General features: G+C 36.5%; 10 protein-coding genes across 14 annotated transcripts; 4 read left to right on the top strand and 6 right to left on the bottom strand.

The window, feature by feature from the left end:
- The first annotated feature begins 2,175 nt into the window (after positions 1 to 2,175).
- On the top strand, positions 2,176 to 4,541 carry LOC143447401 (large ribosomal subunit protein uL23m-like). Its single transcript, XM_076947491.1, has 4 exons — positions 2,176 to 2,333; positions 3,016 to 3,138; positions 3,671 to 3,866; positions 4,083 to 4,541. Exons 1-4 carry the CDS (start codon positions 2,290 to 2,292, stop codon positions 4,248 to 4,250), a joined length of 531 nt encoding a protein of 176 aa, XP_076803606.1. The 5' UTR covers positions 2,176 to 2,289; the 3' UTR covers positions 4,251 to 4,541.
- A 1,164-nt stretch (positions 4,542 to 5,705) lies between these two features.
- LOC143447393 (RNA-binding protein 38-like) lies at positions 5,706 to 13,453 on the bottom strand. Its single transcript, XM_076947478.1, has 5 exons — positions 12,418 to 13,453; positions 11,604 to 11,730; positions 9,898 to 9,952; positions 6,786 to 6,964; positions 5,706 to 6,640 (listed from the first exon to the last, which is right to left on the bottom strand). The coding sequence occupies exons 1-5, from the start codon at positions 12,583 to 12,585 to the stop codon at positions 6,351 to 6,353; spliced, it is 819 nt and encodes a 272-aa protein (XP_076803593.1). The 5' UTR covers positions 12,586 to 13,453; the 3' UTR covers positions 5,706 to 6,350.
- A 3,042-nt stretch (positions 13,454 to 16,495) lies between these two features.
- On the bottom strand, positions 16,496 to 18,768 carry LOC143447411 (sterile alpha motif domain-containing protein 15-like). The gene is made up of 2 exons (XM_076947500.1): positions 18,393 to 18,768; positions 16,496 to 17,448 (listed from the first exon to the last, which is right to left on the bottom strand). Exons 1-2 carry the CDS (start codon positions 18,560 to 18,562, stop codon positions 17,238 to 17,240), a joined length of 381 nt encoding a protein of 126 aa, XP_076803615.1. The 5' UTR covers positions 18,563 to 18,768; the 3' UTR covers positions 16,496 to 17,237.
- A 5,017-nt stretch (positions 18,769 to 23,785) lies between these two features.
- LOC143461046 (sphingomyelin phosphodiesterase-like) lies at positions 23,786 to 28,461 on the bottom strand. The gene has a single exon (XM_076958801.1). The coding sequence runs from the start codon at positions 26,369 to 26,371 to the stop codon at positions 24,581 to 24,583; it is 1,791 nt and encodes a 596-aa protein (XP_076814916.1). The 5' UTR covers positions 26,372 to 28,461; the 3' UTR covers positions 23,786 to 24,580.
- A 1,254-nt stretch (positions 28,462 to 29,715) lies between these two features.
- LOC143461795 (ADP-ribosylation factor GTPase-activating protein 3-like) lies at positions 29,716 to 39,832 on the bottom strand. Of its 2 annotated transcripts, XM_076959678.1 has the most exons (9): positions 39,663 to 39,832; positions 37,182 to 37,297; positions 36,221 to 36,381; positions 34,398 to 34,529; positions 34,164 to 34,286; positions 33,617 to 33,829; positions 31,634 to 31,739; positions 30,951 to 31,148; positions 29,716 to 30,796 (listed from the first exon to the last, which is right to left on the bottom strand). In XM_076959678.1, exons 2-9 carry the CDS (start codon positions 37,290 to 37,292, stop codon positions 30,782 to 30,784), a joined length of 1,059 nt encoding a protein of 352 aa, XP_076815793.1. In that variant the 5' UTR covers positions 37,293 to 37,297; positions 39,663 to 39,832; the 3' UTR covers positions 29,716 to 30,781. The 2 variants fall into 2 exon arrangements, with proteins under 2 accessions (XP_076815793.1, XP_076815801.1); XM_076959686.1 differs by lacking the exon at positions 39,663 to 39,832 and having other exon boundaries at positions 33,617 to 33,826; positions 37,182 to 39,096.
- Positions 39,833 to 42,221: 2,389 nt separating this feature from the next.
- On the top strand, positions 42,222 to 49,204 carry LOC143459470 (aldehyde dehydrogenase family 16 member A1-like). Its single transcript, XM_076956654.1, has 19 exons — positions 42,222 to 42,378; positions 42,660 to 42,788; positions 42,950 to 43,038; positions 43,240 to 43,430; positions 44,097 to 44,152; positions 45,081 to 45,192; positions 45,445 to 45,539; positions 45,754 to 45,906; positions 46,061 to 46,171; positions 46,253 to 46,444; positions 46,529 to 46,646; positions 46,807 to 46,991; positions 47,125 to 47,216; positions 47,310 to 47,510; positions 47,856 to 47,935; positions 48,162 to 48,259; positions 48,334 to 48,519; positions 48,622 to 48,747; positions 48,854 to 49,204. The coding sequence occupies exons 1-19, from the start codon at positions 42,277 to 42,279 to the stop codon at positions 49,025 to 49,027; spliced, it is 2,490 nt and encodes an 829-aa protein (XP_076812769.1). The 5' UTR covers positions 42,222 to 42,276; the 3' UTR covers positions 49,028 to 49,204.
- A 10-nt stretch (positions 49,205 to 49,214) lies between these two features.
- LOC143459479 (DNA-directed RNA polymerases I, II, and III subunit RPABC4-like) lies at positions 49,215 to 50,394 on the bottom strand. Its single transcript, XM_076956665.1, has 4 exons — positions 50,219 to 50,394; positions 49,895 to 50,049; positions 49,611 to 49,703; positions 49,215 to 49,466 (listed from the first exon to the last, which is right to left on the bottom strand). The coding sequence occupies exons 2-4, from the start codon at positions 50,004 to 50,006 to the stop codon at positions 49,444 to 49,446; spliced, it is 228 nt and encodes a 75-aa protein (XP_076812780.1). The 5' UTR covers positions 50,007 to 50,049; positions 50,219 to 50,394; the 3' UTR covers positions 49,215 to 49,443.
- Positions 50,395 to 60,739: 10,345 nt separating this feature from the next.
- On the top strand, positions 60,740 to 72,643 carry LOC143444227 (uncharacterized). Its single transcript, XM_076943388.1, has 14 exons — positions 60,740 to 64,769; positions 64,965 to 65,105; positions 65,974 to 66,215; positions 66,348 to 67,025; positions 67,378 to 67,441; positions 67,571 to 67,850; positions 68,188 to 68,993; positions 69,127 to 69,169; positions 69,296 to 69,378; positions 69,454 to 69,568; positions 69,732 to 69,898; positions 69,982 to 70,173; positions 70,429 to 70,576; positions 70,682 to 72,643. Exons 1-14 carry the CDS (start codon positions 61,326 to 61,328, stop codon positions 71,311 to 71,313), a joined length of 7,035 nt encoding a protein of 2,344 aa, XP_076799503.1. The 5' UTR covers positions 60,740 to 61,325; the 3' UTR covers positions 71,314 to 72,643.
- A 3,058-nt stretch (positions 72,644 to 75,701) lies between these two features.
- On the top strand, positions 75,702 to 79,583 carry LOC143444239 (protein henna-like). Of its 2 annotated transcripts, XM_076943404.1 has the most exons (13): positions 75,702 to 75,841; positions 75,958 to 76,062; positions 76,183 to 76,366; positions 76,485 to 76,523; positions 76,986 to 77,074; positions 77,226 to 77,293; positions 77,459 to 77,509; positions 77,654 to 77,799; positions 77,888 to 78,023; positions 78,223 to 78,349; positions 78,588 to 78,743; positions 78,817 to 79,006; positions 79,156 to 79,583. In XM_076943404.1, the coding sequence occupies exons 1-13, from the start codon at positions 75,806 to 75,808 to the stop codon at positions 79,206 to 79,208; spliced, it is 1,380 nt and encodes a 459-aa protein (XP_076799519.1). In that variant the 5' UTR covers positions 75,702 to 75,805; the 3' UTR covers positions 79,209 to 79,583. The 2 variants fall into 2 exon arrangements, with proteins under 2 accessions (XP_076799519.1, XP_076799520.1); XM_076943405.1 differs by lacking the exon at positions 76,485 to 76,523.
- Positions 79,584 to 80,150: 567 nt separating this feature from the next.
- LOC143444238 (uncharacterized) lies at positions 80,151 to 98,018 on the bottom strand. Of its 3 annotated transcripts, none has more exons than XM_076943401.1 (14): positions 97,810 to 98,018; positions 91,629 to 91,705; positions 91,471 to 91,556; positions 88,968 to 89,091; positions 88,536 to 88,643; positions 87,710 to 87,813; positions 86,426 to 86,546; positions 86,169 to 86,318; positions 85,907 to 86,072; positions 85,524 to 85,627; positions 85,302 to 85,443; positions 84,139 to 85,112; positions 82,858 to 83,127; positions 80,151 to 82,648 (listed from the first exon to the last, which is right to left on the bottom strand). In XM_076943401.1, exons 1-14 carry the CDS (start codon positions 97,856 to 97,858, stop codon positions 81,263 to 81,265), a joined length of 3,861 nt encoding a protein of 1,286 aa, XP_076799516.1. In that variant the 5' UTR covers positions 97,859 to 98,018; the 3' UTR covers positions 80,151 to 81,262. The 3 variants fall into 3 exon arrangements, with proteins under 3 accessions (XP_076799516.1, XP_076799517.1, XP_076799518.1); XM_076943402.1 differs by lacking the exon at positions 97,810 to 98,018 and adding an exon at positions 91,971 to 92,855; XM_076943403.1 differs by lacking the exon at positions 82,858 to 83,127.
- Positions 98,019 to 102,631: the final 4,613 nt, after the last annotated feature.

Below are 102,631 nucleotides of genomic sequence, written 5' to 3'. Positions count from 1 at the left end.
TGCACTAACGACGTACGAGTCTTACACACCTCTAAACTGCAAAAAATTACCGTTTTTGATACCTTTTAAAGTGGTAGCCCAGCGGCAAGGGAGACAGTACAATGCTTTGCACAAAAGACTAAGTAAGGACACAATTATACAGGCAAAAAAGTCAAAAAGAACAACCTTAAAAACGTTTAGAACAGCGGTTCCCAAACTTTTCTAAAAATTTTGCCTGGTGGACCCTTTGCAATTATTTTGATATTTCGCGGCCCTATAAAAATCAAAGAATGCTATAGGAAAAATGCAAAAACCACACCAATGAAAGAAAAAGCAAAAACTAACAAATACGGTAAGCGTTTAATGTGATGGGTGAACTTGTTTTGCTGCAATTAACTAATCAATGTTTGGTTTGGTTTTGGATAACGCAACTCTCATGTCGTGTACCCTCTGCAACTGCTTTAAAGACTAATTCTCATTGCGGACCCTCTGAAACTGCTTTACGGACCTCAGTTTGGGAACCGTTGGTTTAGAATCATCGAAGCATGACAAATGAACAAGGCTGGCTTCATCCATTTAACAATAACAATGGGCCAAATTACGATAACAATCGATGAAAATTTATCCGGCCCAAAGGATTTTTTTATATGGTATTAGATAAGTCTATAATTACTAGTGTTAGCCTAAGTATGTACTGAAGTAAAATTGAATAGGTGCACTCTTGACTAGCCATTGCACAACTGCACACCTGATTTTGTCGGTCTACACACATGTGACCTCTGAAAAGAAATACAACCCAGCAAGACTAGCCTACTGTCTGATTGTCTCGTACTTTACACCCCTACTGGAAAATTTCTTTTCAGTGTGCCAATAAATGTATTAATATAGGACAAAACAGCAAGTTTCTGTGCCGGAGAAATGTGCGCTCGAATTTGAACTATTCATCCTGAGACCACTGCACAGAAACAAGCGTCTTTCATACCAGAGATTTACTATTTTTTGGGGAGAAAAAAGAAAAGCTGATTGTTTGAACGCCAGTTTGTAAAAAATAAAAAAAAAAACAAAGAATTGACATTCCATTGCACTCCATCACCCCAAAATTTGTGTTGTTCCACACACAATTTGTCATTGAAAACTGCCGTACTTTCCAGTTAGGTACATGAGCGAAGCACTCCACAGATTTTTCATCTCTTACACACTTGGGAAACTTTTCGATCTGGTTCTTTGTAATACTTAATACTTTGCTCAAGGGTCTTACACACTAACTGTTCCAACACTGAGCCAGACCTGGTCTGGCTAGGTCTGGCCCAATGTACCAACTTTAATTAAAATTAAGTTGGATCACCATGACCTACAAGGGTAACCACTGATCTCCCCAATTACTAATTTTAGCATCATGTTAATTGTTAATTCGACACACTTTACATTTTCTCTTTTTTCCACTTTTGCTCAGTATTCTCCGGTTGAACAAAAGGTTATTTTCTACCACTGTTATTGTTTATCGCTTTTGTTTAAAAAGCATCTAAGCACCTTAAACCAAATCTTATTTTATACTTTTACCTTTAGCACTCTATATGCTAGCTAAACTTGCTGGATGGGCGACATTAGTTTATGTTCTATGCATTAATGTTTACAAATGCACTTGTATTGTGTCCATCAATTTTAATAATAGTGCTACTCCATCTACCTTTTGCCAGGGCATTACAAATAGATAGCTAACAGTTCTGAGAATAGACAAAAGAGAAGAGAAATAGTAAGACAAGGTCGGCATGGAAATGTCATGCTAAGTTCACTGTTTAGCGACCTTGGTGGCATTTCCTATATAAGAACGTTTTGACATGCATTTAAGTGCAGTTTTCATATTGAAAATGTAACAGTAGCAGAATCTAATTTTGTGCAAAACTAGTGCACAGAAAATGACATTTGGAACTTGCCCAAAATTAAACTTTTACTGTAAACCTGACATATGTTTATAAGACTATAATTATGTCAGTTGTTACATGTTCCAAGTTTCATTGATCATATCGTTGTGCTCATGAAATCTCTTTAACAAATAGTTGGACCAGCTGAATCCTTCCCACCATTAACCACCAATGAATTCAATACACATGTTCCTTTTATAACCAGTTTGACAGATTAAATAATTAATTTATGAAGTAAAGTGAAATAGTAGGCTGTGTTGGCTTAATGACTACTGTACTAGCCTAGGCTTAAGCTATTGTGTTCTAAAGATTTTTACAGAGTACTTATTGATAGTTAAGCTATGTAGGTCACAGATAAACTTTGCTGGATTTTGATAGGAACACAAAGATGTCTAGAAGAATCCGAATACCAGGAAAACTTCCATCCGTGAAGTAAGACTCTTTTCTGTGTGCTGTGTGTTGTATGTTTAGTTAATTCTGGCATTTGCTAAAGTGGTGAAAGTGATACATTCCAAATGATGTTTTCCTAACTTGAAAGGTTTTGTATGTTCATTTGAATTCAACCCAACTCTAATTTTACCTCACTCTTTACTAAAAGTAGTATTTTGTACGCCTTTTTGTTATTACTAATTCGTTATTATTTAAAAAGGAAAATCTTCCAGTGATATTGTCACTTCTGCACTTTGCTTACTGGTTAAAACGCACTTGCTCTCAACTCATTAAGATTAAGTCTGAAGTAGGAAGAGTTATTGCAAATACTGAATGGAAATACAGTATATTTTCCCAAAATCATGTTTAAAAATTTTACATTTGAGATGAAGATATACTCTTGCAGTCAACGTGATAACAATGCCTTTCTCTAGTAAATTAATTTTGATGCTTTCTCACAATTCCAACTGCTTAAAACTGATTTTTACTACTTGCTCTAGCCATTTAACTTGTTAATTATTATTAAATATTTTAACGTGTATGGTAATTTGCAACTGGTGTTTTTATAAACCTGTCGTCTACCTATACATGCATGTAGCAATAATTATTCAAAACCGGTTGGACCTATGAAACAGATTAGATTAAATTTTGTCTTAATCAGTGTTACATGGCCTTCCTCTTCCAGATTCCCTTTGCATTATGAAGGAGCTCCTCAAAGGAGGCTGTTTATTCCTGAATGGTATATTACTTTAGCCAAACCGAAAGAGAAGATGCCTAAAAACTATGTTCGGTTCCATGTACCTGCAGAGTAAGGTTTTAAATAGTTAGATTTATTTTTGGAATCAAGTGATTTTTTTTTCTATAGTAATATCAAATGTATTTTAGATACAAAAGCAATCCGTACTGTTTTGAATTTATATCAAGGTAGTTCTTAATTGAAAGTCAAAGTTGCATAACATTATGACACATTATTGCTGAGGATGGGCTGGCTGAAACTGAATCCAAAAATCTTACCTGTTTTTTTAGGAAGGATTTTCATGATTCAAACATATCATTTTTTTAAATACAAAACATTAATTTTATACACATAATGAGTTCTAACTCTACCAAAGTATCATGTCATTAAAAGCAAGGCAAGACGCGAGCTATAGTTACATATTGTTAGTCATTATCTGATCTTCACTTTGGTTCGGATGCCACATCTGTGCCAACACAGTCTAATAAACCTGCTCTCACAGGCCTGTACTTATTGACATTGACTTAATGAACTGGATTACACTGAACAATACCCTTGCTTAGCCAACAACAGTCCATCCCTACTTATACCAATCTTTTTACAGCATGACAAAGTACGATATGAAAGAGTACTTGGACAAGATCTACAATATCAAAGTTCTTAATGTTCGATTGAGTCCTGTTAACTATGTGCGTTATAAAGAGCCTTTGCCTTGGCGCATTAAAAAAATGAGTGAAGATGCTCCAACTCCCTATCAGTGGAAATTTATTGAACCATGGAAAATTGCCCACATATTTTTAGTAAGTAAGAGATAATTGACTAAATAAACCAAAATGTGTTGCCTTAATGTAAAGGGTGTGCTTATATTTTTTTAAACAATACCGGTTTTATCACTTCGACTTGCTCAAGATAGCTATTAGCATAATACCATCCCCATAGGTATTAGTAGCTAGATATCTGTGCAAGTACCGTTATGTATCTATCCTGATGATATTTTTTCAAATTTTCACATTTAGGCAGACGAGCAAGAATTTGAGTTTCCTAATCCACTAAAGAATGAGGATGATGAAGAAAATGAGATGAAGCTCACAGACATGATGGAAGCACAAATGAAAGCCATGAAACCTAAGAAGAATGGTGGTGACAATAAATCAAAAATGTTTTTGGAAAACTCCTGGTTTTGATAAAGTGCCTTGAATTAATCCAACGTTTGGGAAAGAACCTGTGAATGAAATGGTTGCTTCATGCAATTGTTTAGTAGTTTGAGAGTATCTAGCTATGCGACGAAAAACGAATTATAGACGTCTTTGTTATTGAAAACACCTTTATTAATGCATGTGTGCAGGTATACGGATAGGCTACTGTCGCCGGATTTCATATTTTTTCGACCATATTTTCTAAAACATTGGCATTAATTTAGGCATATTTTTAAATTTTTAGGGGCTATTTGACACAATACAAATTAGGCAATTGTCCTACTGTCGTTTTGTCAGTGATATAAATCGAAGGGCCAAGTTACATAATCAAATCTTAACGGGCGAAGTCTGTGGTAAACTACATATCAGGCCTTAGGGAATGAAAGCTAAAATCGATTTCGACTTTTTAACTCACTTTTTTTACATAACCATAATGGTCTCTTCCTTAGAAACCTACATTCTCAGTCATTTGTTGTCCTCTTTGCACCATCAGACGCATGAGGCGACAGCAAGCTTTTTCCATCGTTTTCTATTTCCAGCAATTCTTGCTGAGGTCAGACATAGCCTTCATTTCGTTAAACCTCTCTCCACCGTCTAACCATAGTCCTTACAAACCGATATGAAGCGACTAGGCTATGGTTTAACGCCATGCTGTCATTGGCCGGTCCTTTTCTGATTTTCCTTCTGTTTCCAACCAAGGGCTTGATCTAAGCAATCATGCCGTTCGCATGCGATATAGGCTACGTGTCCTAACCATTTTCAGCGACATGCTTGGACGGTCTCATGCAGGAGTCGCACTTCTGTCTTCATCGGGATTCAGGAATTTTTTGTTGTAAATGGTGATTGGCCAGAAGATTCTCATGATTTGCTGCAAGCATTATGTTTGGAACACATCAAGGTGTTTTGGTACTTGTTTTCCACTTTCGACTGTGAAGGTTACTGTCATATGGTTGTTGATTTGTTAGTTATGACACGATATTGAATATTTTCGTACTGTATAAAACATTAAGTGTTGAGGGAACCTACGATACGACCTACCTACCTTCTAATAAACTAAGACTCTTTTTTCATGCTTAGTCACGGTAGGTAAAAATGAAACGTTTTTAAAATGTAAGTAAATCACTGTTTGAGACACTTAATTCGGCACTTTACTTCGTAAGGACTGGAATACGTTAAACCAAACATTAGTTAAATAATTTCTAACAAAAGTGAAAGACTTCCAAACACTTCCAGGCAACGATCGATTTTCAATGGCCATTATAACTTACCGCATGATGAACTAGGGACTACACCAAGATGGCCTTGCTTTCTAATCTTATACAGCATTCCTGAGTCCAGACAGACAGTTGTTACGAAAGTCGTTGATTGTAAGAATCTGTCAACTTTTTTGATACAACATCGCATAAGGAAAATAGAGCCCATTTCAGTAAAACACGCCAAAAATATGATATTTTTTCTAATTCTTATAAATGTACATACGCATGTAAGTGAAAGGTAGGTCATTATTACGACAACACTTTATTATTGCGAATGCAAGCACCCAAAAATTTTCTCAATTTCGCCGATTAACATGGCAAATAGATCGATGGCTTCACCAAAGCAGTAACAAACTGTGCCAAATACAGAAGCCCTCTTTATGGTTGTTAAGTGCGTAGTACACTAGATAATTACTAGAGTAACTAGCCGATTACTGTATTTTTACTTTGCTTGCACATTACAAATGATCACGGAAGCTAAATAACAATACTATTAGAGGTTAAACAACATTTGGACAAATACAAGTTGGCACTTTTTCGCCAAATCCGTACACTTGCAACAAGTTGTAATAAAAGAACTAGGCAAATTGGGGTGAGATCTCATAATTGATTATAAATTTCTAAATAAATAATTCTTAACGCGCAGAGTTTCTCGACTCAGCACCATAAATTACAAAATCATAGCAATTAAATTCTAACTAGGTGGTAACAGATACAAGTAAGTTTATCAAGAGAAGTTTGCATGTGACTATGAACGACAAGGCGAGCTAGTCACAGTAAGATCGCTTTCCCATCGCAGTTCTATCACACAATAGTAATTTTCTTTGTCCAATCAATAACGTTCTGTTGCCTGATGCTGAAGTTGAGCAGTGAGATGCGCAACCGGTGTAGGTGTACTGGCAAGAGGCGGTTGATTTAATGGATTAGTAGCAGCAGCGTAAGCAGCCGCCATACCTGCGGGGTACCCGGCTATGCCGGCATAAGCAGCAGATACAGGGAGGCCAGCCTGCTGTGCGTGCGCCGGCGCAAGAATTTGTGTTGCTCCTGGTACGGTAGTCCCTGCCAAGCCGGTAGCCGGTTGATGCAAGGCAGCTGTTGCTGGATAAGCGTTTGCGAACGATGCTAAAATTATCAATGACAATACATTAGTTAGGCCTACACATCAGTAAGCATTTTCCTATAATTCTAAACGTAGACTATTGTAGGTAACTAGCTACATTAGGTATTGAATTAGATGGGTGCATTTGAACAGTTTCCGATAACTCACCAGTGCCAACTGCAGCGGCAACGTCAGTGGCATAAGCTCCAGTAAAATCAGAGGTATAGAGGCTGGGGTAATCGATCAAAGAAGACGCGTGCTGTGCTGTTTGAGCTGGTATAAGCACTCTATTCGTGACGTAGGCTGCAGGAGCCGCTGCATACTGGGCATACATTGCTGGAACAGTCCTATGAAAGTTTATCCGGATTGATACGTAATTCTGAAGTTCATATACATACGTTCCACTTTGACACCACTTGCATTTCAAAAAGTCGATTCAACCCAGGACGGTTATACCTATGACAACCGATGTTGTTTAAATAGTCATGAGTTAAATTTGTCCTGGGTTTACTCCTTCCGGATTGAATCGTTCTTGGGTTGAATCGACCGACCGCCATAAGAACGGTTTAGTGAAAGCGACCTCATATATTTTCCAACGAATAGGAACCTTGCGTTAACTGAGCTCACAGCAACAACAACAACCATCTCTCCATTTTGCATGCGCAAGATTTTAGCGCTATACAACACAATGTAGCTGCACACAAAAGAAAAGCTGTTTCCAGATCATCCAACACGCACACCCAAACATTACCCACTAAATCACCAACAAACCAAATAAGACCATTACATCGCAACCACTTGTTTGCAAATAACTTGCTATGTAGTGCGCTTAACCTAGAGTGTCCTAAACATTTCATAATTTGATGAAACGTTTGTACCCAAGTTGCATGCATAAATTGCATAATTACAGTGAAATTAATTTTACACATTTCGGGTTGCTTGTGTCAGGATTTTGCAGTATAATTTATATCGAAAATCTGTTAAAACGGACCATCATTTATTTCATTTATTCTAAAACTGAACAGGAAAACAGCAATATTCGTCAAAGGCATAACACGTGCGTTAAAAGCTAATGGTTATAATAGGTGCAGTACCTCATGCGTGTTCCAGAGAATCCTGTAACTTGAAACAATTACCAAGTAAAAAATCACATCTTAATTGCGACAACTGTAGAATTTGAGACGAAAGTGGCAAACATGTATGATCGGATAAAAACTCCATATCCAAAACATCACGTGTACCCAATACGGTCACAAACAGATGATACTTGGCGTACACATAGTAGTTTGATGCAGTAGCCAATACAGCTAATGTCAGTAGTGGCCAAGTGTTAGAAAACGCACAGGCAATGTTGCATGTACCGTACCAAAGTACCACAGATATGGTCGTACGGGTACCGACTAACGATATTATATACCCTTGACCCTTGAAAATAGCTAACAAGATAATGCAAAGTCTATTGGTATGTTTCAATACATACGTCAGAAAAGGTATGCTTGCTAAATCATAATCTAATTTTTGCTTGATGTTACGACCAAAGATTAAATATTCGGCTCAGTGGTTCAGTATCATTTCGGTGACCTCAAAAGATTACTGAATGGGATGTACGGCATACAGTTACCGAAACCAATCCAGATTAATCATAACATTAATTATTCAACTTCAATTCTCACTGGTTTAACATTTCAACTGCTTATACCACGGCACAAAAATTCTTATAGTTCGACATTTAAAGTACGATTACGTTTTAAGGATATTCTAAGTATAGCACCTAAAGGAAATTATAAAAGCACTATATGACATTTAAGTCCCAGAAAGGACTGTTGATAGTCGTTCTATTTATTTGTGCGTCTATACCAATGGTAATTCTCTAAATAATTCATCAGTTTAGAAACACCCTTGAAACATTACGATTTGTAGCTACAAATAATGAAATTAAATTCATGCAGATCAAATGACGCATATAGTATTTAGCTCATCTACAGGTAATCATGATTTATCCATACTCGGAAATCAAGTGATAAATGAAAAATCACAATTATTCAACTGTTCATGACACCCAGGTGGCTTGTAACTGCACATTTGCATAATATGTGGTATGACGTTTGTGAAAGATGGTGGGGATTTGCAAGCAACACGTGACAGCATCAGTCAAAGAAAAACTCACTCGCTATTGCAAGTCTGCGATATGCTGACACCGAAATAATCAAAAAAATTAACCTCGAAGATAGATCATGTGTATATCATTGAAGCTTCGTGTCCACAACAGCGACATCACGCAGAAAACAAAAAGTGTAAAAACGCTGCCCGTTCAAATGGGCACGACACAAGAAAAATAACAGCAGCCAAACCCAAACCTATCTTACCTTTTACACAAACCATTGACGCCAGGCGTACCTGCAGGTGGTAACGAAGAGATTGATTTAAATAAAAGAATCTTTTTAATGAACATTTCTGCTGTTCAAGCCCAAGCTATAGTGAAAGCACTCACATATTCACACGTACAAAATACAAACGTTACAGTCAAAAATGACAGTTGACAGAAATATTGTGTGTACTATGCTGCTATAAATTGAGTTTAAATAGAAGTGGTTAAACGAAACTAATCAAAGCAAACGCAACCAAATAGCCACACATTTGTTATAACTGTGACTCATATTTAAAGTAATGGGCGCTATGGCCAGGTTATGCATTATTAGTTACCACAGACATTGCATAGTTATACTGTCACTTCAGTACAGGGGTTGTTGTTTTTAATTACGGACCCTAAATATGCTTTTTGAATATGTTTTCGCAGACCCCCAATACAATTTTTTTACTAGCCTTTAAAAAGGACGCCTTATTTTAGAGAGCAGGAAAATATAAGCCGAAAAACTGATTCAATTTTTTTTATTGAAATTGTCTTAACTAGGGGCCGGACTCAAGTACAGATTGTTTTTTTTGAAGTTACTTGACCTCCCCCTTAGGATTCCATTTAAGAATCGCTGCTCTAGTATACCGTAGTTATATAATGAAACACAACAGAGTCAATTTTGCTATAAATGCACGATCTGCGTTTATATGCATAACTCTGCTCTCATGAAGTTATAGAAGAGTTTGAGAACGACGATGAAGACTTAATCGATTATAAGTTCTTGACCGAAGGTCAGTTATTAGTCAATCTATACTTGCGTTTGGTCGAATATTTGTGACGGAAACTAAACCAAACATTGGAGGGTAGCAATTTACTATTAACTAATGTAGTTTCGAAAATAAACTATTACAGCAGGCAATTACTTACCCATATTGATGGCCAGTCGCAGCCACGTAGTTTTGAGGAATAGTTCGCAATCCGACTGCAAGAAAAATAACAGTAAACCTTGGATTTTCTCGTATTTTATCTATATAGGTGATACATCGCATTGATAAATTTAACAGGAATGTATGTGGCAAACATAATCCACAATTTACGAAAAAACGCCAAGAAAGCGCATAGGATTTTTTTCTGGTGGGAAAGAACAGGTCGTTTAAGAGACCAGCAGACTATTTTACAAAATCAAGCAGGTAACTTAACTACGGCGTTTCAAATGAAATGAACAAGGCCCAGGAACAAAACATTTTTCTTAAATACATTTCACATATTACAAAAGGTAACCTTATCTAGCTAGAGCGTCCATCTCTATTCGCTTTAGCGAGTCTGATTTAAAAGACACGACGCGGAACATGCGGAACTCATTCAAGAGAGGCTACATTTACACCTTTTGTTTAAGATCTTTGTAAAATAGAGCACTTTCACGTGGAAACCACATCTGGGATTGTACTTTGATGGCAGCTAACTGAAGGCTGATAACTGATCTGCTTTTGTGCGATTTCTAAAACGCTGTACGTAACAGTGTTAAAATGATTGAACTACGGATGTATCATGGGTTCCATCATGTTGTGTTATTGTTTAACATCGCCGATCAAATTTCATTTTTAAGCGCAGGCAATTGTTCCAGAAAATATCGTTTGATGGAAAGGTGCACCCACTGAGTTTTGAGCTCTATTTAGGTTACGTTTTCAATAAACTCGTTTAACAAAGAAATGGTAGCGGGTCATTCAATCGATGGAGGGAACGGTTTGTTTGGCATGCAGCGATTTACCAATTTGTTGACGGCTGCGAAATTTAGACAGAGCAACCTTACACGAAACGGTTCGTGGTCGACATCGTTTACCCGAACGTAAGGATATATTATATGAGCTTAATCCGAAAGCTTAAAACGTTACCAACTCAATCACGCAAGTAAACAACACCCAACTGTTTGTAGACTTTTAGCCCCCTACAATTTAAACATTTGCGTTGGCAAGATATCGGTTTCATTATCAAAAATCTCGCTTGCTGCTGCTTGCCAGACTAAATTAGTTAATTTGTAACTTAGGAACAGGCTTCCTGCTAACGAAAATAAAGAATATTGTTTGTTAGCGTTATACAGTAGTTCTGTTATGAAGGGCCTAAGCTACTTCTATTTAAGCATGAGGGCCTACACATAACACAAACAGCACGTGAAGTATTACCAATAACAATTCAAAAAAGGAAACTTGTCTTCCCCCGGGAATCTGAATTTAAATAACGGTTGATGAAGGTTAACAGCTGCGCGTTGCCCTAATTTGAATGCTTGTTGATATGGACCCAAACACAAGATTTTTGACATAGTTGGGAGCAAGAAAATATTTTAGTTCACCAATCCATGGTTGCAATTATGAGCCATGCTGTCCCAGAGACGATTAATAATTAATAAAGTTGTGCAAACCACGGGCAAGTTTTGAGTAAATTCAAAACCGTTCGTTTAGCTTTAGACAAGAGGAACTTGTAAACGCATGTACAACAAAATGCAGCAACTACATGCTATTTTCGATGCTTAACAATTGCGTCCTGTTACATTCAACGGGCAATTAATATCTGTGTCCGCAAAGTAAAAGTATAATACAAGTATAAAACAAAGTTTAAAAGCCTGCCATATGAATCACCTGTTGTTTGCATTATTCTGGGTTTTGCGCCAATGTATGCCAGATTAACGTTCGCTTTTCTTCCGTCAATGACAGGGTTGGGATCCTTGCAAGCTCTTTCCGCTGCTGTTTTGTCGGACATAGTGACCTGTAAATATTCACACGATAATATTCGAATTTATCTACAGGCGGTACGTCAAACGTCATTTTCATCAATGATTAAATAAATATACCATATATATGAAGTATTAATGACATTACGCTGTTGTTTGTACACAAGCCTTATCAAAAATAGTATAGTTATATTCATTGCTTTCTGTAAGGTTTATACAAAATTGTGACTCCAAGCAAAAATCTTACGCGGGTACAACATGTATGAGTTAATGGATTACTAAAGCGCAGTGTATACAAAGAATGCTTATCTAAACTGTTGCGACTTTAAACCGCGCTACGGCCAACGTATAATATTTGCTTTAATTTCAAGAGCCGTGCGTTGGTTACAAGGTACAACGTAATGTCAATCCGTCAGCTATTGGAGGACGACCTTTCTTTGCTCTATATAGTATGGAATATTAGCCACTGCGAGGCAACGCTCGTTTAAATTGGTTTCTAGGATGTATATTTAACATGTTAAAGACTATTATTTACCGAAACGCAAGCTAAAACGCCGTGAAAACACTTACTGTACACTGCATATGAAATATTGTGAGCAACATTATGCGGAGCCAGCTGTCTATTATAAGTATTTGAACTCGATATACATAGAAAGCACTTAAATTGTATATACAGTTAAAATCTATAAGTAAAAATAAGAGATGATTTAAAATCAACTTACAAATCCATATCCTCTTGACTTTCCGGTCTGTCGGTCTGTGATTACAACAGCTTCTTCGATGTCACCGAAAACAGCGAAATAATCTCTGAGTGAAGCGTCCGTGGTATGGTATGGCAGGCCACCAACAAAAATTTTGGTGTAAGTTGTGTCCTTCTGCTGAACAGACATGTTCGTCGGCTTACCAGCGCTGTTAATGAGCGTATGCGAAGCCGTGGCTATCGTTGGTAATGAAGCTTGCTGTGAATCGGTTGTTAAAAGGCTCGTAGTCGTGGCAGCTGCTGCTGCTGTGTTTGCTAGGATATACGTCGGCTGCGCTTGCTGAGCAGACTGCTGAAGCTGTTGCTGGACAGCGACAAGGTTAGCTGCGGCTGGGAACACCTGTGGTCCGATTCCTGAAGGTTGGCGCACGAGTGAATTCGCACCAATTGTTGTGGGCTGCAGTAACGCTCCGCCGCCCGCTGGCGATGGGAGAGCTGTTTGGACCGGATGCTGTCCCGGGGGCAGACGAGTAACTATGAGACCGCCAAGGCCTGCCGTTGCTGCTGTTTGTATGTGATTAGCCGTTTGAACCACGTTTACCGGTTGCTGTGTAAAAGCTAGATGTCCAAGAGTTGTTGGTACGCTTTGATTTGACACGCTAGAGTTTGCTACGACACGAGCAATTTTACTAGCTGCTAGGGTGTCCAATGCACCGTTATCAAGCACTTGCGAAGTTTTGTTGTCAATGACGGAAGTTTGGAATAAAGGACTCGCTTTGCGTTTACGGGCAACGTTATCCACAATGGAGGTCTGGTTTCCCGGAACCAATCCGGCTGATGGCGAACTGCTGTCCAGTGTCCCAGCAATATGCAGTTCCGATTTAATCGGAATCTGTGAAATGTCGACGGACGGAAAGGCAGTGGTTCGTGGTCGTTCAGATATCTGCTCCACTTTCACGTGGAACAAGCCTTGTTTATGATTCGGAGAATCACGCGTAGCTGTGGGCTTTTTATTTAACAGGTTAAAAGGAGTTGAAAGTTGGATAGCCAGCTCCGCGATTTATATCAAAACCAACGTAATTTTTTTAGGAAATGCGATCGCTCTACATCAGGGAGCTTTATCATAATATACTGCAAAAAGACATAATTAGGATATAAAGTTTTAAACTTTACTTCATGTACCAGACAAAAACTCAGGCACCCGCCAAACTTACATTTTTCAGGTCAATCTTTTCTAACAAACCACAACCTCCAGACAACGCTTATAAGGTATCACGCCGAGTTTCCCTTCACGCAAACATTTAATACGGCCATACAGACAATTATTACTCTTGGTAAAAAATCCTAACCATCCAGTACTGGATCAAGGCTGTGCCCTCATTTTAGATTCCTTTGCAGCAAAAACTTATGTCATGGTATAGCAGTACTCAAAAAATACGGTACTTCAAAGTAGAATATAAATTATTTACAACATAACCAATTTTATGGCTAGCATTACACATACTACATAAATTATATCACTAACGCCCCTTGGGGTATAATTTCATAATTATTTATGTTTTCTTATTAAATTGATTAACGAATTTCTTTTTCAAAACGAAAGCTGGTACAGAAAACTTTATCGCGAACGCATCGATCGAATACAAGAAATCTGCCATCCATACACGCCCTGGTTTTGCTGTCATAAACAATAGCGGTCCTTTGCAAGAAAAATTTCTTTTCATTCCTCTTGCACCTTGCTAAAATGACTGTAAGCCGTAAACTCACCAAAAACATTTCAACAAGACGCCTTCAATCAGTTCTTTAAATTAAAGGTAACATGCACGAACACTGTAATATGTTTTCAAATTTAATTTAACTGACACATACATCTTGCTTGATGTCATTAAAACTAAAAAGAAACTGACAAAATCACCAACTATTATTGATATAAAAAAATCATGAATTACTTTAGAAATGGTATTTTAAAAGCACATTACCTTTAATGTGATCAAAACGTCTTTTGTAAAAAATCTACTAATTGCTGCTTTTCAATCCCACATTCCCTGCAGCAGTTGGTAGAGAACTAATTCAACCTGAAGCATGCATGCCGCATCGCATCAACGGTCCTTACAGCAAGTAAAAATCTACCAACATCCCTGACAGCGACAATATTACCAGGCTATTTCATCCAAACAATTTCATTACATAATACGGTAGATCAAACATGCAAAATTATTTGCTTGATTTACCTATAGCTTTTTGCAGTATGGCGAGTAGACCTGCGATGATCGATCATAGTTCAGGGAAATAATTAATGGTCTCATACACTTTAGGCAGCAGGGGAAGGAAATCTTGAATTACACGGTATGCTGCGCCGTATTTAACTCTGCCTCCCCTTGCAGGTATACATTTCGATACCTGTATGGTTATTCGCTAACGTGGAATCGTTACGCAGGACTTTTATCGGTTGACGTCTCTAAAGCTTTAGGCTCGTGTTATTCGGCGTCGTAGTAAAATGAAATTACTGACGAAACATCCTTATTTACGTATAACGTACTTCCATTGGTATACGGCTGCTGAGCGATTTCATATCGTCTTCGGGGAATACTCTTTCTAATTAACGCCACATAAAGGGAACACAAAATGATATAACTACATACGCTGCGATTAATAATGTAATCGCTTCGTTGCACACAGAAAAATATACGATGAAATCGTATATCTACTTTAAAAACTAAAGAGGCATAAAGCCCTTAGTTTTAAACATATCCCCTGCACAAGCGTCCCTTAACATAATGGAAAAAACAACCTTGTGTACCTAAAGCGTTAATGACTAATGCTGGTAATACGTATACTACATAATGCTCTGAAATGCACCGGAGATGAAATCCAGAAACATCTCCCCGGCAGGCCAAATGAATTTCTCAGACTGGTATTGTATCTTTTGTTGATGCGACAACCCACAAAGAAAAAGGGCAATGTTACTGGAGACAACCAGTCACCTGTCCCACTTCTCCCTTTTGTCATTTTCACGCAATAATGAGCCTTCATTACCGTGACGAGACTAACTAGGCTTGAGTAAGCAACTATAAGCTTTGAATAACAGACGTTTGTCGTTAAAGTTTAATTTTTTCCACGCTTAGCATTTGTAACTGATCTGATTCGCCTCAAAACCTTGCTGCCAAATCGATTTATATGTCCTCATATTTGCTCTACCCGCAAAAGAAAAATTGATTTGTTGACCTCTAAATTTTTAATTAATAATCACCTTATTACTATATGTAAATTGCTACCACGGTTCGAAAACCTGGTATGCATATTGCAATAGCTAACCTGCCAAAAAACAAAGTCTGGATAAACATATTTTCTCACTATATTTCGTTACCTAACAGAAATATAAAAGCTCGCTACAGTCTATTGTAGTTAGCGTTATTTTTGTTTGATTGCCAATGAAAATCGTAACAGTTATATACATAGCCACTGGTAAAACCCATCGCATTCCTTTATATACTACTATAGGTGTTAATAGCACGCAGCTGTCTTTTGGCGCAACTGACTTCTTTTGCCCTTGAGTATTCTCATCACCCCATTGAGTCTCTTAACTATTCTTGCTTAGTTGCTTCGACTATGTTCCCGACGCGCGTAAGGATTCGGCCAATACAACTTAATCGCAGCACGGCCACCAGCTACCCTTTCGAGAGCAGATAAAGCTAAGGTGAGAGGGTCGTCATTATTGTACCGTCCACGTGCGTTTGCTTTTTTCTGTCAGGTTAATGGAGCATAGCAGTTATATACATGTCTATATATAATCTCGCTGACCCTATGGCGACACCTACTGACGTTACGGATTTGCTCTATCTTACCGTTGTGGCGAACTTATGTAGCGAAGGTTAATGTAAAGCTAGCAATATTAAAAGAAATACATCCTCAACATTTCATTCTCGTCCATCAATCTGGCCAGATACTGTACTTTGTGATTTTAAGGGAATTACAGTCACGTAAAGGTATATAATCTTGAAATAACTCCTTATTGGTTCTTTTGTTAATGTGAAGTTGACGAAAGAAGTCGAAGCCATTTCCATGTGCACAAACATGTTGATAATTGGTCAGCAAACACATCAATAGAAGTATATTGTATTTTTGTTCGATTAAAAAAAATTTACATGACATAGAATCATGGATATACATTATACAGAATTATTTTTAAAAAAAGTGAAATTACTGCTTTTACTCAAAGATTTGTGATAATTCCGTAACAACCCAAACAATGTTATGCGCCTACATGGTAATAATTTTGCCCATGCCGGCAGTCCATTTCAACATTGGATGGCATTAAATATTCCAAACTTTGCTTTTTTAAACCGTACGAACAGTTTTGTGGCACGTTGGTCAATACAGTATCAAATCGCAGTAATGCTGTAGAAACATTATTGTTGTATTATTAATTATCTTTGTGAAATATTTCTGTGGCTTTACAACAAAAAGAAAGGTTGTGTTAACATAAAAATCGATTTTCCATTCTGGTTCCAGTTTCAATTAAACAGGCAATGTTTGTAAGCTACAGCAACATTAAATGACAAGCAGTTTTAGAAGTTGACAAGCAACGCTGAAATAAACATACTTCACTTGCAAGCCAACAAAACCTTGGATTTATCATTTACTAAAACGTAAATATCGATCAAGTTCTAAGGAAAACATGCGTATTTATTTCATCTTTGTAAAATAAGTAAAAAGAATTTTAACCGTGTAACCAACACTGGAGACTAAACAATGAAAATAAACATATATTGTATATCATACAGCCAAAATATTTGTCGCTGATGAATAAATTACTTCCATTAAAACGTTTTTCCAATAAAGTCAAGATCGCCTGAGAAATTGAGAAAAAGTCATTTTATCTATTGATGGTCCAGTTCTGCTTTTATTTTCCAAAAACAATCCCATTGGTGTATTTGTTGAATCTGCAATACTCCTGTTCCAAAACGGTTTTCCTATGCCCAGTAGTTCACGTACACTTGAAGTTATAAATAGGATGTGGTCGAAATCAGTAACTCCCATCCTAGGAAGATTGCTGCAAGTACAAAAATTTATGACGTTTATAAGCAAAACTAGATATGTGTTTTACGCGTGATAAACACACGAGGGTAAATGTGGAAAGTGGAATACGCTGTGTATCATACACAACTCGACCTTACACCTGGGGAGTCGTACCCTCAATCGAAACAACAACGTGCTGTATTATTCCCCCAGTAGCCCCAGTATAAGTTCAAATTTTTCTTTCAATGTCATCCGGTTCCAGTCCTATTTTCCGCAATGTTGAAGCTCGTTCGTCTAACAAACAAAGTTGTATCCAAAGTCTTTTTTTCTGATACAAATTAAAAAAAGTTTAACTCAAGTCGAGTTAAGCAAAAATATGACTCGTCTCAAGTCAACGCTGTTTATTTTACAAAAATAACGTCATAATGTCAATTTATTCCCTGTGTGAAGTGTTTCTTTAGGCCCCACTCACTATTCTTTAGGACCGTTTTAGATTTAGCTCGGTTTATATAAATTTTACTTAAATGTTAGTGGTTATAGGGCAATACCTTGTTGTTTTTTATGTACACCATTAATTTGGGGTGCCATATGGTTACCAAAATTCGACCAAAAAGTAAAAACTCTTCGAGTCGTTTCAAACCCGAAATCGAACAGTAAAGCGTAAATCGAACAGTAAAGCATCCGACAAAGTAAAGCTGGTAAAATCCGGTCATTTGGAATAAGATAATGTGCACAAAGTTACAATAATTTAAAACATGCATCACATCTCAAGCATATATTATTTTTATAATTACAAGTTTACAACTACATGTTGCTCCCTTCATCATCTTCAAACCTTTAAATTAATAAGAAAAGCAACCAGGAAAACTGGGCCAGAAGCCTTAGAAGTTGAGAAAAACGGCTATGGGCTACCGCTATTGTGGAATCATACTTGATCTAGGCTTATAGCTTATGTTGGCTACATGGTTTTCCATTTACCTAGAGTTAACAAGAATCATTTTTCTGCCATCAATAAGATTGGAGGTAAAACACTCTCGATATTGAGGAAATCCAATTTCTTCAACCCAGTTCGCTACATCATCTAACGACCAGTGAATGCTGGTTGGAACCAACAGATCGTGCTCTTTAACTCCAAGAGGTGATGCCATTTCGAACTTTGTATTTGTTGAAGAAACTTTAAAAACTACTTTAAGGTGATTTTGTTTTGCCTTTTCTGATTAGGCTATAGATTTAACAGAAGTAGCCTATACCGCCAATACTAAACGTTTTTGGCTTTGTACAATACTGACTAGGTTACTGATGGCGCAAGCATTTCAACCAAAGTTAATAGTACTGTATCCCAAAAAATGAACACAAGCAATTTAGTTGCCGAGCAACCTGTTGACCTAGGTGGCGCCAAAGACAACGAAATTGAAGTAAATCATTGGGATAAAATACGACGAATAAATGAACTAAGTAACAGTAGGCAAATTTGTGTTGCTGTGCACAAACCAAAGGTTTTCTTATTAACTTTGAGATATTTTTTGTTTGATGGAATTATTCAAGTCTTTTTGAAAGTAATGGAGTAAAGGCCATAGCCCTTAGGTCAATGGTCATCATGTTTTACAACAGTGGTCGGCAAACTTTTATTACGATGGCCCAAATTTTCACTTCATTAGTAAATGAAGGCCCAAGATTACATTCAAAATATAATTAATGCAGTAAATATCACTAGCTCACTAATAATTTCAATGTTAACCATATCTACACTATGTTGTGGCCGACCCTGCGCACAGTCACAGCAAAACGTGGCGTACAGTTGCACTTTTGCTGTAGAAACTTGAAATTTGATGACTTTCCTAAAAAAGGTTCAGTTATCTTTCCAAGTTTGTTTTATAAAGTTTGATTTTGTAATTTTTGAAATATTATCATATTTTCATAAATTTGCTCTCTGTCCGCATTGAAGCGTAACGTTTTCGTTTACTCATTCAAGCACAACTAACTCGACTATTTGTCTTGTGTTCTTTTCTCGTGATCAGCTGGCATTCCGCACAGCGGGGGTGCGGCGGAACAAGAAAAACTTCTAGAAACGTATCACTTGTAGAAATACTTAATTTACACTAAATGCACTTTCTTTAGTTTTACAATTATGATGCATACAGGAAGCCAGATGTTATTGCTACTAACCTGTAAAAATCCGATCAGTTTACGACGTATAGTTTTCGAGTAATAAACGATTGAAAAATTGTCTACAGTGTCGGCTACACATAGTTTAAATAGTAATGTCGCACTTCCGGCTTAGATTGGGGCCTATAAACTAAAACGTGCATTGGGTTGTGCGAGCGTAGGTTGAAGTTCCGCTAGCTGACAAAAGCAGTCAGTTCTCACTACCCTAAATTTAACATGCTGTTTATGAAATATAAAATTTAGATTCAGCTTTCACACTTTGTTGGAAATTATCGTTTCATCGATACTGATAGAATAAAACTTGAACCTCTTTATGTAACTTTTCGCTGACTGATGTGTGACTTAGATATCCTTCGAACACTCATTGTGAATTATTCAACTACTGTCCAAGTCACAAATGGTAAAGATGGAGGGCTAGGGGCTAAATAGCTAGGGCAGTGAAGGATTAGCGTTATAAATAAAGATAGACTTGCATTCTCAATATGACGTAACAATTAACGCTGTGTGAGTGGGGGGTTACTGGTTGTGTTTTCCAGATGTTTGCCGTTATGGCTGTAGTTAACCTTTACTTAAGATGGAAAAAAAATCAAGAAATTGATTGCTAGCGCTCCTAGTTACCCAGGCTAATAGAAAAAAGCTCTGAAACTATCACTCGGTCCACATTTACTTGATTACAGGATACAATATGCAACCCATTATATTTTGCTTGAAGGCGCACAGTTTGCCAACCACTGTGTTACAACATGCATTTCCGGTGTGGTGCCAAAGCCTGTCCCCTATAGTGATTTCATAAATGAAAACCTAATTATGGTTTTGACTTAGCAGAAAAGGAGCAGTTGCATGACAGGGGGCTAACACAGTTGGCCCACTTGAGATAGTGAACATTTTGTCCTTCGTTTCTTCTAGGGGCTGAGTTCTCGGCAGTTGTTGCTAACAACACAAGAGTTGCAACAGGTACAAATACGTTTAATTGATGACTGCGGAGAAAAATATAATTGTTAGTTTGACTGCTGAGTGCAAGCTCGACCGCCTACACCAGTGGTTTTCAACTGGGGGTACGAGATTGAACATCAAGGGGTACGAAGATCCTTGAGCTATTGATCTTGAGCTACAAATTGAGGGTTCTAGGACGATTCAACCCACGGACGATTCAACCCCGGACGATTCAACACACGGACAATTCAACCCAGGACCATTCAACCTAGCCCGATTCAACCCCGGACGATTCAATCCACGGACGATTCAACCCCCAGACGATTCAACCCCCGGACGATTCAACCCGCGGACGATTCAACCCACGGACGATTCAACTCAGGACGATTCAACCCAGGACCATTCAACCTAGGACGATTCAACCCATTTACAAAAACGTCTATACGCAGTTCATTATCAGGCAAGGATGCCGCTTTTACCACTATACCAATACACATCTTGTTTTGAAATAAAAACAAGTTTAGGTACCGTGCTGTAACTAGTAGGCCTGCTCAGGAAAAATAAATAAAGCCTACACGTCGATTAAAAGTCAAACCTTAGAAACAACTGTTTGTTGATGGGAATGAAGATTTCCCGCAAAAAAGTTTGAATCGGGAGATCAAACATTTTGAGAGTTGTAGCCTATAAGTCGCTTGTCTCCAGTTAATTTATTATTTTGAAAATAAACGAATAACCTTTACTATAGCAGAAAGAGGGATTCTGTGTGCTACAATTCTGCTTATTTCGTTGTGGTTATAGTTTAAGCTTGTATCTGAAGAAAATACGGTACGATTGCAATGGTACCAAAACCGTTAACCACGACGTACAGGCCTATTCAGAATGGCCTAACTCTAGAGTCTAGACTCTAAACTGTCCAATATTAAGCTTACAATTGGCTACAAAGTAACTTGGTGATAACCTAAGCCATAAGTACGTGAAAGGTCCGTGGGTTGAAAGGTCCGTGGGTTGAATCGTCCGCGGGTTGAATCGTCCGGGGGTCGAATCGTCCGCGGGTTGAATCGTCCGTGGGTTTAATCGTCCTGGGTTGAATGGTCCTGGGTTGAATCGTCCTGAGTTGAATCGTCCGGGGTTGAATCATCCGTGGGTTGGATCGTCTGACCACCACGAATTGAGCCATAAAAGCAATTTAATTTAGCAATATATATATGAAAAATTCCATCAGAATTTTTTTGGGGGTACGAAGAATGCTCTGACCTGACAAAGGGGTACGAGCAGCAAAAAAGGTTGGGAACCACTGGCCTACACAGTTTTTTATGAAGGCATTAAACAAACTTTCAACTTCAGTTCTCAATTTGGTTCAATATGCCAGTGTGTGTTTAATATTTAATATTCTAACTGTACTAGCACTCGTTTTCAAATGATTTAAAACCACAGTCTAAATCAAACTTATGACGTTTTAATGGAGAGACATGTTTTGGCACAACGCCAGTAATAATTATATGGCTAATAGCAACAACATCTCACTTCCTACGCTTTAACACTACTTCATTAACCCATTTTTATAGTTTAACCGGAAGATGTAGTGGGACTGGATCGGACATCAAACAACTTCTTTGTAAATATGTTCGTAGAGTCGACTTCAAAGAAATTTAATGGGTACGCTCTTTAACGCCATACTTATTTCGGAACGTCACATTTGCAGAAAAAATCCGGGTTGCTGATCGAAGCCTTTTGAAATCTTTTTGCAAGGTTAGAAAAACAAAGATACAGAAGCGAACAGGGGTGCTCAAAATAATATTTATATTTATTCCACTTTTTCTTTTCTCGAAATAGATTATTTCCATTGAAGCTTTTATTGAAATAAATAATTTACATCGAAGCTTTCAAAGAATAAATAATTCGTTCAGTGTTTGACAATAAATTATTCTTCACTAAACAAATTATTTTCTACAACATGATTTATTCATCGTCGTCATTACCAACTACATTCATTATCTTGTTGACCTCACTGACTCCCCACAGTTGTTTGTTTGCATGCATGTAGAAACAATTGCGACTCAAAGTTAGAAGGAGTGAGTCGTTTTGATGACATTGACATTGAGTCGTTTTGATGACATGGTTAACTTAAATTAACTTAATACCGTAACTTAAGTAAAATGAATTATTTTGAAGCTAGCCGAATAAATAATTCTGAAAGAAAAGAATGAAAAATAAATAATTCTGATCGGAAAAACAGAAAAATAAATTATTCTCGAGGAATTATTTAAATATATTTAAATAAAATATATTTTTGAGCAGGTCTGAGAAGCGAATAAAACGATGTAAATATGGGCGCAAGTTACGCAAACAATAAGCATGTTCCTGTTTTGTGGAAGCAAAGTAACCATAAAGTTGTTTTTAAATATATGAACGCAGCAATATGCCGCAGTAGCATATAAGTTTTTATTTGCTTTTCTCTGTTATGTACTCGTCACAAATGAATTTTTTGGCAAATTCCTGTTATCTCAGTGACATGTTGGTGTTGATATACTGTGTACTTAATATTATCCTACATTTTACTTTAGTCTAATATCCTATCTGTTAACAGGGTGCACGGCAACCTTTACCATGAACAAATGTTCATGTTCTCTTTATGCACAATAACCTGCCCTATTACAAAGCTTTTTTTGCTTATTCTCATCCATTGGCGCTTGCTACTAAAAATTGGCTTTATTTATTCGCTTCCACCGCGTTACTGACAAAAAATAAAACGATGATGAAGTGACCTATGAATAACTTAACAATAAAATTCAATTGCACTTATTTTACTCTGGGAAGGGAACCGGGGCAAACGTATGAATAATTGAATATAATGCTTCGTTTCCAGAAATTGATCACTTTCGTCCACAACACAAAGTCCAAAGAGCAAAGGACGGTTGCACAGTGCACACTATAGGCCTACTGACCGCATTGCTTTGCTGTTCAAACAGCACCAACCGCGATGCTTTCATCAGATTTTGTTATCGGCGCTTATCTCATTGCTACAAACAGCAGGTTTATAGACATGTTTTGATATCCATTTCTCGTTTGTACAGACAAGAACATTGTCTTCATGAAACTTAACGAAATCTGTTGCATAACCTCTCCTGTAAGTTTTTCCGCAGAAAGACTCACCAACACTAATGAAATGCGTTTGCTAACGCCGCCGTTTACAAAGACTAAATTTAAAGTAATTAAGCGAAATCTCAACAACTAAATAACAAATTGCTGCCCGGAAATCAAATACACCCATGCTAACTAGCATACACCTGATTCGTTTATTTTCAAATATCGTTTGCATCTTCATACATCTTATTTCAATATACGACAAAACTAACGTTAGGGCACATTTCAGTGGAATAAGTCAGTATAACACTATAGCAATTAACACCACACAAACATAATCTTTTCAACGTCAACAAGTCAAACGTTTGAAGACAACACATCATCTATACACTATACTAGTAGTACTATGTTGACAGTTTGATTTCTGCATCAGTGTTCTATTTTGTGGAATTTTGTACAATAAAACTTTTTACAAAAAATTGGGTGACAATAGGTTAGGCCAAAGGTTTTAGTCATTTTTATCTAAATGGTTATATGTAGCTTACTGTATGAACTTGAATGGGTAATGTTGCACTGGAATGCCAGAAACACAAAATCAATAAATTTCATTACATTAGAAAATGCTCACTGCATTATTTTGCTCTAAATATTAGTAAGTAAACCTAAAACTTAGCCAAACTTAACCAATATAATAAAAATATTTTGTGAAGCCAAATTAGTAATCACAGTGAAAAATTTAACAAAAAGTAATGAAAATAGTTATATAAAACACGTACCAACATAAAATGCCTATCTAGAGTCTAGATTCTGTTCGTGAGTCTTTGATTGGTTGGCCACCCCTGCTCTAGAGGTTTTCAAATTAAAATGTACACAGTACAAGAATATTGTACATTACATGTGAAGTTCATAATAAAAAGAAAAACTTAAAAATATGAATGCACAGACTCTACTAAGAAATACATTAACTTCAGTGAGGGCTGGTATCAGCAAGAAGTTACGGTAAAGTTACCAGCAGAAATACTACACAACAGTTGTTTCCGGCAAGCTGCATCACACACCTCTTTTGGAGGATGTCCTTTGTAATAATACGAGTAGTATTTGTGAAAAGAGATTGAACTTTTCCTGGTGTGCATCCAATTTTGATACAATTCATGCCAAGACTCCACAGACAATGTGGTCAAATTGTATGCATTCTTGGCAGAGTATTCTAACTCCCATTGTGGGCCTGTTATTAGTTGGTTTGCTTTTGCCAAATTTAATATGTAAGTCTGGTGATCCAAAATGTTCCATTGTTCTCCATCCATTTCATAGACCCGATATCCAGGGTTTAAGTCAGAAAAAGTAGTTATGCTTGGTGCAATATAAGCAACACTTACTGGCTCTGACAAAGATGAATTCGTATACAGAATCTCAAGCTCATCTTTATGAGTATGTCCAAAGAATTGACCTCTTACAATGTGCCTATATCTCATGATAATATTGTAATAATTGCTTCTCCAAACATCAAGGCAGTCACCTCCAATACTTGGTGGAATATGTCCAATAATATGAACCTTTTCGTTAACTTGTTCAGCTTTGTGCAGTGCACCTTCTAACCACTCAAGCTCACCATTTGGATCAACTGGGTTTATCAACATCCAGTAATTTTCCGTATTACAATAATTCATGTTTAGTGATATTAAACGTAACCCAGGTTTGACCAATTGCGTGTAAAACCCTGATTTACGTACAGTTTGAAGAGCATCCTTTTTCAACCAAGGTGACCATGCATCAACCAATGCATTGTAGAGCCAATTAATGCTATTGGTATTCGTCACATAAGCTGGTGGAAAGCTATTAACAGGAAAACTTTCATGATTACCTAGAGCAGGATATACAGGGGTATTAGGAAAATATTTTAAAATTGTTTTGGTGAGATTTTTAAGTAAAAACAATTGTGATTCTTTTGTTTGACTCCAGTCATTATGCGCAGGCAAGTCACCAGTCCAGATGATATAATCAAACTTTTCTTTTGAAACATGTTGAAAAAAATTCTCTACTGTCCAATACGGCACATCACATGACCCATAATCACCCCAGTAACCAGCTTTAGCATTGTCTCTGCTGGTTGAGTCTTTGTGGCAACAAAGAGGCTCTTTGCAATTGTTTGGAGAACCAGGTTTATACTGGAAATCTATGTGAAGATCTGAAATCTGCAGCACTCTCAATGGTTTTGCCTTGCTTTTGAAGTTTTTTGTTAATGACATTGTATTTTGTGGTCGAGGGCTAGCTATTGGCACAACCCACTTATCTCTATTCCACGACAGATCTAAGGTTTTGCAGGTGGAAGGAAATATCAAACCACACACCATTTCTCCAGTTACATTCAAATGTTTTAAAAGATACTGTGTTTCATTTTTCATGGCATTTACTATGCCACTGCATATTGGAGATGGTTCAATATTCAACCTTTCACAGACTGAAATAACAAACTTGAAAAGACCCGTGTATTTCCTGTCAGGTGTGCGAAATTTCCACAATGCAATGTTAAGAGCTTCCTTACACGCAAAACACTTCAGTGAGCTCCCAACATTATTACTTTTTGAGTATTCTTGTACCCTACTCAATGATATAGGTTTATTGAACTCGTTGGAAGACACAGTGTTTCTATACTCATGTGAAGCATTAAAACGAATATATACTGGCAGATTCTTATTTATAGGATGGCTATCAGAGAGTGACAGAAAACCAAAAAGCAACAAAAATCCAAATAAGGCACTCTTCCGTAAAACCATATCTATCTTTAACACCTAAAACTCGTTCTCTGAAATTTCTGGAAAAATTAAGATTTTAAAATGTTAATTTCTACACAATGAAAATTGTCTAGTAATAGGCAGCTTTTTAAGGTTTGAATTCCACGAGCGCCAGGAAGTTTCAAGCAACCGCAAATTTCACGAGACCGAGACATTTAAAGACAAACTGTTAATTTTCTGCTGTAGTTTCAGAAGTATACTATTCTGATCTAAAAATCTAAGAAACGCTTTTGTCCCCAAAATTGCTAAAAGAAATTTTTGTTTAAAGGGATAACATCATAACAAGTGCAGATGGTACCCATTTCATATAAATATGTTTTAAATTAAAACCTGAGAAACAAAACATAAGCTAGATTGCAGTTGACTGCATTAGTAATGATTAACCAAAGAAGTACAGTTTTTAGAATACACAATTATCAGAAATATATGAATAAAAATGCGATGATTTTTGCGTTGCAACTTACATGACATACAATGGTTGCAAAGACAGCAAATCATGTTGCTATTTGTCATGTAAAACACTAAGTGTGATTCATTTTGCCAGGCCAATAATTAGCAATAGCTACCAACTGAAATCATTCCTATCATGATTTCCATAACCGAGATAATAGGTAAGTCCATTATAAAACTGTGAATATAGAATTTATTAATTACTATTGTGGTGACTGGTGAAAAATATGGGCATTAATTTATTACCCAATCACAGAAAAAACACAAAGTTAAGAATGTGATAAGGCCCTTTTCCGATCTTAGGCCAACTGATTAACTGATAATTAAAGCATGATTATTTTTCACAATGGAAAAAAATTATGATACCAGCAAAACTACTGTCTGAAGTAAGAAACTAGACTTCTATCAATCTATCAAAAATATGAAAGTTAATCTTTTTTGCTTAGCAAACTGGGTCAATTACAAATTCCTAAAATTAGCAACACAAATAAGGCTTCTGATCACGTAATCAGTTAGTCTGGCTCTGGGTGAATTGTTTTGGGGCATGAAGATCAAAGTGGGGTGTGGGTTGGGCCAAAAACTTTCAGAAATACTGATCTAATTATTGACTGTTAATAACAATATGACTTACACTGAAAAAAAAAACAAGTGGAGCTACGTCTTACATCTCTGGAGCACTACATAGACTTGTTTGTTAATTACTTGCTAAGACATATGCTGAACGTCAAATTATGAACATAAAAATGTGATTTAATTATTATTTTTTACTCATCAATATAATAGACGAGGCCTACTCTTGACAACTAAAAAAACATAGGTCGGGAGTTTTTAACCAACCGGATTCAAATTTATTCATTTCATTCGCTATAACTGTCGTAGACAAATTGTGCTGACGCTGATGGTCGAAAACGCATTGTAACAAATTAATTCCTCAAACTACTACAGTGTCAACAATTTCAAACAATGACAATACACCACAGTCTACAACCAATGTGGCCTAGAATCAAAACACATATCTTAATACTGTATGGGTGATCGTGCACTCGGTGACTAGTTTAACTATGGATACTCATTCCATTCATTGTTTTCTAATCAGAGTGACTATTTTACCATATTTAGGTCATGCATGCTGCTGTTAAAAATAAGTTAGAATGGGTAGGTAAAAATTTAAGGGTCTCTTGCACTTGGATTTAAGGGAACAGAAAGGAGTCTTTATCTTTAACAACAGGCTGAACCTGTTCACCTGTGAACTACATACGGTGAAATAATCACTTTGTATAACATTAAGTTTGGTTAATAAAAAACTATGAAAAGTAGCTTTGAACTTAAAATTTTTGGGTGTAGTGCAGAAGTGCACAACCAAATGACGTAAGTTAAGTAAGTAGGGTTTTGTATACAAATACGTTATGTGGTTGTGCACTTCTGCACTAGACCCTGATTTTCCCAGGTAAATTAGTGGCAGGCTTTTTTAATTCAGTATAGCGGCCTAATCGGCTGTGTAGACGCTTAACAACCAATGTCTGCATCCTTGATGTGCTAGCTAGCCAACAGCATTCGGAAATTACCAAAGCAATTGTTCTTGGCGAATTCATAAGGACTATTAACGTTAAATACGCCCCTGACTATTCAAAGTATTCATATGGTTCGTGCATTATATAAACGAAGAATATCGTTTTACGATTGGCTGATAAAAGTCACCTCATAGTAGTCACGAAACGCTTGAATGATCACTGGCAATTTTCATTCAAGCGTTTCGAAAATCAAGCTCAAAAAAGAATAAATAAGAACAGACAGAAAAGCTACGTCATTCGAAGACATTTTGGTCAGCATTTTACTAAAGTTGATGTTGTAATCTTTTCCGTACCTGATCGCACTTTATTTGATGATGGAGACAATTTTAAGTTGCGGTTAACACAAATAAGAAACGGTGTTAGGTTAACCGGACATCCTTTTTCACGGGTCGACACTCGACAGTCCTGATGTTTAGCAGTTTTTTTCGTACATCACCAATTCTGATCAGTTACCTTTGGAGTATCGGTGTAGAGTAGTGCCAAAATATAGTGACGTCATACATTTAAATCTAGTTACGGTGTCTTGCCAAATATTGACCCTCCATTGTAGCGTAATATATTCATTTTTAATGCAGTAAAACAATGTACACAGACCTGTATATGGTATTTTGTTTGCCAGTATATATGCTTTTGCAAAAGTTACGGTATCATACTATTCAGCCACTGATTATTTTATTTACCATTATTACAGAACCTATGTACTTTCACTGTCTTTGTCTTCTACACGGGTTTACATATGATTCAGCAGAGAAAAGGATCTTGACATACACTTCACAAAACCGTGCACTGCTACCAGTTAGACCCCTGTTACAAATTTAGTAATCAGTTAAATTCCGTCACTAATTAGCCTATAGCCCAATACAGTATTCCTTTGGTATGGTATCATCATCTTTATCCTCAGATTGAGTAAAGCGTATTCTCGACTCGTTACAGACAGTGATGTGGCATCGCTTGAGCCTGGTCTTAGTGCAAATTCGGATAGACACACATTTTCTTTATCATTTTTTATGTATTACCCGAATTTGGAGCCCTTTGCCAAGACCACTAGCACTGCACAAAAGCAACGAGTAAACAAGTGTGGGTAATGTCTTCCCTAAGATCATGAAAACTGTAGTCCCACTCGGTTTCGAGCACGGGTCGCGTTATTGGGAACCCAGCGCTTTAACCACTCGGCTACTGAGCCGATAAATGAGAACAAAGTAGACTCTCACATCAACCTCTTTCATACCATCCTTAAAGTTGCAGGTACAAAAACGGTTTGATGGAAGTTTTCATCGACAAGACCTGATATTCTTGACTCCATGATCACCTCACCTTTCACTTTTTATTTATAGGCAATCTTTTAGTTTTCGAAACACAACAACAATCTACGTATAATGCGCACATAACACAGTAATAAAAGGAACATCATAGGTGCTTAACTACCAGTCAACGGAACAATGACAAACAACATACTACCCACTTTTTTCTGGAAGCACCTTTGCACCAGAAAACTTATAATACCATTGAGATATTAATGTGCAATGTGCATCATATAAAAACGAAACCATACCACCAAACCCCAATGGTTACAATTTATCAACGCAAACCTCCGAAATGTTTTAAGGTATTGGCCTTTAAAGAAAAGTGATAGTAGTAATAACATGGTACTGTATTAGGACTGGTAAAACTAACATTTGTGAAATATTACTACATCGCACTGCAAGTATTGCACACAAATCTTAAGTCTGCATAAGCTAGAAATAACATTTTAACCCACCTGGAATACCTCCAATCAATAAATCCCACAAAAGCAAATTTAATGCAACTGCAGTTCCACAAACTATGTTACAAGGAGAGAAATTTGGCACTCCAAACAAAAAAGTTCATGGCAAATGTCGAAATAGACATGACTAAAACTAAAATTCTCAGGTTATTAAAAATATTTTTCTTATATTATACTGTATTGAGAAATGAAAAACTACATCACCTACGCCAAGTATTAGAGATATAGGACTTCTTAATCTGAAACATGAACTGCAAGCAAAAAAATCATGCATAATATAATAGCAACAAGAGAATTCATATCAGAAAATACATGCATCGGTGGGAACAAAATGTTAGTACTGTAAAGGCAAAAGTTACAAAAGTAATCACTTTGCAGCACTGTACTTATTAAACAAGGCTCGAGATGGTTACAACATTCCACTGCATTGCAGACTAGATTCAATAGCTAGCAGTAAACAACTAAATGCGTTCAAGGAAGGCTTTGTTGCAATAAATAGAAACACATATAGATGAAAACTTCTAGTAAGGGAAAGCAACTTGTCTTCGCAAGCTGTCATGGGACCAACATGAATTATGGCAAAATAATGCCAGTTTGCATAAAACATCATCCATAACGATCCTGCACAATACCATAGAGCTTAATATAAGCAAGCAAACTGTTTTCGGCAAAGGTGCATACACAACACTTACTAATACACATAAATATAAATATTGCATAACATAAACAATAAATAACCTAACTCTAACAGATAAAAAGAAAGTATTAAAAAAACCTGTAATGTGCTGGCTAGATCAGAAGCTATGTTTGAAAGCTTTCCAGCCACACTACGGACACCTTCTTTAACACCGTCCTTAATATCTTCCATATGACCCCCTGGGTTACTTCTGTAAGATTGTGACCGGCCATGATACTGGTCACTTGATATTCCAGAATAACCTTCAAACCGCTTGATGTTTTGTTCATCATTATACTGCAAGCAAGGTTTCGATCATCATAATAATAATAATATTAATAGTAGGTTACAGGTTAGAGCACATTGTACACCATATGTATTAAAACCAAGACAAAATTGATAATTAGGATTCACAGAAAAGTTTTCTTCATAAAATAAGATATTAAAAGAAAATGAGATAAAAAATCATCATTGTATGAAAATGATTAATTTGGAAAATACCCCAAAATTAGAATACAAAATGATAATTTGATGATAATGATAAGCATATGAATTTTAAATTTTGTGATTCAAAATCGTATAAATTCAACTTTAAAATTTATATGCATCTCATCATCCATAAAATAACCACTACCAAGTAATTAATGTTACCAAACAGCAAATACATTTACTCTTACTGGTATGATTAGACAAGAAGGCGTTTGTGACAGCCTTGACCAACCAGTTTTTGCATTACATTTTACAACCAACAATTCAAAAACACTATGTTGTCTATTACATACCTGCGATCCGCTGCTGCCAAAAAGCATATCAGATGAGATTGCTTGAGCACCTTTAAATTTATTCAAATAATCTTCTCCTGTAGCAGAGTTTGAAGGTTTCTTTATGCTAAAAAAATTTGTAATAGATTAATATCATGCAATTTTACCAATCAGCAATCACACTTACCTATCAACAGTTTATCCTCATTTAAATAAGTAAAGTCCAGCAAAGGTTAACCTGGCATCACTGGTAACCAGATGGCCTGAAAGCGTTGGCAATATACAAAGCAATGTAGTCTTATGTCATAAATAATTTAAAAAAGATTAATTGTTGTCAGAGGCATGTCACAACAGAATGAAAGAGTTGCAATGGTTGTTTAAACATATTTGACTTTTGAAAATATAATGATCGTGTATGATTTCCTGTTGCTTTCAGACTGACAAAAAGTGCAGTTTCTGAAATCATGACAACTTTTTCTAATTTTGTGGTAACTTGTTCAATGGCAAAACTATTTAAAATTGTTACTATGTCCGAATGACTATCCTAACGAATTTCAAGAAAAAGAAGCTAGGCTTCAAGAAGTGAAGCGATATTTTGGCCTAATGTCGAAAAGCCACTTTATGTCCTATAACTCACTATCACAAGATCTGATATAGTTTTGGGGGTCACTTGTCGCTCAGGCAGAATGCTAAGGAGGATTTGTCATCTACGACCAAAGTTTCAAGGCAAAGTGCATAGTAAGTAGGCAGCAAAAAGTGGGTATTTTAGAGCATTCAGAGAATTTCCTGAAGCATAGTTAATTAGTTATGTTAACAATCTGAAAACCAATAGCTTTCATCCTATCACCAAGCTACCTGACCTAACAAGTTTTAAAGCACTCTGTCACAGTTTGAAGGAATTATTGCAGATGACAGAAAAAAATGGAACACAGCATGTATAGTCCTAATATCTGGATCCGTAAAAGGATGTAAAACAAATTGTTCTATTGTTTTAACAAGCATTTGATTTGTTCTTCTTTGTGACGAAAATCTGAGCAATTCATTGGAATGAAGCATGAATATGGTTCTACATTCATTAACTGAATTATGAGAACTTACTTCAGTAACTTGATGGCAGCAAAAAATTTGACATATGATGTAGTTGAGTAGTATACATTGTTTAAAGTCCAAATTGAACAGTTAAAGAATATTCTGTTTACCGTACTGAACAGCCACATCGTCATGGACATGTAGTATTGCTGGATTATCTGAAGCCAATAACTAGCAACCTGAGGGTAAGCAAATAGGTATTATGCAGCCTCAGGTGGAACAATCGATATTTATGATAACAGTTGCCACCGTTGATCAGTCCATATTTAAAAGACTGATTATACCAGTTTGACATTTGTCTGTTAAGTTAATTGACTCCCATTTATATAACAGCAATCGCCATTGCTAGGAAAACTGAAAAGGTTCAACTACTAAATTTCTTTAGTACAAATTCTGTTTGCAAACCGTTAATTACAAATGCTAGGAGTAAGACTAAATTCATATCCAATGTATGCTTTGCATTATTTTTTCACAGTACAGTAAATTGTAATGGGTAGTAGTAATGTAGTAGTACATGGAAATATTTTAATTTGATATTGTAAGGAGTGTAAGCACAAGGAAATAGGTGGAAAAAATGAGAAAGTATTAAGTAAAAGAAATTACTGTAGATGAAAATCTAGTTTAACTCAAGTTGGCTGAGGAATAGTAGTTCATCATAGTCAATTTTCTGAAACTTGCACTTTAGCCTTTGGACCATGTTACCAGCAATGCTGACACCATAAATTTGAAGTAATTTGTTTATTTAAATTATCATGCAACAAAGTACCACTTAACTTCACCAATTACGAATTGACCATACTTATAAATTTATCAAATACTAGAATCTAGTTCTCAACCAAACTTAATAGCCTGTAAAAGGTGCAACAAAGCTTCTAACTGTAAAATAATAATTAGGTGAAATATCATACAACTTACTTTCTCTGTCTGTTGGCTTTAGGCTCAGAAGTAGTGGCAGGCATGAAAACAGTTGAATCAGCTCGGTGAGTGTCTGTAATGGGAGTAATGCTAAATGTCTGAAGAGGATCGTCTTTACTTGACTTTTTACTGGATGGATAAAAGTCTTTTCTCCCAGAGTCTGATGCATTGTCATCATCAGAATCACTGTCATCCCATCGATTGCCTCTGCTTCTGTTGAAAAGTATGCGGTATTACTACTGTGCCACATGAAGTAGTGCAATTAAATTAATGCAAAAAATAGCATGAAAAGGGTTTTATTTCTTAGTATCTTAAAAATATTAAACAAAAATTTTGACAAGGGGAACGATACAAAGGTTTTCTGTACTGAATGCAATTTTGATCCAACCCTGTCAATTGGCAAAATAGTAATGCTTATGTACATTGATGTGATTCATAACTAACACACACCACATCCTCACTGATATGATAATAATATATTCATAATTGTAATATTAAAAAGAGAAATGTATTTGAAATAATTTCTTGATATTTCATTAAGCATTACTTTGACGATGAGGAAAAGGCATCATAAAAAATATCATCTTTATCTTTGTATTTTCCTCGTCGAGATGTTTTTACTGGAGTTACTTGATTGATGGTTTTCATGTCCATTGAGTGGGAAACACCACTAAAACCCAAATTATAAAAAACTAGTAAAAAAGAATTATAATTTATATTAAGATTCTTTTGCATTAAAACATTTTCATTTAAAGATACAATTAAAAAATAAAATACTCACTCAGTCCTACCCATGCCCATGCCAAGCCTCTGTGCTTGTTCTTTTTTGTTTAAATCCATTTTGCTTAGCTTCATATTATTTTGTTTCTCCTTGACTGTTATGTCTTGGTATGCCAAGCGAAATGACTCTGCACTATTAAATATACAATAAACGTTACCGATATTCACCTAAGATAGACAAAATATGTATGCTTGAAATATGCAGGCTATGATTCAAATTGCAAACATTTATTTAACCATCCAGAGCATTAATATATGATTCAAACCTAAAGCAATTTTTTATCATTTGAATCTAACATAAAGACTTTCTTTAAAACTAGTACAAATCAGTTGACTGGTAAAATAATCGGCATGGCCATTGTAAAACAAGCTACTGCAAATTTTGTAAATTTTAGCCTAAGCATGTGCCAAAATGTATTTGTGAAATCAATGACAAAATGAAAAATCTCACAATTTGTGGCCATTTGTGATATATTATTTGAGATAAGCATTACAATTAGGTTATGCAGGGTTGTCCAACTTAATTTTACTGCAGGCTACAAAAGCATCGCATGGGTTAAATTATATTGAATATACGATAAGATGCTTAAACATAGTCGGAAGTTATGGTAAATCTAATGCCACGAATTGGGAAAACGAAATTCACTTCATTTTACTATGGTATTTGCGTAGTTATATTCTTCAGGAATGATATCAAGCAATATCACTTGGCTTTGGCAAGACAGTAAAAAAAATTGCCATTGTGGGCATAGACGGCTAATGCAGGTGCGTGGGGCGCAATTCTGCGCCCTGGGGTTTTAGTTTTTCCTAATGATAATTAACCAGCTTACAGCAGTAGGCCTACCAATTTCCAAAAAATAAAGAAAAAAATGTATTCATCAGAACATTCAAACAGCTCTATAAGCTTTGGTATCAGAGCTAGAACGTAGTGAAATCATCACCGAGTTTAGGTTGTACAAACAGTTTCTCCATCCGATGATAAACAATGCAATATATATAATACATCACATTCAAAAGATTGCGAGGTTTGTCTTGAGTTGCGATTATTATGACATGCCAAGCAAAGAATGGTTGCAAGCTTTATAAAAGCCAAGCAAACAAAGTAAAATTGGAATTGGTAAACATGTGAAAAGCTCAGTAAATGCATTAATAAAGGTGTAGTCGCCAAATTTTTTTTCTTCTAAACTTTGTCACCTTACGACAGTATCTTTAATTTTTGTAAGGTTAGTCTAGTGTTCTGTACGTGAGACTGTTATTTTAACCATTGTATCATTGTGGTTTGTGAAATCTGTGCCTGGTATTAAACGTTCCTGTTAATATAAAGCAGCCTTATGCTGTGACCCAACTGGACCAATGTGGGCTCATTCTCTAGTTTTGCTGCAAACCTTACAACTGTTCACAAGCTAAACAACATGGTTTGGCGGCTCAAGCAGAGACCCACAGTTGGATCAATGACTAAACAATGCTCACAAGCAATTTCCCAAGCTTGCACAACCATTGCGGTAGTGATTGGAAGCACCAGCCACCATGATTTGTAGCTGAATGCCTCATATATAAAATTTATTTATTATTAACAAGCAGTAAAATAAAAAAATATGTACATATATAACAATTATACATAAAACATCCGCACACTATATCATCTCATGGATCTTTTTACATTCATCAATCATCATATGATTGATTGTAACAATGTTAATTCACTTAATATCCGTACTTACTTACAAATCTGAATCAGTTTATAGGGCGGGCCAAAGTCAACTGAATTAATGAAAGCAAAACAAATAAAATGCAAAGCAAAACCACAAGAATTTTGTAACTAACCTAGATTCTTCAATTTTTGCTCTAACTCCATCTGATGTACCCGATGATACTGATAATCGATGTTTCACTTTGTCTTCTTCTTCAGCATTTTTTTCAAGCTGCACAAAATCAGCCTTTGCTACCTTCTTTCCACCGAGACCCCCAACCTTTTTTGCTCCAAGCTAAAGAAAGAAAATATTAAACAAATAAGCACTCTGCTTTAAGGCAGAGTCAACTGCTGTTAATTGCAAAGTTACTTGAGAGCATTCAAAATTTAATTAGAAGTTTACGTATAATCACCTAATCATTTATTTTTCAAACAGAGAAGGGAGAGGAATTTAATGGGAGACAAAGCCTGTCTGAGTACAGACTTAGCCTTGCAGACCAAACAGATAAAAACATTAGACAATGAAAACACATTCAACATGATTTACTGGATGTCATTGCAAAGAATTACAATTTTATCTACAGACTGTACAGCTGCAGAAAAATCACTCTCTTATTACAAATTAATAAGATTATTACCATATAGTGTAATAATTGTAAAACACACAAACTATAATACTGGCATATAATATTATACATATGATAATATATTTTATATTGTACATAAGTGTAAAAACTGCAGATTTGAAACAAGACATATTTAATCACAAAAGTGTACTAAACCAGTCAAGAAGGTACAGAAGGTTTTAGATAGCAACACAAAAAACTACATATAGACCAGAGAAAGATGGTAAGTTTTGTACAGTGTGTATGGAATGTGAATATCTATTACAATGCATCTTCAATCACCACACCAATCTGGTATGTACAGGGTAAACGTTGGATACACAGAGTCTGATAATGCGATGTACATTAGAAATACATCAGAAGTACAGCCAAAGTTAGCATTTTGGCACACTACAAAATTGGTGTTTTGCTATGCAACTAAGGCACACATTCCAGTCTAGTTTACAAATATTGAAGATCATTAACTTACTCCTTTCTTCGCTTTCACATTTCTCTTTGTTATTGTAGATTTTGGAACACTGGATTGGATAGAACTTGCAGGAACAGCATGCTGTACTGGTGCGATTAAATTATCACTCATGGCAGCTAAAAAATTATCAAGAAATTTTTACATACCAAATTATCTACGCGAATCCAGAACAAAGATATATACAGTTAAATAGAGTTAGTTTTATCACAGATAAGTATGTTAACCGAATTTAATTAATTTAACTTTTAAATTACATAATATATTATATATGCAAAAAACTTCATTCATAATTAAATACTGGACACAATTGACCAATCATAGTAGAACATTTTCATTGCATTGAGTTCCCCATGAAAAAAAATGATAGGCTAACAGTTTATCACTCTACCGAACTTGCGAAGTGGTTTTTTGAAAAAACTCCCTATCATGCAACACAGATTATCATGGAACAGATTTTATGTTTTCTACTTTGAGGTATTGTATCTCTTTAGTCAAGGAATTCTGCAGTATCATTTTGTAAAGGACAAGTATGAAATACCGATCTTCATTGTCGTCAAAAGAAAGTATTTTCAAATAAACCCTTCTTTTCTTTTTTCAAGATATTTTAGTTGTATGTATAACGATTTTTGTTAGCTGATTAATTTTCAAAGCATTTTGTATTTAAATAATAAATTATCTTGTAAAAATTTCGCAAGATAAATTACACAAAAAAATGCAACTTCAATGTATTAAAAACTTAATAGATGTGACAAACTGCAAAAAGCCAAACGTTTAATAAACAGTTTCATAACTACTGTATATGCAAAGCAGACGGGAACAAACAATGCCTTTTATGCCACCATAATTGATCGTTTAAAACATCATATGACGGACAATGTAAGCATGTTCTTGGCTTATATGTGGCTAAATGGAGACAGTTTAGGCTTAAATCAATTTGTTATGTTTAACTTTTCAGTGTGGTGGTATGAAAATTGACAGTTTTAAGTATTGGAATTCTTGCAACTCACTAATGTAAAGAATTTCCTTTAAACCCAAATACCATTAATGTTTTGTCCCCCGCCCTGACTGCTGCAATTTCTCAAGCAACCCGAAAACTGTTTGGAGTTATGCAATTAGGCTACAAAAACCCGACTGGAAAGTATGGTGGTTTTTAACAAGAAATCATGTGCAGCAAAGACGCAAATTTTGGTAGGAAAGCGTGAACTGAAGCCTCAATTCTTTATTGAAGTTGGATTTAGATTAGAAGGTAGAATTAGGTTAGGTGAAATATGTGCGCTTTAATTTAAAATAAATTGCGCAGATAATGGCCACGGTTTTATCATGTTGCACGGGGATTTTTCACCCAAAAACAAGAAAACTTTCCAATCTAGCATTTTTTAGGCCTATGCTGTAGGCTTATATCATCTAATCTTGGGATGTAAAGATGGAAGTTGAAGTAGAGAAATATATAAAAAGTATAATATCTGAATCTACTGACAAATTGATCTACTAACCTAGCAAATAAGATTAGTGTCTAATAATGAAATTTTATATCAACAAAAACATTTGAACAGCATCACATATTTCTGCCCGCTTTTTGTTTGCATTTTGTATCTGATGCTGGACCAATTCGACCAACCACTTACTTACGTATAAAAACACTATGTTTGCCACCAGGAATAAATTTAACACGAAAGGTGCTCAGTTGGTCAATTAATTCTTTTATGAGCTAACATATCGCAAACCAATGCGGCCGAACTTGGTACGGGCAGATTACAATAAAAGAATAAGAAACATTTTTTAAAACACTTACTTACGTGTTACGATATGTTTATCAGAAGTTTATGATTAAGATTTAGCTATGATGTGTATGTTATTTAATCATAAAAAGAAAAAATGTATTTGATTACAGTACTACACAAATATTGAATTGAAAAAGAATCATATGTTATTTGTTTAGGAATTACAACAAAACAGTTAGGAATGTGTTATCTATGACTTGGCCTACATGGTCAAACTGCGGCTCACCGACATGTTTTTTGTGGCTCTTCCAGCTGAATAATAATATCCCAAATTGACTACTAATTACATAATATTATTATATTATATTATGTTATGTTATTATATATTATTATAATTGACAAACACTATTGATTTTGCGGCTCGCTGGTGTTTGTAGTTTTCCGCAAGTGACTCTTTCATTGAACAAGATTGCCCACCCCTGAAACATGGCGCTTGTCGCTTCTATTACGGTATAATTGGTACCACAAACGAGAAGTTACTTCCGCACAATACTTCATTAACGCACAACTGCTTACAGTATTTGAGGTTTGAGTTGGCCACGACGCTTTGGTTGTAACTAGCCAACCTAAGGCGAGGACCACCTCCACTACATCTATATTGGATAGGATGCGTTTAAATAGTGTTTAAATTAAAATATAGTGTTTTTGTATAGTGTTTTTTTCAATAATTTACACTGTTCTGTACTACTCTTTAGCCTACCTCTATATTTATCAATCAATGAAGGATGTGTTCTTTAATATTGTCTATCATTAACCCAGGCATGCATCTATATCTTTCTGGTAAAACCGATTAATCGGTTTATTAAAAATATTAGATTTGATAAAAATTGGTTTTCGATATTCTGATTAGCCTATTAATCAACTCTACAAGAATGACCGTGACTCCATAAGATCTTCCCATAGTAATAACTAATAATATAATATAAACTGATGTTTATATGATATCTATAAGTTTTCCGCGTTCCACGTTAACCGATTGTTTTTATTTTTTTATTATTTAATTTTTTTGAATAAGCGAAAACTATTTTTTCTCTATTTTGTGGTCTTTACTGTAAAAACAAAGTACATCTCTCCACATCACTAATCTCTATAAAAACACGTTTGTGTGTTTATAGAAATCAGTGCTCCCAACGTTACAAAAAGAGATCAGATTATCACAAAATTTGCGGCTATGGGAATTTCCCCAAAATAGTTGCAACGTTGCATGTTGCACAAAGCGATGTACCATTGCGCATGTTGGTTGCTGACTGCACCACTTTTTCTGTTCGTACTCATAATTGTGATCGTGTTGCTGATAAATTCTGCTTGCTCAGCATGCGGGAAGTTTTATCAGGAGACAACATAACGTTAAAGCATGTTTGTATCGTTTGTTTTTTGTCATTGTCTATCTGTATATTGGAAAACGAAAAATAAGTAAAACGTTTACCATTGTCCATTATACAGCCTAATGGGCCTAGCGTGATAAAATAAAATAAACTCCACCAACTAAAAATGAGCGGGAAAAAGTAGCAAAGCCTAAGGCCTTAAAAGTGCAGGAATAACATAACCAAATAATAAAAACAAGCACCGGTATTAGTTAGCAAGGCGACTTTTTGTAAAAATTAATCTAAGTTTGTTACCATCACGGGCCAGGCTGCAGAATATGGTAAGAGCATAGCCAACAATTTTTGGACAAAACAGTGTTGCACAGCAGGAAAAACGGATGTGTCCAAAAAAAAGAATTCGAGAAACACCAATTTTTCCCGATTTCTGTTATAAAATGACACACCTTGCCTATCACTATTGCCAGGCAGCCTTGGGCCACAAGCCACATTGTACACCGGATTTTTACTTCTGCACACGCAAGATCTAGGCAAAAACTGCCACACTCCGCAAACAGGATCACGGGCCTGGGTTTGGTGGCCGTGCTAACCTTCCATTGTTGTAGTACCACCATTGTAATTTACACTTAGCACGTTTAAAGCCCTTGAAGGGTTTGCTGCTTTTTCTGTGGCCAACTCACTCCTCAAAAAATGTAAGTAGCCATTCGTTTATCAAGTTATCTTTCACTCTTTAGAAGTAACTTTTTGTTTGCTGCTCCAATTACCCTACAGCTGTAGTGAAAAAAACAGGGCGCAGTACAACTTGCCCCCTGCGGAGGAGGCATCACCAGCAGTGTTGACTCTGTCAATTCCTGACAAGCTGCATCAGCCATCATGATAGCGACTTGGAGAAATATCAATGCAAATTCTAAATTTAACAGGGGAGATTTTAACTTTTCAATTTTTCGCACTACCAGAGCAAATCTTAGTGATGGTTGTATGACGGTATGATAATGTTTATCCTTAGACCGAGGAAAGTCTTTGCATGACTTACAGACTTAATCCCAGTGATGGAAACAAGTCTTAATGGTCATTACACAAGTCACTAACAGCGAAATCAAGTCCAAGTCTTACGACATGCCAAGTCACAAACAATTCACCATTCACGATATAATTTTCATTTAGATCGATAATAAATTCCTTTCTGAATACTCATAACGTAAATAAAAGCATAAAACCTGATTTTATCCTTTTCTGACACTTTTGCACATTCAATGAAATGTATTAGTGTGATTTTTGAAAGAATTCTTTCATAAATATATAAACCGGTTTTACATTTTAATGGGATTGGAGTCAAGTCAACCGCAATTGCCACGTTAACACGTGTTAAGTCGAGTCTTTTAAGTACTAGAAAACAAGTCAAATCTTTTGAAAAACTAACATTGAGTCAAGCCATTGACTCGAGTTTTTCCACCTCTACTTAAACCCAAGGTTGATTCCTCGTTGTTCGATCACCAATTAATGAGATAACCTTTGTGCAAGTTCTGGTTGTCACGCATTTTTTATTTTGGTTTTTAGACTTTTTTATAGTGTTGTCTGAATTTAGTTCCACCAGATCCAATGAACAGGAGCAAGTGTCGTTAATGCCTTGCCCAAGCATATTACAACCTTTTTCAAACACGGAACCTGAGTGGTATTTATTTCCTGGCCATCACTCGAACCACTCAGTTACCGAGCCAACATATAGCTTAAACTCCAGTCTGCTGGACTAGGAGACTGTTAAGTTTGTGTACCGTAACAATAACAACATCAAAACTGTAGAAAGAGGCTCAGGAAGCTTAAAGATAGACGAAACGATACTTGGCATTTGTTACAAGCTTGGTATTAAAAAGATATTTTGCTTTTTAAAATAAGTTCTTATATTTGCAATATTGTGTTTTAATGATTTTCTTGTAAAAATTTTTTACTCCTATTGACCAGTTAATGAATGATTAAGATATTTATAATGTAATAATGGCCGACAAAACAATTGAATTATCAACTAGAAGTGAAGTGAAAAAGATCTTTGAAACCATGGAATATGGGCCGGCTCCAGAAGCATCTAATGTTGCTAAGGTATTAGGCTAGTGTATCTTTTATGAAAAAGTAAATCATGCAGCACTTGGGTTGGAAAAAGCTTGTAAACTTTGTAGCAGTGTGAAACTTGTAAACTTTTGCTTCACTTTTTTGTGCTTTTGATTTTTTTTGAAGCAAAAATACTAGAACCAGAGTAGATGCAAACACTTTAATTGCAGGTTTTTCGAGTTAGTTAGTCATCCTTAATTAGTTAAATTATTTTTTTAGTTTTCAGCTATTACCATTTGCCTCGTATCTTAGTTTTTGACTTTTTATTGCAGGCATGGCTTCAACAACATGAAAATGTGCTTGGACATTTTATCAATGGCGAATGGTACAAACCTAGCAACAGAAAAACATACACAACTAACTCGCCAGCTACTGATGAAGTGTTGGCAACAACTATACAGGTTTGGGATTTGAAATTTTAGAGCTAATGTTAAAAAATGATTGCCAGAATATGGTATGAGATTGCAGGCATTTTAAAATTTTTAAAGTTTAACACCAATCTAATAGTTCAATCACAATATTTCCTTTAACAAAACATTGTGTAAACTGTGTTACATAATAGGGTGAAGAAGAAGATATAAATTATGCGGTGAAATGTGCTCGTGAAGCTTTCAAGTCATGGTCAACATTAGCTCCGCATACAAGAGCCAGGTTACTTTGTTTGTTAATTCTTAGAATGCCATTTATGCTTACAAGCATGTCTGTTTATTGTATTTGGTTATACATGCAAATACTGGTTTTCCATCATACAGTATGTAATTACTCGAAAGGAAAAAGTTACTTTCAGTTAAACCAGCTATTTTAACATTAAGTATCAGCATTTAATGTATCTGTTTGGTGCTGTACCACTAGGTACTTGTATGCAATAGCAAGAAATGTGCAGAAGCATCACCGTTTGCTTGCTGTAATGGAATCTCTTGACAATGGGAAGTCCATTCGAGAAACAAGAGACTGTGATATTCCACTGGTTGCTCGCCATTTTTATCATCATGCAGGTTGGGCACAGTTAATGGAAGATGAAATGAATGGATGGAAACCAGTAGGTGTGGAAATTTGATTTTAATGTGTTTTTAGTGTATAGTGTTTAACGCAGTATAGTCCAGCTATTTTTTTTCCTGTGGGTCGCTTTCCAAAGCTTAACAAATTATTGGAAATAGATGATGGCAAAACTAATAAATTAAACTCGGTCCACCTCTAAGGTGTTATCTTGTGACTAATACTGTAGGTATAGAATCAACTAAAGCTCTTAGGTGACTTAATGGTCTTTTTGTTCAAAATTAATTGCAACCTTTATTTTCAAAAAGAAGTGGTTAATTACCCTTTTAGCTTATTACCAAGAAACCGGAGCATTTTTCCAAGTCAAAATAGTTTTGGAACATTTTGATTATTGTCTATTGATATTACTTTTATTTTTACCTATCTTGTCTTTGTGCTTTGATATCTCATGCAAACTTTCATACTTTTCTTTGAAATTTGGTGTGTTGATTGGGACTGCTGAGAGGAAACGACTTTTTATTGGTGCATTGCTGTTTGTGGTGTATTTAATTATTTGAATCACACTTACTGCATACATATATGTGAATTAATAGCTCATGGGCTACAAACAGTTTGTCTGCAGGTTTAACATGGAGTGGGTGCATTTTTACTTGTTTTCACACCTGATTGTCTTACCTTAAATAGACAGTAACATTAATTGTATTGATATCAAGGTGTTGTTGGAGCTGTAGTTCCATGGAATTTTCCTCTGATGTTGCTTACGTGGAAAGTAGGTACCATAAATGCTATATCGTTCACAACATGCATTTATTATTTTAAAGTAGAAAATTTACGCTGATACATATGTGTACATATGCCATAATGCCTAACCTAGAACAACAAAATCAATTCATGTGCAAATCAAGCTATACACTACACATTAACAGTGGGAAAGCAGTAACTAGTTGATTTAGCTAAAAAGCATTGTGACAAATACCCAGCAAAGAAATCTAACATACAGCTGATGCATTTGATCTAAGAAATTGTAACTGCTCAGCATTTTTTATTAAATTCTGCAACAAAACATGTAATCTGCTGATGTGGGGAATTTCAAAGTATGTTTTAAATTTACTGAGTTAGCTTAAGGTAAATTTCAGTACTACAAACGTTTTTAATAGGACAAGTTTGCAGCTGCGCTGTTGTTGAAATGGTTAGATTGCAATTGCTCACACAAATGCATGTTTGTGTGCATCAACTCCTATCGGTCTATTATTATACTAACTTGGAGAATTTTTTCTCTTTAACATAGCCAAAGCCTTTAGCTCACAGTCATCCACTCCCACTTTGGAAACTCTTATCAGCGAAAAGGTCAAAATGTTACATTTCAATGCAGTTCAATCATGGTCTAAGCTAATTTTTTTAATAAAGCAATTAGGTAAAACGCTGCACAAAGAACTGAAACACAATTTTGTTCATATGGCAAACATGTGAACACCATTACATTCTTGTTTAAACTGTCTCCACTCTTTAATATGCTAAAACTATGAAAACATTTGTATTCTGAAAACTACTGAAAATTGTTTGATTTGTTGCATATGTAAATATATAGTTAGGCTAACATTTGTAAATACTTCTTCACCTAAAACACTTCAAATAACAGTTGTTACATCAAGTCATTTGAAGCGTTATAAATTGTTTGAAACTTTGCAATTTTTCAGGTTTGCCCAGCCCTTGCAATGGGAAATACTGTTGTTTTAAAACCAGCTACATACACTCGGTTGTCAGCTTTGCTTTTTGCTGAAATCTGTCATGAAGCAGGCTTACCACCAGGTTTGTCTTTTGTCTGAAAATGGAAGTTGCTTTTAAGCTAGTATATATGTGTGTGTACTGCAGCAGCTATGCTATGCCAGCTACATTATCACTAGAATGAATTTAATCGGCTGAATAGGTGTAAAATTTCACTTGTTGCAATTATTGTCAAAAATTATTGACAAAAAATGATAGGGTATTTCTTACATATTGAAAAATTACCATATTCTATCTTGATCTATCTATTATGTAACACGAATTCACTGATTGCAGGTGTTTTTAACGTTGTCACTGGTAATGGTGCTTTTGGTAGCATGCTAGCCACCCATGCAGATGTTGATAAGGTTGCTTTCACTGGCTCAACTCCCGTAAGTCCTTTAATTTAATGGGTTTGTCCGTGTTGATCAAACTTTTATTTTTATATTTTTTTCAAATATGTTAATTAGGGAAAAGTTGCTGTGCAGAAACAGTTACAGTTTCTGTAATGGAAATCTATTTTATTAAAAAGATTTTTTTTTGCAAATTGTTACATAGCTTATTCATCCCCGGTTTATACATTTGACAACTTAAAACATTGTGTAGGTGGGCCAAACACTTCGAAGACTTACAGCAGGCTCTGGAAAGAAACTTTCATTGGAACTAGGCGGCAAGTCGCCTATCATTGTAATGGAAAATGCTGATCTAGATAGCACAGTAGAGGGAATTGTTGATGCCATTTGGTTTAACCAGGGCCAGGTATAAAAATCTTGTTACTGGTTAAATTAAGAGATTGAGTGCTCCCTAAATACCCAGTGTTAAAACTGATTACAATATCAACACTGGGAATTTAGATGTATCACTAAACTCTTAGTGTGTGATGAATACATATTGGTCAAATTTTGTGTTATAGGTGTGCAGTGCTGGCTCTAGATTGCTGGTGCAGGAAAACATATATGAGGACTTGATTTCTCGTCTAAAAGAGCGTCTGGGTCATTTTAGACTTGGCCACTCCTTGGATAAGGTAGGCTCGCTCACTTAATCTTACACAAGTTTTTTGTAAATCAATTCAAAATTTCAAATTGAAGTGAATGGGTTTGCTAAGACTATAGACATGGGACCAATAGTGAGCGAGAGCCAACTTAAAACCATACAAGAGTATGTTGATGATGCAAGAAAGGAGGGCGCAGATGTTTTCCAAGCACCAGTTAATAACCAGGTTCCAAGCAATGGCTACTACTATCCTCCAACATTAATTACAAATGTCCAAACGGTGTCGAAGGTTGTCCGAGAGGAGGTAAAACATATATTACTTGTGACCAATCTTTTTTTAATCATTTCATTAGCTAAGTATATTTTAAAACCTTTGCATAATGTAAAGATTTTCGGACCAGTCCTAGTTGCTTTGCCTTTTCGAACTGCAAAGGAAGCCCAAGCACTTGGCAACAACACTAATTATGGTTTGGCTGCTAGTGTATGGTCTGAAAACTTATCTACAGGTAAGGCATTTACATTTTACCATCAGACTGTTCTGAGAGTTCATACACACCTAGTCATCCAAACAACATTCTGAGAAAAAATATCTTGATACTCGTTTTTTCTGGTAAGCCATTAGACAACAAAACAAGCAATTGTATTTTGTTACTTTCATGATTCTAGCACTGGAATTGGCCGTTTCAATCAAAGCTGGCGCAGTGTGGGTCAATTCACATAACATGTTTGATGCTGCTGCTGGTTTTGGTGGATATAAAGAGAGTGGATTTGGCAGAGATGGAGGAAAAGAAGGATTGTTTGAGTATGTAAGGCCTAGTTGGGAGGAAAGGCCGAGACCACAGGCTATTGAGGCAAGTAACTATTGTGTGAAGATCTAAATCACTGTTGATTCTTTCCTTCTTGTATCTATCCATTCCATATACTGTATGCTTTGTTTCAGCTATATGTTCATGCAGTTTGGTTAAATGGTTATTTTTTTATTAGGTCGACATGAAGACATTTGGTGCTAACTATGGAGGAAGTTTGATGCCTGCACCAGGACAGGGCAACCTTAAGCAAAATGGCAATGCACCTTTGTAAGTTGTTTCAATTGATGTTTTATAATAATGATAATAATAATGAACTTGTATAAAGAATTAAGCCACACAAGTGATCGTTTTTGTTACCAGGGTGGATCATACATACAAGGTTTACTATGGAGGAGCACAGAAGAGGCCAGATGGTAGCTATTCGAGGCCAGTATTTTCATCAACAGATCCTTCAAGTATAATTGCATATGTGTCTGACAGCAATAGAAAAGATGTGAGAAATGCTGTAGAAGCAGCACATAAAGCTGCACCTGGATGGGGTAAAAGAGCATCACATAATAGGTATTCCTTAACCAATACCCTCTAAACAAAGCTGTGAGCTTGTGCACACACGTACAGTCGTACACAGGTGTTTAATTAATTCATCTTTATTTCTTGCCGAATAGGGAACATTTTCAAAGGAATTCAATTATGTACAACAAAACATTGTGATGTGTAAATAATAAATATCCTTTTATAATTTCCATTCTTTGGTTAACTTTAATAAGTGGCGTTACATGTTTTATTTAATTAAGAAACCTATCTTCATAGCAATATGCAGATAGTGCACATGATACTTGGCAGTTCACTCCAGTATCAGCTAGATTGCAGATTACTGATAACTTTCCATTTGTTCTTTTTCATTAGGGCGCAAATTGTTTACTACATGGCAGAAAATTTGGAAATGAGACGTGATGAAATTGCTCAACGTCTAATGAATTTTACAGGTAGAGTCATCAGCCTGTCAAAAAAGTCTTAAAAGCAGAACCACAACAGAACATTAAAGACCTGAAAACATCACACCAGTAAAGTCTTTAACTATAAACAAAATAAGCCGATCAATGAGACGGATACAACATTACGTCCCAATACGCTTGCAGTCAAGATCCTGACTGGTAGTCTGTAAGGATAAAACATGAGCATATTGAAGAATTATAGAATGCATGCTTTTAGGTCAAAGCCTCGAGAGTGCATATGAAGAAGTAGATACATCAGTTCAACGCCTATTTTATTGGGGAGCATATGCCGATAAATATGGTGGTACAGTACAGGTATGTTACATCGTTATGTTTCAAAGTGTGCTACAAGCTTGGTGTTAACGGCGTTGCATTAATGCATTGGGCAGGAAACAACACTCTATGGATGCACAGTTTGCATCAGGGAACCGGTTGGAGTAATCGGAATAGCTTGTCCTGATGAAAATCCTTTGTTAGGATTTGTTTCTCTTTTTGCCCCTGCTGTTATTCGAGCCAACTGTGTAGTGATTGTGCCAAGTGAGAAATATCCCATACCAGCGTTAGACCTTTATCAGGTACTGTTAATGGTCACGAACATGTTGACATGATGGACATCATGTCTAATATTGCATTTTCTTTTTTAAGTTTTTGTTCTATTTTAAACGATTAATTGACAGATATTCGACACATCAGATTTGCCAGGTGGAGTTGTAAATATCCTGAGTGGCTCTCGTGATCATTTGACAAAGTATCTGACTGAGCATCAGCATGTAGATGCTATGTGGTATTTTGGAACAGTTGAGGTTAGTTTATTTCCATGTTATCTTTACACAGATTGATGGAAATAATACTGTTTACTCCTTTGATTTAACATTCCCTCCTATCAATGTACATTTTTGATGTCATTAGGGCTCAAAGTTTGTGGAGTTTTCTTCAGCTGAAAATGTGAAGCGTACGTGGGTAAACTACGGCATCAATCGAAACTGGTCCTGCTCTAAGGAAGGACAAGGTGAAGAATTTCTCTATCATGCTACCCAGTGCAAAAATATTTGGCTGCCGATGGGTGTTACCTATGCAAACTAAATTATACTGTTGTGCCTTAATATTTTTGCCATATATAATTGTAATTATGTTCTTCAAATGTAGACAAAAAATACGGTGTGGCACTACTTATTGCAAACTTGTGCCTTTAAACTCATAGCATATCTTAGAAAACTCTATGCCTGCAATCAATTTCTGTAATAAACTACTGCAATTAAAGATGGCGTGGAACAGTCCTACTATTTAATTTTGAGGAGTTATCAATGACCAGAAAACTAAAAATGTTTATCCATACACAACATTAACTTTTCAAAGATTTGTTTATATTAAATCACAGCTGATGTTTCTTCCATTACCATTTTGAATGGTTAGTAGCAACAGCTGTTATTGACTGAACAGCACAGTGCATAGCATTTGGCAGTGTTTAGATTGCTTTGTCCATGATGCTTCAAGTTGGATCATCTGGCATCAAACACCACCACTGTAGATAAAAATATTGACACGCAATTTGTCAAATAAACATCATCAAAAGTGTGACTGCAACTACTTAGTCTAGTTTTACAAATATTCTTAAAAGCAGTAAATAAAAATGTTTCTAAACTTAAAACATAAACAACAACTATACATCTTTTTGTGCGTTTTTTATACATAATTCTGCAACCACATTCCCGACAACGAATTGGATCTCTTGATCGAATTTCATTTTCATGGTGACACTCTGCAAATTAACTTTGAATGTTATACTACATCAACCTAAATCTACTTTCTGATCTAAATTCAACTCCAGTTTAACACCTTTTCAGTATCTTCCTGGACCATCTATCTTAACAAACTTACAGTGAATTAGTCGCAATTCCTACAGCATGTTTGAAATATTTAGCACTATCTACTGTCACAAGTAAATAGTACCTCCACAAATGTAAACCATAGCCTTTGGTTGTCCGGGAACTGGAGCTTCACCAGGCCTTGGTGTTCTCCCAGGAGTCCTTCCAGATGGACTTTTACCAAGTGTTTCAGACATATTTCATATAATGTTTCCACACCTTTGTGTTTATCCTACTACACTGGGAAAAGAAAACAGAAAAAGGCTATCAAGGCTGTGGCTAGATTTAAGTTTTTTGCTGGGGCAAATATGATAACAATATCCTAGGTTATATCTGTTGTCAAATGTATTTTATCACTTAAATATTTTATCATATGCCAGAATTCCAGAAAATTTACTGAGGCAAGTACCTTATTTGTAGCTATAGGCTACAGCCTAGGTCAAGACCATGCAAGTGATAATTGTATTAAGTCACAGAATAGTTTGAAACCTTCATTTTTCAAAGCAATAGAAAGTTTTAATAGGGCAATCATCTCATTGTTCTAGGACAAATCATCTCCGTGTGCATATGACAAATGTTTCTTATGAACAGATATTAATGTAAATAATTATAATTTTGAAAGTAAGGAATCTGAACCTATTTTCTCCCACTGGGTATATGGATTCAGATTCCTCCTTACTGTTTTAACAGCAAGCAGACATGGCCTGCTACTGCTTTTTTGCCCATTTATAGGCATTCTCATCTGTAAGTTAATTAATACCAACATTTTATTCATTTCTTCCTTGTATTGAATCATAGCAGAGCTAAAGTACCCTAAAAATTAGATTAAAACCAGGTGGCAACCTTGACAATGACGGGTATTTGAGTAATGTTGCTAGGCCTAACAATTAAGGTTGATAACATAATGTACACAATGGGGGCATAGTTTATCGATATACAAAATGGGAAAATTACTTGTGTATTATGTTTAAGTCAATTTGTGGTTACTTATTAATGATGACAATATATTTACAACATATAAACAAATCGTTTGCTTTTAAGCTGGAAATTTCTTGTCAAAGCAAATGACACCAAGTAAAGTAAATAAACTAAGTATGTTTATAAATCAAACATCAATTTTATGCCGTAGTTGAGATTCCTTTAGTTGTCATGTTTACTCATAGCATTGGAATAGCTGATGTACAGAATGGGGCAAACGTTACCGACATGTTTACTCGGTATCCGACCCTAAAACAGGGTCTAACAGCAAACAAAGTAGCCTATATCAGTATATGGTATGAGCGATGACCTTGTAATAAACTGCTCAGGTTCCGTCTTCGATATGCAGTGGCGCTAAACCGTTGAAATGACCTTGGTCCTGTTTAGTGGACCTGGTGGACAGTTCGGGAAATAGCCTAGAAACAAATCAAAATACCAATCGGACAATCGGTACTTGCACGGGGCTTGAGCGATGAGGAATCACCGCCGGGTTTAAGTGGTGCAAAGACTTTCTTCAGTCCGACGATAAATATTAACATACCATAATAGGCTAATGAGTAAACTGCAAAATCTTATTTGTACTCCTTAATTGCAAACTACACGCAGGTATACATGACATTAAAAACTGGCCTCGCCTGCAGAGATGCATTTCGGTACACAACTTGAGAAGAGCACAATCAACCACGCTTGCCTGACTGTACCATGATGGGTCTTTTCAAGGAGATCTTCAAGGTGCATGATAGCTAAAATCTGGGTGCACCAGGTGCTTCTGGCGGCCTGCAGTGAAGGCTTGTCTGAACGCATGGTAACCTTTAGGGCGAACCTATTTTTAATGCAATCTCTAATCAAGAAAAATAGACAAGAAGACATTATCTCCTAATCCTTAAACTGGAAGAACAAAGGTAATGTCTTTTTTTAATCTTTTAAGACAAGGGTCGGCAACCTACGGCCCGCCATGCGAAATCGTCTGGCCCGAGACATGTTATTTAGTTATCACAAGATTACCGCCCGCCGTTTCTTATTGAGTTTCAAACTGCAGTGTTAGCACTGTTTGAAAAAATTGTGGTATTGTTACGCCATAAGTACGTCGTACTAGTCTATTGTTACGCCATAAAACTGGTGCGAAAGCGGTAGACTAGTATCTCGTACTAAGTACGAGATTGTCTGTAGAGTAGACTAGTCGTTATAAATAAAAAGAGAGATGCACACGAGCTTTAACCTAAACTTTTTTATAATGCTGTGTTATTGAAGTGTGAATACATATCTTTTGCTTTTTTGGTGATTGGTATGATTGAGATTGCAACAAGGGGTAATATACTGAAGCGTAATATACTGAAGTGAGTGTGAATTATAGTAGCCTATTAATGAAAATTCCGGCCCGCCAAAGAGTTGTACACTCGACATTTGGCCCGTGACTAGCAAAAGGTTGCCGACCCCTGTTTTAAGAGATCGCACATTTCCCCAAAAGTTGACGCTGGGGTGCAGTAGGCACAGTTTTGAAACGATGTGACGAGGCCGGGTCGTAACCAAAAGAGTAAGTGCTGTTGGTGACATAACATCACCTGCTGTTCATAACATAATCAATAAGCTTAGTTTTTCAACAAAGTGAACGGTTGATGTAGAGTTTTTTCAAAAAAAGTTGTTTGTTGGTTTTTAGAAAGGAATATATCTAAATATTGGTTATATTTTTGATTGTGTGGGTGAGAATGGCGTAGTTTACATTCACGTTTTGAACACCCTTGATACAAACAAAAAAACAAACAAACGTTTGTCATCATTCATCATTTGTTTATCGTCAAAAGCGCGGTGGGGGCGAAAAATCAAGCCAGTTGCTGCTAGCACGAAAAGGCTCCAGTGTCAGCAAAGGACTGAGTTTACTGTTATAATCGGCTTGATGCTTTGCTGCACACTAATAACGCACTCCTTGATACTTTCTACTTGTTTGCAACAGTGCTTGCAACAAAATGTTAAAATCGTCGCACGTAGGCCTATGTATCGCTATATGTTGTAATATTGTGTAAGCCATAAAAAGGCTTTATCACCACATAATAATCACATATTGACTTGCACTTCAATAATGTGTGACTTATCTCAGGCTGTGGTTAATGCAACCTATTTAAATAAAACGCAGGTGTATTTTACTACAACAAATGCGGATTTTGCACTGGAAAATACAGGGTACCAAAACTTCGGAAGTGTTTGCGGACCGCACAAAATGTGTCCGCGGACCGCATGTGCCCGCGTACCATGATTTGCAAGCATGCTGCAATTGGTGACATCACGAGAGCGTTTTAGCGTGTGCACATAGTTAAAGATGCCTGCACACTGGATGCTATTCGCACGAAAAACCTCATCTGCGACGACATGCGGCAGCTTGCGATGCGATTTCGTCCGCACATTAAATGGGATTTCAGCATGACGACGCATTCGCAAGCAATGAACTGTTCACGATCCTTTTTTGTTTCTTTGTTTTTCTTTATACTAAGCGTATCTTGACGTCGTTGAGAACGCTTTATAAAAACCTTAGAAGTATGTATATGCCTTTTTTAATTTGATGATTAACAAAATTTGTCCCAGTCGTCTGGAATTGCAAAGTGTTTATATATCTTTACTTCAAAGCTGCACTAGAATTTTATAGCGTCCCCCAATTTTAGTGGGCTTATTTACTTTGAAGAAACAAAGCTGGTAACACGGTTGTTACAAACGAGAAACCACCAGACAATAAGCTCATATATAGACGATAAAAATTGCCGTATTCAGCGTAAGCCGTAAAGAATTTGTGTTCGAAAAGCGTTGCTAATGATAACAACGTCGTTGAAAAACCTGGTGCTATAGTTATCTTTTATTTGTATACACAAAAGCGGCATACCGATACGATACAGATACTTGACACTTGCATGCAGACACTTGTGGTCAGTAAAAACGGGATCTCCTTTACTTTTACACTTCCATATCGGAATCGAGTGAGAGGAATAATTACGTCTTACTGTTATAGCTTAACTAAAATGTCTTTAAAGGTCTGCTGCAACTACGCTAGCTAGTTTATACCGGTACTCATTACAGAATGTACATTTGTTGGCTATTGCATTTACCAAGTGGTGAACTTAGAGCATTGCTGAGTAAACAGAACAAAAAAATGACTAGACTTTCGCTAGTTGCAAAAGATTCGATGTACACAATGTACGATTTAACTTTTTTTTGGTGGTCTAGTGCAGAAGTGCACAACCAAATGGCGTCGCAATTTGGATAGTAAAGGTCTAGTATACAAATGCATCATGTGGTTGTGCACTTCTGCACTAGGCCTTCTTTTGTTTAATAAAGGTAATTGGAGCTTAACTTATTACAGGTATGAGTAGACTTAAATGTTGACTGTATTGAACTTTTAAGAAAGACGTCAGACTTTTTCTAAACAACATACAGAAATCTCTGGTATAAAGTGCTTACTCGATTATCCGCTCAAGTTAGAACAATGTTTTTAGAAATTCGAAGGAATACCGGTACCGATAATGATAATTCCGATGTATAAGTCAAAACATTAAACTGCTATTCATATAGGCCTATATTATACACTTAACAGCCTAATAAAATCTTCTTTATTGGTTGTATGTATGTAAAAGTTTATCAAACCTGCACAATTTTGTAAAAGGTCTTATAACTTTGACAATTTGTTTGTATATATAAAGCTTTGTGTGCATTTGCAGTTTAAAAGTTAATTAGTTAACTGCATTCTGGTTTAACGTTTTAAAGCAATACATAGGTTCTGGTGCTTGAAATTTCTGGCTTAATCTGGTGATAAGCTAGCCTGTTTGCAAAGTGGAACAGATTTTTATTGTTTCAGCAGCATTGTACTTTAAAACAAAAGTTTTTCTTCATTGATTTATGAAATTTTTTTTTTGTGACTAGAGAAGGATTTAAAAAAGTTGTCGTTCGTTGTAATGATCATATGTTATATATTGTGTTTGCTAGTGTTCCCCATACCGAACAATGTGGTTCAGAATTCTGATCAAGACTGTTAAGTCCTAGTAGTGAACCAGCATAGCATTTAAAACAGCTTTGTCTTATACAATAGTTGGCTTTAATAAATTGTCAGTGTTTTTGTTTAGCATTATCTTGTTATCTAAATTATATATGGTTCAAGGTTAATAACTTGCATGCATTTACCTAAATGTAAAAAACAGCACATCAAGCATTGATGCAATGGTGCTGTGTTGTTATGTTTTGTTTACTGATTATGGCAGGTACAATACTGATAAACAGCAGTATGTTAATTATGACTACTACAGCAAAGCTTGGTTGCAGATTGGAGAATGGATTCTTAACAACAAAACTTTTTGATCATAAAAATCCAAGTGTACCTCCACTTAAAAATAAGAGGAAAAATTATGCTGATGCACATTACAAAATTCACCCTTATTTTTGAGCAACTACAATAAAATATTCACCACTTTAAAGGTCGAAGCATGAATACCATTTTAGTTTGATCTTTGGAATTATTGAATTGTTGTAACAGTGTAACTGGTGCTTTAAGCTCTTACAGCATTTATTACTATCCAAAGTTTTTTTAGATTTTTGCTAAAATGCCCTGTTTGTTATAAAACAACTTTCAACAATACACCAGTTTATTTGTGAAATGTAGGTTGATCATCGGAAAATACTGTTGTATTGTCAGACTTAGGCTTGCCGCATGTTTTAAAATATTCTATTAACTAAACAGTCAGGTCTTAATTGTTTGAAACCGGTAGGAAAAACATTTTTCCCATGCACATCACCCCTCTTATTCCGAAAACTTTACTGTCTTATTCAAACATTGAACTTTAGAAACAATCTTGTCATGAATGAATAAAAAAAAACGTTTATATTTGTATTACGACAAGTGTATCATATATAAACGTTAAGCTATACTTTTCACAATTCAATGTTTGTTTTAGACGTAGGCATTGACCAATTTACAAATTTCCTTTACCTGAGTCAGTCATTTTGGGTGCAGTTGGATCTTGAATTCCATATTTTACACAGACCTAAATGCTGCACTTTACTATTCGGAAATTTATCCAGTAATTCAGATATTGCAAATGCTAAATCAACATTTTCAAGAAAACAAAGGGGTTTCAATTAACGAGGTTTGACTGTATATGGTTAGTTATTTTTTCTATTTTTTGAAATTTTGGTTGAGTGTCTATGCAACTTTTCATCATTATTGCACCTTTGGAGTTTACATCTTGCACGTTTTAAGCCCTAAAGGCTTCGCTGCTAATCTCCCGTTTGTTGGTTGTTTTTAAGAATGATTTTGATGTATTTTGCTATAGCAAGGTCAGCACTATACTTTTGGCCCCCACAACAATGGTGAAAAATAAAGGAAACGATAACATAACAGTCATAGAACCAAAGTTTAAGTTTGTGAAGACTATGCAGTGCCTACTCGCGTTTGTGAAGCTGCATTTGACGTCTGCATATTCCAAACGAATACGCAGCTCGCTTGATAATTGTTGAACCATACATGCTGTACATGGATCTAAAATTCTAAACCATTCACCAGCGATTTTTCATGCTAAAACGTAACTCTATGATCTTTTACAGCTCTACTCTGTAGCCTTTAAATTTGTGCGCTTGCACCTATTCTGTTATGCGCACGTTTTACAGTATTCGTTTTGTATCATACAAGGACTTTTCAAGCATTAGATAATGAGCAAATGGAGAAGTAGAAAGAAGGTCGTTATTTAGGTCAAAACGAAAGATGAGAATTGAGGAAGAATGATAAGCTCATTTTATCTTATTGCACTACAGAGATTGTTTAACTTTGCATACCACTACCCAGTCGCAGCTATCATGTCGTGAAAATGTAAAGGCGATGACGCGCAAAATTTATGGTCCTTCGATTGTGACGCAAATATGACATAAAGGACACTGCATTTGTGTAATTATGAATTAAAAAGGAAAACGTGAAATTAGTTACGTTTTATGCAAATAGAGCCTGCTTTTAAAGGATGGTTGTTATGACAGGTTTTTCATCGTTTAATTATATTTTAACACAGGCGTGGCATTCCCTTACAAATTGCTTTGCCTGGGCGTAGAGAATAGAGATATCGCTGCTGGCGTTTTGAGCTTGATGCACTAAGTCGTTAATCAATGTTTTCTTTTCTTATCTATATCAAGATCACCTGTTTATGGGTGCTTGCTTCTTTTAGTTTTTTTCTATCGTGGAAGAGACATTTTGTTGTAGATTATCTACCTAGATTTTCGCCCGTTTTGACCGTGTTTGTTTAAGTGCACCATTTTCAACGCCATTGCAGTGTTTGTCTTTTCGTTATACATTATTACTATTGATTTTTATAGCAACACGTTGGGAGAAATTGCAGCAACAGTATCATGTAATCATACATTGGATTAATTATAGGACACGACGTCACTATGAAGGGGTATGTGTTAATAATTCTCTTTTTGATTGTGAGAATGAAAGAATTAAAATATGTCATTCGTCCAAAAACTTTCCTCTTACCAAGGTGTTATGATCGTTGGCAGCAGAAATCATTAAGTTGTTTAACGTTTAAAGATTTGGCAACGATTTTCCGATTAATTAGACGCAAACTTTCACATACACAATGTTTTAAAATACGTCTATGCCAGAGAAAGTGATTGCAACCATAATAATCAGTGTTATTGTAATTAAGGTTGTTCTGACGCACTTAGTTTGCATAGTGTATATGATCGTTGTAGTTTGCCTCCTAAAAATAGCCCCCTCGTTCTCACGTTCCAATCTCCCTGGCCGAATGCCCTGGGGCTACGAAGTCCGGCACGGTTAGAAATGGAGGCCAGAAACAATGTGTTTTGCAGCCTTTTGATTACTGGAGAGCTGCCCATCTGTTTATTCTAAGTGCGATAAATGTTAACAAAATTTTGACTCGTTGCTCATGATATGAAATAATGCTTGCTATAAGTCCTCCTACGTCATTTCTGGAAATCAAGCGGCAACATAAGTTTGTTTACGAAATAACAATAGTTTCGAGAAATTAGCTTTAATAACCACTTAACCGGGAAACTTTTTGCTAAATATTGTCTAACTAACAGAATGATGCATGAAACTGTCTAAAAAATGTGTTTTTTTAAAGTAAGTTGTCTTTTATTTACCAAAGTTGATAACCTCTGGTTTGTCAAATTAGGGAAAGAAAATGTACTAGAAAGGCTATGTCGCCGTCGTAATTATCTCGGGATGATTACATTGGAATTTCTTTCCACGTTTGACGCTTTTTATCGCGGTGGGGTCATATGCGTCCTATAGAATGTTATGATCACGGCAGACCGCTCTGTCTGGATTTGCCCTTCGTCTCTCACAGCTTAACGAAGTGAGCTTGGTTTCCGTAGTAGTTCTGGTTCCAAATTGTCCATTTTACTCATACAGGAAACTATTGGCGTTGGCTTTGGGCCTGCTATCGGCCAAACTTAGGCGATTTTTTCCAGATTAGGTCTGATGTTATTAAGAGATTAGAATGAAGCTATTTATATCTCCCGCACTCATAGGTGCAAAATGCGTCTGTTTTCCTGTCCTACGGAAACGTGGTTTTGGTAATTGTACTGTGTAGAGGAATTGTAAATTATGTCGTAAACGGTTCAAGGTTACGCCACACCCAAATGTTTTTTCGTGTTATTAACACCCGCTCAGACTTTGCTTGTCACGAATGCCAGCATTATGTCATACCTAGACATGTGCGAGAGACGGCTTTCGGAAAGCGTCTGACTTTGACGTCATTCCATAGCGATTGGCCCGTCTAGCACACGGGTACAATTGAACAAAGGCTGATCTCTCTGACGTCATTTATTCAACTTGTTACGATCGCTTTGCTCTTATGGTGTACTGAATTCCTCCTGCCAAACAACAAAACCTGTTCACATGACTGGGCCGTTACGCTTTGTTGCTTTCGTCCCAATTGGACTTGTTTACCGCCGAATTGACAATTTAGCGTTGCGTCACAACCGATTTGCCAAGGCCACTTGGCTAAACTAGCTCTTACGTAATTGCTAAGCCATTTGTTTGAACAGCCAATTGGGTAGAGCATCAGGCTGGTTCGTAAGTGCGGACATGTCAAACATTTAATATTGTTAATAGGGCATTGGTGATTCGAAATTAAAAATGCCCTTACTGGCGACTTTCGTTTACGGTTTTGCGCGTTTGTTTGACTTTTCCAAAAATATGTCGCAACTTTTTGCAGGTCGATGACCCGATCTTTTGACTAATTTTTTGATATGACGAGTTCCATTGAATTGTTACCCGCTGTTTTTGTAGTCTGATGACCAGTAACAAAAATGTATTTAATTCCGACCTTTTGCTATAGGTAATGACTTCCTCTAGTTCCTTAAATTTTCGTTTAGCTGCACTTATTTGAAGAAAAATAAAGACTACAACGTTTTGATTAGCGAGATATTGGCTTAAAACGTGACACAATTACACATAGTCAGTGTCGTTACATTGATGAAGTTTCAGCGTAGTAATTTCACCATGCTCTGCGTAACGTGGTAGTTAGCGGCCTTACCCGACAATTATCAAAGTTTGTCTGGAAATCATGTATTTCCTCGTAATTTATTTTGTCAATTTCTTGTGCTCGCGAAAACGTGGCAGGTTAAAGTAATGCAATGGAGTGTGCCTGTTAAAGCTGTTTGGTTTAAGGAGTAAGTAGGTTGTCTAATAAAGAAACGAAACCGAGAAATTAGTAAAGAACTCGGATATTGCTGAAAGCCCTTACCAATGATATTAGTTGAAACTCCTTGTAAATGCTGATGAATGGGCTTCATCCAATCTATGACTTAGTGATAAGGCTATTAAATCGTAAACGTTTTGGACAGTATACCATGCACAATTTGCATTATTTTCTGTAAAAATTTACCTTCAGTATGTCATTTTGTAGATTACTTTTAAGTTTTAACAATAACTGTTAAACGTGGATATTCGAGCGTCACACTGTATTGTCCACAAAGTGGGCTCATATCCGTTTTTGTGGTATGCTTCCATTCATCTTGTGACAAACTGATGTAACGTGCTTATAAGAACAGCAGTGAAGTAAAAAAGCAGTTTTGCTTAGTTTAGCTTGCTTAGTATAGGTGATGCACTAACACTATGGATAAGATACGTAGCATTTCTAAGATTTGAAAATATTTCTTGTGCTGTTGCAAGGCTGCTCCCGTTTGCTTCACTGCAATTAAGGGTGCAAAAGCTTTGCAAGCCACGATACGACGAACATATAAGAATAAGCGTAGGCGATTTTTATGCGTAGTATCGCCTTAAAATACAGTATAGGCGTCCTATAGTACTACGTAGAACATCTTTACGCGGAAATGCAGCAATCGTAGGAGCAAAGCAGCATGCAGCGAAACGTGACAATCACTTACGAAACAAACGCATACGCTCTGACTGCTTACTACATCCCGTTTGAAACAGGACGCCTTTCGCCGGATGCGATGATGGCAATCCGTGAGCTCCCACACTAGCGTCACGTTTATTCTCTTGTATTTCGCTAGCCTTCGTGGTGTTGACGTAATGTTTGCTGCAAAAACGTTACAGCTCGATCGAATTATTTTGCAGTTTTAACGTAAAAATAACCGCTGTCCTTTATATGATGTAGCTTGTGGCAGTTTTATTCGCGCCAAAGAAGCTTTGCCGCCGTTTTATTTATTTCAAAAACATGACAGTTTAATTCATGACCGCACGCGGCACGACATGATATATTACGCACATTATTTCGCAGTGAGTTTCTCGGTTGCAATGAATGATATGCTGGATTGAAAGTCCCTTGTAAAGCAAAGGTGCTTTATTGCGAGCGTCTCGATTTTTTAAAAACTGTGCTTTGCAAATGCCACTGGAGTGAATTCAACGCTTGTGTCAAATTACAACAAAGCGGACAATAACAGTCGCGTCGCTTCCTTAGTTTTGTGACGTAGTCTTATGCGCTTCCTGACTGCTACAGGCAAAAAAATAGTCCGAGCCTAGTGATCTGCCGTGAACGATTAATAATATAATGCCGCTGTATATCGCAGACATCGGCCGTTCGTTACAGTTAACATAATGAGTTTGCTTTATGCTGTTAAAAAATCTGGCTGAAAACTGCGTTGATCTTGTTTGCAGTGAATTAAGTTTAGATAATACGAAAATTTAGTGGACACGCTGCAAAGCCCAGATGCTGTACAAGTTGCAAGTTTACAGAAACGGTTTTGTTTGACTGAGATTTAGCTGTAAAATACTTTACTATATTTCGCTGAAATTAGAGGGACCACATTATTAAGTTTCATAAAATAAAAGTTGTTACGTGTTTTCGTTACCAGAAAAATTTAGACGCCATAATTAGGCCTTCACTGGCGCTTCTCTACCGATCTGGAGATCGTCTTTACTCTTTACTTTCTGAATGAGCTTTTGATAGAAATTTAACCAAGTTTTTTTCGATGATTTTTGCAGATATTATTGCACATATGTAAGTTACGTAATTTCATGTCTACAGCCGGCTATAAATGGTCGCCATGGTAGGTTTAATGAAACATTTCTTCCATCTTATGCCATGGAGTGGCGTGGTGTAAACCCCGGCACGCTAGACGCGTCTGTTCGCAATGGAAACAATGGTATGGACATACTGTTCACCGCTATTGAACGCGAACGGAGAAATTCTGCCGGCGCTTCTAATAGCATAGTAATGCCGCATAGTCAAAACACGCAATCAGAAAGCAGGACTGGATCCTCACACCAGCGCGTTGACGCTCATCATGTTAAATCAAACATTGATACACGCAGACATATGCCTGCCCCAGTGTCATCGACTAAAGTTACGAATGGATTTCCAATGGACGTTTATGCTCATTCTCCACTGTTTTTTCCCTTCTTTCATTCCCAGTTGCTTTCACAAACGAGGTTTAGACAACCAGTGCCTAATGCAGGGATTCCACCAATACTCCCACCTGTACGACCATCTCAAGTTGTTGGTGATAGCCTTGAAATGGCATGTTATGTATGTGGCATGATGTATAAAACGATAGCAGAGCTACACGACCACATAGTAAACAAACATTTGCCTGGTGGTTTCGAGCAGGCTGCCACTAAAGCTCACCATGACAGTGAAGAAAGGGAAACCAAAGATCTTTTGCCCCCATTAAATGGTTCTCACAGAATTTCCCAAATCAAAAAGATGAAAACACATGCATCAGCTTCCAGTGCTGTTGACAGCAAAATCTCTTCGGACGTTCCCTTGCCCACACCTAAGTTTTCATTCCCAAATGTAATGGATGCTGGACAAGGAAATAAAACAATGAATTCACAACCTATTGTTGTTGCAGATGTTGCAAATGCAAATCTAAATGCTAACTTTCCCACATTTCCTATGTCTCCATCTATAAAGAATGTTCCCTTTTCTCCCCTAAATAATCCATATGGTTTGCTTAATCCACTATTAGCCTACCAAAATCTGATAAATGTGAATGGAGTCTGTTCTTCAGGTGCAATACCATCAGCCTTACCACAGGGAATGAACTTTTCAACTGGGGGCTATCCTTTTCTAAGATACCCAGGTCCTCCAGGAGTCAACTATAACTTCTCCAATAGACTCCCATTTGTTCCTGGGATGGGTTTGATTGTGCCAACATCTTCTTCTGCTCCATCAACAACAAAAGCGTCGGAGGCTCGTCAATATGAAACACCACCTGCACCAAAGGGCATTCCAGCAATTCCTGTACCATCTGCAGAGGAAGACTTGAGTCACCCGGATCATCAAATATCATCTCGTCATGCAGATAATCTTAGGAGGAGGCTTTCAGTGCCTCTGATTAGTTTAAATAAGGAGTTCAGAGTGCCACACCCTTACAATCGCATAAGCAAATTTGGAACCAATACACCTTGTAGGAAGGTAATGGGGGGAAATGAATGTGGTTCAGAAACCATTAGTAAATATAAGGATACATCACGAGCAGAGATGCTTAACAGAAAGCGAAGGTCGGTCGTCGAAAAGCCAAGTTCTAGCCGACTGAATGCAAAGACCATTGAACAGCACATATCCAAGTTAATTTCTAACAATGAAAAAGTTCTCTTGAATCCTGTTCTTGAAAGAGTTAAACCAAGAAGAGTTTTTCGCCGGAACAGCTTGGATCCAGCTTCATTAACTTCCTATGCTGCCGGTATCACCTCAAGGAATCTGGTGGATGCATCATATTTCAAAGATGATGAAGGGTTGAAAAGATCAGAAAAGTTTTCATTAAAACAGTGCAGTACTCCTCCAGCTCTTGGGCAGCTGCCGTCATCTGAAGATCATTTTTCCTACCAACATATTACAGGAATGACAAATGCAGAAAAAGAGAAAATGATTCAACTTACACGTGTTCCTCAGGCAAGAAGTCAAAGTGCATCGACCAGTGACGATACTGAGGGTACAAGCTCTACAAATGATAGTCACAGGCGCCAGCAGATTAACAAGAAAGAAAAAAACAATTTTCATGAAAGAAGAGACTCTTCATCAGATAATTATCAACCCACCATAAAAAAAGCTCGAAGGATGACATTTTTTGAATGTACTGATTGTGGTGTTCGCTACAGAAAAGAAGAAAATTATCAAATCCACAAAAAGATTTATTGTAAATACAAGAAAGATAGGGAACCTCATCAGAAGTCAGCATATATTCCCCAGTTTTCTGCAGATCAGGTGCCAAGGGCTGCGGCTCTTGGTCCCAATTTCAATTTAACAAGATTTACTATTCCTCCTCTTTTAGGAAGCACATTGCCAAACACTGCTACTAACATGCTAGATGAATCCCTAAAGACCTCAACCAGAGTCCACGGAAACGCTTTTCTGGAAGCTCATTCATCCCAAGAATACCAAAAACTTGTTTCATCCCATGTTTCTACCTCAGCAAGCTCTGAGATATCCATGCATAATGAACTGAATTGTACAAAGATGGCCGATGCGGAATTACACTTGAGGTCTATGTCACCACAAAGGCATGGAGCAGGCAGTTCAGTGAAAGAACACATTTCGGTTACCAATGCGGATGCTTCTTTTTCCCAAAGACTTTCTTCCACTCTTGACATGACACAGATGAACACAACAACTGCTTCAGTTGGCCCCATGAGTTCCATACCAAAAAATAAACTACCACCCAACAAAAGACATTTGATGCGTCATTTTGAGGAAGGAAATTCATCAAGTGGATCTCCACAGTATGATAGAAAAATTCTCACTACCACTACAACAACTTCTTTAAAATCTAGCATAGTGAACCAGAGTAAAGAAAGTTTAGTTGAAACAAGGCTGTCTGAATATTATACCAAGGAGTCTGTTGAAGTACCGTATCTGCCCGCTTTGCCAACTGTTAAAGATAGCAGCAACATAGCAACATATGATGAAAACTTAGTTCCTCGCAGTAATTACAAACTTTTACTTCACCAGATCAGTTTGCGCAACATGCAAGACATGGGAATATTGAACTATGCAAACTTATCTCCGGATAAATCGATTTGGTCTTGGCAGCAAATGCAGAAAGGCATTCTTCATCCTGATCCTCAGGAAAAAAATCGCAGAAAATCCACTGAATCTGCTCCCACTACAGCACAACCTCTTTATCAAAGGAAGTTTTCTGTTCCATCGCGCTTATTTCAGCAAAGAGAAGTCAACCAAATGAACACAGGTTTGTATACCAGTAATCAGGACAAAAGTTCAGCTGCTTCGTGTTCAACAGAAAGAAAATTATTAGTGTCTTCGAGGAAAACTTCGGAAAGTTCAAGCAGAGAGACAGCCAAGCACAGGTTCATTCCACCTTTATCATCACCCCATTTGAAAGAATCTGTTACAAAGAATTCACCACTGATTTCTAATTCTGCCCAAGTCACAGCTGCTGTATCCAGCAATCCTTTGAGTGAAAGATTTCCAGAAACAAAATCTTATGTTGAAATGAGTCATACAGCGGAAGCTTGTTATAGTTCTGCACCAAAAAACTTGTCAAAAACCGAAGATAGTCATGATAAGGTAGTTTATTGTGTTTTGTAAAGTAAAACCTAATAGAAGTATCAAAGCAATGAAAGTGTAAACTTGTTTCTCGATTTGAATGTTTTTTTGTAATGAAATTGTATTATTTTTCAACAATTATTTTAAAGCTGCTGCTTTACTTAGTGTGATATACTGTAATAATCATAATAATCTTTTATGGATTTTGTTGCTTAGGGATCATCAGAGCTCGCCGAGGATTCGGATGGGTCTTTAGCCACAGATAAATGTGACCACATAAGAAGCTTGTCCACTGTTAGCAATGTTAATTTAAATATTGTCTGGTCACAAAATGCAATATGCGGGAGAAATTCTGAGGTATGTGCCCCATCCAGAAACATTTAATTTTACTGACCAGTGACAGTGTTGTTGACTTGCTTATAAGTTCACACTATGGTTTTCACTTATCTTTTACTCAATCGTTTCTTTGACCAAATGTTAGTGCCAAGCCATGGTTTACATGTGCTAGCAATATCAGTCCATTCAATGGGGTGCTTGAAGAGTGTATTTTTGATTAGCAAAATTCTGATTTATTTATTAGATCCTACAACATATTGTTTTTGGTAAATCCAACATGGACTAACTTGGGTGATTCATTATTGCATTAAAAGTACAACTTAAGTCATTGTCAGCAATGTTTGTGCTGCTGTTCTGCATATTGCAAGCAGTGAAAATACACAGGTGTTGTAGTTTAGCAGTATATACATCTTGCCATTGGATGGTGGCCAAAACTGAGAGGCACTTATTCCACAGGCGCTAGTATGTTGATGCGTAAATCAATTAAAATGTTTTCTAACTCTTATGTCGCAGTTTTTATGACGTTTTGATGAAATTAGTAAATAAGTTTGTAAGCAATACCTTTAAGAAGATTAGATTTTGCAACAGCTTCTTAGCTTACTGTAAACAAGAAACGTTTTTAAAATCAAAGCGTGAACAATGGTAAAATGTTTATGACAAACAAATTTCTTATAAAAACTAAAAATATAAAAGGTAATGATATAAGATTGCGTTGCCCATTTCGTTTTTTTCCGCTACCCATATTTTTTCCAATACAGATTGTGCACTTTCATCTTTAGCTCTGGGCCACTGATAAAACATAACCACATTATTTGTAGGGAACCACCTTTCAAGTTTCATTCATTTATGAATATTATTTAATGTATTTTATTAAATTTTGATTCTACAGGTTACAACCAGTCAAGCCCAGCGCATGACCACTATGTTGTACCCCCACATGCAGCCAAGCTTGACGGCCAGACCCAATGTCTCATATTGCTGCTTAATCAACCCTCAACCCACTTGCATGGCTATACCAAAGGAAAAAGGCTCTGAAGCTAAACAAGTATCCATGTATAGCGACTGGGAAATTAGCGAACCCATCGACATTCCAGAGGAACTGACTATCATAGATATATTAACTGGTTGGAGGTGAAAAGTTTTTTGGTTTATAAAATTTTGTTTGTGAACTGAGTATAGTTTATGTTAGTTAAAGTACAAGGGGCTGTGAATATCCACATTAAATCAAAAGATAAAACAAACCTCAAATATTGCTATTTGCAGATTGTTGAAGAAAGGATATAGGAAGGGAGTTTATGTGATGGTGGAGAGCAAATCTGGGATGATTATGACAGATCACAAAACGTATGAAGCAAAGAAAATTGAAGCTGTCTCTAATAAGAAGAATTCCAAGCAAGAGTTGAGGAAAAGTTCTTTTCCCACAAACAATGAAAGCGTCAGGCTTTCATCCGAATATAAGCTGTTTACTTTGCCAGTGCAAGTTGCTTCTAGACTTTTTAAACCGGTCTGGAAACCTGTCTATGCATCTTGTCATTGTTTGCGAGCTACAGATACAGCGAACCAGGTTGCCTCTGACTCTATAGTACCAGGTAGTTTACAACTTACAGTGGAATCGAGTGATCCAAGCACCACCACCACCACCACTACTGCAAAAATTTTCAGTGTTCCCGAGTTGAATGATGAGATAACATCTGAAAAAAATAGCAATCCATTAGCAAGTCAGTGCAGTAAATCTGAGACAAACTGTGTTGGTGCATCTGCAAAAGACAATTTAACAGATGATGAAAACAACAGTGTTGATGATAAAATACTTTCGGATGAGGTGGATAGAAGCAGCGGTAGGCCTTCCGACTCTGATACTGATTCAAGTTTAAGGGTAACTTACTCCTTAAAGGTTAGACGAAGAAAAACCAGAAGAGAAAGATCTGCTGTATCACCCAGGTATGCTAAATAAATAATTTCAGTTGGTATGTTTTTTTCTTAAACGTGTCTCTAACTTAATTTATGCTGTGGAATAACCCAAACTGCGCAAGAATAATGCCAACCAATTAATTATTTTTTGAAATTTTATTCAATCTTTTATTCAATTTTTACGCTACTGTGCCTTGTTAAATTGGATTATACTGGTGTAAGCATGTACTTTGTGTACATACTTAACCCCTTTAACTGATTTATTGTTTTCGTAAAATTATTATCTCGTTAGAGTGTATGTTGCATGCAAATTAATCTTCTGTATTTAATGTATTGATGACTCACCTGGTATATCTGATGTTTTCTTGTTTCTTTTGAACAGAGAGCAGCGAAGAGCGCTTCACTGCCAGACCCCACCCTCACCTACCTCACAATCCAGTGTTCTGGTGAGGATATTTTGAAATCTTTTTAAGCAAACATTCAGCATAGCTGGGAGTCCATTACTGGAAACACACTATGACATTTGAAATTGTTGTGAGTAATGTATAAACTTTTTGTTCTCTATATGTTTGCAGCCTGTCCATCAGAGCGATGCGTGCACTAGCGCAACAGAAGAGAAATTGCGCGGATGTGCCTTGTGCAGTATAAAAGCTGGTAGAACTGATCTTATAACTGACACGATCACTACTTGCCAACCATGCCTTGACGCTGCAAAGAAAAACAATAAAGTTTTTAACAGCCTTGTACCTAAACTCACCCTGCCTTCCAACATGTCAAAGTCGAATTTGCCTTCTGACAGTTTGCAGTATATGACACCACCCTGCTCATCAAGTGGTTATTTGGATAAAAGTCGAGGTGTGATTGAGGGTTGATCTTTTGATGATTCAACCTTTGTCTAATTGTATTTTTTGAAATAAACTAATGTTGCATTGCTTTTGATATGAAACTTTGTAATTTGCTACTTTTCATGTTTCAAATTAGCTGATTAAACATTTTAAGGATTGAGTACATAGACCTGACAAGTTTGCAGTTTTATAAATATTTGAAATTTGTTTCCGAATGTGTTAAATCCTCTTAAAAGGATTCAACAATTAAAAGATGTTGTTGTCATGAGTGAGTTTGAATAAACTGTTTGCAACTTTGCACAAAATACATGTTTGTTCTTTAAAGTCAGAAAATTTATATTCTGCAGCTTCTGGCAACACACAACATTGGGTTTCAAAGACAACTCCAGAACTGTCTGAAGCCTCTTCATCCCAATCCATCCACTTTCTTTATCCTTCTCCCCAATCAATCAAGTGTGCTTCATCTGAGTGTGCGACTGAGACCACAACAAGTTCGGTAAATTCATCCCCCGCTGCGAACGACAGCAGTTTAAGAAGAAACAGCCAAGCTTCACTACAGATAGACATAACTAAAGCCACCACCAACCATCAATTGCATGAGTCGACTCCAGGAGTGGTGAGTCCGTCTTTGGCAGAAGTCGTATCTGAAGTTATGAGGACCGCCGCTATTCAGTCGAAACGTCATAACAAGTCTTCGAACTCGCATCAACTTCTCTCTCACAGTCGAGCGCTGGTTCCAGGAAAGTGTCAATACGCTATCCCTCTGACAGAAAGTCCTCCAAAGCCATCAGGAAACGAACCAATACCATGTACGGAATCATCTACTGCCGTCAGCACACGACTGACTTCGACAACTGCAGTTGCATTGTATAGCCCTAAAAATTCCCACTCAATTGAACATGAGAAATCAAACCCAAGCAGTAGCAAACCATATGACATCACAGTTACTCCCGCCACCCCGCCACCACTTACATCATCCTCGCGATGTGACAGCAGAGAAGCGGCAAACAATGGCTCCTTGTCGCCTTCGCCGTCATATGACCTTCCGAAATCGATTGGCAAATTGGGTCATCGCACGCTGGCATTATCATCACGAGAATCAGAACTTTTTCTTAATAAGGCAAATACCCTTCAATCTAAAGGAAATTGCGAGGTAAGCCTTTAACGGAATTGCGTATATTTTACGGTTTTAGTACTCTGTGTTCTATTGTTTGTTTCGGCTGATAACCGAGTGCGCTTCTCGGACGTCCTGTCACGCGCTCTTCAATTAAAAACTTGTTTTTCAGGATTTTAGAGGTGAAAATGACCACACGAAGTGTCATACAGAGGGTAAACCAACTTTTTTCAAATTGTAGCCATAAACACCTGCCAACGGGCAATGAAATTTACTTTGTCTAATTTAGTCTTACTTTTAACGTACAAAGTGATAGTAAATCATTGAAATTCCATTCACAGATGCAACGTGCGTTGAAGAGAATGGTCACGCGTCAGGTTACCATGGTGTTAGCTCTTGCGAAAGCGAAGAAGACGAGATGAAGGTAAAAAAATGGCCGATGTCGCAAATTTATTTTTGTTACGTAACGTGATTTATCTAACGATATGCTTCGGTACAGGACGAAGTGGAAGACTCCAAGTCCACGGATGGCGCGGCTCGCCCTTACACATGCAACGAATGCAAGGTTGCTTTTCGTATCGGAGGCCACCTCGCCAAACATCTACGTTCAAAAGGTAATTAACCGGCAAGCAACGATATTGTTGATTAAGAGCTGAGTACCACGAGATTATGTTGCCATAAAGTCTATTTTTGTAACTGGCGTGTTACGCAGCGCACGATTAGCCGCGTGGAAACATTGAGTCAGAATCGCACAAATAAACAAAACGTTGTAAACAGGGCACATGGTAGCTATGCAGAAGAAGACACTGAACCTGCTAAGGATGCGGCAGATACCTCGTGCTACGGGTGATATTGACGAGCTCATTGATGGTTCTGCTGAATACAGAGCAGCATTGAATGGAAAAGTTACTTTGACAGCTCGCAGACAAAACAAAACCGGCGAGGTCGGTTGCGTTTTCATCTTAAAATCGAAATAAACAAGATAAATTATGAATTATTCCTTCATTCTGGTGCTCACTGCTTGCAGATATTGGACGGCACTGAAGGCTTAGCACGCGCGCAAGTACGGGCTTTGTTTGAAGGCAGCGGTGAATACGCGTGTGTTCCAAATGCAACATGCGACGATCTCTTGGACGGTGAGCTAGGGGAAGACTTGGTTGGTTCTCAAGATCCGAGACCGTTTAAATGCATCGCTTGTAAAGTGGCATTTCGGTTTCAGGTGACTATCATATGTCAAGCATGAGACTCGTCATGCGTATTATATTGCGTTTTATCTTTCAAACTTCGTAATTTTAGGAATTGGTAAATGTTTTGGTATTGGTTTGTTAGCCCAAAAGTTTGCTACATGTTAGCAAAGGATATCAAATTAATTATGGACTGTCGTAAATATGGATACTTCTGTTGTTGAGCCTAGATGGCAGTGCATCAAGCAGGAAAAGATTTGTCTGTTTATTTCGTTTCAAATCAATTTCAGGGTCATTTAGATCGACATTTTCGCTCGAACCTGCACCTCATAGCTGTGGGTCAGTACGAGCAAGATGCTGTGGTGACGACTACTAAAAATAGCCTCCAAGCAGTCTCGTCCGAGAATATTAACCAGTCAAACGATGGGAATTCTTCTGGTAGGTTACAATTTTGTAGTTTCACTTTTTTATTCAGTTTTGCAGATATAAGCCTATACTTTGCAAGACTGTCTGGTTACTTAAAACTCTGGTTATTCTTTTTAGAACTGGTGAAAAATAGAAATAGCGTTGATGGGGATGAAACGGAGATATCTAAACACCTGACTGGTCAAAACTCAGAGATAGTAAGAAAAAGTTCTTTCGTCGGTAGCCCTCGCGCCCAGCCAATCACTATGCAGTTGCCTCAATCACGTGATGGCCGAGAATTTACGATAGACGAAGAAACACATACCGGCACTTCCGTCTGTGCAAATTCATCAAACAATCTGACGATTTCTAACTCGATACCTGTTGGATTCTTGCCACCGCAGAATGGTTTTTTACGTCATCCGTATTCCCTTGCGTCTTCCTGTGCCAGTCGGGATGAACTTAAACGTCGTGCATCCCACGATGAAAACCTCAGTAACGCGCCCAACCCACCGAAACGGTCATTTTATGGTGACCGACACACCCTAAATAATGTGGTCAACGCCGAAGGGAGAAAATCCGATCTATCGCGACCGTACGAAGACCGTTTATCGTATACACCCACCGAAACCGGTGTAAACCAGTTCTCCGAACGTCGCGGCCCGAGCCACGCTCGTTCACGCAGCCAGCCAGACAGTAGTATTGCTTTGCGGTCAAATGAGTGTGTGACGCGCAATGTCATCATTCCATGCCAGGTATCCTGCACTTGATTTTAAATCATTTTGTTGGATTCCTTATTAAAAATTGTGACCGTAAAATGTTCTTTTTCTTCTTACCTATCTGCTTATACTAGTTATTGTCAAGTTCCATGTTTACCAGTACAGCGGCGTTTTTGCGCATCTTTCTCTTTCCATAATCTCTACCCTTTGTGTATCGTGTCGGTGTCGTGGTGTATTTTTTAACAATTAATAATCTTTTATTATTTGTTTTCGAATTGCGATTATTTTTTCGCTTCAAAAATGGTACTTTGCTTCCTAGTTCAACAAACAAAGTTCTTTGATTCCGATTTTATTCGCAAAATCATTCATTTTGCAAACAAACTCAGCCATGAATTAGCGGAAACGCCCGTTACAGCAAACAACATTTAAATTTATCCTTGTTTACGAAAAACGACCCTTGTTGGTTAAAGAGTGTAATTTATAGTGCCAATAACGTCGTCTCCTTTTGCGTTTAATAATTACGAGTTTAGATTATTTAGCCTAGATGAGACGTACGTATATCGTGAACCGTGTAAATCGGAAGCTTTACTCCCGTATTTTTATATTATTGCATTACAGTTTCGCCAGTTTGAATTTGTCGGTGCACGTGGAAGTGCTAAAAAGTTTATTCCGTTTTGTTCCAGCTTAAATCTACCTTGATCTCGCCGATTGCTTATTAATTGGTCGTTCATTTTAAACGTAATCGTGCTCTTGTTGAATTGAGATTATACCGTTGTTATGCTTAACTATTTGGTGCTGTGAAGATCGTCTTACTCCGTTGAAGTTTTTAACGATTTTTTGTTATATGAATTTTTTGCTCAATATGGTCGTGATGAGTTATTTGGACATGTTATAAAACGTAACACAGTTCTAATATTAGTTTGAAACCTAAGTACTCTGTTTACATGAGCTAAAAAGGGCCGAAAGTGATCTCACCTGCAGTGCATTCCATCTTCAAAACTAAGCCTAGTTGGAACCTTTACATTAAACTTCGTTAATGTTCCATTGCTTTTATATATATTGTCTTTGAAATATTGCATCGAACTATCAGGTAGTAACGAAGAAACGGAAAAACGTATTTCTCCGGTACTTGTTTCCACAGCCAAGCTTCTATGTTCGATTTGTTCACACTTCCGTTAAGCCCATTATCAAAGTAATTTGGGCTTATTCCTGTTCCATTAATCGTTGATTTGGAAATTTGTTATCTGAAAGGTTTCGAATGTCTTTTTGTTGTCTTTGTATTGTTTTATCGCGTTATTGTGTGCTATTTTATCGCAGGGTCCTCTCAGAGATTGTTCCTCGTAACATGTGATGATGTATTAATATTAAATATTGCCTCTTATTGCATTCTGGTTATTTAAAGGAAATTGACCTGAACCTTAAATCTACTACCTACTTCTCGTGCATGAAAGAGAGATGGTAACAGCTTGTCCCAAAAGATCAAAAATGCAGTAATTTCCAATGAACATCTCTGAACAAATAACAATTAACATGTTACCAGTGGTAACTTACCACAACCATAGAATTTACTTGAGCAGGCATATTGTCATTTGAAATAGGATTGATGGGACGGTTAGCAATTGTCCACTAACTGCGTTAAAGTTGCTCAGGCTGTACCAAAGCTTTGCTTCGGATTCCTGACTGCCTGTGGAGCAGGCACTAATTTTTAGAAGCTGTCTGATTTAGATTTTTAGTCTACATTGAAAAAGGATCATTTGATCAATCTTCCTTCGTCACGATATCTTGTGTACTATGGACAGCAACATTAGGAAAAATATAAATATCTTTTTATACCAGACGTAGTTTGGTACTAATTGTACGTTACATTCGGCCCACAATGGTGCTGCGTTTAGATGTAAGCAAAATTGGCTAAAGTTCTTCACATCGAAAAATCCCGGATTAGCTACATATACCTCATTTCAGTTCATTCACATTTAGAATTTATTTTTACCGTTCAATTTGGTGTTTAGCTTGTTTAGGGTTTTCAGGTTATTTTTCAAAATTTCTTGAATTGCATTTATATTTTTCAAAATTGATTGTATCAAGTAAAGCCCTTGAAGACTTGATATGCCTTTTCAGGGTCTCACGAAACATACAAACCATTGCTTGTAAGACAAAATGAAAGCAACAAGCTTGCCCCTTTTCGATAGGTTTTAATGCCATTCAAGCTTTGCAACTCGGAATGTGAAGAGTAAGAAAGTGCAGCTTGGAACCTGGTCTACAATTCTATATGTTAGTTTTTATTTTCTACATCACTATCTACTTACAGTCTTGTTTAAGTGTGTGCTTAATGTGAGTGTGATACTGTTCTGGAAGTATATAATGTTGACGTTCTTATGTAGGTTAAAACTTGAAATACCAAACAATGAACATATTTCAGTACACCAGTAACTTTTCCAAAGGTCTGTTTTACTCCCCACAGATTTCTCGAAATAGATCTCGAACTGGTATATGAAAATGTCTTTAACATTCTGCTTTAAGGCAAATCTCTGAAGCAGAAGTCTGGGGTGGGGCGAAACGTACGTTTACTTGAACTTTACGCCTAGTAGCTGTTGAAATAGATCAGGTCCGGAAATGCTTCTGTGAACGTCAATTAATAAATTTTTGACATGATCTTTCCGTCTCCAAATTATCACCGACATTGAAGTACTCTCTTTCTTGCTTATGAAAAACATAATGAGGTGATACCAGGTCGGAAGACACTTCTCCAACTTAGGCTTCAATCAATCAATCAAGCATTTTATTTTTCGCCAAAAATGCGGTGGAGACGAAAAATGAAGCCAGTTGTTACTAACACGCCAATCATCAGGAAAAAGTGACGAAGCCGAAAAGGCTTAAAACGTGCTCAAGAGAAATTTAATTTTATTCGAATTTAACGATATTTCATATTTGAATCTTAATAATTGCAGTGCAACCGAAAGATTAACTGGAAAAAGCAAGTTCTGTGTAGTCTATTGCCATAGTTCTTTAAACAGATAATATCAGCAAATTTTTCACGAGGCTGCGAGTGTTTTAATCAGGCATTGTTATTGTAAATGCTAGTAAGAGTTTTTGTTTATATTTCAAAGAAGGTTGTGTAAAACTCAGTTATTAGAAATGCGTTATTTGTGCCCCACAGGCGAAGAGCTGTGGCGGTAATTGCCTATCTAATGGTCGTGACACGTTACCAGATCGGCAGCCAAGAGGCAAGAATAACATTTCACTAAGTAGACAGCTGCTGTGTTGTACAAAAGATAAAAAGTCTGCAGTTACTGCGAACTATACTACAGATGTTTTGTTCTCCGTTAGCAAAACTTTTTGAAATAAAAAATTCTGACTTACAGTGTCCGTATTCTGTGTGGTGATTGAATGCAGCAACATTCCAAATGCAAACGTTGAAAAAGCCTAATAAAACACCTTGTATCGACAAAACGACACAAAGTTAAGACAAATACGAGCCAAACTGATGAGTCAGACATAAGCATATAGGAGGTACCAACGTTTAAAGTTTTACAGCAAACAAGAAGCCTCTCTAGGTTAATTACGATCTCACATAACAAGCGTCGGTTATGGCTTGTCCAGAAATTTGTTTATCTTATTGCTAAGCATGTAAGCATAAGTAACTATCGTTTGTTTGTGAAACACTCGTAGGAAGGCCATGACATTTATTTCGCAAAACAAAATGTTACCTCTGGCGATTAAATTTATCGCTATATCTATGCAGCTTAAAACAAAGTATATTTTGCCCGCAAATATATATAGACTAGCATCAAAAACATTTACGCCCACAATATCAGCCAACCAGCCTCTTGTCTTCATTTCGTGGTGTTTGTACGTATCATGATGACATAACGGAAACTGCTTCGTGATGGCAGTAGCAATAGTAATATTGCGTCATTTCATGATTACTTTAGACAGAAAAGGACCAGGAAACAAGTTACAGCAAACTTTCAGTGACAAAGACATTTTTAGATTATAACTATTCCTTGGAAAACTAATGATAATGAAACAAATGGTGATGAGACATTGTTTTCTAAAACCTGTGTAGTACAGAAAGACTCACCCCTACGATTAATAAAGGCAGTGTTATATTTTTAATTACCTCTTGCAAGTGGTCCTACTTGTAATCTGTTTTCCTATTGGCTGCCGGCAGAACCTCCTCATTGTTTTCTTTCCGTGTATTGGAATTGTTTGAACAAGTTTTTCGCGTCAAAGCTACGATATGACAAGCACGGGGGTGGGCTAGTTTCGCCAATCAACGAATATGACATGGTTTCTATCGACGGTATGGTCTTTACCTGTAATTTGTTACTGTGCTTTGTTTGCACAAAGATCGAGTAAAGGTATCTTTAATGAGTCTAACGAGACAACGTTTGTATGTTGAGGCCTGAAAAAGGTTTAAAGTTCAACTGAAGGTCGTTGTTGAAGGACAAGTATTCATATAGATATACTGTGTAGTAAGCTGTACTTCATTGGTTCTTTGTAGGTGAAATAGTGGAATTTGTTAACTATATAAAATTAAGAAATGGATGCTGCGTTTCGGGAGAGTCATGCAGAACAAGTAGGTTTTTTGTGTTTTTAACAGTAAGCGTATCCGAGATTTTCGTATTAGTTATTGTACAATCGTATTGAGAACGGATACTTTACTTGTCAGTTTCCCCGTTTTGAAATTTTTAGACGTCCTACTTTAAAGACAAGGAAGATTCCTGTGGACCTACATCGCTGATGTTTTCTGTGAAAGAAGGGGTTGGAACGTTGACTGGAGCTCTTGAAATCTTTAAGGTAATTTCTTCTGTATGTCGTTAAAGCGCTACTGTATATACTTTTCATATGTGACCAGTTTTACGCCTACCGGTATGAACTATGAATGAGTTAGACAACAATATTGTTTTTTATTGGCAGCAACACGGTATAAGCTTGAGCTTTATTGAATCTCGAGTATCACAAAGTAAGACCGACTGCTATGAGTTCATTGTGTCGTGCCAGAATATCAATGGACACACGAACAACATCATCCACCAACTGAAAGAACGAATGGGGTCCGATGTACTGATTCTAAGCAGAGACAAAAATCAAAAACACGCTAGTAAGTCAACCTGTAGCAATTGCAAAAATGTTTTGAAATCGTTCAATGTGTCATTCAAATGAGCGTAACAATAAACCCTAGACGTCATTTTACTTTGCCCTTCCTTCTCCCATAACAGGTACGAGTCATGGTTCAGCATTTGACGGAGTATTTAGTGGTATGATTTATTGAATGCTCAGAGTTTTTTTGGCCATGTGACATTCTTTTTTTGTCTTTTTTGCTGCATTTATGTGCACAAGTCCAGATAAAACTTGTTAAAGCAGAATCAGTTGTAGTTGCAAACATTTAAAGCAAATTCGGGATTCATTTGGCTTGTTTTCAATTTTAGCAGCCGTTGCAATTGTTTGCGCTTATTTTCATGTCTGTTTAAGTTTGCATTGTTTATTTATGAATCATTAACTATCACATATGCTTAATTGGCTCATATAACCCAAATAATCCGAAAAATGATGCCATCTTACTAATACACACACTCGGCAACATTGTCATTCGTAATCCGTTTTTATGCGCTAAAACATGCCAGCAAGTTGCAAACGGTTTGATGGAGAAAGTAGCTCCATAGCTGCCTTAATGCATGGTTCGACTTTGGCTTTGTGCTAATTTTACAGTTTCATTGTAGCACCTTGGTTTCCACGAAGAATTGATGAACTCGACCAATTTGCAAACCAGATCTTGTCTTACGGCGCAGAATTAGATTCAGATCATCCGGTAAGGCTGTAATAAAATTTATTTTAAAACTTGAAGGTCTTTTTTCCGAAAGGTAATTGGGCTAAAAATATTTTCTCATTATTTGTTTACACCGTTGGCATTGTTTGCCACAGCCAAAAAATGAGTTATCTAATGATATTTTTTGTGATAGGGTTTCACTGATGACGTTTACCGAAAAAGAAGAAAGTACTTCGCTGACATTGCTTTTAACTACAAACAGTTGAGTATTTGCTAATTATAAAGGGCTAGTTTATGCAGTAGTATGCAAGACTGCAATTTATGCACTATACTACAGTTTAACAATTAAGTATTTATCCCAACTGAAGACGTACCAAGCTTTTTTAGCAATGTTTTTCTTACTCATTTGTTTGATGTTAATTGCAGTGGTGAAGATATTCCCATCGTCGACTACACGGAGGATGAGATTAAAACCTGGTAATTACACTGGTTATCCTACTGCAATTCAAGAAAGCTTGTAAAATGCTCAAAGTTAACAAAGCTCCTAACATAATGGTAATAGCATAAAGTTAACAAAAATATGTTTTAAAAATGTTGTCTGACAATTGTTTTTTTTTCGAGGGGGACAATCTTTACAAATCTGGTCGATTTGTATCCAACTCACGCATGCCGAGAGTTCAATCGAGTGTTTCCTTTGCTTCAAGAACATTGCAGTTATAAGCCTGATACCATACCTCAGCTTAGAGATATTTCCAACTTTTTACACAGTAAGAACAAAGAAAAAATATGTGGTGCTAGGTTTGCAGAAAGTTTTGGGCGTAAAACTTATGTATCAAAAATCGCTATTTTATTCAGAAACCACCGGATTCCGCTTGCGCCCTGTTGCTGGTTTGCTTTCGTCACGTGACTTTCTGGCTGGTCTTGCGTTTCGTGTGTTTCATGCCACGCAGTACATTCGCCATTCTTCTAAACCACTTTACACTCCAGAACCGTAAGTGGTTTTGTTTTAAATAGTGTTCGTTTGTTTGGTTTGAAATAAACTATATTGCATTGTCGTACTTGTAGGCCTATTTTAGATCAGACAATTTAGTGTTAATATGTGCGTAATTTATCAATTCACAAGCAAAAACATCTTCATCCCATATGAGACAGGGCGGTAATAGCTCTACACAAATTACTTGTCATTTTAGAGATGTCTGCCATGAGCTTATTGGTCATGTTCCACTCTTTGCGGATCCAGCCTTTGCCCAGTTTTCTCAGGAAATTGGGCTTGCTTCACTCGGAGCTCCTGATGAATGGATTGAAAAATTAGCAACCGTATGTCGGCTTATTACTTAAATCTTTTTTAAACGTCACACTGACCTATTTAATTATTACTGAAATTTGTTTTGCAATATCTGAACTTAGGTCTGCTGCTGTAAACTTTTATAACTTGTATACAAGACGATACTTTAGACACAACTTCGACCATCATTTTTGTACTGTAGGATATAACTTTCATTAGCTAAATTCTGTACAAGACTTTTACTAATCCACAATGCATTTATGGCTGTAGTGCTATTGGTTCACGGTGGAATTCGGAGTATGCAGACAAGCAGGAAAATTGAAAGCTTATGGAGCAGGACTCTTGTCATCATTTGGAGAACTCCAATACTGTCTAACGGACAAGCCTCAGTTCAAAACATTTGAACCATCTGTCACCGCATCGCAGGTTGTGCCTCGGCATGTAAGCTAAGACACCGGCATCTGATCAGTCAAATTACACTGTTTCATTATCTCCGCAGAAGTATCTGGTTACCGAGTACCAACCGATCTACTTTGTAGCGGAGAGCTTTGAAACTGCAAAACGAAAACTTCGTGAATTCTGCAAACAAATTCCACGTCCGTTCGCTGTTCGCTACAATCCTTACACCGAGTCTGTGGAGATCTTGGACTCTAAGGAAAAACTTGTTCGACTTTCGGCTGAATTACAAGGTCGGTTATTTTTAAGGGGCATGCCAACAAACAAGCATACCTATGCTTGTTCACATTTGTATGTAAATATTTTTGATATTGTATGTACTGAGGTTCTACACGGCAACCTTTACGTTCGATTTCGAAACAATCTGAGTTATTTTTTCCAGCTGATTTCAGTGTCCTTCGTGAAGTGGTGGAGAAACTTTCCCTAAGTTCTTAATCGCAAAAATCAAGCAAATCCACGTTCACACCCACCTTGTATTCTGCTTCCAAACTCACTTTTCACAATTATTCAATCGTTGCTTTCACGGCATGTAAACATAACGCAGGCTGTTGTTGATCTGTGAATATTAATTCGTTGAATCTCTTTGCAATATGATTGTTTTCTGTTTCACTTTTTCTTTGTTTTCGTGTAACTTATAACCAAATTTAATCACGTTGTTTGGTATCGGTTAGGTGACGGTCCTGTGGATAGAAATTTTCATGAGAGCTTAGTAATGACTTTAACAGAATAGCCTACTTCACGATTTTGCGTAACAATTCAAAATAAACAGTGATATATCACGTGTGACCAATGTTACAATTGATTGATCTATGTTACGTGTGTGTTTGGTTTCTTGAGCCTCAACAGAACTCCAGCTATCTAAGAAATTTGAGAGCGCCTTCTTAAACTCGATTCATATAAGCATCTAAACTAAACAGCACAGTTGAAGTAAAAAGAGCATCTAAAGTAAACCACACTTCTTGGTTAGGTCTACATGGTTTGTGATACGCTAGAAATTTTACAAAAACATTTGTATTTATGCACAAGCAAGCATGTACACTAGAAAAAACGTACGTGTTTCATTTCCGTTTCTCGCAATTGATTGCGTATTACACGCTACAAAACACGGTCTCTGCATCAGATTTCATGCAAATTACACCACTTGTTGAATACCTATTTAAAGCGATTTAGATAAAAATTAAAGAAAACTTCGCCTTAAGCTAATTTTTGTCACCTAAACATGAAATGCCAGACAGCTATTTGTATTATCAGCTTAATTCTCAAACTGCAATGCGAACGTTGAACAAGGATTACTGAATTAGCTCACGTAAGCATAACAAGAGCCTATAATATCTAAGCAAAATAAACTCATGTTAATGAGTTCTCAAGAAACGTAGCCACTTTGAAATGAATAACTTTATTAAAATGAAACCAAATCTAGTAAGTTTATTAATGCAAGACGTTCGAAAAAATGCAAGAATCGGCAAAGTTTCAACAAATTGTGGAAACCTCAGATAAAAGACCGACAAGCAGGGTCGCGCATCACCAAGCAAACTCCACAGCAAATTATCACAAGCTCAGGGAGTAAACAACTTATGACATCGATTACAAAAGAAAGTAGTTGTGGGTGGGTATAGCATGAGATATGTTCACTAACTGCAGAGCAAAGAGGTTTGTGAGCACCAAGTCAGAACAATGAAAAACAGCAACAAATGAAATTCGCGTAGGGCTGGTTTCATTTATAACAGTAGTTGTAAACATCAGAGTAATATAATATGGTTAAACTTATAGTCTAATTGCTCACAACTTTGACGATATAGCACCTAACCCAGAACAAAATAAAAGGTGGGAACTCGTGGAAAAAATCAAAGAGCCGGCAAAATAAAATCTGGACAAGAATTTGCCGCGAGACAATGCAAGTTAAATTTAACTATCTGATGAAAGAATGCAATAAAGTGCGTTTTGTACTACGGGATGGATTGAATAAATTTGAATAAACTTGTTCGGGAAATGTTTGTAATATTGTTCTTATCCACAATTACTGAAACAAACACGTTTGTTCAATGATGGGGTGCCATTAAGAAGCAAAGGTTTATGAAAATAATAATTTAAGCACTTTCTTTCGTACTATAGTCTTAGTTTCCATTAAGGGAACTCAAAGCAGCTTGTGAAAGTGCGAAAGGTCTGGTATTAGCTATAAAACAATTACAGTTTACGACACAACGCAATATGACCGCGTTTATCTTTATCCTTACGACCATAAAACGAAACCGTTTTCAGGACAAGCGAAACGTGGTAATAAATTAATAGTAATTACTCTTTGAACAGAGCTTAACACATAAAACACTTAAAAGGATTCGAGTTTGGTTTTGTTCGCTCGAAGGTAGCCAGATAAAACAAGAAATATGTGCACAGATAAATTAAATAAAGTAATTGCCGCTCGATGGAAAAAGGTAAAACAACACTGCAACAATTAAAAGATTCAACAAGTGCCAACGCTATCTCAAGCGTCAAACGACAGAGTCATTGAGTGCGTTGTACGGGTGTTCAGTTTTTATAGTGACACTGGAACTGTTTTTACGACGCGCCCTCGACCAAAATGAGTTTGTTTCGACAGCAGGGACCGCATCCGAGTCAGGCATCACGTAATGATGTGAGCACGTCATTCCTGGATGCGGAGGAGCTTCGACACGGTGAAAAGTGTGGAGGTTGTCATAGCGAGGACCGGTGTGGTGGCTGTCTGAAGAATGTGAATAGCGCGTCCGAGATGATCCTATATGAAGTGTCGGAGGTTGGGGAGGAGAATTTTCCGGAGAAATCGACGTGATGTCAGCAAAACGATCCTCAGCAGAAGTCCGCGAAGTCTGCGGATGATACCCTGCGTGATACCCTAGCGAAGTAGAATTGGGCACCACGTGTTCATCATAGCGAATCACTTCCATCCCACGCCAGGGCTGTGTTGCGTAGGATGACTTAGATCTGCCGTCAATCGGCGCGACATCATGTCGGCTGTAATAATTCCCCTTCCTTTTCTGATCAAGCCGCTTTGAATCGGTTGGTTGTGTCGGTACAGCATTGGAATTTCCACCCCCATGCTTGCTGGTTTTATGCCTCACGTTAGCAGGATCGTGATTGTGTTGAACGGTTGGTTGGAAACGATGTGCGGCGTTAAACGAACTGTTATTATTCATATTACGACGGTCGTTTTCTCCGAAATCCGCAATAACCGGTTGTGCCTCCAATCTTTGCGTGTGCAGCAACTCATAGCTGGTAGGTGGCATGTCCAAGTTGCTTTCGCCCCACTTATTGCTGCTACGATTCGCATTCAGTAAATCTTGTCGCCTGGTAAATTCGCTGAGTAACATACCGTTATTAAAGCCCATCTTTCCAGCAACCGGATCATCCAGTCGGTACGCGAAAGCAGAATTGCTGTTTGAAGAAGTGGAGCGCGGATCTCGCGTTTGGCTTGCAAGCTCGAATCTATTCGCCGAAAGCGCCGAGTTTAGGGCGGTTGAACTCGGCCGTTTTGGTAACTGAGTCGCGAGTCCGGCTCCTTCGACCGCTTTGCGGAAAGTAGAGGTTTGCGACATGTTTTGATTACTGACACTCGAACGCTTGTCTTTCTCCTGGAGAATTTCCACTGACCTCGACAAAGAACGAGCAGTGTCATCAAGTGCGGAGAGCGCGGTAAGATCGTCGTCATCATCATCTAGCTCCAAGGACTTTGACCTGCTACTATAGTCTCGTTTCTGTAGTCCCACATTTAACAAGGCAGTCACTGAAACGGGGGAAATAGGTTGTACGGGAGAAGAAAAATGTTGGCTCTTTTCCGGAAAACGCGGACTCGGAGTGTGGCTTAAGCCGGCCGCAAGTTCACGAAGATTTTCTAGTGACTCCTATAGAGAAATACAAACTTCTTTATGTTGTTTATTTGTTAATAAAACTAAAGACATCAAGGGCACACCAAATTCATGCACTACAACTTACCTACAAATTGTACACTACCAAACATAAGCACGTGGATCAAGGCAAAATCAAAATAAATCAAAAATTAATTAATTAATTATATTATCATTCATATAAATCATAGGATATGAGCCAAAACCTCCATTTTCGCTTCAAATATGCTGTCCGTGTCTGCCTCGCTCGTTTTTGTTAAAAGTGGAGAACTCGTGACGCCATCCAAGCCATCCTCACTATCGGTTATATCCTGTTTAACGTTGTCATACAAACTGACAGGCCTTGCCTTGCATCCGTTTTGCGAATACGTCGGATATTGCACTTGGTCGAGGCCGCGACTGAGGGCCCTTGGGCCGGCGCGTGATCTTTTATTTTCCCGTTGTTCGAGGTTGTCATATGAAAACGGGTCGCTGGCCTGTCGACGGTTGGAAAATGTGAATGGGCTGCGAGTTTGATCATAGAAATGACGTAAGTCAATTATGCGGTGAGGGTTAGTGCTGTAGCATCTAAGCATCATTACAAACTTACGTCGTTAAGATTATTGTAGCATGCACTAGCTCTAGAATATCTACATGGCTAAATCAAGCTTAAAGTTATTTTTCGAATTCAAATATAGGAGTGGAAGGAGTGGTCGTGTGAGATGTGCGACAGCCACATGTTAACTACAAACTACCATATAAAGGATAGTTGTGTGAACGGTTTATTAATGGGATTAATGATAATGCTTATTAACTGTCAATAGGCATTAGACATACAGAACAAAATCTAACCAAGTGCTTTAATATATTTTTATAAGGTTCTCCATTTCCATGATTATTACTGGAGAACTAACGATTTTATAACGTTTTAGCATTAACCCACGTCAAAGGAACTACACATTTTTCGAGCAGAAAAGCTGACAAACTATGTCAACCAAAGGGCTCTTATTAGATGACATGAACTTTTGTTTGTTTACTGTGTAGTTATTACTTGACCATGAATGAGGTTCAATGGCTAATGGAGGTAAATGGCTAGTTATAAAAATTAAAGTTGTACTGGTAATTAATTATTTTCACAATGATGCTAAAACAAAAAATATTTCAGACATTAAATTTTTTGGCAATTGAGAATGCTGATTTGTAGATTTCATGCTAAGAAAACATACAAATGAATCACATAATCACAAAATTATCTTCATAAACTTGCAGCTCATGCTGTAACAATATGCATGCTTAACAAAAGGCCACAAATTAAAGACAGTGAATTGACACTAAAAATGTCTCAAGCTAAAATAACCCTGAGGGAAGCAAAACTTGAAAATAACAGCAGTTTTAATGGTTTTTTAGTTTAACACTGTTAGATAGTCCAACACTTCAACCACTTACAATGACACATTGCAAGCTCACACATCCATGAATGAAAATCAAAAAAGTTTTTGTTTTCTTACCTCAACTTTGTTTAACTTCAAATGACTCTTGCCCTTGTGTCCATCTGACCCCCGCCTTTTGCTTGCTGGCTGTTTATCAAAATCTTTGCTTCTTCTGGCACTCTTATGGTATGTGTTGCTATCGTCAATTAAGTCTGTTTCAGCTAGCAGTTGATGGTGTTTGACAGGGTGAAAAGTCTGATGACTACTTGATGGCAATGAAGCTACATTCGGCATCTTGTTAACGTTATTATAGGAAAAATGATCCATCGATGAAGGCGTCTTTGTTGGACTTGGCGTCTTCCAAACAAATTTGACCTTTGTATTTTCATTGTCAGCACTCGTAGTTTCAACTGGAGACCCCGTAAATGGCTGACTAGACTCAACTGATGACGTATACTCAGTTGATGTTGCATTTGTCATTGGTTCTAACCAAGCAGGTCGCCTGCTGGCAGATTTCCGCGGAGAGGGCGGCTTTTCAGATTTAACAGAAGACTTTTTTGATGATGTATCTACATGAGCAGCTATTGGCAGAACATGAGAGCTACTTAATTCAGAAAATTTAATATTAGTTTCGTGTCTGATATTTTCTTTCGGTTGATTTTTTACAGTGTTATTTGTATGTGAATCATGCACAGTGTTTTCCTCATCATTGACACTATTTTTCATCGACCCTTTATGTGATGCTTCATCAGCTTTGTTTTTCTCCTTAGACTTTTTTTCTTTTTTACTGCTCTTTTTTGACTTTCTGTTTCTATGTTCATTAGCAGAAGAACTAGCAGTGTCAGTTCTATCGGTTTCACGTTGACTTTGCTTTTTCGAGAGCTTTCTTTCCTTGTTGGAATTACTTGCCGCATTGTCATCAGTAGAATTAGGACTCTTTGGCACATCAGTTGAACTTGAGATATATTCAGAGGAGCGAGGAACTGCTCCATTTAAATCCATTGCAACCTTTCCCCTTTTTTGCATTTTCTCAGATTTCTTGGAAAGAGAATCTGCAAAAATTGCTTTCCATTAAAAACACAAATTCATTACTTATTCTTATCCTAATCTTAGCTATGCTTGCCGGCATTAGGTAAAATACTTTTGAAAAATGAGACAAAGGTAGTAATACCTAAACCTGTTGTATGTTTGTTTAAAAACTAATTAAGGTCAAAAATGTAAAAATACTAGACTTTCTTTACTTTTAAGGGCTGGTGATCGAATTCCAGTTTCTTGCTCAAAAGTTGGCTTTATTTCAACACCAAATGGCAGTTTAGGTTCCTCTTCTTGGCCTCCTGGTGGAGGGAGATCCATTCGACCACGTTTTAATTCAGTCATACTTAACTGTAGAAAGAAAAATTAACTGAGATTCTTGAATGTTTTCAATTTATTTTAAGATGGTATGTTATTTATCTTATACCAACCTTCAACTGCTCTACAACATTATCGTCATCAAAACCAAAGCTGACAGCAAGGCGTTCTTGTAGAAAAGAAACTATTTCATCCATGTCCATTTTCTTTATCATCGCTGACAAATACAAAAAAGTAATAAATGCTACGATGCTTTTAAAAAACTGCTACAAGCAATCATTATTCTTCCATATTACAATTACAATCAAGTTAACATTTGACAACAGTGACATAGATGAAGTTAGTGTAAGGTTAACAGCTACATGACAGCATGAGCTGCAAAAAGATATCCATAGCAAGTAGTATTTACATGAATGTACACTACACTACCAATGACTACCAAATAAATAATTACCGTGCAGGTTACATCTCCATTTATTAGTATGTGCATAATCACCTTTATGTATTTTCAAGGTAGTATAAGACATGACAGTTAAGAGCTTTTCCCCTTCCAACATGTAGATATCCCATAAACGCAAAGTCAGTGGAAATGGTGCTCGGTCTAAGAAGCATTGGAAGAACCATTTCATGGTGTATAAGCTTGCAAAGATTTCATTGCGATCCTTCATTGTAAACAATTAACGTTAAATATGATGCAGTCATGTGTTTTCTTATAGCGAATGCTTTCGCATTGTAAAAACACAAGAAAATTAACTCACCAGATGCTTTTTAAGCCTTGGCATATATTTTTTCAAGATTTTATCGTGGTGTTCTTGAAATCGCATCAACTTTGGAAAACCTGGAATAAAAAATCCATGCATACGATGCTTTTCTCCATAAAGAAGGGAATGCAGTCCCCAGAAAGCTTCCTTTAAATCAGTTAAAGATTAAGTTAAATGATGAAAGGTTTACTGAAAATAACTATAAAATCAACAAAATAATGTTTCTATAACACAGTTTAACATCCTAGACTCACTTCTTCACTCATAAACATAAGAAGCAGGGCAGCTATCTGTGACATGCCCTGGCAATAACCAACTTCTGTATTGTACATTGAATAGGCAGCCAGTACATAAAAAAGTTGTTGTTGTTTGATGCTAAAAGAGAGAAAACATATGTAAACATGAAATCAACATTAATATATAATAATTAATTAATATGAAAAGTATAGCTATTTTAACTCTTTTACCAGCATGATGAGGCACAAGTAATATCATAAAGAGAGATAAAATGTGTGAAGTGAAATGAGAGTTAGCCCCCTTGCTAATTAATATTAATAATTTAACATGCAAAAGCCTTATCCGAAGTGTATGTGGCCAGGATGACAAAAGACCTTACAACCCAGAGTTGGTTAACCTGTACATGGGAATATACAGTGATACATCAAAACTCAAATGCCCTTAACTTAAACAACGTCAAGTCAACACATATTTTAGATAAAATTTTACTTCAAAAGCGAAATTTTGCAGGAAACTTGAATGTAATCAATGAGTAAATATTTATATACAACACTCCTAACTGGTATTCTTTCATTAAACATCATTTTCTTCTTTTGAATTTCTTTTATTTCTAACAATGCGCGTTGTGTATTGCTATTACCTTATATTTATATTTCACTTATATTTGTATTTACTCAAGTTCTGCTCGCTGAAAATACTGATTTTAAAAATTGACAAGGCTGTTATTCTGAGATTAATTTAAACAGCAAATTTTTCTTATGGGAAACACTGCAGTACTTGTGATAACAAACCGTTTAACTCAAACTACATTCAGAAACGAGTTTGAGTTGTGAGGAATGACAGTATTTATAAATTTTATTTAACTAAATACCATACATTACATATACAGAAGTTACAGAACTATTACTGCATTATTTCAAACTTACTAATGACCTAAATTGCTGATCAATTGAAGTTGTAATACAGCATAAAACTGGACTTTTACAGTACCAGCATAGTAATTTTAAGCATAATTTCTAACTACGAGTTTGAGGTTTAATTTTTTCAACAGCTAAACACACAAATCTATTGATCAGGTGTTCATTATTATCATAGTTATGTTCAAATACTGCAGGATACCTGAATAGTGTGAATAAGCTGAGTCAGATCAACTGATTCATAGAGCTGTTGACCTGCGCAGGCCACTGTACTTTATGCGCAAACACTTCTTACAGAAAAACTAATGCACCAGGTACTGGCTGAATCAATCATATTGAATAAATAATACTTAGCCCACATACAACACAAACTTTTTTTCTTACCTGTATCTTTTCCTAAACATGATGTGATTACGATAAGTTCTATTGACATCCATGTCTATTTGTTTGATATCAGGGGACTGGGCCTGAGATCTTTGCTTCATTTCCTAGCATTGAATAGAAAACAGTGTTGAAAACATGAACAATCATGAAAAAGAGTATTGAGTAGGTAAAACCATAAAATTGTGTTCAGCACCATACAGTACTGGAGCAAAAGTTTCAAGCTCATTTGTGGATTAAGCTTTTTAGAAAGTTAACAATTGTTTTATTTTGTGGACAAGTTTCATGGTTGCATGATGAATCAGTTAAAATTCAAAATAAACCATCTAAAAGTAAGTGTTTTGCTGTTTTCAAAACAACTTATGTGCATTTCAATGCAATCGAAAAGTTTGCTTTTAAAAAGACATCATTAGGCCTGTAGTATTGGCCCAAAGAGGTCTATTAGTAAGTCATGTTTTAGATAACATAATTTATTTTTTCCTTGGTGTTCACATTTTGCAAAACAATACCATGAAACGTTTGCTGTAGTTACCCTCTAAGAATTAAAACCAGTTGGATACAAATCAATGATAATTTTAATTTGATAATAATTGTCTTACAGGAACAAAAAATCAAAACCTGATATAAAAATTTACAGTGGTAACCCCAAGATGCTTCCCAACGCAATTATTTATATTTAATAAAAACAACTGCTTGTGCAACGTTGACCGAGTAAGGAAAGCAAATGCTAAAGTATTGCCACAAAGATTTCCTGTTGCTATATAAAGACAGAGTTAAATGACCAGGCTCGAGGCTTTCACCAAAAACGGCAGAATAAGGAGCTGTGTACCTCATACATATTTGGTTTGTTTTCTTTCAAACCAGCAACGTTGAGCAATAGTTTCCATGCATCTCCCCTTAAACCAAGTGGGATTCCTTTGTAAACCCGGGTTCGTAGCTGCAAGTAAATTGAGTGAACAATGGTTACTTTAAATTAGACTGTTCAACTATACATTACAAGATAAAACAAATTAAATTCCAAATTAGATATTCTTAAGTACGCTTACCAAAGAAGATGATTTCATTCAACACCAATACATGACAGACATAGTTATATTGAAATATTACCAAGCCACAGGCAATTGTTACGTACCAGAGCGTTCACGAGGAAAATGAAGTATACAGTATATCAATAAAACATACACAGCAGAATGTGCTCGGCACGATGTGAACCTTCTGGTGAAGCCAGGTAAAGTCTTTGTTTTAGGAAAAATTTCATCACCTTTTCAGTGCCAACATAGTTAATCCACTTTTGAAGCATTTTTAGCCATTTCAGTTGTCGCTTCACTTCCGTGTGCTTTCTTCTCTCTTCCTCAAAACTTGGTATTTCAGAAAGTTCTTCCTCACTAAAAAAATATGCAGCGATATATATAAGAAATAACTCTTTAAACTTTCTCATGCAAATAGCAAATCATGATATATAGTCAAGTGGGGCAAAAAAATGCAAAATTGACAAACTTTTGATTTTCTCGCTAAAAAATGGGCCAAAAAGTCAAGTTTTACCCTCTATTGATCAATATTAATATTCCATTGATGTATCCAAAAAATTGGAGCATTATGTTTATTCTTTTTATTTTTATCGAATATTTTGTGTTGCTTTTTTTTCCCCAGTGTTTGGGGCAATAAAAACCATGCTCGGGGTAAAAAAAAACAATCAATTTCAACAGCAAATTTTGTTTATTAAAAGCAACACAAAGCAGAAGAAATAGCAATATATACAGATGAGGATGAAACTGTAACATCTTGTTCAAACAAACAAAAAAGTTTATGCATTATGAAGTCCATATTTGCTTAGGAACACAAATTTTTCTTTCACTTCCTCTTCTTCGGCAAAACCAAAATATGATTTTGCACGTCCGACAGAAGTTAACACTGCGGTTGAAGGACCCCAAAAACAATTTTCAACGGTGACTATATCTATGTCTTCCTTTGTTTGCCAGTCCCAATACACTGCATCTTCTGAAGTTGATTTCTTGTCCCAAAACTTAAATTCAACTTGCTCAATCTTTCCATCAACCTCGTCTCTGAAGACCTTCAGAAGTTTTCCCCAATAATATGTTTTTGGCTTCTCCCAAAACACTGCAAAGTACTTTCCAATTTGCTTTTTGTTCATTTTAAATGTTCTCTTTTCTTTCTTCAGTTACATCGCTTCTCTCTTCCTCTACATCTTCCATTCTAACAACTGTGTCTTCTCTTGTTTTGTCATTCATTTCTTCAGATTCATCGTCAGACTCTTCTACCATCTCATCCTCTGTATCTACTCTCCTCATGTCTTCATCCATTTGTCTTTGAATTTCCCGCTCCATCCTTCTTTCTATTTCTTCCTCCTCCTCCAAGTCCAGTGAATTTATTTCTTCATCTTCGTCTGCGTTCCTTTTCCTTCTCCCAGCTTTTCTCTTTTTTGCAATTGTTCCATTTGCTTCAAAGTTTTCAACTTGCTCGTTAAATTCTTCATTTGTTAAAATTCTTCCATTCATCTTCACTCTTTTTTCTTTTTTTCTTCTTGTCATTTGTTTGTCGTCCCCTTGATTTTAACACACTTTCTATCGAAACCGATTCATCTTTTGACACAAGCCGTATTTCATACTTCATCCCTTCGGGAGCGTGAAGTTGCAACTCATTGATGATGTCCTTTGTTGTTCTGATCCGTGATTGTACTGTGGTGCTCGTCGACGGTGTGGAAACAGCTTAAAAGTTGCGGATTGATGAGGTGGATGGCATTTCTTCCACATTACTTGACCATTCAGTTTCCTGTGGACTGGTCTTTTCCAAAATTGGATTGCCTTCTTCATCTTTTGGAGAAACACAATGCTACCAGGACTGGTTAAACTACTACTGAACAGAGACTTCTGAAACTGGTAAATGCTTACAAGAAGGTTAAGCTTTTGAATAGCTATTTGGCAGGAGTTCAACAAAGTGGAATGGTACATAAATCAATTAACTACAAAGAACAACACAAAATGATTGGAGAGTGAAACTTCACGCTTAACTTAATTTCAAATGAATCATCAGTACATTAGGATTAATGTATTTACTAGAGATCAGGAAACTGAGACAATGCAAGTAAAGCATTAAAGTGCTAGTTTAATTCCTTATAGCAACCAAAATCATTCTAAAATGAAAGTTATTAAAGATGGGGTAAAAAAAAACAAGCACTGGGAAAATAAAAACAACTGCCTTTTTTTGCCCCAACACATTGTGTAGTTTTGGGGTAAAAAAAGACAACATAGAATAGAATGAAAGGTTAACAGCAATCAAAATTGAAGTACTGGAGTACAATCATACTAAAATATCATGTAGATACACATAAAAAGATTGTGATTTTTAACCATCGTTTTCGATCCACAAAAAGTTTAGTAAAGAGCAAAAAAAGTTTTTTTGGACCGTTTTTGGGTCAATTTAGTGATTTGCATAGTTCCTGAAGAGTACTTACCTCTAGACCTGTATTGTATGTTAAAAAGCTATGCAAGTAAATGATGTTTCTAACCATGCAAAGCTTTTTCAAAAAAATCATTCTTAGGGGGAGTTGGGGGGGCTGTCCTTTTTTACCCCAAGTACCCCTATGTTTTTTTTTGCCCCAACTGACTATAATGACATTATTTCTAAATGAAATAATACTCCTCAAGACAACACACGACTTGCTAGTTATCAGTACACAAAACAACAGTTTTTCACCAGTTTTGAACCATATGTATAACATTAACTACTTAATACAACATACTCACTGTAGAAACCCATATCGATCGGTAACTCTGTATACTTTAGCTCTTGCATCCAGCCACTGGTCTTCCTCCTCATCACTATCTTCACCCTAGAAGATAACAATGAAATATATCTGTGAAAATATGAACAGTCCAGTTCATTTTGTTTTAATTGTACTGACCTTTTCATATTTTCCCACAATGTCTTTTCTTTCTCTGGCTGCTCTTTGCAAAGCTTCAGTTTTGTAATCATCACCACCTACGCAAAAAAAATACAATACAATGAATGTGTATATATAAAGACAGGGCTAAAACAGATCCTAAAAAGAAATACTGCATAAAGTTGTAATTACTGTATAAAATATCATTTGTTTCATTCGTATATGCTTCAGAAAACCAGGCAATAAAAATGAGTGTATAAAACGGTAACAAGGGTTAAGGTACATGCTTATTGTGACGTTGCATTGGTTCAGTTTTAAGATCCAGTGATAAAGGTAAGCATCTTGCTGTAGCAAATAGCTCACCTTTTTGTGGCATTATAGCGACAGAGTATTGTGAATTAAATTATATCATGGCTGCTAGAAGAAACAATAAAGCGATCAAGCTCGCCCTCAATAAGACTGGAAGCGGAAAGGTTTAAAATGATGTCTCCGTCTCACCCTACATAACTATAGTATTTGAGCTTCCAATTGTCAAGTTTAATTCAACGCATATCTGTGGAGGACACTGAATTTTTATGAGCTTGAAGTTGCGTCACTATCCACCTAAAATTATATTGCCAACCAATACTCTAGTAAATAGAAAATGAAAACACGATATATCATAATTAAAATATACTTCAGTCAATATTATGCAATTTAAACGATCTGTTGTTGGCACTAAACGTGCTACGTACAGACTAAAATAAAACTGAAATTGGAAAATAGATAGAAAACCGACATAGCGGGGAAAGTGATGTCACACAAGCCGCACTAACAGCAAGCAAAAGAATAAACGACAAAACTTGCCAATCTAGTAAATAACCGATGGCAGTGAAACATTGTAACACTATGAACAACAGGTCCGCAAGTAATTTCCCAGGTGTTATTGTAACGTGTAGAAACTGATCTAAGTAATTCCAACTCGGTCCCACGTTATTGGAAAAGGTACGGGATTTACACGAACTTAAAACATTTAAGGCACACTCTGAAATGCTAACGTTATGAAACGCCACGCGTTACATTATGGACGAGGGCAAAACCGTCGTATCGAAGTCATTATAGAACTAACACAAGTAAACTTTCCGATTAAACGAATTTGCTAAAATTCACGATTTACTACTCGACGGTTGCCTATTATACAATCTTTCTGCCAACAACTTTTCAATTGCGGTTTACAAAACGAAATCGTATTTTCATTTGTTTGTCGAGTAGAGTGAGAGAAGCAATTGCTTACATCGCGTGTTTTGGTGACCGGATGTAGCCCAATCTTGTTGCATCACTCGCCTATGCTTGCCAACTCGCATTTAACTAGTAAATGGCAACAGAAGCCCAAGTCCTAGGCGACATCGGCATGATTGTTGTAACGCTAAGCCCTAACAGTCCTCTTAATAGCTTGTCCCGTGATATGTCGTAGCTCTGAAGACGAGACAGCCTAACTGTGATTACCAGAAACGTGAGGGAATACGTCCAACGATATATTCTAGAAAATAGGTTCGCGCGCATATTTTACGAAAAAAATGCAAAAAATAGCAATAATAACATGGACTAACCCGCATGGTATTTCTACCCTAAAAATAACATGGGACGGAATATAGAACCACACTTTACTTTTAATCTTTTAGAACTGATTTAAGCCTACTTGACGATCAAGCATTACAGAGGCATATTCTGCCGAGCTTTTAATTTATACAAATTAAAGTGACAACGGTTTTTCTGGTAGCCGAACTAGATCTATTGCTCATCGTTGCCTTGAGCGTGTATACTGTATAGTGTTTAATTTAAAACAATGCTCGCATGCAAGTAATCTCTACATTATGTAAATTACCTTGCTTTCTTCGAAACTAACCACTCGGCATAGAATGTGAGCAATTACGCAGGTAAGAAATTTTACACAAATGACAAATGGTAAACAGCAGAAAAATAATTTCTTTCGTTATTTGAGCTACGCGTAAAAATTGGTAACTACAATTCCCTTAAGTTGTTCAAATTAATGTTTCAGCTTTCACGTCCATATCTCATTTGCCGCGGGTTGTGCAACCTACTTCGTTCGTTTGCGTAACCTAGTTCGTTACATATTTTTCGTCATATCCTGACCGATTTACATGGCCTTTTTATCGAAAATATGGACATGAAAAATAAAGGCTCAACAACTACCAGAAACACGCTTGTTTTAAGAACAATTTAAGAAAACGTTCACGATTTCGAATCTTACTATCACAATATAACTAACAGTACTAGTACTACTACGTTGTCGTTGTTGTATCAAAACACGTCTTTGACAAATACCGCTGTTAAAAAGCCGTGTTTCTGCCGAAAGCAATATGTAGGATACCAGCTCATTCCTCCAGACAGTTCGCATTCAAACGCTTAATAATCTGGGAACATGAAAAAATGCGACGCTGTTTATTACACATATATCACAAGCAAAGGCGCCGAAGTTTACAAAATGTAGGGCGGAAAAGTTAATGGGTTCAGATGTTTGGGAATTCCCCAAACATCTACGGACCGCTGGGAGCATGTTCTTTGTTCTTCCATACGTCCTACTTTTAGTTCTTATACGCATTATTCACTCATTATCTATTATTTATTTATTGTTCGTTTTTTATTTTATTCGCATCAAAAAAACGAAACAGATCTAACAAAATTAGCAGCAACGATTACTGAATATACTTCTATTTGACACATAATCAAGAACGTTAAAATTTTCAACCCTGCAGTAAAGTATCTCGTCTGTGATTTTCCGCACCCTCTTCTAGTTTTGCACTCGCTATTCTCTTTAAACTCTTCGCATGCGTCGTCCCAAGGTTATTTTTGGTCATTATGTTTGTCTGTACAGACGTAACACCAGAGATGGGAAAACACTTCCAACAAAAGCATATACAGTCGAATTCGGTGACTGTAATTGCGTAGTCAATTTGCCAAGCCTTTTTATGCGATTAAACGAATTATGCGTTTATGCAAAAGTGCAAATTCCACTTATTTTCTTACTTGACGGGCGAAGTTGGTCACGTGTAAAGACGTCAACACGCAAAACACTAACGTTTATTGTGTATTGCCATCATCCATTCATTCAAGCACGCAAAAGATGAAAACATGCTTTCTTGTATTTGTGTTTTTAAATGAACGAATGTGGCCATGCCTGCCCCTTCAAACTGTAGTCATTGGCGAATTGTATGAAGTACATGTAGAACTTCTTTATTTTTTGGTGTTGTCACAGCGATTGCGTCAGCAGAGCTTTCTTTATTGTTGTCGTCTTTTTTAACTTATTTGTTTCGTAATTCTTCTTCACATATTACGGCATCATCTTATCATATTACGGCATCATCAATTAAGCGGATTATGCAATAAACCATTATGCGATAAACCGAAGTATTATCTTTACAAATGATATACTACGGTTTGGGACTTGCGCCCTTTATGCGATAAAACGAATTATGCGATTATCCAGAATGCAATTAACCGGATTTGACTGCATAACCTTTTGAACGTAAAATCGCTATTATTTGTTAGAAAAATCCAGGGCGGAAAAATCCGCCCTGTCCGCCCAAGTTCGGCGCCCGTGGTCACAAGTATAACACAATGATTAAATTACAATTATTTTATTACACAGTCGTGTTCCGTATTCCGAACACCTAGCATAAAAGCCCAAAAAAATCTGAATAGGCAACATTTTAAAGCTGTTGGAGCTGGAGAATCGGGTGACTATAAGTATAAAATATATATAATAACCAGATCGTCTCCAGTCAGATACAAACCTTAACAAAAACTGTCTTCTACAAAACTATGGCGGATGGCTATCACCCTTCCTATAACACAACAAAACGGGAGACCAATCTAAGTTTAAAACAATTTAGTTTTTCTAGATCCTTGGAAGATTCTTTACACTAACTTGGCTTATTTGTTCAGCACGTCTGTACGAACCTGACATAAACCGTCACTGTTCAATTATTGAAATAGGTATCTTTCTAAAGGTTAACCATCTATCCGACGCAATAAAGTAGTGCAAACGCACAGAAGTTAAGGCTGCCAGCGATGGCTACAATCCAACAATAGAGACTGATAAAACAAATGGAAGTTCGTTTGGTCTAGCGATGACAATGGTCATGCGTTGACATACATGCTTTATTCCCACAATGGATTATATTTATCAGCACATCCGCAAGAATTTCAAACTATTCTAAACGATACGTGTTGTTGGTACGGCATGTAGTTTGCCCACTTGAAAGAAATGTTTGACACGATCAATCATCAGACATACACAATTTCACCTGTTGTAGCAAGGAGTAGTGAACTATTAGATAATTTAACTTTCCAGTAGACCATGACAATAGGCAGAAAAGAGTGTTTTAATTTAGCCGATATTTACTTTCAGTGTGAGTCAACGTCAGCTAACTACAAACGGCGTTGTCACTCAGGAAATGAATTAACTGATCATTGGACCTTTTCCATAACACTTCATTCTATTGTGATGATAATGTGTTTCATACTGTGTATTTCCAGCTGTACCATTCTCAATTTCAAGTTCCAATTTTGACCTTGAAACACTAAAGCCTCTGTATTTTAATTGGGTTAGGGATATGCCACACAAATTTATTACTTCATTTAGCACTTTCTCCTAGTTTATGATATCCGGTCATTAAATGGAAATAAGGAATACACACAAGCTATGCTTCTTGAATTTAAAACTGGTTGCTTGGTTATAATAAACCAATATCGACACAAGAAAAATGTTTCCACAAAGCGTGATAAATTGTAGACAAATATATTCCGATGCCCTGTTCTTGTTAATTTTTGAATCATGAAAATGGCCTATAAAAAATATTACCCCAGTCTTCAACAGTTTCCATTTTTGCATAGAAATGCTAAGTAAAATGCTGTGCTAAGGCAATAAAGCAGTGCTTGTAACACGTGTTATGAATACTGTATGCAACAATAGTCAGCTACTACAGGTACCAATTCTGATAATTTTATAATTTTAAACTCAATAGCTGTACAAAATACTGAACAAAATCAGGAAAGTCTCATCTTAGTTTAAAAGCTAATGGATATGCTTTACAACAAACATTTAGCAGTCACTAAACAAAACAAATACAATTAATTAGTCTCAGTCAGTTCTTATCTAATAAATATACACTACAAAGTAGCAGCAAGCATTTTAAAAATCCAAACAATCATTCAAACAAATAAACTGAAATGATTGAGGTCAAGGAAAACGTTGCAAGGCCAACTTATTTTTTGATTATGAAAACATTTATCACCAAAGAAAACAAAGTAACTTTCTCCAGAAAGCGAATTCAAACTGTTTTTATTAACATAATTACCTAAGTCAGTGCAACATATCAAAATAAATCATACATCTACTACATAAACAAGATTAAAAACCCTCTATAATTAGAAGGATGAATAAAATAGCCAAAATATTTTTGAACTGATCCGTAGCAATTTGGATGATGTTGCTAGTGCTACGAGGTATTGTTTCAAATCAAAAACATTGTCAATGCAACGTCTGCTACAGATTTGTTCAAAAGTATAGCAGCAGTTTTATTCATCCTTTACAACATTATGCACCGATGCCTATATTCAACTAGACTCCATATGTAGCAGTCTCGGGCATTACTAGTGAGAGTATCAAAGAAGAGGTGCGGTAACCATCATTTTGCTAACATATGCTTTAACATCGATAAATCAATACCAACCACTTGAAAACTTTCTACTTGACGAGAGCTGATTGCCAAACAAGTAAACTTGATTTTTAACACTGATGACAAGTGTGGGGTAATGTACTGTCAAGTTCACAGTTTGTAAAAGAGTCACTAGTATGTTAAGTAACAATGTCAGGAAAATGTAACATAAACAAGATTATATTATAATTTAATGAGTGCAAAGGGCTGTGAAGATTAATGAGGCAGACAAAAGAAAAACTATTGTATATAGAAATATTTAGTTTCTGGTAAAACAAATTACCGTAAATTACTTACTGGAAATTACTCACTACCGAAGTGGTGAAAAAGAAACCAGTGAGTCAGCGAATAAACACTACAAACATATTTGGAAAGCTATACAGCAGGTATATAGTTGATACTAGCAAATAAAACTAAATTATTACTTCCTTTGTAAATTATACATTTTTATATTTTAAATTCAAATATAATGAAATTCTTACTCATTTCTGTGAGAGCTGGTAAATATGAATCCATTTCATATTTCTCCATTGTTGTTGAGTTTTTATAGTTGTATCCCAGCAAGTGTTCTTCTTTAAGCTTTTTAGTCCATGGATCCAGTTTAAGTTTGACACAAAGTTTATCAATTTATTAGTTATCCTAACATGTCATAGTCCTAGTTCTGATTCTGTTCCTTTAAGTAAAGTATCATAAATCATTGTTTATGACATACCCGTCCTGTAACTATAACATGCATATTCTTAAACAACAATATAAAGCTGCTATGCAATTTTGAATGAACTGGTCTGGCTTGTACAATCTTGGACATTAATCACATATGCCAGTGTTTCTCAACCTTATGTCGTAACCAAAATTGTAAGTGTAAAAACCTTGGCAACATACCTAATGACACCACTTATTAAATAGAAACTGTTAATCCGAAAAATTTGGTTCATCAATATTAGTATTTAAAATGTGGTATAATCACCGTCATCATCCATAATGTAGCTGCTTTATGTATGATGCGGTGTACTTTTGATGTCAACAACATTGTGATTGATATGTTGGTTGCTGTTGTTGAAGTACAGTACTGATATATGCTCCGAATATGTATTGTTATTCATTTTTCTTCAATAATCTATGTTAAAAACTTGTTGATCTGCTAAGTTTTTTTACTCTTCACTTTTGGACTAAGGACTGCACTGAACCAAGCATAGAACTACAACACTTTCACTGTAATTAGATGACATGGGGCTAAGCAATAAGCATGCATAGTAACTTCTGCACGTATATGATAAACAGTGCTCAAGTGATTAACCTCAATGCGACAAACCTAAAGAAATTTATAGGCAAATTATTTAAACAATCTGTTTGACGCTGTTGAAAATCATGGACCAATGACCATTGATGTGATTGAAGATTTTTAGGGTTAGACAAACATTCAAGTTTGGTTCTTCATATCTAGCATTTGTAATCTATTATATCTATATCTAATTTGGGCCTGTTGGCCTTTTATTAGTACTGTATTAACAATATTAATAAAAGTCATTACGACTGCTTCCATAACAACCTTTACAAAAAGATTAAGATAAAATGTTATCATTTAATCATGATTTATGACGGTTAGAATTGCTTTGCCTGCTTGAGTTTTCGAACGTGTTCAATGATCATTTTAATGCAACAATGCCTTGGCGAGATGCAAATAAATTTCATCTCACACAACACTACTAAGCGTTGCACTATCATACTGCTAAAAATTTCATAAAAAAGACAAACACATTGCAATGCATAATGATAATGGTAAACCACACACTTGTGACTCATATGTGTAGAAATATATCAGACCTGGGCGATGTCACTGCGAAGCATAACAATTTGCATTTGGGTCAAATTTATACACCATTAAAAGCGAAGAAAATATATGCGATCCTAAAAGTCATATTTTGCCTCACGGTTATTCCGGTTAATTATCATACTGTGTATACCAGTGCAAATTAAGTTACTTACAATTTCGGCTTACTGCCTACAACTAATTGACAGGTAGTGGATATATGCGCAAACGTTTGTTTATCTTTGTCGACTGCAAACTTTCCTCGATGTTGTGTGCGCTAATATCAACCACCTGCAATCTAAAGCTCTTGTTTCTTTGGTTTCATGAGGTAATAAGAAAGAAAAAGAATTGGTAAAATTAAACATGTCTTGAGCATTTGTTTTACCACAATTGTTTCGGATGCATTTACTGCTACACAGAACGGTTTAGTATTCCTAACAAACATATTTAACACATAAAGTTTGGATGACGTTTAAGTACAGGAGGACAGTTGTCTCGCATAATGTATGTATATGACGTAAAAAATATGTCGCAAATTGAAAAATGTGAGGTGGTTAGCCTAATACGCCTGGTAAACGTACAATACGCACCGAAACGCCAACACCGTTAAAAGACCTCATAATCCATAAAATAGGCAACAAATTGAAAACTAAATGAAAATGTGTTCATCATGAAGTTCCCTGAAATATTCGGCTAATCAACATTTGCCAGGTGTAAAAACTGCCCATTTCGTGCAATCAAGAAGGGTAATTAATCGCTAGCCCTAAAATATCGAGGTGAGCATGGCCAGAGTGGGTGATCGCCTGCTTCAAACAACAAAACCTGAAAAAGATGACAATTACAAGCTTTCACTTTACAAAACATGAGCAGCAGAAAGCAAGTGAACAATCATGTTTAAACTCAGCTCGGAATTTTTTTCATGTATTGATGACAGTAGATTGCCATCCATCTCGCCATTGGTTTATTTCTTTTTTTGTCCAAATTTATTTTTAATTTAGGCCTAGTCATGAGAGGTGACAGTTTGGGTTAGAAGGGATTAGTTTTAAATTAATTCAGACTTTGGAAAAAAATAGTGCTTTTTAGTTGAAAAATAGCATTTATTTTAATTCACGGGCTAACTTAGTAATTTAATCAAGATAAGTTAGTTTGGGTCAGAGTGGATTAGTTTTGGGTGAATTTACACTTTGAAAAAATTAGTATGGGCACCGGGAAAATATGTGTCTACTTCACTGGCCACCATTTACCAAAGTAGGAAAATACCAACTGCGTAACTGGTTAGCCATTTAGCGAAGTATTTTTTTTTCAAATTCAGTAATCGACTGTCGGTGAAATAGATGCTGCCAAATATAATAGACCCTTACCGAGTTAGCGCAGCCCTTTTTTTGGGAGGCAAGATTTTTTCGATCACCTATACTTAACAATGGAAATTGTTGACCCACTTTGATTCTTTTTTAAATTGCAAATGTTCTGGGCATTGTATTGTAAAAATTTCACTCAGGTGTGTCGCATATGAATTTCCTTACGCAATACAAAAAAAATTTGAAAATATTTTGCCAGTTCTTATTTTACAGTGCTTTGTATCCTACGCACTGGGATTGTCCGATATGATGTCTAGGTACGTTGTCAGTGAAGAATGCGACGTAAAATGCATAAGAGTTTGCGTGTAATCTGCGGCGTATTACACCGGCTAATTGTGTTTGGCATGTCAAGCAAAGCTTAAAATAATCAACTAGAAGTAAATACAAACCAAATTATTAAATGTAAACGCGCCGCAGATATTACATGAACTCTTAAGGATTTTATGTTGCTTGCTACGCTGATCACAAAACGTGACTTCGTATCAGACTAGTCCAGTGCGTACGATTCAAACCACTGTAAAATAATAACTAGGCAACATATTTTCAAAATTATTTTTTATTGCTTCAAGGAATTCATATGCCACTCGCCTGAATGAAATCTTTACAATGCAATGGCTTGCAATTTAAAAAAGATTTAATGTAGTTCAACATGTTCCATTGTTTAATATAGGCGATTATAAAATCTTGCCATCCAGACAGTAACTCAGAAAGGGTCTATTGAGCGTCTATTTGCCTATGCTTGCACAACATTCCTTGAAAAATTGTTTGGTTAGCTGTTTCATTGCAAAAGCAGCTAACCTATAGCAATTTTAGTATTAACAACCTCGTCAAGACGGAAATCACTATAGGACTACTCTAGGGAAGACTAACAGAAAACCCAGGTATACCCTGGCCTGCCTGTAGCCTAATGCTAGCCTAGCCTACAGGGTAGGGTGTTTTTCAACTTTGGTCCAAATTTTATCCACTTGACCCACATAACAATCAGCATCTCATCCTAAAACGTAAAAACAAAAGCAGTAAAACACATGCATGGTTAGATTATAACCTATCTCAATTCTCAAGCTAGGTAGCCTAAAACTACACAAGATGCTTTTGACTTTCGTGTACACTGTACATAGGCTAGAACAGCGGTTCCCAAACTTTTCTAAAAATTTTGCCTGGTGAACCCTTTGCAATAATTTTGATATTTCACGGCCCTATAAAAATCAAAGAATGCTATAGGAAAAATTCAAAAACCACACTAATGAAAGAAAAAGCAAAAACTATCAAATACAGTAGGCGTTTAATGGGATGGGTGCACTTGTTTTGCTGCAATTAACTCATCAATGTTTGGTTTGGTTTTGGATAGCGCAACTCTCATGTTGTGTACTACATCCACCCTCTGAAACTGCTTTAAAGCTTTAAAGACTAATTCTCATTGCGGACCCTACGAAACTGCTTTACGGACCCTAGTTGGTCCGCGGACCCCAGTTTGGGAACCGCTGGGCTAGAACGACAAGCACCACAAAATAGCTCAATGCAAGCACGATAAAACGTCGTAAAACATTTATTTATGTTTTGCGGTTCTCCATTTTCCTTGCTAATTGCTCATAGCGGGCCTATATCAAAGGGAAGCCTACTGTTTTAAAAACCCTGTGTTGTTGTTTAGAGGTCAGCACTAATTTACGGAATGTCGGAGAGCGACTTTCCGTAGCCTAGTTCACCCCTTTTTTCCATTTAGTGAAGTTAATCCTAGTGTCACCATTGTGTTGAGCAAGATAAAACGGGTGCGTTTGAAATATTCAGCTTTGCTTTGACCACTTCAACGAACAACTTCATGGGCACTTTACCACTTAACCCGTCTATCGGTCCAATTAGCTTAGTGACATAGGTTAAGTAAGTCCTGCACAACATATGGCCCGCGCAACCTTTTAATGCGGCCCACGATGTAATAACATTTCATTTTTTCCTAACTCGGCGATATCTGTTATTCGACTATATCGCATTGTATACATGTTATAGTGGTTACATCAACGTTAGTATGCGGCCCGCGAAAAAAGGTTTTTCCTGTTGCGACCCTTGTACCATTTTGAGTTGTGCAGGCCTGGGCTAAGTAGTCTTAAGTTGTGGTAGAAAAAATGAAAACTGTGAAACACA

The sequence above is a fragment of the Clavelina lepadiformis genome, chromosome 1, assembly GCF_947623445.1.
Source record: "Clavelina lepadiformis chromosome 1, kaClaLepa1.1, whole genome shotgun sequence".
Taxonomy (NCBI): Eukaryota; Metazoa; Chordata; class Ascidiacea; order Aplousobranchia; family Clavelinidae; genus Clavelina; species Clavelina lepadiformis.
This window is presented reverse-complemented; position numbering and strand designations above follow the sequence as displayed.

What these genes read in the sequence shown, in the direction of transcription:
- LOC143447411 (XM_076947500.1), bottom strand. Translation starts at nt 18,562, where the DNA reads ATGGCATCACCTCTTGGAGTTAAAGAGCACGATCTGTTGGTTCCAACC. An exon ending in ATGATTCTTGTTAACTCTAG is followed by an intron (nt 17,449 to 18,392) that starts GTAAATGGAAAA and finishes TTGTACTTGCAG; the next exon opens with CAATCTTCCTAGGATGGGAG.
- LOC143444239 (XM_076943404.1), top strand. Translation starts at nt 75,806, where the DNA reads ATGGATGCTGCGTTTCGGGAGAGTCATGCAGAACAA. An exon ending in GGGAGAGTCATGCAGAACAA is followed by an intron (nt 75,842 to 75,957) that starts GTAGGTTTTTTG and finishes TGAAATTTTTAG; the next exon opens with ACGTCCTACTTTAAAGACAA. An exon ending in ATTGCTTTTAACTACAAACA is followed by an intron (nt 77,294 to 77,458) that starts GTTGAGTATTTG and finishes TGTTAATTGCAG; the next exon opens with TGGTGAAGATATTCCCATCG.
- LOC143447401 (XM_076947491.1), top strand. Translation starts at nt 2,290, where the DNA reads ATGTCTAGAAGAATCCGAATACCAGGAAAACTTCCATCCGTGAA. An exon ending in CGGTTCCATGTACCTGCAGA is followed by an intron (nt 3,139 to 3,670) that starts GTAAGGTTTTAA and finishes ATCTTTTTACAG; the next exon opens with CATGACAAAGTACGATATGA. An exon ending in AAATTGCCCACATATTTTTA is followed by an intron (nt 3,867 to 4,082) that starts GTAAGTAAGAGA and finishes TTTCACATTTAG; the next exon opens with GCAGACGAGCAAGAATTTGA.
- LOC143447393 (XM_076947478.1), bottom strand. Translation starts at nt 12,585, where the DNA reads ATGTCTGTTCAGCAGAAGGACACAACTTACACCAAAATTTTTGTTGGT. An exon ending in AGTCAAGAGGATATGGATTT is followed by an intron (nt 11,731 to 12,417) that starts GTAAGTTGATTT and finishes GAATATTTACAG; the next exon opens with GTCACTATGTCCGACAAAAC. An exon ending in CAGAATAATGCAAACAACAG is followed by an intron (nt 9,953 to 11,603) that starts GTGATTCATATG and finishes TTTTTCTTGCAG; the next exon opens with TCGGATTGCGAACTATTCCT.
- LOC143459470 (XM_076956654.1), top strand. Translation starts at nt 42,277, where the DNA reads ATGGCCGACAAAACAATTGAATTATCAACTAGAAGTGAAGTGAAAAAG. An exon ending in CTTTCACTGGCTCAACTCCC is followed by an intron (nt 45,540 to 45,753) that starts GTAAGTCCTTTA and finishes AACATTGTGTAG; the next exon opens with GTGGGCCAAACACTTCGAAG. An exon ending in GGTATTTTGGAACAGTTGAG is followed by an intron (nt 48,748 to 48,853) that starts GTTAGTTTATTT and finishes TGATGTCATTAG; the next exon opens with GGCTCAAAGTTTGTGGAGTT.
- LOC143461795 (XM_076959678.1), bottom strand. Translation starts at nt 37,292, where the DNA reads ATGAGTGATAATTTAATCGCACCAGTACAGCATGCTGTTCCTGCAAGT. An exon ending in AAAGCCAACAGACAGAGAAA is followed by an intron (nt 31,740 to 33,616) that starts GTAAGTTGTATG and finishes AAATTTTTTTAG; the next exon opens with CATAAAGAAACCTTCAAACT. An exon ending in TTGGCAGCAGCGGATCGCAG is followed by an intron (nt 31,149 to 31,633) that starts GTATGTAATAGA and finishes CCTTGCTTGCAG; the next exon opens with TATAATGATGAACAAAACAT.
- LOC143459479 (XM_076956665.1), bottom strand. Translation starts at nt 50,006, where the DNA reads ATGTCTGAAACACTTGGTAAAAGTCCATCTGGAAGGACTCCTGGGAGA. An exon ending in TATGGTTTACATTTGTGGAG is followed by an intron (nt 49,704 to 49,894) that starts GTACTATTTACT and finishes GTTAATTTGCAG; the next exon opens with AGTGTCACCATGAAAATGAA. An exon ending in TAAAAAACGCACAAAAAGAT is followed by an intron (nt 49,467 to 49,610) that starts GTATAGTTGTTG and finishes TTTTATCTACAG; the next exon opens with TGGTGGTGTTTGATGCCAGA.
- LOC143461046 (XM_076958801.1), bottom strand. Translation starts at nt 26,371, where the DNA reads ATGGTTTTACGGAAGAGTGCCTTATTTGGATTTTTGTTGCTTTTTGGT.
- LOC143444238 (XM_076943401.1), bottom strand. Translation starts at nt 97,858, where the DNA reads ATGGAGAAATATGAAATGGATTCATATTTACCAGCTCTCACAGAAATG. An exon ending in TTATGTTTATGAGTGAAGAA is followed by an intron (nt 86,319 to 86,425) that starts GTGAGTCTAGGA and finishes ACTGATTTAAAG; the next exon opens with GAAGCTTTCTGGGGACTGCA. An exon ending in TATTTGAAGCGAAAATGGAG is followed by an intron (nt 82,649 to 82,857) that starts GTTTTGGCTCAT and finishes ATTTCTCTATAG; the next exon opens with GAGTCACTAGAAAATCTTCG.
- LOC143444227 (XM_076943388.1), top strand. Translation starts at nt 61,326, where the DNA reads ATGGAGTGGCGTGGTGTAAACCCCGGCACGCTAGACGCGTCTGTTCGC. An exon ending in GATATATTAACTGGTTGGAG is followed by an intron (nt 66,216 to 66,347) that starts GTGAAAAGTTTT and finishes TGCTATTTGCAG; the next exon opens with ATTGTTGAAGAAAGGATATA. An exon ending in AGATCTGCTGTATCACCCAG is followed by an intron (nt 67,026 to 67,377) that starts GTATGCTAAATA and finishes TCTTTTGAACAG; the next exon opens with AGAGCAGCGAAGAGCGCTTC.